The following is a 139,586-nucleotide window of genomic DNA, read 5'->3' on the forward strand; positions in this document are numbered from 1 at the left end:
CTTACACCAACATCAATGTCTGAAATGAAATGTTAGTGCCACAATTAAAGAAAGCAGCGCTTCCACCTAGTGGACAGAGCCAATGAATGACAATAAATTACTGGGAGGACAATTGTTATTTGAAGTAGATACACTCTGCTACAAATCAGGGACAAGGAGAGAAAAAAAAAAAAAAAAGTCAGTGACACAGGATTAATGCTCAAACACCTTTATTGTGCCCATTCAAAAATCGAACTTCACATTTGTAAGCAAACTTGGCAGACAACAATGAGGTAGAGTGACAGAGGAGCTTATGAAATAGCTCTGCATGGAATGCACATGACAAGGAGAGGACAATTTCAGTTCTGAAAAGTAATGTTATCCATTCAGACAAATAGTAGAGGATGGAATAAAGTGACATATGCATTTAGTCTGCCAAGGCTCTTGGTACATTCTTGGGAAGTCTATGGTTTTAAATTCAAGCAGTCATTTGGGCTCACACCCATAAAACCTGCTGATGTACAATACAAGAGATTAAAAACCTACCCCTTTACAAAGTGCAAATTAAAAAGTGCAATAAAACTATGTGCAGTCGATGGCCACTCTCATTCTGGATTAATACAAGTTGATTTGAAATCTGATCAAGAGCAGTAAAAGCAATGCCTAGTGGAGGCACGCACTGAAAATGATCTGAATTGGCAACTAGATCTGCAGGATTATGCGCAAACCTCGTTCTACCAAACAGAATAGGTCCGATAAGGCAAAAACACCAAACAGAAGAAAAAAAAAAAACCCCCGCAAAATTAAAAAGCCGCCAGGTAGATTGTCGTTCAACCTTTTCCATGCCATACCTTAAAAATGGTTCATGTAAAAATCTGAGAAACTAAAACTGTAGTGTTGATGAAAATCTGACTTTAGTTGCGTCTCAAAAAAAGAAAGTAAAAAACATTAGCAAAAAAAGGCACTGTATGGCTTCGATCTGTTAAACAATGAGACGTTAGAATGATTTTTACCAAAACCAAATAGCAACCAATGTAAAAAAAAAAAAAACATGGCCTGAATCTCAACTTAGTCAAAAACTCTAGGTCTTCCCATCCTTGGGCCCCAGCTAACCCATCTCACGGTGTACAGTGCCAAAGTGAACAAGCCAAACTAAAAAGTGCAATCGTTAACTTTCTACAGTGCTTTCCCATACCCAAACTCCTGGGAGGGGTGGGGGCCAACTCTCGAGCAGTGCCCCAGTGGAGCAGGCGCAAATGGAGGACCAGGCTGAGGCATTGTGCTGCCATGCAAGGCTTCAGTTGGCGTCCCGCTTCTTCTGGTTTCTCATCAGAGGGCGATGGTTACTGAGGATGTCCATGGAATGCTGACGATGCCAGCAGGAGCGACAGTAGTATTTGAAGCAGGTCTGAAGGGATGAGAGATCATAGGTTAAATTTAGTGCCCTTACAGTTAGATTCACCAATCCGAAACCTTGATCACCATCCGCTCCATACTTTTTTTTTTACCAGTTCAGGTAGCAGTCTGATGAGCCAGATCCAAATCACAGTGTGTTAAAATGAAAGTTAACTTCAAAAAAAAAAAAAAAAAAACACCTGGGTTCCAGTGAGGCACTTACAATTGAAGTGAATGGGGCCAATTTCTTTTTAACACTAGCATTGGTTAAAAGGAGGCCTGAAATGAAATCCTAAAAATCTTAAATTCTGTTTTGATGAACATCTTTAACATTAAAATACTTGTACAAGTATAGCCAAAAGACAAACCGTTAACATTTGTATGATAAGAGCTTGCCAACCTTTTTGGTGTAAGGTTACAGCCAATTTTGAAACTCCGCTGCCATGACGATGTAAATGGCAAACCCTAAAATGACTATAATGCCGATTTTAAAACACCACAGCTCAATGAGAGTTTTAGCATTAGCTGGGTAGCTCAAGAGTAAAGACACTGACTACAACCCTTGGAGTTCGCATCCTAGAGCGTGCCACGTGACTCCAGCCAGGTTGCTTAAATTGGCCCAGTTGCAAGAGAGGGTAGATTCATATGGGATAACCTCATGGTCGCTATGTGGTTTGCACTCGGTGGGGCACATGGCGAGTTGTACACTGCTTTGCTCAATCCCCAGAAGGGAAGGGAAAAAAAAAAAAAAAAAGTATTGGGTTTGGCTGACAGAGTTCAGGTATCGGAATTTGATAGAGGGGGGGGGAGAGAGAAGAAAAAAAAAAAAAAAATCCCTCATGAGACATGCACTAATAAAATCTTAATATAATACAGAAGCACAGCCTTTGTAACTCACCTTGTCCCTGCAGAAGAATGGCCCAGGCTCACGACTGCATGATTGACAGATGGCATCCTCCAAGTACGGGTCAATCTGAACCTACAAAAGAAAACCAGTTACCATGAACGGCATATCTGGAACAGCGTACTCTTGCTAAGAGACACACCATACAGCTAGTACTATATACAGTTGGCAAAAATAAAAGGGATACAATTTCTCTCAAATTGAGGCACCAATGAGACATCCAATCTCTACATCAGGGGTGCCCACACTTGTGTGATGATCTACTTTTAAATGACAAACTCAAGATCTACCAACTAAAAAACAGTTTCATTTAAAATAAGAATTGAATTCTTATTCAATTCATCATCTAATTAATAAAAAAATATATAATAATGTTCAATGTTGATATTTAGTTTTAACACTAAACCCAAAACACCTACAGCACAATAGATTACAATAGTCAGGGCATTTACCTTATTCTGATGGAGTAAATATTGACCAGGCGAGGTTTTGTTTATTCAGTTGCCATGACAACTAGGTTTGCGCATACGCGCCTCCCAAGGACTTCTGAAACGTAGCGCGAAATTGCGATGCTACTGCCCGGATTAGGCAAAACTGAATGGAATCAGACAGTAGCTAATCCGGGCAGTAGCGTCGCAATTTCGCGCAAGTCAGACAGAAACTAGAAGGAAAGACATTATATTTATTTTTATTAAAATTTATCGAAAGTACATTGAAATTTTGTGCGATCTATCAGCATTGCCTTTGCGATCGACTGGTAGATCGCGATCGACGTATTGGGCACCCCTGCTCTACATTATACAATGTAGTAAGCTCATGAGACCCCACATACAGAAACTCTTTAAAAAGAACAGTGCAGCAAGTCTCATTATGCCATTCCAAACATACCAGAACACTTTACTACAGAATAAGTAAAGTTGTAATTAAAAAGATAGTACAAACATCAACTTAGTTGACAGATTTACCTTCTTTGTAAATTTGGGTGTCTTGATCTCAACAAATGCAGCACTAACAGCTTTCAGGTAACTGCGTTGATTGTTAAAGGTTACACGCCCAGAGCCTGGAGAAATCGAAAAAGTGTCAAAAACGTTTTTTAAAATCACAATTCTGAAGTAATTTCAGTTGAGACAACATTATCAACAAAGAGCTACATTTATGGTTATACCAATTGGGTACTTGTGCTTGTCTGTGTCAATGCCTGCATACACAACTCCACCAAACAGATCATTCATGACACTGGCCAGGGCTTCAGCATTGAGCATGCCATGCAGAGCTCCTACAAACACAGTATTCCGAGGGTCCAACCTCTGAGAGGGGCAACTCACAAAGTTACTGTCAGAGATCACCCAAGGAATCACCTGTGCCTGAGGATCACAAGAGATGGGAGGTTAGCATAATATAACAGATCAAGATCGAATGTTTAAACATAGGGGTGTTAAACAATTTTCAGACAAAGGACGGCTTGGTGGGTAGAGAGATGGAGCCAGGACCCCCATTACATAGTTTAAAATTGTGTTGCCCCTTACGCCTATTGTTGGCAACACGTGTTGTGCTTTGAGCGGCTCGCGATGAGCATACGCGCATAAATGCTTTGTCCACGCTGCATGCTTCTGCTGACTAGTTCAGTTTCACCACACTTTAGTGTTTTGCGTTCCAATCAGTTCAAAACTAAAAACAGCCGGATGCATGAATAAAAGAAAGGATTAAAAAGGGAGTTTTGGCATGCAGGTGAAAGGAATGTCAACAGATTAAAATGTATTCGCTCATCTCTAGCTAATTGCTCACATGTGAGTGATTACTACAAGTGCCAGTGGTGGATCAAAATTATTTTCAGACCACCTCCGGTACCACCACAGACCACTAATGTTCATGGACCCCCTGTTAAGACCATCTGAAGAAGCTCAAGTAAATCAGATTTCGGTTTATTGTAGAAGTTGTGGTAACTTGATGTGATTCCATTACAATCTCCCACAAATACAACTAAAACCAAAACTTGACAAAAAGCCTCAATTTCAACATATTTGCACAAATTACAAAATGTAATTAACTGAAAATACAAGGATACAAACACACATCAAGTCCAAAGAAGCTTACATCTTTGCAGCGCATTCTCCTGCTAGACATTTTGAAGTAATATTCGCTGTAACCCTCAGGATGAAGTAGGTCCTCAGTGCAGTCTTGGAGCAGGGCACGCACAGACTTCTCGGACTCAAACACCAAGTACACGTAACCTGAAAGACAAGACATGCATAGATAAATTTCAACATATACAGGTCTCTGTTCCCCTACATGTTGAAATCACTAGTTCAATGCCTTTCAACAGCATGAACAGTATGGAATGATGCCCTCTAGTGTTCTACAATAACCATGGAGTCCCTTGCATTTTAAAATGACTGCGTTTACACATTTGGTTTAACAAATTTCTAAAATGTAAATGAAGTTGCCCTTGTTTTCTATAGTGCAATAACCAACTAAAATCAGTCTACAAAAAGCTAAAACGGCGTAGTCAATTGCAAATTTAAAAAAAAACAAAAAAAAAAAAAACACAAGTGTTAGCTTTTCCTTAAATCCTTGAACGAATACCACCACGTGCATAAAATCTTGTATTCACCAAGAAATTGTGCAATTCACCACACCATCTTGCCACAGAGCTGTAATGAAAGTAGTATCCTACCCTTTCAGCATTACCTTTGGGCATATTACCTTTCGGAGGGCAGCGAGGGTGCTTGCCATCCTTACCTGGCCACTCTACACTTAGAGGGCCATAGCATTTAAAAGTGTTGATCAAGCCAACTGGGGACACAAAGAGAAGAGCCATTAACAAACATGACAGGGCTATGGAATGGTATTAAACTGTAGGCTCAGATGACCTTCTGTAATGTCCCAGGGAACACCGCCTAAAAAGACCTTGCAGGAGTAGATGGGGGTTTGGTAGTGTCTGGGAGGCAGCTGTCCACTCCATGTGAATGTAGCTTCATTAATTGCTATGGAACACAAATTCAAAAGGTGGGCAAAACACAAAGCTATACACCTGCATCATGCATTGACTGAAACATTACACATATCATAATGAACTGCAGCAACTGGTTTGGATGGATTTTAACTTTCAGTGTGGTGAATGGTTTAAAACTTCAATGGGAAGGTGAAGAATAATCAATGCATTTATGAAATCTAGTATTATTAAACAAGCCATACAGGCTGCCTGTCTGTGAAGCCAGGCCTCTCTTTCAATGCTAAAGGGGCTCTCAGGGGTCTTCATCAGGTCCCAGTTGGGCCAGATGGAGGCACCAGGCCAGCGGTGGGACAGACCACCCGTTGGGGTGGCACTGGGTGGTGGAGTGAGGGAAGAGCCACTGTAGTCCAAACGAGAGCTCAGAGCTAGCTTAAGCGGATCCCTTTGCATACTGGACATAAGGAAGGGCACAGTTGGAGAGATCCTCAAAGATGACTACAAAGAGAGGAAAATAGAAAGTTAGCTAGCCAGCCAATTAGAAAAGTCACTGACAAAATAAATATAAAGGATCATCCAAGGTGATGAACTCTATATTTGAGAAAAAAAATAAAAAATACATTTGAGTCAGGAATATCAAGAAGTTTCTTCAGGGTTACACTACATGACCTGAACAAATAATCCACAATGTCAAAATGTCAGATTTTGTATCAACTTCACATTTAATCTCAAGTCAAACAAGATTCTCTCAGTTAAGTTTTTTTTTTGTTTCCCCCCCCCCCCAAACAAGAGGTCTTCCTAGAGGGCAATGCAATTAATATTTAAATAATTTCCCACCAAAATGTAAACTTCTCAAAAAACAAATTCACTTCAGTTAGAAATAATTAGTCTGCACTACTAAAGCCTCATTAAAAGCTGGAATTGTTAAATGTTGGCATGTGTAATTTATTTTTATCAAATCTGGACAGATACACCACTACAGCATAAGCCCCAGAAAATATCAATCATCTCCGAAATTGAAAATATGCCCAGTATGGGCGTGAATTACATTTATTTCTGAGTAACTTAACAGATCTGGACAAAAGAAATTGACCCGTATAAATCCACACTAACAAAAGCATTTCACCAGTGTCACTACTCTAGAACTTCTGGATTGCTCATTCAGGATGCCTAAAGTGGCCAACACTTACCAGCAGGTCGGAGAGGTGATCAGAACCAGAGCTGAAGCCGCTGGTCTCAGAGTCCACAGGGCTGATGGAGTGAGAGTCCAGGAAAGACTGAGAATTTAACCGTGCCATACCTGGAAACTTCTCTAGGAAGTCTGTGGCACCAATGGAGGAGTCATTGGAGTAGCTTGGAAGCGTGTTTGAGCGCTGGCTGGAAGTACCCAATATCTCTTGCACTGAAAGGGAGAATTGTTAGAATAAAATGGTGGGGGTAAAAAAAAAAAAAAAAGACAAAAATCAAATAAAAAAAATGGCCAAGATCATTCTATTTTCCTAAATCTTCACAGCAAAAATGAACGCACTTCAAAGACCCTAAAAACAAAGGACAGCTCCCTTACTGCAGCTGTACTAATAAGTATAGACCATGCATGAGGCAGGCTGAGAATGTGACAAGTCAAAAGGCTCTGACTCACTACAGACCCAGCAAAAATAGGTTTAATTTTGCTAGCATTATAGATAGACGTAACGAACAAGAAAACCGACTTGTCATTACTACTGCATGCAGCTCCATACTACATTTAAACCATTTTATCAAATGGTTTATAAAAAAAAAAAAAAAAAAAAAAAAAGACCAAATAGGGATTGAGCCAGATCATACGAGAATTAATTGTGTGCAGCACTTTATTCTATCTGCACATCGAGTTCGAAGAGAAAAGTTCTTAAAAGTAATTTACTCAGCCTCACGTTGCTCCAAATCTTGACATACATGGAGAAAATAAAATAAAAAAAATAGTTAGGCAGCATGTCAAGTTTCAGTCACCGTTCACATTCAACGCAGCCTTGTCATTTTGTCAAACACTTTTATGTTCCTTTTGTGTAGGAAGGTAGTCATGCAAGTTTGTTACATCATGAGGGCAAGTAAATACACTTTTTGTTAATATCCCTTAAATAAAAAATAAAAAAAAAACAATTCACTCACGAGAGGATGTGTTCTGTGAAGGTTCAGTATCATGGCTGCTCCACGGTCTCTCCCAGTCAGACAGGCTGAGGGACTGCAGGCCCAGACCCCAGTTATTGATATCGGGCAGACCCCTGGACGAATCCTGGCCACTGCTGGGAAAAAGCATCCTGCTTCGGACCGCAGACAGGTCCGAGTCCGGACGATCTGTAAAATGTGTCCAGAAATAACACACAATATTTGGCAACTCTGCATCTGCAGTGGGAATAAAAGGCATGCAGATTCGAGAAAGCACTGATTCTCTAGATACTGATAAATCACTGCTTTCCACCCTCAGCCTGGCTAAACCACACAGGAGCACCTCTCCGCAGAGACGACCCACCCTGCATGTGACCGAGGCGCTGCTGCCCTCACAGCCCCTTGCGAATGACATCAGTCTCTGGCCTACTCTGATGCCACACCACCGAGCATCCCGGACAAATTCTCCTGCAAAGAGGCAGCACCCCTCCCGCCTCTGGCTCCTGTTCGAGGTGGCAGGGAGAGCAAGATTGCTAGCTGCAGGCTAAGTGATAGAACTATAGTGAATCACAGGACTGTTGCTATTGGCCAAATAGCTGAAGTAGCAAACTGGGCTGCTCATGCAGAGCTGGATAGCATCCAACTGCTTAATCCAGCCCTGATTCAGCATCCCCAGTATCGCCTGCATGACCGGTGCTGTAACGATTCCCTGTGCATGTACAGTATATGATGCTTGAAAGTAGGGCCAAAGCATGCAAGTACAAACAGTACTTGCATGCACAGATTAACGTGGATATATCTGTATTGTATCTGCATGGATGTTTGTTAAACACTAATGAAGAACAGAATTAACTCGAGTCTTAATAGCTGAAACAGTAAAGATTAACAGATAGATTATGCACAAACAGTAAAATTTACCATTAAAGAAATCTGGCTTGCTCTTGGCAGTAGGAGTCGTGCACACCCCACTGAGGTCCAGTGAATTGCCCAGCATTGTGTTCATCCTGCAGAACGCATCTGCATAGCTGCATGTAGACAGAGCTGGAATGTCTGAGTCCAGGCAGTTAAGTCTGGGATTTTCTCTCTGTGAGAACAAAACAGATACATAGGATAATGGTCCATCTTTCACTACTGTGGTGGAAAGTCACAGGCCTTCTCCTGCCCTTTTTCCTCAATTAAATTGTTGGTCTCACACACACACACACACACACACACACACACCAACAATTTATAAGATATTTACGAAACCATTTCATGAATATCTGAGGGAGTTTTAATAGTGTGATCACGTTATTCAGGTGTATGAAATTGCAATCGACGAGAGCCCCATAATCATGCCTGGTGCTAAATTGATCAAAGCAGTCAATGCTTGGCTCGGAGAATCCTAAACGATGCAAACCGTATTTAAAAATGCAGCTCAATGCCCAAGTAAACAATTATTGCAGATGATACACAATGACTTAATGTCCAACAAAACGGGAATACGTGCTCAAACACTGAAGTAAAGCGTAAAGATAAAAGGTAGGCCAAACCAATTGCACAAACAAAATACACATATTTCGTACACACAAACCCAATGGTTTATTTGAAAAAAAGTGATTAAGAGCCGAATTGGCAGGCTTTGTCTTTCTAAACTACTCACCAGGGAAAACGCCATAGTAGAACTGTCAAACAAATATATCAAAAACAAAAACCAAGTTAACTCTCCTAAAGTCTACTTCTCGACGTAAAATTTGCTTTCATTTATAACACCTGTGCTCGGGTTATCCACTTCTGCCCTGGGATCTATTTCTTCCCTAAAGTAACCAATCACAGGTCAAATATTAATATTATTCATGAGGTGGGAGGACACTTAAGTGGACGTCATTTTTCAATAAAGCGACGAACTCCCATTAAGTAATTTATTTATAACAAAGCAACATGTTTCGTCCTTTAGATGGCCAGAAACATAAATATTAATTACTATTATTTTATTATAATAATAATTATTATTATTCATTATAATTAATATTGTAATTATATACAAGATGTGGCGTCTAAAAAAAAAGCTAGACGCAGGTGTAATAAGGGAGGAGGCTTTAAAGGGGTGGTTCATCCCAAAAAATGAAACTAATCTCATCCTTTACTCACCATCATGCCATCCCAGATGTGTGACTTTATTTCGTCTGCCAAACACAAACGAAGATTTTTAGAAGAATATCTCAGCTCTGTTGGTCCTTACAATGCAAGTGAATGGTGACCAGACATTTAAGCTCCAAACAATCATATAATGGCAGCAAAAAATTTATACATACAACTTCAGTGGTAAGATCCATAAAGTCCTTCCGGAAAGAGATCCATACAGTCCTTCCGGAAAGTATTCACAGCGCTTCACTTTTTCCACATTTTGTTATGTTTCTGCCTTATTCCAAAATGAATTAAATTCATTATTTTCCTCAAAATTCTACAAACAATATCCCATAATAACAACTTGAAAGAAGTTTGTTTGAAATCTTTGCAAATTTATTAAAAATAAAAATAAATCACATATACATAAGTTTTCACAGCCTTTGCCATGACACTCCAAATTGAGCTCAGATGCATCCTGTTTCCACTGATCATCCTTGAGATGTTTCTACAACTTGATTAGAGTCCAAATGTGGTAAATTCAGTTGATTGGACATTATTTGGAAAGGCACACACCTGTCTATATAAGGTCACACAGTTAACATTGCATGTCAGAGCACAAACCAAGCCATGAAGTCCAAGAAATTGTCTGTAGACCTCCGAGACAGGATTGTATCAAGGCACAGATCTGGGGAAGGGTACAGAAACATTTCTGCAGCATTGAAGGTCCCAATGAGCACAGTGGCCTCCATCATCCATAAATGGAAGTTTAGAACCACCAGGACTCTTCCTAGAGCTGGCCGCCCGGCCAAACGGAGCAATCAGGGGAGCGACCCTAAGCACACAGCCAAGATAACAAAGGAGTGGCTATGGGACAACTCTGTGAATGTCCTTGAGTGGCCCAGCCAGAGCCCAGACTTGAACCCGATTGAACATCTCTGGAGAGATCTGAAAATGGCTGTGCTCCGACGCTCCCCATCCAACCGGATCTGGCTTGAGAGATCCTGCAAAGAATGGGAGAAACTGCCCAAAAATAGGTGTGCCAAGCTTGTAGCATCATACACAAAAAGATTAGAGGCTGTAACTGCTCAATACTTTGAAGCACCTTTGGCACCAAAGGAGTGTGATTTTTTTTTTTTTTTTTTTTATAAAAAAATGAATTTAATCAATTTTGGAGTATGTAACATAACAAAATGTGGAAAAAGTTTTTGCTGTGAATACTTTCTGGATGCACTGTATCTTCAGAAGTTGAAAAGATGTGGGTGAGAAACAAGCTCTTTTTAAATATAAATCTCCACTTTCCATTTCAAAATTTGAAAGACTATGAAAGTTTGTGGAAATTTATAGTAAAAAAAAACAACCATAATTTAACCACTGGAGTCATGTGGATTATTTGTGTGTGCACGTGTTTACACAGAAAACCACAAAAACAAGACTGAAGCCAAAAAAATAAAAAAGTGAATATCCCCATTTTTATTTTGCATTTTAGGGCTTTCAGAGAGCTCTTTAGATCCTAAACTAAGTAACATAAGGCTTATGACTGACTTTGCCATTTTATTAGGTCTACCAATGAGACTGTGGCATTGTATTTTCTTTCAGATATGCCAGGTCAAATTATTTTATTGGTAGAAATCAGACCATGGCCAGCAGTATTTAGAAATTGGGCCTTTTGCCACATACAACTCAAAGTTGGAATCAGCAGACCAAACATACAGTAACCAATACATAGACGTGAAAAGCAGTGTTTACTTGCATCTGGCTGGACATCAATTTGTATATCGACTGAATAACATCCTCTAGAGGGCAGCACCGATCATATCTTGAATTCTGCTTGCGTTCAAGCAGAATGTTACTAGAGATTTGATTCAATGTGATGTGACGGTATAAATAACCTGTACTGAAACAAATATATTATTCCACAGTTTAAAATCTTGTAGATGAACGTATGACCTAAGAATTCAAAATAACAACTAGACATTTTAATGCATTTCCATTTTAATACGATCTCATACAAATGGTATATATTTTTTTTCACCAAACTATTTTTACAAATACATTTTTAATGTCAGAATAAACCATTACTATACCCACATTAAAATTCCTACTGTATTTTTATATTCATAGTATTAACTTGACAGCAATTTAATGTTAGCAGACAAATCTGCCATCCACATACTGTTAGTTTTGTGCCACACTGACAGTCAAATCAAAGAAAAATTACAACTTAGCCTCAGAAACTGCTACAATGGGCACTGACACAAACACAGAACACAAATTAGTTACAAATATCTTATACAGATTACATAATTGCACAAACTCTTACCCCCGAAAACACAATATTGAGTCACGTCATATTTTGTAAATTCAGAACCTCCATGATGTGTTACAATGGAAAACCATCTGCTTGGCTGTCTAGACCTCACATTACCCATCCAAACACGAGTTGGCCACTGTTTTGCATGCAACTTTAAAGATCACAATATATAAATAGGAGAAAATTAACAAGGCGACACCGGTCATGGGAGCAAGAAATATACTACAATGCACAGAGCTACACTTCATGCTCAATGTCTGCATGTCACTTGATTGTCTCATATCCCATATACTGAAGAAAAAAAAAAAAAAAAAAAGAAAACAAAACTCAAGAATCTGATCCATTAAGATCTAAAGTCTACTGAACCATTAATATGCCTCATTGTATGCAGTTGGCAATATGACTTGTCTAGCAAATATCATCTTCATTGCCCAATTCCAAAGGAGTCAATACATCCAAAAACCAAAAGTTCAAACGAACTGTACTGATTTTAGGTGGAAGGTTGCATTTGGAGAGAAAAAAAAAAAAAAAAAAAAATATTGCACACCTGAAAGGGAATATGAAAAAGAACACATTAAAATGACTTCAATACATTTCATTAACATGAAGCACAAAGTGTTAAATGGAGGGGTAATATCCTCACTAGGTATTTAACAGAACTGCCGTGATTTCCATCCAGGCTGGGATGACTCTGATGTGGAGGGATACCAGCGCATCTAAAGGAAAATGGATTGAACAAAAATATATTTAACTCCCATCAGCAATGTTGTGTCTCCAGCAGCCTAAATCTGATTTATCCAAATTAATTTCAGAATTGACACCTAGTTAATTTTATCCATCAATTGCATAAATTTATTTAAATAAACTGACATATTTAAAATCACCTGTTTGTTAGCTTAAGGCTTGACTATAAACCCTTTGAGGAAAACTTGCGACAAAGCAAAGGCAATCTTCACAATTCATTGGCACGAGACCAGAGCGGTCACAGCTGACAGTTTCCTTTCATGAATACTTCAAACTCCAGCATGCCTTTTATGCCAAGCCAATTAGTCATCACTTTCTCCTTTACATGACAATTAAATAGCCTATACTTATCTGGAAAACATGTTAGTATTGAGTGACTGAGTGAAGAAATTGCTTCCCTTCTACCCAAAACACATTACCATCAAATCAAATAGATGAACTCTACACAAGCAATTTTCCAAGAAAATTGGAAAGCCTAATACCTGTGTTTTTGTTTGAGATTATACAATTAAAACGGAGGATTCAGAGAAGGATGTTAAATTAACCAAACTGAAAATAATAAATAAAATAACTGTGGCACTGCAAAATGGTTGCCAGACTTGAGTCTTCAGTGAGACCCTCAAGAAATACTACAACCAGTAAACTAACATCCACCAAGACTTAAGCAGACTAATTTCAACAGATATGGTCTAGAAATACACAATCCTTAAGTCACTAATCTTTCAAATAAAATACATTTTTAGTAATGGTGGTTAAGGCCTCAATTATATTGCAAAAAAAAAAAAAAAAACCACACATGAAGATTTCACAATCATGTTTGGGTGTGAATTGTGATTCACCACCACATTATGTAAAATCCAAATTAAATACATTTAATAAAATGTTCAAGTATGGACTTTTGTATGTTTGTGACTGATGGAACATCATAAAGTTAATGCTATACATTTTGTTTTGTAAATCTCACAGAATGAAATGGTTTGGTCACTGCACCTTTGTTTCGGCTTAGTATATTTTAGTTTTCAGTAAAAAAATTTATAATCAAATTGTTTTTTTTTCAGTTCACTAGCCATTCAGCAGATGTTTTAATTCATGGTAACATAGCATACTAATTGCAGGGAGAATTTAAAGAGACAAACTAACCCCAAAGAAGGTCTTCTATAAAAGTGCATAAGTCAAAAGGCAAGATATGTGATCTCAATAAGAATACCGCATGTCCAAGGGTTGAATCTACAATGTAGTCTCTGTAAAACAGGGATGGGGAACCACCCCCCATTTAAGCATTTACACAATTATTCATGGGCCATACAATTGCTTGCAATTTCTGATTGTGGGTTGAAATTAATATACGCATTCCGTAACGTGTTTACACACCAAAAAGTCTGTCTATATAATATTGTGTTATTAAAAAATATTTTTAAACATTTGAAGGAATTTCTCTTCAGGTTAATTGAATAAATGCCACTTTTTTGCTTTCAAATTATTTCTCAAATGACCTTGTGGGCCTTATACAGCCCTGAGGCCGGACTTTCCCCACCCCTGCTGTATAAGGGCTCAATCTGCAATAAATCAGCAAAGATGGTTGCTTTGTCCAGTTCGGTAAAAAATATAAAGGGAATACAAAGAATATAAAGAAAAAGATGGCCTCACCTGAGCATGAAGTGCAGCAGCTGCAGCAGCAGCTGCTGGATAGGTGAAAGCAGTGTGGGGCAGGCCGGGGCTGAGCTCTGGGGTGTAGAGGGGGTAAGGTGACCAGGCCTCTGGAGATGCTGGGATCAGTGCTGCCCCAGTCAAGTCATCTGAGGAGGCACAGCAAATCATCACCTCAGGGACACCTCAGCATGTCATACATGCCTGAAATCTCCAATTCAAAGAAACTCACAAACTCAGTGTTTGACAATAAATTGTATAGTCAGACTCAGAATTCAGATGTCTTCACACTCTTAAAAGGCAAAAAATGCAAAAAGCAGAGGCAGAAACTTGAGTATTTGGTACCTTTTGTGATCTCTGGTAAATGTTTGTGAATTTGCTTGGAACAGAAGGGAGGTTGAATGAGATGTGAAGTGCTAATGTTGAATTTTAGTGTAATAGAAATAACAACAGAAAAGGCCATTTGCTAATGATGCATGCATGTGGAGGTGGATTAGTTGTTCTTGCGTTAAGCTCTACTCAAGATGCATAGCTACAAAGTGTGTGCTTGTCGTTCTCTGCAGTGTGTGAACTACCGTGTGAGCCGTAAACTTACATGGGTCCCGTGCTATGAAGTGTGCTCCTAGAGCTGGGTGGAAATTTGTGGGATTCGGAGTGCCCATCAGCTTACTCTTTGCCATCTTCGTGTTTGCTTTAGCAAACTCTAACCGGAGGGTCTGCGGGTTTTCAGGGTCAAATCGAACCCCCTGGAGACACAAGGGGGGGAGGGGGATAGAGTAATAGGGATGGGTTGTGCCTGCCTGACAGACCCTGGTCTACTGTGCAGTGTGTTTTAAGCTGGTGCCCACATGCAGGTGAACGTTTCTACCAGTGACTGAACAGCAAAGCTAGTGGTTAACTAAACAGGCCAGAGAGACAGATGCTACACTCTAAAGACAAGAGGAAAACACTATAGTACTGTAGAGCGATTCTCCTATACCGTTCATCAAATTCTTGGAATTAACCTTTCATGCTCATTTGCCCTGTGCTGAAATAAACCAAATTTACATAAAGATGGGATAGAGGCTTAAATCAGATAGGATATCAGAGGTCCTTATGTCATGTCCATATGTGGTATAAACTGCACGTCTAAAAGGTACGCTCCTAATGTATATACGGAACAGACCAACCACATCAAATATGAATCCAGCTGAGCTTCTTTCGATTTTCAATAATTCAAGCCATTGCTTACGGACGGCTGGGTTCTTACGTTTAATGCATTTTTTGCAGCTTCAGCGCCAGAACGACTTTCAAATGTTACAAACCCAACAGGCTGGAAAAGAAAAAGAGAACAATCAAATGGACAAAAGCATTGCATTAAAAAGCACAATGTTTAATTTTTACCTAAACCATGAAAGATATGAAAATAAAAAAAAATTACAATAAACTTTGGGACAAGCACTTACGATTACCCTTTTCAAACCTCCATTTGTTTACAACTAATAAACCATCACTGTGTGTTAGCGCAATACAGAACAATAGATATTTCCATAGCTACTCAAACAGTAATTTGAGAAATGAATTTAGGCCCAAGACACAGAACTACTCAGCGGTGATATCCAACAATGTCGCACCTGCTTTGATGTTAACTTGATTAGTGAACCCTCATAACCCTGAAAAGGAAAAGAAATCCAATTAGCAGCAGTGTAGTCACATGCTAGAAAAGGAAGACATTCCTGCTGCACGCCCCAGAAGTTAACTTTGCAGAGGATGCACTGCAAACTTGTGACATGAGCTGCATGTCTCAAGTGTTAAACATGTCAATTCTTCAATTTAATTCATAAACGAAACTACCCCCCCAAAAAGAGCATAATTATGTAATTCAATTAAGACAGAAGGACTCCGAGGGAAACAGTTAACAGTCAATGAGACGGTTTTTCCCATTTCTTGCTCTCCCCTTTTTTTGTACGTCTGTACCTTAAATGGTCGAAACAGCAGGTAGAGTTCACGAGGTTTGATATCTGTTGGCAGACCACTGACAAACAGAGTTCGTACCTGAAAATAAGATGCAGAAATAGAAGGGGGAAAGGAACAAAATTAAATGAGATTGAATAGATACATTTTATTCCTAAAAATAGTTAGATATCAGTTTTTGTTGTTAGACACCATAAAGATGCTATCAGCACACCAACGAGGACCATCAGAACAAAGTCAGCATTTTAACAAAGATAGTGAGCTCTAATAGGGGGGTGGGGGGGGGGGGGGCAGTTGTGCTAGGTGCAATAGAACTCCATTTCTATTTTATTGAATAAAACTCAATTCAATAAAATCCTGACAATTTAAATGGTCAAATCCATAGAAACTACCAAAGATTGGCTGGAAAAGTGTTAAGTACAGCCACATTTGGTTAAATTGCAATGGAAACAAACAAATGTGCATCCCTTTGCTTTTGACTTAGGAGGTTCAAAGCCACAATGGACAGCCAGTGGAACAGCAATGAACAACATTGCACAGCAGGACAGCACTTCCTTCCCCCCCAAACCACAGCAGCAACCCCAACAGCGCAATGACATTCCTTAGCCCTCAACCACATCTCCATAACCTCTCACCTCACCTTAATGCTTAATCTTATACAAAAGGTACACTGATACTGAAATGACATTCAAAGTTTAATAAATTTAATCATTCCATAGATGAAGGATAATATTCAATTGTGGTTATTATAACGAAGTAGAAGGATGTGTTACAAGTCTGACAATAGTCTTTATCCTATGAGCTACTTATATTAATCCATGATATATTCTGGAGCCAGAACCAATAGTAGTACTTTGCAAAATGTGTGTGATCTGATGTGGTGACGAGGATCAAAATGGCCTGCAATCTGGACATAGTCCATTTAAATTATAAAATGAACAGAAACACCTGTGGAGCATGCATCAATTTATAAGCTTAATTTTATGTTCATTGTATTAAACGCGCGCACATATACACATATATATATATATATCTCGTGTTATGTCCACATTAGGTTACATGCTGCATCATTATACAATTATTTTTGACTATAAATTAGTGAGGCTGAAGATCATTTTTTTCCTGTGATAAATTAAAGACATAAAACGTATTACTAAATTTATTGAGGTGCTTTTAAGACAATGGATTTGAACGAGCACGCGCACTTTACCACCACATTTAAAATAATTTTGCCAAAGAGGAATACAACAAAAAGTTCCCTAGAAATTTGTTTTAAAATAATGTTGCGATATGGAGCGGTTTAACTCCATCACAGTACACTTTGCTTCATATACATACATATATATATATATATATATATATATATATATATATATATATATATATATATATATATATATATATATATATATATATATATATATATATATATATATTAACGCAAGCAAATGTACTGTGGCGTTGGAGTTAAACTGCTCCATATATATATATATATATATATATATATAAAATATAATTTAATAATTTGTGTATAATAAATAAGAATTATTACGATTAATTTCTGCAATTTATCATTTTGAAATCATGCGTACAAACGAAAACCCATGTAGCCTACCATCCAGATAAACAAACTGAAATGATCAATTAAACGTCGAGAGATTTAGACGCTCCCTTCCAAACATTTCAAAAGTTTGAAAAGAATTTAGGCTCCATAAGACACCGAACAATTAAGTTTCTCTTAACAACACCTCAGGCACTGCCACAAAACTCTTACCTCCTCTTCAATAGAGACATTGTTGTTTGGCTCGGAGTCAGATTTAATACTCATCTTGAAAGTTAACTTGAGACACCGGCAGAAGTTTCGTTTTCAGTGTCGAAGTGCGTCCAAAAGTGCGACTAGACCTTAATGGCGATCCGTGCGGGACTCAGCAGCAGCAGAACTTGTGCAAGTACACTTGAGAGCTCGTGTCAAAAGTGGCAGGTGAACTGAAGAAGCGAAGGTGACTCGGTGAAAAGAAGTGCAAAGTGTGTGTTGGGGTGGGGAGAGAAAAACTAAGAGTAACGGCGGTGCTCACATTTACCCTTTTTTAAAAATATTTAAATGTCAAAGAAAGCAGAGATCATGGGTGAAACCTGTTCCATAGTTAACCTGCTAGCCAATTAGGTCATCAAGTGAGATGGGGCGAGATTGTGAGTAGCATTCACGGCCAGGAAAGGTTGCAGCTGGTGGAGAAGCCAACCCCTCTATTAGTGAATCATCGCCTTCGTGGGAAAGTACGGACCAATTAGAACAGCTCCTTTTATTATTGGAAACATCTCATATCAAGTATATTGGGAGGAAGTTCTGAGAGTAAATACATAAACGACAGATTTATTTGTTTACCCAAGGGATATAAGAACTGTGTAAATAAACTTACTTTTAGGGGGCACTTGTGAAAGGGCATACATCCTTTACTTGTTTGTTGAAAAACGATTATTAGGAGCTATTCTAAAAATAAACTTGACATTTGAGTGCATGCAATTATGGGAACATCTGTTTAAAGGGAAAGCTTCTTGTCTTTTTCCTTTAACACACACAATGCATGAAGATGAATTAGGGACCATCCATACACTACATGTATGCTATGGGCAATTATTATAAAGTTCATAAATGTTATGTTAGACTATTTGCATCTTAAATTGGAATTCTGTCCAGTTTCCTGACATTGTGTATAGTTGCACAAAGTAAAAGAGCTTGCAGAAGCCGACTTCCTGTGTGATCATGTCGAGAACATGTCCTCTTCTGTACTGATTGACCCGGTGTTGCTTTGTACAATCTGTCTAAATATAGACAAATTCTTTTTGCCAGGCCTCTCTAATTCCATTGTACATAAGGGAATCATGAATTATTTATAAATCCTACAGATGTTTATACACAGACCTTCCATTTGTTTGAGGCCCTGTCTTACAGTAACGGCTAAATTCGGTTCCAAGCTCTGAACTGAACGTGTTTAAAGCTTTAATGTACAAATAAATTGTTTGAAGTTCGTATGAAAACACATTTACTGACAAAAACTAGGATTGGCCACCCTGTTCTGATGTCAGCTTTTCCATGAACACACATTCTAATAGTAACTTATGCCTCTTGTCTTGTTCTCATGGCCTTAAAAATAAGTCACACAGAGCACTGAGGTTCACAGAGCCAAAGATGATTATACAGTGGACGGACTGATAGACATATCAGTGTTGTTCTCCTAAAGAATGACAAGTGGACAGATTGGCTGAGTGTGGACATACCACAGCCAGAAGGGTGCTGGTGTTCGTCTCAGACATTACATTGCAAAGTGACATTCCAAACCAAAGGTCTAAAACACATTTTTAAGATTTAATTCTCTTTTAAATACTATTGAGGCTCATCAGAACACTTGTTAACCTTAAAGGGACAGTTCACCCAAAAAATATTCACTCACCCTCATGTTGTTCCAAACCCATATTTTTTTTTCTTTTGTGAAACACAAAAGGAGATTTTGGCAGATTGTAGCCTCAGTATCCATTGACTCGCATTGCATTTTTTTCCATACAATGATAGTGAATGGTTACGAAGGCTGTCATTCTGTCTAACATCTCCTTTTGTGTGTTCCGTGGAAGAACACAAGTCGTATGAGTTGGGATCAACATGAGGGTGAGTAAATGATCAAGGAAGCTTCATTTTTGGGTGAACTATCCCCTTTAAGATTTAACAAAGCAAATAATATAGTGTCATCATATTAGTGACAGGTGTAGATAATCACAGCAAAATTGATGCACATTTCTCTGTGAATTGTTGATCCAAATCCCACTTCGTGCTTTCTGCTTTTTATTGGTGAAGTACCTAACACAAAGCATGTACAGTGGGGCCAGACTCCTGCAATGAGGCCTTCATGTTTTATTGGAGAAGAGCAGGCCCTTTGTCCCAAAAGCCACCTCAATCCACACTCCTCCTCCTCACGCCTCACTGGCCCCGTCCCATCGTATCAGCGTCACAGGGCTCCACAGCACTTAGCTTGTGTTCCCTGCGTCCTCTGTGCCTCACTGCATATCTACCGATTACTCCAGCTCTCCCTCTTTCAGCTCATAGGAGACATTCAAGTCTGAATAAGGAAATACAATTATTATTCTCTTTTAGGCAAGCTTTTATCACTGATTATGTTTTTGGGAGCTTTAAAGATATTGATTGATATTTCATTTGACAAGTGATGGTGGGTGTTTTTTCTGTGCGTTCACATTAATAGGCCTCCTAACAACAAATAATTCTTTGATATGATTTTCTCAATGTGAAATGATTTTTCCAAGACAGACAAATATTGCTCCTTCTGAAAGTTTCTGGTGCTGTCATCACTCCAATTCTGAATAACCAGCAGCCACAAACAGTGGTCACTGAGTCTCCTCATTGTAATATCAGCTCTTTGCCCAGCTGGGATACAGACACTTTTCAGTCTCAGGAAACCCTCCTACTCAGTCATTTTATGGCCGATGACACACAAACGGCAAACACCTAAAACACAAAGTCACCACAGTTCATTGCCTCATAGTCAGGGACATTTTTGCCACTACAAAAACAAAGCACTGCCATAGAGTCTCTGGAACAATTGTTGACGCAGAACTGGATAAAACAAACACAAACAGAATTATGGCGAGTCATGCTTGGAACAATACATTCCTTTTCCTGTTTAGTTCTTGATAGACTCTTTTGACCCTTGAAGTAATGGCAGCTTGTGACCAAAGGATATTAGGATGTTCTTTAGCTTTCTTTGCAACTCTCTAACACAAGAGTCCCAGTTTTAATCTATAATTTCCTCTATCTATTGCCATCTACACTCACCTAAAGGATTATTAGGAACACCATACTAATACTGTGTTTGACCCCCTTTCGCCTTCAGAACTGCCTTAATTCTACGTGGCATTGATTCAACAAGGTGCTGAAAGCATTCTTTAGAAATGTTGGCCCATATTGATAGGATAGCATCTTGCAGTTGATGGAGATTTGTGGGATGCACATCCAGGGCACGCAGCTCCGTTCCACCACATCCCAAAGATGCTCTATTGGGTTGAGATCTGGTGACTGTGGGGGACATTTTAGTACAGTGAACTCATTGTCATGTTCAAGAAACCAATTTGAAATGATTCGAGCTTTGTGACATGGTGCATTATCCTGCTGGAAGTAGCCATCAGAGGATGGGTTCATGGTGGCCATAAAGGGATGGACATGGTCAGAAACAATGCTCAGGTAGGCCGTGGCATTTAAACGATGCCCAATTGGCACTAAGGGGCCTAAAGTGTGCAAAGAAAACATCCCCCACACCATTACACCACCACCACCAGCCTGCACAGTGGCAACAAGGCATGATGGATCCACGTTCTCATTCTGTTTACGCCAAATTCTGACTCTACCATCTGAATGTCTCAACAGAAATCGAGACTCATCAGACCAGGCAACATTTTTCCAGTCTTCAACTGTCCAATTTTGGTGAGCTCTTGCAAATTGTAGCCTCTTTTTCCTATTTTGTAGTGGAGATGAGTGGTACCCGGTGGGGTCTTCTGCTGTTGTAGCCCATCCGCCTCAATGTTGTGCGTGTTGTGGCTTCACAAATGCTTTGCTGCATACCTCGGTTGTAACGAGTGGTTATTTCAGGCAAAGTTGCTCTTCTATCAGCTTGAATCAGTCGGCCCATTCTCCTCTGACCTCTAGCATCAACAAGGCATTTTTGCCCACAGGATTGCCGCATACTGGATGTTTTTCCCTTTTCACACCATTCTTTGTAAACCCTAGAAATGGTTGTGCGTGAAAATCCCAGTAACTGAGCAGATTGTGAAATACTCAGACCGGCCCGTGCCAGGCACCAACAACCATGCCACGCTCAAAATTGCTTAAATCACCTTTCTTTCCCATTCTGACATTCAGTTTGGAGTTCAGGAGATTGTCTTGACCAGGACCACACCCCTAAATGCATTGAAGCAACTGCCATGTGATTGGTCGATTAGATAATTGCATTAATGAGAAATTGAACAGGTGTTCCTAATAATCCTTTAGGTGAGTGTATTTTTGCTTCTATAAAAGGAAAGCACCCTGTAAAGACAAATATAAATCATATTTGATACTTTTTTTGTTAGATCCAAGCATCTATATTTAAAATCTTTCTCACCAGGGCACTTTTCTATTGATTATTTTGCTCATATTATACATTTTTAAGTAAAAAAACACATTTAGTGCTCTCTTATATTTTAACAAGTGATCCCTTGTTTCCTGATTAAATCTGGAATATTCACACGAAAGGTTATGCTGTTGAAACAAATGGCATTACTTTCCCAGAGAGACAAATTAGGATCTGATTTCATGGAGATTTGACAGTGTCTTACATAAATGTTCCATGTATTTAGAAAATGTAACCCCAGCCAAGCTGTTGTCTAACAAATTTGTTTAATATATGTAGGCAAAAAAAAAAAAAAAAAAACAAGACCGGAAATGGTAAATACTCTGGAAAGTGGATGGGAACATAACATTTTGGCTGTGTTCCTTGTCCCTAGACTGGCTGCCAAAACAAAACAAATTCTCAAAGAGGCTCTTCAGTGCTAGATCTCAAATAATTGGGCTTAGCTCATACTGAGACAAGCAAACGTGAACCATATATGTGTTCAGACGAATTTGAACCATTTGAATAAACTGAGGCTGTCCAATGTGAGAAATGTTTGATTAAGAACATGATGGACAGACTAATCACTCCATTCAGTAATTCTAAAAAAACTATTAATATTATTCTGTGCCTTAAGCCCAATTGCAGTCTAAAATAGATTTTTGCACATTATGTCAGCTGACTGTACCAGTTCTCCAAGAATGCTGTTCTCTTCGTTGGGTGTAATCTAAATACAAAGTATATTGTAATTTACTGTAATCAAATTACTTTTGAATCAAATGTTTGGAGTGAATGCACTTGGCTTCATAGAAAAGTATAGGATGCTCCCTTGATCCCTCTGAAGGGAATGACTTAAACTCCAGTGTGCTGTCTGTCTGCAATGGTCTCAGAACAGTTCAAAATGCACCTTGCTTTCATCCTAACTCAATATAAAGCCTCTGAAAGCAAGCTTTTGGATAAACCCATTGATTCTTGATGTTATAATGTATAGTGAATATAAGATTTATAAGGGAAAAATTGCCACGTTAGTGGTCATTGTGTTTTACAGCCTGCCGTTTTGCAATAAATCCCTCAAATTTCCCATTTAAATGGCATATCAGATGATATCAGAGACTCTAGTCTTTTGACTCAAATAGGTTTTGATGTAAAAATGTCATTAGGTTTCATACCAGATGTAGTTTTGCTAGCGTTTCTCCCAAAGGCAAACTTAACTGAGATCAGTGCCATGTTGTTTTGTCATATGATTCAGTGCATTAAAAAGTTCTTATAATAAAACATATTTTACTGACAGCCCAGAGTGTCCTGAATTGAGATCATTCAGTTTAAATGAAAGGAAATTATGCATAGCGTGTAGCTATCAGATTTGACTTTCACATAATTACCTTTAAGTTCATTAATTGGTTACACTTATTTCCAAAATAATATTATTTATGTACAATAAATTAAAAACATGAATTATGTTCATATATAAGTCTGGTTGTGTTTCTGTAACAACTTAAGGGTGTGTGCCCCATAGCAAGTCATTGTAAAGGAGAAACGTGTAGTGGTGGTGAGTGAATGACTTGTGAATGACAATGAACAAAGAATAAATACAGACATTATTTGAATTTTATTTAGGGAAAATACAAAAACCTTTCTGAAACCCAATTAATGAACTACATGCCCACCAGAAGCCTGTGGTCAGCTAAGGAACGTCGCCTTGTCATACCAACACAAAGAGGCACCAAAACACTTTCAGTTTCATCATACCATGTTGGTGGAATGACCTTCCCAACTCCATCCGTGGAGCTGACTCACTCTCTGTCTTCAAAAAATGACTTAAAACACATCTTTTCCATGAGCACTTAACAGTCACAATTTGTTGTTTTTTTTAAATTGCACTTTAATCTGTTGTGAATACTATTCTGATGCTAGTGAAACTTTGGAGTATGGCACTTTTCGTACCACTGTCTCCTTAATATGATTCACTTATATTTTTCTCTTTTGTAAGTCGCTTTGGATAAACGCATCTGCTAAATGAATAAATGTAAATGTTAATTTAAAAAAGTGTTTTAGAAAGTAATGCAAAAGTAATTAGTAATGTGTTTACTTTATCAATGAAGTAATTAATTAGTAAAGTATTCTAATTACAATGTTTTAGAGAAGTAGTTAGCAACGTTTAGTGTAACATTTTTGAGTAACTTAAAAAACTTGCTGTTCCACATATTGTTTTAAAGACTCTTTATTGTGTGATTTTATGTTTTACGTCCTATGCACACCTCGTTTGTGTATGATCAGTGTTCAGTTCAGTCTATTGTTGTTTCTTGAGTACAGAAACACATTCCAAAGAACTAAGTTGTTTAGGCAATAGGGTATTGCATCTTCATTTTAGAGGATAACTATGAGCTAGTTTAGGAAAACATATCAAATGGTTTTTAGGTTTATTATTATGTAGCATCAATGGCAAACAGCTTTAGAGACTCACTGTTCTGATGGTGCAAGCAGAACTTAATTTGCCAATTTTAAACCTCTCTCACAGTACAGCCTGAAAAGTAGAACTCCAGAAACCAGTCAAGAGGAACTGATCTCATCAAATATTAAACAGAAGTCAGGGAGTGATTCAGTGATGCATGGGGCTGTTAAGGCCTGGATAAGAGGGCGTGCATGATGGAGATTAAATGGGCCAGTGCGTATGTTAAGATTTACCTTCTCAATAGGAAAAAGTAATTGGAAAATGATCACATATGTTTCAGAAAACATGTTGTGGTGTTGCCTTTATACTCTTTGAAAATGATGATTTAATATTTCAATTATGTCACTGTGTTAAAAAAAAGTCTGTCCGTATTCTTGATACTACTCAGATATCCTAGCCTCAACATCCTCCCAGCATCCATCTTTCTCATTTAAAGGAATGTTTTAGTAGACGGTGAGGACAATCACTTGGAGTCACTAGAAAAGGCAGTGCATTCCAAACTTAAATGCAGGAAGTGCTTTACACCGGTGCGTGTGGGTCTGGACACTGTGCAGCTGTCCATCACATCTACTAACATTTCAGCTTCTAAGAAAGATGAATATTTCATAATGATCCTCCCTTTTGCATTGGCCTGTCAGCCCCTGTTTCTTTCCACAACTGCACAATGCTCTCTCTGGACTTAGAAGGACGGTACAGTTTGCATTATTCAGACGCTCCGTGCTGTGCTCTTTCTGTCCCTTTAAAAAAATGGGGCCATATGGGATGATAAATAAAGTAGCCTAAATGTAACCATACATGCAAGATCAGAAAATCAGAAATGTGCTCAGTGTTCCATAGCCTGTGCAGGTCTGAAACTATGTGCTTGTACAAAACTCTGTGTTGACTAAGACACAGAGAGGGAAGCTACGAGTGGTAAAAGTTTTTAAAATACAACCTCGCTCACCCTTTGTTGTTTACATAATATGGGACACAGTTATGCCCAGAGAAGTGGACACAGTGTTTGTGTAGTGGAAGGATTGAGAATGAGAAACAAAAGGCCTATTGACATCAAATGGTTCAGAGGCCCAGCTGCTTGCTCAGTTCATGCAGTGTTAATCTATTTTTATTAATAATAACAATAATATTAATATAGGTTTTGGAATGCATCTGATGAATCATCGTTCTTATAATATGACACTTCAAAAAGATCACAGGCAAAACAGATTACTTTCTAAATGGCTTTTGCTAAGTTATCAATACATTGTACAGGTACATTCAGGTATTTACAGTACGTGTGTATTGTGTGTAATGTGATTACAAAGTAATTAGTTACTGTAATCTAATGACTTTTGTAGTCAAAAGCAGTGTAAAGCATTCCACAAATTATTGTAATCAGATCACTTACTGACCTTCAATGAAGTTAATTACTATGAAATCCATTTTTTGGGTTACATATATTTCTAAAATAATACTAGTTTTGAGAAACACATAAAACATGAATTACACTCAAGTCGGTTTGCAGCTGAACAATGTGCACCCTCTAATGCCTCATTGAAATGGAGAAATTTGTGGTGCTGAGGGTACAGCTTGCGCGTGACAATGAAGAAGGAGGAATTTGTTGCATTTTTCTGTAAAACGTGATTTAGAAAGTAAACATAAAAGTAAACTTATTAGTACTATGATTACTTTTTTCAGTGAATTAATAACAAAAGTAATCGGATTATTTTAGAGAAATAACTAGTCATTTGTATTGGACTATTTTTTTTTTTATTTACCCACTGTTTATAATTATATCTGATACTTGTAGAAAACTTGAAGTGTCATCTCTGATTTGCTTCCTGGTAATTTTATTGGTAATTTACATGGTTATCATTGGCTCATCCAACAAGATGGCATCAGTATTTGTATAAGGTTTAAAAAAACTCTTAAAAAAAATGTTTATGCTTATAACCACACTCCATCTCTCTCCTCTTAATTACTGAATGCTTGTTTCTAACATGTTTGTTCCACAGACTTGACACAAGTTAAATCATTATGAAGAACATGTTGTGGGAGCTATACAAACTCCATTCTATTAGTGGAATTCCTTAAAAACTTCTGTTTCCAAGATTATGGGTCTTTCCGATGCCACGATGAGTTTAAAATAAGTTTATGCAAAAAAAACTAAAGAACAGAACAGAACAGCTTTTGACTAAACCTGCTATAAATACAGACACTTTCAAAATTTTGTTTAACTTGTCCCTTTCAAACAAGACTATTACACCCTCAATCCTCTCCCCCTGCTCCTCTTCCTCAGATGACAGTATATCCCAATATTTAGAGGCTGGTGGGGGTAGGCGATGTCATCCATAGGCTGATGTATACCACCTGCCTTGGCCTCAGCCTGACCCTCCAACGCCCCCACAGCAGAGGCATTCCACAACCTTCCAGAGTCATGTTTGTACTGAGGAAGATTAGACAACCCTCCCCTTAGACTCAGCCCTGCAAATGACCAGCCTCCGCTCCATGCCTCTTTATCTAATGAGGCACAGTGAGGGAAGCCATGCAGCCTGTGCTGCCAAGAGCCTCGTTCTCACTGCCACACTAAGCAATAGGGTAATGTTATTGTATTAGGTCATGTCTGAAGACATATAATTTTGATATATTTGACAGGGTTGTGTTCTCATGCAGACATATGCAGTAAAATCACAGAAATAATGTGTTAATTTGATTTAGCATGAAATTTTTGAGAGAAACCAAAGCTATACTCTATATAGCTCCAGTAAGCAAAGAAGACAAACACCTCTCTCCCCCTCATTGCCTCCCCACGCATCTCCAAATAATAAAACCTCCCAGCCAGCATATTTGAGGACTTCCATTTGGAAGATACTTGTATAAGCAAGTATTTGATTTATGTGAAATTGTTGCGAAAACAAAACAAACACGAGATTTACACATTCATGATAAGGACAAAACTATTATTTTGTTTTTAAGCAGAGCAGTCTGCCACTTTTTGAAGACTGTGTGTTTCAGATTACGGTCATTAAAACAAGATATGAAAAAAAGCATAACCTTCAAGACACAAACATATGCTGTTTCTCACATTCTTGTGGAGTTCTTACATTCTTGTGGAGACGTCATCCTCCACCACCGGAAAAAAAAAAAAAAAAAAAAAAAACGAGGTTGAATCGAAATCTCACAGCACACATCTACGGAAGAGGATTAGGGCCAAGCAATAATAAAAAAAAATAAAGCCATCTCGAGATTAAAGTCATTATAATGCGAGATCAAACTCGTTAAATTTCGAGAAAAAAGTCGAAATACAATCTTGAGAATAAACTCATTAAATATCAAGATTAAAGTCATTATAATGCGAGATTAAACTCGTTAAATTTCGAGAAAAAAGTCGAAATACAATCTTGAGAATAAACTCATTAAATATCGAGAATAAAGTCGTTGTGTTTCGAGAAAAAACTCGTTAAGTTTAATCTCGCATTATAATGACTTTATTCTCGATATTTAATGAGTTTATTCTCAAGATTGTATTTCGACTTTTTTCTCGAAATTTAACGAGTTTAATCTCGCATTATAATGACTTTAATCTCGAGATGGTTTTATTTTTTTATTATTGCTTGGCCCTAATCCTCTTCCGTACACATCAATACTCGCATCCTGTAGATGCGGATCCGACTGTCCTTCAAGGTGTGCAGTGTGGTTATTGAGCTTTTGGCCAATTTATTATTTTATTTGGGATCATTTCAAAATACTTTTAAAATATATCAGCACTGACACAAATGACACTGTGAGTGAAAGAGAGAGAGAGAGAGAGAGAGAGAGAGAGAGAGAGAGAGAGAGAGAGAGAGAGAGAGAGAGAGAGTATAATACTTGACTACAAGAGTTTGAGATTGAGGATTGACATTTTAGGATAGCTCCATCTACTGTTAATATCATAGCATAGTAAAAAATTGAGCCTAACTGGCTTTAGAAGTGACCAGTAGGCTTGTTGTGTCAGCCATGACGCGAACTGCCCGATCAAACAGCAGTTGTAAATTCCGCTCATACATTATTTATTATTAATCATATCATAGATACTTTTTATGCACTAAAATGTAACATTTAATCGCATTAATTACATCTAAATTCTTTCTTTTTATGGCAGTCCTCTTGAAAATCCTTTCCCAAAGACTATTAATAAAATTTTGTTAGACCTAACTATCAAATGCTAAAAGTTATCAACTCTCCGGCACACATTGCCTGCAAGGGGTAGGGTTCAATTTATGTAGAGTAGCTAATGAGAATCCTGCAAAACTTTTTGCGATAGCCAAATATTTATTATTTTCAGTTTTGTTATTGGTGATTATGTCTTTTATTAACTGTTCAATAAGTGAAAGGAGAGAATTTTGGGGTAAAAAGGCTCCCTGTTACAGGCCTAAAGCCCCTTGTTTTTCTTAAGTGGGGGCAATAGATTAGTTTTGAAGAATTTTCAAAGTGGGCTCACATTAACTGATTCAGTCATAATGGACATTAATTTGTTTATAGAATACGTGAGATATGAAATGCCAACAGTAAAGGTGCATCCTTTTCCGAATTGGTTGTTTTGAATATACATTCTTTATTATACATGCTTTCTTCATTTATTTCTCAAAAAAGCATCTTGCTGTCATGGTACTGTCACATTGTTAGGTTGGGTTTCTGTCATTATTGCCTTCTATCTGTCTTGTGTTTCGTGTACGTTCTTTGTGTGAGCACACAGGTCCGGTTGTTGGATACCGCTGATGTCACAATCCTGTCACCTTGTCAGGTTGGGTTTTGTCTAATGAGGACTATGGCATCATTGTTCCGTTTGTTTTGTTCCAAGCGTGTTGACATTTTTGCCCTCATGTGGTTCAGGTGCTGCTGGAATGTGGAATCAGCAATTCCATGGGAACCCTGATTGTTTCCATGCTGATCATGCCAACTTTCAGCTGCGAGCGGCACCTGACCCTTGTTTGCTCATGCCTTCATTAATCCCCTTGTGTGTCATGTCCTTTGCTGGATTGTTTAATGTTGGATGTAGTTTGTAATGTGTTTACATTATAGATAGCTGTTTGATGTTGAGTACTAACCTCACTCTCTCTGTCTAATTGGCCCTGTCTCATGTATCTTTTGGTTGCCCACGTGTCAGGTGTGCAGTTGCCTTCCAGTTTGCTGCGTGTCAGATAAACTTCAATAGAGGATTGGACGATTCTATTCCTGACTTCCACAATGCACAGAGACTATTATTTGTTGTAAATAAATCCTTTGAACTGGTCATCTGCTCTTGGGTCTGTTTGTTCTCACTAGTGCTTGTTAAAGATCAACCCAGCCATGTATGCACCCAGCGGAGGAATCCACTCCACTCTTCGCTGCCCTCTTCACTCCAATCAGTCTTGCTGGGATAAATCAAATCAAATCACTTTATTGTCACACAACCATATACACAAGTGCAACAGTGGGTGAAAGTTTTAGGTGCAGTTCCGAGTAACATAGCAGTCATGACAGTGATGAGACATATACCAATTTACAACAACATCTGTTTACACAACACAATTTACATATCTAATGTATACATATTTACACACAACACAATATTCAAATAATAAAATACAATGTACAGTATACAATACACACAATATAGAATACACATACATACAATATAGAATACACAGTATACAATAAAATTAGTATATATAAAATATACAGTATGATGTATTGTGCTGTAATGACATTCAGGCTGTCGGTTGATAGTCAGTTGCCAGTATTGTTAAGAGAGAATATTACAGTCCAGTGTGAGATAATAAGATTAATAATGTGGAGTGCTGATGTATATTGATCGTGAAAGATCAAGAGTACAGAAGTCTGATTGCTTGGGGTAAGAAGCTGTCATATAGTCGGCTGGTGCAGGTCCTGATGCTGCGATACTGCCTGCCTGATGGTAGCAGTGAGAGCAGCCCATGGCTCGGGTGGCTGGAGTCTCTGATGATCCTCTGAGCTTTTTTCACACACCGCATGTTATATATGTCCTGGAGTGAGGGAAGCTCACCTCCAATGATGTGTCTGGCAGTTCGCACCACCCTTTGCAGGGCTTTGCGGTTGATGGCAGTGCTGTTGCCGTACCGGCCAGTGATGCAGCCAGTCAGAATACTATCTACAACGCTGGTGTAGAACCGTGTGAGGTTCAGCCATCTCAAGAAGAAGAGGTGCTGGTGAGCCTTCTTCACAATGGCCTCAGTGTGGACGGACCATGTGAGTTGGATGTGACGTGGACACTGAGGAACTTGAAGCTCTCCACCGGTACTCCATTTATGGTGATGGGGCTGTGTTCTCTGTCTTTTCTCCTGAAGTCCACTACAAGCTCCTTGTTCTTACTGCCGTTGAGGGAGAGGTTGTGCTCTTGACACCAGTATGTCAGACTGTGCACCTCCTCTCTGTTGGATGATTCAACATTGTCAGTGATCAGACCTACCACCGTCGTATCATCAGCCAATTTAATGATGGCATTGGAGCTGTGTGTTGCCACACAGTCTTGTGTTTACAGGGAATGGAGGAGTGGACTGAGAACGCAGCCCTGCGAGGCTCCAGTGTTGAGGGTCAGTGATGAGGAGATGTTGTTGTCCATTCTAACCAACTGCCGTCTACTTGACAGGAAGTCCAGGATCCAGCTGCACAGCGAGTTGTTTAAGCCCAGAGCCCAGAGATTCACATCAAGCTGAGCTGTAGCCTGCAAACAGAATTCTCATATATGTATTCCTTTTTTCCAGGTGGGAGAGAGCAATGTGTTGTGTAGATGCAATGGCATCATCAGTGGAGCGGTTGTTGTGGTATGCAAACTGGAGTGAGCCCAGTGAGGGAGGCAGCACAGAGCAGATGTAATCTCTAATTAGTCTCTCTAAGCATTTGCTGATGATGGGGTCAGAGCAACAGTAAGACATTTAAGAAAGTTATTTGAATTGCTTTGCTACAGGCACAATGGTGCACATTTTAAAGCATGTGGGGACCACAGACAAGGAGAGGAAAAGATTAAAATGTCCATAAAACACCAGCCAGTTGGTTTGTGCATGCTCTGATGACATGGCCCAGAATGCCGTCTGGACCAATGGCTTTACAAATATTCACCCATCGGAAGGATCGGGTCACATCCGCTACAGAGGCGGAGAGTGAACTAACCTTTGTAGCTTCGGCCGTGAGAGCTCACTCCACGAGGGCGGTGTTATTTCTCTCGAAACAAGCATAAAAAGTATTTAGCTCATCAGGGAGAGAGGCAGTGGTGTTCATGGTGGAGTTTTTATTCCCTTTGAAGTTTGTGATGATATGAATTCCCTGCCACATGTTTCTAGAGTCAGTGGTGTTGAACTGTCCTTCAATCTTGTTCCTGTACTAGCCTTTGGCTGCTCTGATAGTTTTGCGGAGGGCATAACTGGCTTGTTTATGCTACTTCACGATCCCGGAATTAAAAGTGGAGGTCCAGGCATTAAGTGCCACACAAACATCGTTATTAATCCATGGTTTCTGGTTCAGGTAGATCCGTATAGTTTTGGTTGGTACAACATCCTCTATGCACTTACTGATGAAACACATTACGGCAGACCGGAACATCTCCCAGTCCGTGTGATCAAAACAGTCTTGTAGCACAGAATCTGATAGGTCCGACCAGCACTGGATCGTTCTGAGGGCGGGTGCTTCCTGTTTCAGTTTCTACCTTTAAGAGGGCAGAAGCAGAATGGAAGATTGGTCCGATTTACCAAATGGTGGGCAGGGGAGGGATTTGTAGCCGTCCTCTTATGTTTCAACTGATGTGTTAAAAGTATTTTGGTGCGATTGATTTGAAATTGGCTTTGTTAAAGTTTGTTATTGCTCCACAATAAACGTGGCCTCAGGGTGCGCGGTTTCCTGCTCACTTATACTCCCATACATATCCTTGAGTGCCTTTGCAGCTTCGCAGCTCGCCAAGCTCACCTCCTTTGTTCTGCCAATCTCCTGATACTGGCCCAATTCAGGAAGCTTCCTTACCATCTCCAGCAGTTCCTCTGATTGTCAAGATCCTGTCACCTTGTTAGGTTGGGTTTCTGTCTGACGGTACTGTGGCATTATTATTTTGCCCTCATATGTTTCAGGTGCCTTTGCTGGATTGTTTAATTTTGAGTGTAGTTGAAATGTGTTTAGATTATAGATAGCTGTTTGATGTTGAGTACAAACCTCACTCTCTCTGCCTAGTTGAACATGTCTCCTGTATCTGTTGGTTGCCCGCGTGTCGGGTGTGTGGTTGCCTTCTAGTTCGCTGCATGTCTAAAGACTAGTAGTTGTTGTAAATAAATCCTTTGAACGGTTCCTCTGCTCTTGGTTCTGTTTGTTCTCACTATCACTTGTTACAATTGTTGTCTCAAATATATTTGCCTAAGTTGACAAATTTCACCCTTTAAATATTGTCCCTATATTTACACGGTATCACTATAACCCCCAAGGGGCCTTTTACCCTACATATGAATTAATTTTAATTAAAAAATATAATAATTCCTTTGTTATTTCTGTAAAAGCTCGTAAAAACACAATTTTGTAAGCACGTTTTACTTAAGGTGTGCCTTTAGCTCGTTTTACCCTAAGAAGTACAATTTGATCTAAAGAGAAGTCTGTTTATTTATTTAATTATTTATTATATTTGGAACTGTTTTATTATGATATATAAGCAATGATGGTTATCGGCCTAAATATGTTTTTCTTTTTTTTTTCCAACGATTTTTACACTGAGCAAATATCCCCCCTGTTACCTACTGAAGTGATGAAGACCGCCATTCGAGAGAGCGTGCTTAAGGTTGCAGCACCGTTCAGTGTTATTAAAGTTTGTGAGTCAGCACTGACTGCACGCTCCTCACGGTATCAACTGGTTACACAATCGCTCCTTGCGCACGTCCTCCTCCAGTGCGACGTTACGCAATGCTCGCCCACCGGAATTATATTTATTTATATTTTTACATAAATAAAAGCTCCAGAATCCAGATTTGACATGCAGAACGAGGTCTCAGCTGCTGAAATAGATGTTTGTATGTCTATATTTGTAAGAATCATTGGATTATGCACAATTGCACCACCATTCAATACTATAAGCTGTGCAGCAAATAACAAAAAGTGTTTATTCACGCAGGCTGTATCTTATGTCTTATTTTAACTTTGAAAGTTCATTGTTGTCCTTAGCATCTCTTTGCTCTCCTGTCTGTACAGAGCTGTACTTTTGGATTCAGCTTGTGTGCTCCGTTGGGCCAGGCAGCAGGATCCAGGGCCCGTGGTGCTCCTGATGCAACTCAAAGGATGACCACATCTGGGCAAGAGACAAGCACGGATCAGCGACAAGATGTAGTCCTTTACAAGGTGAGGCTGCCACCACCTCACAAAGGTGGTGCCTATACTTAACAAAGCCACATACAAGAATATATTTTATTAACCAAGACTTCAGTGGTCCAATCTATAACAAACCACTTTTACACGTGATAATGAGACGCATATGATTTTAAAGGGATAGTTCATTCAAAAATGTAAATTCTCACATTATTTACTCACCCTCATTTCATCTCAAACTCGTCTGTCTTCCTTTGCTGTGCAGAACACAAAGGATGTATGATGTATTTATACAATGCAAGCCAATGTTTTCTTAAGTGATACTATCACTTTTGGTGAGAAGCAGACCAAAATTCATGTCCTTATTTACTATAAATCTTGACATCCAGCCTAATTGAAACACAGTGCATGATTCAAGATGGTGATTATTTGATGCTGCATGTGGTTTCCAGGTGCTGAATCCCGGCATCCTCAAGATGCTAAATTTTAATTGTCTAGTGTTTATCATCAACCTTTTGGTGACCACTGTACATTTTAAAAGAGAATTTAATTTTTCTTTAACTATTCCTTTAATTAATTTACTGCAAGGATGTTAGTGTGGTGGGTAGAAAAGAACAAATAATTTGATCATTCCAAGCCAGTCTTTGGTGTATCTTTGCTGCAGGATGGCAAATTAACTGCAAAAAAGGTGACCTCACTGGACAACAAAGTATCCATTCTGCACTATCAGTATCAGCTAAGTGAGCAGCTGTCATGGAGTATGCAGACAGTTCTCTCTGGCCACAGCCTCTTTGTTGGTATAATGAATGGAGAACTTCTCAAGGGCACCAGAGAAGGATAGGATATTACTATGAACTGCACTCTTTTACTATTACTATGGACTCTCCCTTAGGCTGTAGGCCTTTATGTTGAAGGCAAACGGCTAAAATTCTAATCTGAAATTAGCTCAGTATCCATCCATCCATCGTCAACCGCTTATCCTGTGTACAGGGTCGCGGGGGGCTGGAGCCTATCCCAGCTAACATTGGGCAAAAGGCGGGGGACACCCTGGACAGGTCGCCAGTCCATCACAGGGCCACACATAGACAGACATACACTCACACTCACATCCACATCTAGGGCAATTTTTTTTGGAGACACCAATTAACCTAGCCTGCATGTCTTTTGGATGGTGGGAGGAAGCCGGAGTACCCAGGAGAACCCATGCAGACACAGGGAGAACATGCAAACTCCACACAGAAAGGCCGGGGCAACCAGGGTTTGAACCCACGACCTTCTTGCTGTGAGGCGACAGTGCTAACCGCTGCACCACCGTGCTAAATTAGCTCAGTAAAATTAACACACTAAATTTTTAAAAAATATTGCCTCTTTCCTCTGCGCTAGCATCTATACTATTCACACCACGTTGAGAACTTGGCAGTGAGATACTGAAGATATTTTTTGACTTTTGTACCACAAATTGCTTGTTGTGTTCCTCATTTGTAAGTCGCTTTGGATAAAAGTGTCTGCTAAAAGACTTGGATGTATTATGCATTTTTTATTTTTATGTAAAATATTGTAAAAGTAAAGTTAACAAAAACAACTGTAAATTAAACATATAATAAAATTAATTTACTGGTGTAATACAGAAGATATGATAGTATGCTGATGGAACAAAAGTCCCTGATATAAAGTTAGAGCAAGAGCTATTTTAGCATGAAGGCAATACGGTGTGAGTGGATCACTGAGCCCCACTTCTTTCACATTATTAGAAGTTATGAATGTTTTAGATCTTTCTAAGAATGACCTAAATAGTCTTGCGTAACTACTTTTTGTAATCTTGATCTGTGTCCCATGGTTAAATTCTTCACAGCCATACATTTAATATACATTGAGATACTGGTGGAAGCTTAATTGTTTTCTCTTTTGCTTACTCCATTTATTCCCCACTTTTCACCTTCTAAAGTCTCACCAGTGTTTTGGAGATTGCAGAAGAGAAACTGAAGATCAATCATGTATTTTTGTGGTTCATGAAGAGCAGGCCAGATGCATGTAAGTTCAGGATGAACACTCTATATGACAAAAAGGCATGCTTAATGAGATAGTAAGATATATAGCATAATCTTATAGACCTTTTTAGACATTATCCTAATGGAATTTCTCCAAAGCGCATTTTAAAACATCTTGCTTTTTGTATTTGAGAAGTTGCCATTTGTTAACTCTTTTAATAACCTTTAATAGCTTTTTTCTTATTTTTTTTTCTGTCCTTACCAGAACATTCTTCTGCCTTGGCTTTCAGCTTGTGAAACCAGATCATCTAATAACATCCATTGCAGGAAATTTACATCTCATGGTGTACACAATTCAACAAATGCACTCATCAGAAGAATGACGGCAAAGCCAGACTGTAGAATTCTATAGATTGCTGCAAAGTGTTCTAAAAGCAAAACCCAAAATACAGTGTCTTTATCGTGCTAAAATAACATTCCAGGAGGCATTCAGGATACAGCTACTCAGTAGTTGAACAAACTTGACGGTCTTAAACTAATTTATAATTAATATTGTGGGTTTATGATGAGGAGATGGGCGTTGCCATTTAAAAATGTTAGTTGCATACGTGTATTTATTTTTTAACTGTGATCATATCGAAACAGTAGGCTTTTGTCTATTGGACTTCTGTCATGCATCAAATTTGTTTTCTAAAAGATACTGAAATTACTCAAAATGGGGTCAAATAACATGCATGTGACATAAAAAGTGGCCTAGTCACATTAAAAAAAATTAAATTTAAATTCTGTGTCAGAAAAAACACCTTTTGCCCAGCACTCTGTGCATTAGAGTTAGATCTGCATGTGTTTTGTTTTTAATTGTATTTGTTTATTTGCCTTTTTTGTCTGTAATGTTAACTATTATTGCACTTTTAGATTAATTTATTGACAAGGCCTATCATTAAAAAAAACAAAACCAAATGCAATAATTAAAAATACACGTGCGCATCAATAGAAATAGGCACAATTTACTCTTCCCAACCTTTTTCATATTTAGTACCCCTACAGCCTTGATTACTCCCTGTGAATTCCTTTGATTAGAAATCACTGTTATGGTACATCATTTGTGGGTCTATTCACTATAATAATGTAACACCTGCCAGCCAGGTTGGATTTATACTTGGACTGATTTTCTGTGTACCGGACCCTGCCTGTTTAACAATGTGGATTTGCCTTTCAAACTCTAATATTGAGCCCACTCGTATTATCTCCTGGCATATCTAAGCTGTCTCCACGAACTGGTTTTGCTGTCACCGCTTTGTCTTTTCACAATGTATAATAAAACTGCACATGGATCCAAACCAAACTCTTTCTGCCTCATTGTTACAATTAAACTGAATAGGAGCTTTTATGTCTAGTATAGCTACAGTATATCTGAAATTCTGAAGTGTTTTGGTTATATATCAACATTAATTATTAATACTATAACTTATTTTAGGACCACGTTGTGGAAATGAAGATCGTATCAAAAACAATCAGTGTACCTTGAGGCCTTAAACCCATTTATATTTGCAATAGCAAAATATAAGTTCTCCCAAGAAAAGCCACTTGATCCTGAAAATCAAGTAGACACTTATAAGTAACAAATGAAGACAAACGTTTACAATATAAAGTAGAATACATTGACGGTTAGATTTTGCAAAGTGATGACAATGTGGCCTTGATAAAAAAAAATGTTTTTTAATTAGGTAGAAAAGGTAGACAAGAGCTGCAATATATAAGATCTTGGAGAAATCTTTCTTTTTGTCCATTTAAATCATGATCAGCGTGATCTACCAAATAAGGTTCAGTAGTTTCAAGTAATTGTAATCCTGCTTAGAGGATAGTATAAAATGTTTGTGGCTCGCTGTCCTGAGCGAAGGGTTCGAGGCTTGACCGCAGCATGAATAATTGGTCAGATTAAATTATTTTAGAGGATAGTCAAGTCATTTTTATTTGTATAGCACAAATGTTTCACAACATGCATTGTTTCAAAGCAGCTTTACAGATAATTATGCATTCACAAAAAATAAATAAAAATGAAACTACTATCTATAATGTCTTATAGTGATCATTGTGTATTTTGATTAAATATGAATGTAAAATGTGTATGGAAATTAAATAATTGTATTTAAAACCCCTGTGAGCAAGCTGAAAATGACTGTGGCAAGGAACACAAAACTCCGTAAGATGTTGGTTAATGGAGAAAAATAATCTTGGGAGAAACCAGGCTCACTTTGGGGGCCAGTTCACCTCTGGCTAAACAACATGATTTTAATGCCAAAATTAGTTATTTGTGAGCAGTGCAAGTCATGGTTTTAAATTTGTAAATTAAGAGTTAAGGACCGGTGCTATAAAATAAAATATTTTTTCATGAATTTTAAGATTAACGACTAAGTCCATCCTGGATTTACTGCATATGTTCACATAGATGCATTGTCCTTTGATAGTTGGCTGATTAAGGCTTTTGTTGGCAATTAAATTATGTCTATGTAGTCTATGTATTCCATTTCAAGAGTGTAGTCCATAAATACACAAAGGTGATGCAGGCAGAGATAAACAATGAGGTTCATTGCAGTTCAACCTGCAGGGCATTTCGGTGAGGTTTGGTGGGGTCCATACTAAGTCCAAAGTTCAGGCAGTTGTATATGAAGTATCCAATGTCTTACAGTTGGAATTGGAATCGGTTCTTCCTTTTAAGTAAAAAAACTGAAGTGATGTCTGGCTAGCACCAGCTGTGGTTTGCCGTCAACTCTTAGTGACACGTAGCAGTGGAGTCCAAAACAAAACAGGAATGGAGCTAGATCTGGCAGGCTCTGGTGATATAAATCCTGAGGATGAGACATGGAAACAAATAGAATAATATTAGCGTAGATGCCATAAAATTTTATGCAGATTGATAGATCATGATGGATGTTTCTGGTTCTGGCAAACCTAACTAAAGCAGCCTAATTGTTGATGTTGATGGATAAATTAGGTGTATGTCTTTAGTCTAAACTTAAACTGAGTGAGTGTGTCTGCATCCTGAACAATGTTAGGGAGACTATTCCACAGTTTGGGAGTCAAATATGAAAAGGATCTACCTCCTTTTGTGGATTTTGATAACATAGTGTAAAACGTGTCCTGGTGAATGGCTTGAGGCTTGACCAGAGCACAAATACCCCCCAAAAGATGCCAGAAAACAGGACAGCAAGCTGTTGTCTATGGAGCCTTGTATTTAACGGTGCTTTTTCCACCCTCGAAAAAGAGCGTGAAATTATTAAATTAATTTGAGGGAGGGGAGGTGCATGCTGAGCCCTGTGAAAGGTGGGCAGAGGTGCCAAAGTATGATAGAATGAGCGGGGGCCGCTAGTGGCGGTAGCCTCGCACTACGGTCCACTCAGGGGATAGGAAACTGGTGTAGAATAGGTAGAGATGGAGATTAAAAATATGCAGAAGCACTGAAGAGACAGTGGCAGTTCAGGCCACATGAAAATGAGTTCTGGAGGGATTGTTATTCCCAAACACGGGGGCCGCCACTGCATTAGGGCAGGGTTGCCCCAGATGAAGGCATGAATTACAGCCGCCCGGACCGACATTAAGTCTCCCTCCAGGCTTGGTGTGTTCGACGGATGGGTCCATGCAGTGAACGGGCAAACCCAGAGGGACGAGGCACTGCAGCTGCTCGAGCAGTCGAGCCCAACCTGCGATCAAACGGGGGATCTCGACCGGGAGAGTCCTCCGAGCTTCGAACGGGACAGCCCACGATACAAATAAATGTGAATAGCTCACTCAGCGTTCAGAACAGTAGAACCCTCGCTGCAGTTTGAATGGGACAGCCCTTGATGGATTTTGCTGGGGTTCTCTGACCCATCCGAGTGGAGGCATGAATCCTAGCCGCTAGGGCAGATCGCCCTGAGTGTAGGTGTGTAGGTGTGAATCCTAGGTACTTGGAATGACCTCAGCCTCTCCTCCTGACAATGGGGGGCCCTCAGGGCATTCAAATGGGGGAGTCCTCGCTGCACTTTGAACGGGGGAGCTCAGGATACAAATAAACATGAGTTAACTCGCACTGTATTTGAGCAGGAGAACCCCAACTGCGATTTGAATGAGAGAGCCCTTGAGTGCTTAAGGCGGGCCTATTCTGCATTGTGAGATGGAAGCTTCTGGACTGGCTGGGGTGGACCCCCTGTCCCTGAATGAATGTGAATGTTTAGCTAATTAGGGTTTGATGTGCTTTCCTGATATGGAGATAGTTGGTGAGGATGTAGCCAAGATATGCATTGGATGACCAGAGGCCCAGTAATTGTATTTGGGCAGGCCTTTGTGGGCTACTATGCTTGCAGCGCCAATGTGAAATGAATGGCTTGTTTATCTGAGATGCTGGAACTGAGCAGGATGGATTTTAGGTGAGTAGCTTCTCCGATAGGATTGATATGAAAAGGGAGGATTTACTAAGGGGCCTATCATGAAATCTGATTTAACTTCTTTACTGAGGAGGCTATCGAATACTTGGTGTTCAGCGAGGGCTGATTGTGAACTGTGGCAGATGAGGTTTTAGGTTGGCAAACTCTCTAGCCCAGGGTTGAAACCGTGCTTTAAACCATACAATAAAAATTGAGTGAAAGACTCATCTGGATAGTTAGCCAGTTCTTTGGCTAATGTGGGAATAATGACAGGAGTACTGTTTTAAAAAAATAATAATAATATATTGACGATTTTTTGACAGGGCAAATGGAGCAAGCATGAGCTCCTCCAAAGAAGTTACAGATGTGCAGAAAGCGGCATAGTGATTTGTAGCATCCAAAATAGTTTAAATTATTGCGTATTTACTTGCCTGCTGAATAACTCACTGATCTGCCTCGGTAGTCTTTGATAGAAGGATTTGACAGGATGCTGCTGGGTTGAGGAATGCAGTTAGTGGGTTTGTAAGCAGTGGTGGTGGGCTGAGGGGGTGTAATTGAAGGGCAAGACGTGGTTTGTTGAGTGGTTGCCCTGCAGATGGTGCATGAAATACTCCTGTATCCCAGGAACACTCTATTATGTAAATCTAAATCTAGCACTCCCCAGTACTGACATTGGTTTCACTGCGCTACTCTGGCTGCACATTTAGCTGAAAATAGATTATGGTACGTGAAGTAGTGACTGCTGCCGTAGTTTAGAGATAGTTCAGAGATTAACTGAGAACTCGCTGCAGTCTATGGTTCTGACAGTGTTGTCACGAGGGATTGATGAAAGTAAAGTAGAAAGGTAAATGTCTGCACCTGCTATTATTTGGGAGCATAGGTGTTTGGTGGCTGACAGAGGTTCTGAAATGGCAGCCTTTGAAGGAATGGCGAGGGGTATGGCTGTTTGAAATGTAAATGTGGGCAAGCGATCTGGGAAGTCGGGGAAAGCCAGAAAAGGATTCAGGACTGGATTTGCTTGCTGAGGCAGCCTCTCACAAGCAATGGTTCTGGAGTAGGGGGGTTAGAAAGATGGATAGGATGGGGATAAAGTGAAGAGGAGAATGGGTCTGGAGTGTGGCTCTCCAGAGGCGGCAGCCTCATGTAGGAATCTTCTCCTGTGGCCCATGGATAGGAAGTAGAGGGAAGGATGTTGACGAGAGTAATAGTTTGTGTATGGAGAGGCATTTGGAAGAGCTGATGTTGAGGGACGAGGGTGATTGCCTCTATGAGCAGTGGAAAATTCTGAGGACAGATGGTTGGCTTGCTGCTTGAAGGGAGTAGATATTGTAGAGAAATCCATTATTTGGTGGAAATTTGCAGTGGAAGCTTGGAGAGGGAGGCGGAGGCATTTTGGCGGGGGAAGAGATTGTGAAGCATGCTGCGTGACTAGAGGCTCTGCGCAAACTTCCGTGTTTACCTTGGGACACATGTTACTGCTGGAGCTGGATGGCTATGGAAGGATTCCGGGGATTTCCGTATATATTTGGTTCAGGTCTGCTGAATTTGAGCATTTAGTGGGTGAAGAAGGGGTTGGATGAATGGGTAAATCGCGGCATTTAAAGGTGACGAGCAGATCAAAGAGCTGGGCTTTGTTTGCACGCCTAGGGCACGTGATATCTGCGGCTGCGAGAGTGTGTCTTAATCCGTTGATGGTCCATTTAGCTATGCTGGGGATGGAATGGTGATCTGACATGGAAAAGAATGAGATGAAGAGAAATATGAAGCTCTTGAGGGAGAAGGAGAAAAAAATTATCAGATGGCGGTGCCTGGGAGAAGAGGTCTCAGAGCGTGAAGCTTGGCGGCCTCGGTTCGCCCCTGGAGGTTGAGGAACAATGTTGGGAGAAGCGGAGATGATCCTGGGTTCAACATGCTGTTGTGGTGAGTCTGTAGCGATATAATTCATCGTCAGAAGGAAACAAATCGATTTCGACGGACATCTTAATTTAGAGATGTGATTGGTCGGATTATATTACCTTGCTCCTCCCAAACCTTATTTATAAAACTCCATATCGAGAAGGAGAGCAAACCAAGCATTCATGTCTCACGACATGTCCAATTGTAAAGGACTAGTGCATCCAAAAATGTAAATTCTCTCATAATTTACTCACCCTCATGCCATCCCAGATGTGTATGACTTTCATTCTTCAGCAGAAGAATATATCAGCTCTGTAAATCCATATAATGCTAGTGAACGGTGACAATAAATTTGAATCTCCAAAAAGCACATAAAGGCATCATAAACATAATCCACAAGACTTCTGAAATTATATAATCGGTATTGGGTAAGAACAAATTGAATTCCTATTTCACTGTACATTTTGCAATTGCAGTCCCTATGATCATGATTTTAAGCTCAATTACACTTCCCTGTGCACTTGTCTTGTGGAGCATAAATGAGATTTGACACACACACACACACACGCACACACACACGCACACACACACACGCACACACACACACACACAGTTGTGTTTCCATGTTTTATGGGGACTTTCCATAGACATAATGGTTTTTATACTGTACAAACTTTATATTCTATCCCCTAAACCTAACCCTACCCCTAAACCTAACCCTCACAGAAAACTTTCTGCATTTTTACATTTTCAAAAAACATAATTTAGTACGATTTATAAGCTGTTTTCCTCATGGGGACCGACAAAATGTCCCCACAAGGTCAAAAATTTCGGGTTTTACTATCCTTATGGGGACATTTGGTCCCCACAAAGTGATAAATACACGCTCACACACACACACACACACACACAAAATAGTATGTGTAAAATACTTTAAATATAGTGCACAGATTACTATTATAGTATTTTTATGTTCGTTTTTTGACCATTTACTTACGTTGTATAAAGAGCAGACTGGACATTCAGTTAAACATCTTATTTTGCGTTCCATGCAAGAAAAAAGTGTTGTTTAACGACATGAGAGTCGGCCAACGTCTACAGACAGAAACTGAATTTTGTGTTTGAACTTTTAGCCGAAACAAACGAATAACTTGTGAAGCGTGATATATCTGACACTTCGGATAATGAACTTTAACCTGAAACGGCATGTCATATCAGTGGGATGTGATTGGTCGGTTCGGCAGCGTGAAGTCGCGTCATCACCAACATCACCATAGATATCTATGAACATCACTACCATGTTCACTACCCCAGTGAACAGTTGTAGCTAATGCTACTTTCCACCTATGTTGAACAAACCAATGGCAACATAAATATGCCACGTTACTGAAACATCTTTGCTGCACGGTAAGGCGCCGTTTGGTCCCTTTGAAACATATTCGGACTGATAATTCGTGAATACTAACCAGAAGTCCTGTCCATTGCTAACTAGCCCACAGAATATCATGCTATTACACCGAGTAGACTATTACACTACAACCGTATGCTTTTACAAAGCAGTCGAAGCTCGATGAATCGTCACTCTTGACATTGATTATCTTGACATGACGTGAGAGAGATATGGTTTAACACCAGCTGTGAGAGCTGAAGAAACCCAGTTGAGGTAAGCTCAGTCATATACAGACAGAAAGCTAATGAACACTAGCAACCGTCTGACGTTATGATGAATTATCATACTTGATATATACCGTTTAGCTATCATTGAAGCAAACACTGCAGCTTTTATCATAGTTGTTTGTAGATCACGATACAGTGCATCTTGAAAGTATTCACAGCACTTCACTTTTTCCACATTTTGTTTTGTACTGCCTTATTCCAAAATGGATTAAATTCATTATTTTCCTAAAAATTCTACAAACAATACCCCATAAGGACAACGTGAAAGAAGTTTGTTTGAAATCTTTGCAAATTTATTAAAATAATAAACTAAATAAAATCACATATACATACGTTTTCACAGCCTTTGCCATGACACTCCAAATTGAGCTCAGATGCATCCTGTTTCCACTGATCATCCTTGAGATGTTTCTACAACTTGATTAGTGTCCATCTTTGGTAAAGTCAGTTGATTGGACATGATTTGGAAAGGCACACACCTGTCTATATAAGGTCACACAGTTAACATCGCATGTCAGAGCACAAACCAAGCCATGAAGTCCAAGGAATTGTCTGTAGACTTCTGATACAGGATTGTATCGAGGCACAGATCTGGGGAAGGGTACAGAAAAATTGAGCACAGTGGCCAATGAGGACAGGAAACCAGGCTCCGCTCATGGTGGTGGCAGCATCATGCTGTGGGGATTTTTTTTCAGCGGCAGGAACTGGGAGACTAGTCAGGATTGAGGAAAAGCTGAATGCAGCAATATACAGAGACATCCTTGATGAAAACCTGCTCCAGAGCGCCCTGGACCCCAGACTGGGGCGAAGGTTCATCTACCAACAGGACAACGACCCTAAGCACACAGCCAAGATAACAAAAGAGTGGCTATGGGACAACTCTGTGAATGTCCTTGAGTGGCTCAGCCAGAACCTAGACTTGAACATCTCTGGAGAGATCTAAAAATGTCTGTGCACCGATGCTCCCCATCCAACCTGATGGAGCTTGAGAGGTCCTGCAAAGAAGAGCAGGAGAAACTGCCCAAAAATGGGTGTGCCAAGCTTATAGCATCATACTCAAAAAGACTTGAGGCTGTAATTGGTGCCAGAGGTGCTTCAACAAAGTATTGAGCAAAGGCTGTGAATACTTATGTACATATGATTTTTGTATTTAAAAAAATAAATAAAATATTTTGTATTTTTTATATACATTTGCAAAGATGTCAAACAAACTTCTTTCACGTTGTCATTATGGGGTATTGTTTGTAGAATTTTTAGGAAAATAATGAATTTAATCCATTTTGGAAAAAGGCTGTAACACAACAAAATGTGGAAAAAGCGAAGTGCTGTGTAAACTTTCCGGATGCACTGTATGTACTTTACTGGCTGCTCTACAGTGTTTATTCAGAGATTCTTAGTATTTAAAGAAAATGTTTTAGCTAAAATATTAATATTTTAATATTGCTACACATAAGGACCTGAATGTGAAATGTCAGAATCTGAATGATTAAGTATTTATTTTATTTTAAATTTTTCCAGTGGCATAGATAAGAAATTGCTGCGTCTGGTTGAAGTTGACCAATAGTGGATTTTGCTGATATTGATAACTTGGGTGGTGGAAAAAGCTGATAACTGAATCTTTAGCTATAAAAAAAATAATATTTTTAGTCTATTACAATACTCTATAATTAAATATTTCCAAATTAAGCTTTTTGTAGATAGGTGTGTGTGTGTGTGTGTGTGTGTGTGTAATGCATATCTATAATTCACCTAAAAATTAAAATTATTTACTCACCCTTGTGATATCCCAGCCTGGTGTTTATAGCTTATAGTTTATAGAACACATTTGAAGAAAAATATTTTGGCTCAGTAGGACCTTAAAATGTAAGTGAATTGAGATTTCTCTTTTAAAGCTCCACAAATAACAGACAATCAGCATAAACGTCATCCATACGACACAAGTGGTTTGATTGATATCTTAAGTAATACAATCACATATTTAAGTACATTTTAACCATAATCAAACACTTCCGGTAAGCTTCATGAGGGTGCGGAGATCATGCCATGATAAAAACGATCTTATGTTCTCTTCTCAGTTGAGACATCCAGGATAAGCGCACCTTTGCATCATTGTGAGTAAAGAAACAGATAAATGCAGATCAAAACCAATTAAACTTCTGTACAGCATTCCTCCTATTCACTTGTAAACAATACTGCTCTTCTATGTGTCACAACTGCTTCAGTTAGTTCTCACGTGCCACGCGTATGCCACGGCTGACTGAAAGTGTTAAAAAAAAAAAAAGTTATTAAATCTTGAGATTTTTTGCACCAAAATTAATCTGAGCACTTTAGAAGACATTAACGTAACCGCTGGAGTCGTGTGGATGATGTTTATGCTGACGGTCTGATTTTTGGAGCTTCAAATGTCGTATCACCATTCACTTGCAATTTAAGGTCCTACTGAGCTAAGATATTTTTTTCAAATGTGTTCTGGTGAAGAAAGAAAGTAATACACATCTGTAATATAATGAGGGTGAGTAAATAATGAGAGATTTTTAATTTTGGGGTGAACTATCCCTTTAATGATTAATAAGGTTTATTATTATTTACAAGATATGAAGTTGGAGACCCAATGTATGTGCGGACAGGGAACGCTTCCATATAGTCAATTTTTCTTTGCATTTGCTTTAAGAACACTTGATTATCTAAAAAAAAAAAAAAAATATACATTGAAGTGAGAATAAAAACAGGGATGAATATGGTCAGTGATTTAGATTCAGAATATCCCTACATGATTGTTTTAATTTCACCTCTAAAGGCCGCTGTTATACTGCTGAACCAAACCAGTCTAACTGTAGACAGTGCCAGCACCAGAAGAACACGGAAGGATAAAAAAAATAATAATAGTCAACATCAACTATCAGAATAGATTGTTTCTGTAAAATCTGTAAATCTGATATAACGGTCTACCTCTAGTTTCTTGCAATTGTTGCAGTACATCCTAATCACATTTTACATGTATGCTAATTTTACTTATGAATGCTTAATATGCTTGTTAACCCTCAAACTGTTATTTTCCAATAAGTGTGGGTCTGATGCCGGGCTCTAAAGGCAGGAAGCATGCAGCAGAAGCGGAACATTCAAATCATAGAATGGGAGGACTTGGACAAACGCAAGTTCTACTCATTTGGAGTATTCATGACCATGGCCATCCGTGCCACAGTTTACCCTTCCTCACTCATCCGCACCAGGCTGCAGGTTCAGAAGGGAAAGTCGCTGTACACTGGGACCTATGATGCCTTCCAGAAGATACTCAGAGCTGAAGGTTTGAGAGGACTTTACAGGGGCTTCATGGTGAACACTTTCACGCTCGTATCAGGGCAGGCGTACATCACCACTTACGAGCTGGTGAGGAAGTATGTCTCCAACTATTCCAAAGACAATACACTGAAGTCATTAGTGGCAGGAGGGTCAGCGTCACTGGTGGCCCAGAGCATTACTGTTCCTATAGATGTAATATCCCAGCAGCTCATGATGCAGGGGCAAGGGGAGCATCTGACCCGCTTCAAAACAGTTTCAGGAGCAAAGCATCCATTATATTTTGGGCAGACGAGAGACATTATTGCACAGATATTTGCTGCAGATGGTATTCATGGATTTTACCGAGGATATGTGGCGTCTCTCTTGACATACATCCCCAACAGTGCAGTCTGGTGGCCATTTTACCACTTTTATGCAGGTAAGAGATGGTTAATGCACCGACAGAGTTTATAAACCATCTATTAATGGATTAAAGCAAATTATGACCTGTGCAATTTTTTTGCTCACTGTAATGGCTTCAGGTGTTGCATGTTTTTGAATGACACTTGTCGAACAACGTGTAATATACATTTATCCCCAAAATGAGAATTTACACAATCAGAATGCGGAGTTGATTTTCAATCCATTGAAATTAATGCATTCTGTTTGGCTCCACAGAACAGTTGTCCAAGATGGCTCCAAGTGACTGCCCTCATCTACTGCTGCAGGCCATGGCTGGACCTCTAGCAGCTGCCACTGCCTCCACCGTCACCAACCCCATGGATGTCGTCAGGGCAAGAGTTCAGGTGATTCCCACGCAGTAACGGTAACACTAAAGTCAAACAATAGACTGATATGTGTAGTAGATATAGAAATGTGTCACTGAATGTGTTTACATGTATAACAAGACACTGATAACTATCAAAATTGATGTCATGTCAAATTGTAAACAGACAAATACATTGTTATATTTTTACAGTTTTTTTTTTTCTTTCTTAAACCACAGAGAAAATAACTTCTAAATATCTAACTGTTTGCAAACAGGTGGAGGGCAGGAGATCAGTCTTGGAAACATTTAACGTATTGATTAGAGAGGAAGGATTCTGGGGGATGACCAAAGGCCTCTCTGCTCGCATCATATCTTCAACACCCACAGCAATAGTCATGGTGGTTGGTTATGAAACTCTCAAAAAAGTCAGCCTACGGCCAGAGCTGGTTGACTCCCGACACTGGTAAAAAAAAAAAATGCTTCAGTGTGACTTGGCAGATTTCATTTTGTATTTTTATGGAAATAGTTTTAGCTGACTGTAACATAGCAGCTAGTGAGCTCTTTGTTATTGCATTTTAATGGAAAACACTGCTCAGGTTTGCAAGAACTATTGTAAGAGGCACATTCATTTTTCTGAATGATTTTTAAGAAGTATGAGATCTAACAGATTTAATGTTTTTGAAAAGGAGAGTATTTTGTCACTAATTTATAAATCATTCTATAAGTAGTATTTTAAATGTCTGTTTTGTCACTGCTCATTTTCAAAAGTAGATACAGATTATTTATTTTAATGTATTTAATTTAAGGAACTCACTGTATCAAGCTGTCCCCACATTGTACTATTACTGAAAAAATTTAATACTTTTAAGGTGTATGTACTGTAACTATCTCCTCATGTGCATTTTGTCCTTGTTTTTTTTGTGGGATGTTTGAAGTTGCCAAAGTTTGCGGATATTCAAGGAAAAAATGTGTATCTGTTGCTGGAGGTGAAGAATGAAAACTTCAGGTTATATAAAGTGTGTGTGTGTGTCCTTCAGTTTCATTTTAAGTTATTAGCCGAACATATGATGCAGTTGTGTAAGTAATAACAGGAACATAATCCAGTTACTTCATCAAATACACATCATTCAGCCCATGTGGATTAGGCACTGTGCTATTATATCTGTCACCACTAGGGAGCAGACGCTTACAAATAGTTGCCAGGTAGCGCTGTGTATTTGGAGAGCATATAAGAAACCAAACTGAAATGGTCTGCTCTAGTCTATTTTAATTTAACCATACATGTGACATCCCACTCAATTAGAATCCCATAGAAATGTCAATTATTATATATTTTGGAGCTGCTGGTGTTTTTGTGGCATAACTGGGTTTTATTTATTTTATTTTGTTACAGATTGTTTTCCTGCTGTTTCATTTTAGCCTCATCAGGACTAATTTGCAACTTCAGGGCACATACCATACCAGAGAGCCAATCAATAGAAATCATAAAATAACTATTTTTTTTTTATTTATTTTTTTTTTTTATAAAATTTCAGAAATACGGTTGGACATGTGTTGTATAAGTGTTGATCATATACATATATATATATATATATATATATATATATATATATATATATATATATATACACACACACATAGTATTTTGAACTTTGTGAGGAATTTATCACATGCCTTGACTGCATGTACACAGTAAAATTCACCTAATTAAGTCCTTATGGCAAAAATTTTAAAGCAAAATGCTTTTAATTCTGATTCATTCAAATGATGCTCTTTGACAACTGCAAGAGTTTAGATTTCCTTCTTGCTGACATCAATATTCAAATGCAATGGATGAACTGAAGTTTTCAACATTATTGCAGAACCCTAAAAATTAATCACTTGACCAAAAGATTTGCTCAGATTGTCTGGGAAGGGAATATTCATTAGTTCAGTTTCAGGACAAAACTAAAGTGCCCCCTAAAGTGTTTTATCTTTTTTCTTTTTTTTTTCTCCTTTGGTCAATATAGAGATTCTTTCTTTACTGATTTAATGGTTAGTGCCAGAACAGTGCTTCTGTAAAGCCTGGTGTCAAATATGAGACACTTGTTTCCCTGTTGCTACATTCATCTAAGGGTTAGCGCTGCTTGAAATTAAGCTATGGGCAGGGGAAGAGGTGATGTCACACGTTTAAACATGACTTTTTATGTGTAGAAAAGATGTGAAATCTGGACCAGCATGAGGAGATAAACAAAGGGAAAAACAACTACCTAAACAAGAATAACATAGGTTCAATGTCAAAGAGTTTTATTTTTTGCATTTGGGATGTATTTTGTCTGAAAGCTATACTTTAAATAAAAGAACTTGAACGAGACTAAGGTGGTGAAAGGCTAAAATACACAATAAACATAAATTGGGAACTGAGGTTACAAAAAAATGCATATTTACATATAGAAGATGCTATTATCTGCTGTTTCATAATTTACATTCTAAACATTAAGAATGAAGAAGGCACAAAATTTGATATTTTCTTTGAGAGTAGAAAACAACAATGGCAAGTTATCAGCGTGTTTAAGGCAATATGTTGGGATGGGGTGTGATGTGCAGCTGTGATAAACTAGTGCTGCATGTGATTAGGGCCTCAGGCAAGGAAAGTGCTGCCAATGATCCATGTCTCAGCCAGAACTCAATGACACAGTCTTCATCACTGGGGCCAAAACCACTATCTGAATGCCTGCAACGGCTATGGTCCACTGAAGAGAGCATTACTGTCCTTTCTCATAAAACATAAATGGCATGATTCATTTTGATTTTATTTCTTTGGTTTCTCTGTAATAATATTTATTCTATAATAATAAAAAAAAAAAAATAGTTATCAAACTGATAGAGTAATAAAAAGCAAATGTGAGATGAAAAACACAATTGCTGATGCTTCCATTATTTGATGGTGCTTCTGTGACATTTTGGCTCACTTGTCGATTTGTGTGCTTCCCTGGATGGATCTTAGTTGAGGTACCACACACCTTGATAATGTGTGTATATTCTTGTATAAGTAGTTGGTAATGTAATGCAAATGTTAAAATAACTCGTCTTACAAGATGTGTGCTAGTAAAAGTGTTTTGATGTCATAAGATAGCATTACGTTCATAAGAGGGCAAAAATTGCATGTTTATAAACTTTTACTCATGCCATTATTGTCAAAGTGCCTTTAGTCTTTATTCCACCAGGAAACTGATGCTTTACCTTCAACAAGCCTCCGAAAGATTATTTAGCAAAAATGTAGCTATAGTAGGCCTAACATGAATGTATGAGACCAGGGTGAGTTTTTGTTACATTGTGAGTATGAGTAAATGATGACATTTTATTTGTATACATTTTTGGTGAACTATCAACAACATTATACAAAAACTTGAGTTTTCTCGGGTCTGACAACCCAATCACTGATTCGTTTGAGGTCAACATAAATGATCAAGCAACGGAGTGATCAAAGTGGACAGGAGTCTGAAATAGCCTACTGCTCCTATCAAATTAACTTGTGGTCCAAAATGGCCATAGTCAAAGCCCAGGGCAGTGCATGGGTGCTCCTACTGGGAACTTCCATTAGATAAAATAGAGTGAAAAATAACTTTTGGTGTAATAGATGCACTAACGAATCTGTGGTGTCTATATCTGAAACATCAGGGAACAGGGTGTTTTTGTTGACGAGCAGGAAGATGATGGATGTTCTCCATTAGTGTATGTCGATGGGTGATTTGTGATTTAATCTGGTATGACAGATAAAACCGGCTCCATCTGAGCCCCATCAGAGGTACAATAAAGGCATCTGCTAACATGTATGGGTGTTCACGGGAGTTAACAGTACAGATTTTCTTAAAGCAAAAATGACTTAAAGGCATGGTTGACCAAAAAAAATAAAACATTTTATCACCATTTTCTTATATTGTTCAAAACGTACATTACTTTTTTTTTCCCCGTGGAACACAAAAGGAGATGTTATATGCCATCCACTTTAATTACATTTTATGTTTCTTCATACAATGAAAGTGAATGATGACTTGGGCATGTTGTCTAAAAATTTACTGAAAAAAGAAAATGGTACAGGTTTGGAATATGTGGTGGGGTTCAATGCCATTGCAATATAACCTTTACATGTGTAGCCAAGAGGAGAAATTTAATGTAATTAATTCTGGTAATAAATTGGATGTGGCCCCTTTAAGTTTAAGTTTTGCGACATCCGCTGTGTTACACACATCTGTATGGAGATAGAATTGGTCCTAATTCAGAGACAAATGGAAAGAGATTCACAAATAAAAAGTCGGTTCAAAAATAAATGTAATGAGATCCACAAATAAATGTAAGGAGTTTCACAAAAATGAAATGAGATTTGCAAATGAAAAAAATATTTATTTAAAATGATTATAATTTTAACTCATCAACACAACTTTATTAATATAGGGTTTGTGCTCCTAAGATTATTTAATATGATTCATGTTTTAAAAAGGCAATATCTGTACTACTGATCTTTTGTTGTGTCTAGTAGTGTGTCTGTTTGGATCTGCCATGTAACATTAAGGGTAAAGGTGTTTACGACACATTTCAGTCAAGAAACTTGGTTAAAATTCAAATAGCAGACTCGTACAGTCAGCCAGGTTAGCCATAAAGCTAATGATTAGGACACTCTACAAATGGGCAATTTTCAGCTGTCGGCATATAACTGAGAGAAAATTATTAGGGCTGTCAATCGATTAACATTTTTCATTTAATTACATGGTGTACCGATTAATTAATTGCGATTAACTGCATATACAAATATTTGTTGTGAAAGCCCCTCATATAACAATAACTCAATATATAATGAGTATACATATTTATATAAATATATAATTATACATAGTTATCTTTAAATTTTAAAAAAAAATATATATATATAAAATATTCAGATAATTAAAATGCATTACATTCTTGTAGCAGAAGAGTTAATCATTGATAAGACAATACAAAAAGCGGCTTTAGAATACAATGTATTGTTTACTACCATATTATTGATCATAAGTCAATCATTGTTATTCAGTTCACAGCAATCCATTTCACAAGTGAATTTGTCAATCAGTTGGAGATTTTATTATGAGGGCTTGTTTAAGGGCCCATCAATTTACACCTACAGTACGTCAGACGTCTCAGGTGTGTTGTGTCATAAACATGTGTCAAGTTAAATATAGTTTAATACTCAATCTTTAAACACATCTTGAGATCCCTTAGATCGCATTTGTGCTCCTTTGAGTGTTTGTGTTGTATGTCTGCTGAAGATTGTTTTCTTCACTGTATAAACTGTGCATTGCTCATTCAGCTGAAATTTCACTTACTGCCTTCTGGAGTAAACAGGTGGTACTACAAGCTTGCATTTCTCAGGAATCTTCATTATTATGGTCTGTGGGCATGCGATTAATTGCGTACATTTGTTTTATGCGTTATTTTTTGTCAAATTAATCGCACTGCATTAACGCGTTACATCTACAGCCTTAAAAATTATACAAACCTTAAATCACAGTACTCCTCTGATGGCGTCCGTTTCTTTAAAGGTTTGCGGCCTTGAATCCATGCTCATGAGAGCTGTGATACTGGTCCCCCTGATAGTAAAACAAAGCATGATTGGTTGAAGATTGTATGTATACGATTGGTCCGAGTAATGTATCCATTATCTGATTGGCTTGAGTAGACGATGAGTACAGTCCACCTATTTGTGGATTGCCCGCAGCTCTCACGCATGAAATGTTTCAGAATTCACACATGAGCTGCCATCCACAAATGAATGCTGGACAGTTGTGTTTGTGAGTTAAATAATATATTTGTAAATATTTGTTTCATTTTATTTATTTGTGAATTCACTTTATTTTTGTGAAACTACTTTATTAACTATTTCATTTATTTGTGGATATCATTTAATTTATTTGAGAACCAACTTTCTGTTTGTGATCTCTTTCCATTTGTCTCTGAATTAGGAACAATTATATCTCCATACATATGTGCTGGTTAGAACGTGAGATCATACGTTGGGCAAGAGAGCTCCTGGTTTTGTTCGTCAGTGATAATTATTTGGGTAAATATCACATTTTGCAAAAAATGCTCATAAATGCATTATATGTGAAGAACTGTATGTTAAAACTGAGTGTGTGTTATGGATCGTATTTGAAGGATGCAAATGGGTTGCATGTGTGGATTCTGACCACGTTCTGTGCAAACATGTTTTACAGCATGTATTCTGTAATCTGTAGTGGAATACATTTCAAAAGTAAACCTCCCAACACTGAACATAACTTATTTAAAGATTTAGAGCCCAGAGTGTTCTCTAAATAGGTGTGATACGTGTTATACTTGAAAACATGTGTAATTAGAACATGTGTAATGAGAATTGTACTGTTTAAACTGTTGTACATGTCTTTAAAGCCTGGTTGGAAATGCATAGAATGCTTTGAGTGGTTTGAGCAAGTACTTAAGTGCTTGAATGTATAAAATGTTGTGAAAGTTATAAGCATATATCAAGTCTGTGTTGAAGTATATGGTTAAGATAATTCCCTCTTTGTAATTTCTTTTGACATTAGCCTCTACCATTGCTCTCATTTGGGACATTGTTCTTTTTGAGTCACATTTAAAAATGGTCAGAATACTCCTGGCTTTTAATCCAATTTTTCATTCTTCAAAATAGTACAAAAACAGACAGCCGTCAGAATAAAACCCCAAAAGCTATTTTTGTATCCTGTGGTGATAATTTTCAAACCACCGGCTACACATGTTCTGCAAGTTCTTGAGGGAGGGATTTTAAAAACTAAAAAGAGACCTTACACATCATGGTCTTGGCATAGAAAAGTCTGTTTCTCTGACCACACATTGACACAGTCACCTTATAAAAACAAAAGAGAAAAAAGACATTCACACGCACACTAACATTTAAAGGCCCATACCAAATCAATTGATTGATGGGACAAACAGTGGCTGATGAGGGCAAGTAAGGGAGTAGATGGGTCCATTCCTTCTCTTGGACACTTCCTGGAGAAATGACAAAGCGCTCTCTGCCCTCTCTCTACATTAATTATCAACTGCCGTCTCAAAGGCACTTTGTCAAAAAGATAAATGAAACCATCAGGACAGGAACAAATCAGACTGCAGAGGAGGGCAAGGGGGGAGGGGGTGCCCTCTTTCTCTCTTGGGGCTCCTGTCCTTCTCTTGGGAGGCAGAGCCCAGTATGAATGGGTCTTCATAGGAAATGTATCAAGGACATGGTCAACCCTTATTCAAAAGGCATGTTTCAGGTTGTATACACTCCCAATTTCATCAACTGGACTAATTGCAACAAATAAGACTCAGACATTAATCCTGGGTGCCATAGTAGCACTATCTAGAAGTTTTAAAAAGTCTAGTAAAAGAAAAGGGAAACCTATAGCTTAAATGTATTTTCATCCAAAACATTAATGCAACTGAGAGTGGCAGAATCCTTAACTCTGCAAGCACTTCATATGAAAGTTAATGTGACAATCCAACTAGTATGTAAGTGATGAATGGAAGCATTAGAGAATGGAGGCTTCTGTACGGCATTATGTCCATCTGAGTAGGAGGGAGGGATCTCTGACGTACGTCACAGATGCTTGCTATCAGCAGTGGTCCAGAAGGCATAACAGAGAGACAGAAAGAAAGAGAGGGTGACAGTGTAGACGAGACGGGGTAAAAAAAAAGATAGGAAGAAGGCAAATGAGTTGAACTGACAGGTTGTTAGATCTGGAAAATAAAAAAAGTGGTGCAAAGCTGATTTATTAATCTGGTCTCTGAATTAAAAGTAAGGCAAGCTAAGTAAGGCTGATAAAAAGGGTGGGAAAAGATGGCCAATTTCGCAGGAACCTGGAAGATGAAGAGCAGTGAGAATTTCGAAGAACTCCTCAAAGCACTTGGTAAGAAATCCTCTCAGTTTGATCTTTGCCATCATTTCAACCTCCACTAAGTGAGCAGTGTGTATGCTGTGTGATCACCAGACTTTTTTACCCCCTTGTCTAGGCTGCATCAGGGCTCCTCTGCTCTGCTGTTTGTTCTTCAATAGCATATTCATGGATTAACTAGTGTGAAGAGTAAATCACCATTATTTTCAGGCTGTTGGGCATCTCGTTCAGTCTCTTTTGTTTCATTGGCAGCATGTGTTGCCCGGATTCTTATTCAGATTTTCAAAGCTAGAGACAGTCTTGAGTTTTAGCAAGGGGAACCAAAATGCACCCACTCAGTAGCTTTGATTTTTTTTCTTATTATTATTAGATTTAATACCGATAAAAACTTGAAGCATAGCTATAATGCTCTTGATTTAGAATTGCATCTTATGATTTGGAGAAATTGTCTGATTCAGTCTTGCAAGATTTTGAAATAGAGAAATTTCAGTATCAAGGGATTCCAGTAATATTTTCCCAGTCAAAAAAAAAAAAAAAAAGAATATGTGATATCATATCATGGTCAATTAAATTGAAGCTTGCTGTTCCATAGACAACTGTGCAACCTCTGAGATTTTTCCAGGCATAGAGAGTATTGAGTGTATTTAAGCAAATGATCAGACAGTTACTCACCCAGATATTTTAAAATCCTGTGCCAATACTTCCAATATGTTTGTAATTAGTAGCAGAGTTTCAACATTGTCCAACTTGGCACAACACAAGGCCAAGGGCCATGGCATACCTTCCAGTCAACACCCTGTCATTGCAACCCCTTATTTGAAACATCTGCTGATAACAATCTGCATTGTGGTCCTTGATAACTATTTATGCAGGAAATAGCATACCACAGCTCTATGAATACGTGCTTTGCCCCAGTTATGTAAGTCAGTCAATCACAATCATTAAAAAAAAAACATGAAAGCCACACAGATTCAATTCAGATATTTCCTTTGTCCTGGTATCTAGTGCAGCAGGTGCAAATAGATGATATAACTATACCCGTCTTGGGGAAATTACTGTGTGGTATGCTAGAGGATAATTAGAACATAGAAGGGAATCAAGAGACACTTGATTGAGATTGAAGAGAGTGTTTAAAGAGATTATATTGATTATTAAGGTCTTGACATGATTATTGTATATTGTGTATATATTTATAAAGAACCATACTTAAATTACGCAGAGCCTTAATTTACTCCTAATCATGGCTTCGGTGACATTAAATAGAATACTTTTGCAGGAGAAAAGTGACTAATTTTGCATGATTCATTTAACATAATTTGTGTAACATATAGGGGTTAATGCTATGCTGAGGAAGGTAGCCTGTGCAGCAGCCTCAAAACCCCATGTGGAGATTCGTCAGAATGGTGAGCAATTCTACATCAAAACTTCCACGACTGTGAGGACCACAGAAATCAACTTTCAAATAGGACAAGAGTTCAGTGAGGAGACTGTGGATGGTCGGAAGTGCAAGGTAATTACAGCTTTGGAGAGAGTTTGATTTGTGTGCTTTCAGAATTCGATTCTCTTTTATTCGCTAGTACAAATGAGATACTGGGATTTACCTTGGTCACATTGGAAATCTGCTCAGCATGCAACAACAGACACGTGTTAACATTCAAATATACACATTATAAAACAACTAACACATTTCCACACAATATACAATGTAAAAAACAGTGGACATACTAAAAAAAAAATCATGAGGTAACATCTAAAATTACTGGCTCAAAATCATGACACACAAGCCCCTTAAAGCAAGACTGCATGCTAGCTAAGCCAACCTTATGTATTCCACCTAGATTTGAGTGGATCTAAAGGGATCAGACTCAGCACAGACTAAAATAATGTTTGCATGCTGAAGAATTGATAAGTGCTGATAAGATGGGATGTGTTTCCTGAGGGCATAGAGATTTCATTCTGAGCCTGTCGACCCATCAGAGGCTGCTGAGAGGGCAGTGGGTGGCAGCAGACTAAACTGTCATGTGTTGGAGAATTTTTTAACAAGCTAACCTTTGTGACTGTTGCCTTCATGGGCAAATAAAAGTTACCACAGGTCTGGCACAAAATATGCATCTGTTTTTGACATGAATTGACTTAAATGGATTTGGTGTTTTGGCAGAGGATATCAACATAAAACATTCATTAAGTTAAGCCATTTTGATGAGTACAAAGAAATAAGTCCACAGACAGTGAATAATATCAAAGGCGCATGTGGTAGTCATATAGGGCCAGTCAGATGGGTTATACACAAGGGTGAAATATAATTGTGACTCATCGCAATGATGTAGCAGGTCACCTGTTTATGACCTGTCTTCATTATTTATTACTTATGATTCACACCCTTAAACCAATGACCTAAGAGTTTTGATGTGGGTAGTTGATGCATATTTTCCATGGCTAATATTTAAGGTTAAAACTTAAATGAATGTGTCAGACAAAGTATGTATGCCATGTAACTGGTCACCATTTTTTGACAGAATTTTAACATTTAATCACCTTTAGCCTTCATTTGTAATGGTCATGTATGACAAATTAATCTTTAAATGTGCAAATATTCCACTTAGTTTCTCATCTTAATATGTCATAAAAGCTGCATGCACAATCTTAAAATAGTTAGCATAATGGTGTTAAAAATAGTGCAGGACATTCCAAGTTTCCAAAAGTGTTATGTTAACTACCATTGTGCCAATTAAATGCATCTGGAAACATTACAATTCAATGAATTTCGTTGATTATAGATAAAGACTGATGCAGAATAATACCTCAGAGAAAGATCGGAAAAGTTCTTGAAGATCAGCTTTTTCTTTTCTTTTTTAATTCACATTGTACATCTCATTGATAAATAAGGTTGTCCAAGGTAATTCAATTATTATTAAGAATTTAATAACTTTAGAAATGTCAAGTGGTGTAATCATAAGTCATGTAAAAGCTCTTAAAATACTTACCTTGCTCCTTGAATGCATATGAGAGTAAACATAATCATACATATTCAAACATATAAGGTATTTATACATTTAATATGCATAAAATGTGTCTTTCATAAACATTTCAAAACATCAGAATTGCTTTTTAAACTTCACACACAGACATGAAGGTCTAAAGGGGTCTCCCTCTCTCTCTTTCTCTGATTATGCCATCTAACTTTGATTTAGCAAGATACTTCCACACACAATATCCACACACACAAAAAAAGGGTCATTGACCCACATTCAGATACAGATGTCCATCTTCAGAGGGCTTTGCTCTGTGTTTTTGTGAGATTACCATTATCTTGTAATTATTCACAGAGCCTGGCCACATGGGAGACAGAGAACAAGATAACCTGCAGGCAAACCCTTGTGGATGGTAAAGGCCCTAAAACGTTCTGGGTACGAGAGCTGAGAGGCAATGAGCTCATCCTGGTGAGGAGGTGTTTAGTTTTTTTTCTGCAGGACTATATGCCATTGAGAAATATCCTTTTAGAGAAAAGCCACTATCTTTGCCACTCATCTTCTCACAATGGAGGTCTCTGCATATGCTGATAATTTAAACTGTTCTTCTATCGTGAGGAAACAATTAGACATATTCCATTCTGTTTTGTGATTACGAACACCCATCAGAAACCTCTCTGGTTTTTCGTGGATTTTGTTTGGAATTGTAACAAAAATGCAGCATGGGTAAACATCTTGTCTGCTCTGTTTTATAGGAACTGAGGAGAAGGTTTTATTTCTGGCTTTATTCACTGGCTTTGCTGCCCTTGAGGGACATCACATGTCTCCCTCTCTCAATTCAAGTATCAGTTGTGAACTTTAAAGTGGATTTTTGAAAGACTTGCAATGGTTGAAACACTCATGCTGTGAAATTATTTTCACCATTCTTCACATGGGTCACTGAAAATATTTGCCATGAAAAGCCATTCATAAGCATTAAACAAAGGTAACTTGTGAAGGACAAGTGAACAAGACCTAGAGTCATATCCTCTGCAAAACCTACAAGATTTTATCAATGCAATACAAAAAGTTTACTTTATATATAATCACTTTATAAAACAGCCTATTTGTTAAGCCAAGGCCCAATATTGTATTTGTTTATTCCAATTTATTCCAGTAACCAGTTGCTCAAATTTCCAAGGCTAAACAGTAGCTCTTATTGCTAAATAAATGACCTCAACAGAGAAATATGCTTGACCATTAACACAGCACAACTTGTGTCCAGTCATATTTTTGGTACATACTGTAAATGCACTCATGGACCTTGACACAGTAGGTGGCATTGCAGCATACAAATGACAAGTTATGTTGAAGTCATATCTGTAGCTTCTTAGCTGCATTGAAAATGTTATGCAGAGCAGCAAAATGGTGATATCTGGCTCACATCAAAGCTCCTTCAAGCTTATAAGTAAAGAGAGGCTTGTGAATGCATGGTGGTGAATAAGAGGTGACGCATCTTCCCCATTCAGCTGCTGTTTTGTCATTAGCTGAATAATCATGCAATTAAGTATTAGACCAACTGCAGCTTATTTTTACACAACACACGTTGCGAATGAATGTAACCTTTGCTGTTGGAATGGCTTTTTGAAATTAAAATCTTCTGATGAAATTAAATCCTTTCATTTAAAAAACAAACAAAAAAAAAAAACATTTAAAATAACTTATCTAAATCTTGAGATATTGGACTAAACCTCCTTGTGCAACCTACTGATCCATTGTCTCACAAAATGCTTTTCCTTGCCATCTAACAATATGAGTCAACACTGTCAAATACAAAGACAATGTGTGCTGTCATGCCAAACATGTATTATATATATATTGATTATTTTTTGATGAATGAATAAATTGAGAATAGAGGATGGTTTCTAAACTGATTTTCAGCTTTATCTATTGAATTGTCACCTCACCAGACACAACCTCTGACTGTCCTGACAGCTTATAGTGTTGACAAAATATTCACAATTTGTATATCACACGTGTATTAAATGTAGTAGATTTATGTTGCTGGTAAATAGAGGAAAAGAAAAAGGTTTGTATATTTATACTATAATACTGTATGATCTATATACACCGATTAGCCACAACATTAAAACCCCCTGCCTAATATTGTGTAGGTCCCCCTCATGCCGCCAAAATAGCGCCAACCCGTATCTCAGAATAGCATTTCAGATGCTGTTTTCGCACCACAATTGTACAGAGCGGTTATCTGAGTTACCGTAGGCTTTGTCAGTTTGAACGAGTCTGGCCATTCTCTGTTGACCTCATCAACAAGGCATTTCCATATAAAGAACGGCCCGCTCACTGGATGTTTTTGGCACCATTCTGAGTCAATTCTAGAGACTATCGTGTGTGAAAATCCCAGGATATTAGCAGTTATAGAAATCCTCAAACCAGAAGCTCCTGACCTGTATCTGCATGATGTTATGCACTGCTGCCACATGATCGGCTGATTAGATAATCACATGGATGATTGTTGGTGCCAGATGGGGGGGCATTCGCACTCAATCACCATGCACTACACGGATGGTTTAACCGTTGCACACAACTTCTCTGTGTTTACATTAGCATGTCCTGCTGAACGTGTTTTCATGTGCACCTTCCTGAGAACATCGACCGGAAAGAATTAGGGAGTTTGTATTTTGTATATGAGGGAAATATAAAAAAAAAAAATTACCTTTTGATGCTGATGAAATGTTTTCAGTTAAGATTGTTTCTTGTATCCCAGCTTGATATGTAGTTAAATAAAAGTATGTCAGTTGTTGGTCATTTTTACCTTAAAGTGGCATTATCAAAATCTGCTCTTTTGATCGTTCCGTCCATACATTTCTAAAACGTAGGAAGAGTTAGTTATATTCATAAGGAAAGCCATATGTGATTGGACAAATCAGTACTAATAATTAGGAAAGTGCTACCTGATAGGTCGTATTCACTAAGAGCTAACCCTAACACTCCCACTAAACCTAACCAACCAGGGCTGCGTTTCCAAGTAGATCGTAGAAGCCATTGGCGCCAATGGACTCTACGATCAACATAATCTCACAATGCTTTCGGGAAATGCAGCCCTGATCCAACCCTACACAGCAACACTGGTTTAACCAATGGTGCGTTTGGGGTGGGACTATCTTATACAAACGTGTACAATAAATGGATAGTGAGATTTTAAGGAATCTGTTTGAAAACAGTGATTATTTTTGCAAATTCCATTTTGTGATGCTAATGGCTTCGATATTACACACTTTAGTATTTAAAAAGGTATATTTATTTTATTTCACTTTTGTCAGGAAATGGCACTAGTTATGATAAAATAAAAATGGTCAATTTGTGTTAAGAACACTAGTGATAAAAATCAATTCATTTCAAAGTGGAAAAGTTGCAATAGTCAAAGCTAATTACCAGTAAAATTGTGGGACATGTATATCTGAAGAATCAATGATTTGCCTGGTGCACCAAAGCACTGTGCGATATAATTGTCTAACACAAACTTTATATCAGTTTTATTAATTTTCCCTCTGTAATACTTCATGTTTGTGGCTCTAGGTAAATAGCCACATTAACATAAAGCGGGCATCATGCAGCAAGGTTGCTGGCAGTGGCCCAGAGCAGACTGTACAAATAAACCTAATTGATCATGTTACACGTAGGAATGTTGGCAGTGTGTAGGGGCCTGACATTCCTCTTTCTGATGTCTCCAAGGGCACTGCTGTACACAGCAGATGGCCTGTCCTAACATCATTTTTTAAAGAGTCCGTGAGGTGGTCTCTCTTCCTGCTCTGGTGTGCAGATGGTGTATGCTGATGTCAGCTGCTCCAGTTCTGTTTAGCTGTGCTTTTCAAATGGCGATAAACTTGTAAGGCCACCATCAAACCAGAGGCAGACAGTTTTCGTTCTATTCCTCTCCTTGACATGAGTGATGGTTTATAACTCTCAAACGTGAGAGTGGAGCTGTTAGACTCCTCCAGGTCCACAGAGAGCAGGTACCGATCAATACGTCAGTAAATGCATTCCATTGATGTACAATTCAAACAAGCTCCATTTGTACAGATGTGATTCTTACAGTGCTTAAACTTTCCTTGCTCATATACTTGACTAAATGAACTGAATAACACTCAAAAAAAAAAAAAGAGTTCATAGTATTCTCTCTCTCTTTCTATTTATTTTCTTTGCTCAGACCTTTGGGGCAGACGATGTGGTGTGCACACGGATTTATGTGCGGGAATGAGCTGGATGGAGAGATAATCCAACACTTGCGACTTTGGAAGAATAACCTTATTTCATCATTAACTTGCACTATAGTGTGTTACCTGGTACTTTGTCTTTGATTAAGGACCTAACATATTTGTCTATTCAATGTACTTATTAGATTTTAATGTTTATGTTTCTTATTAATTTGATATGAATGATATTGTGTTGAATATAAAAAATGTAAATCAATTACAATGATTTTCTGCAACCATGGCTGATTTCTTACTCATTAAACATGAAATAATAAAGACATATACATTTAATTATTTCTAATATGATTGATTTCTTTACCATTTTCAAACTTTAAACCAGCATTTATTTTTTATTGAAAGGGATGTAAAAGATAAAATATCTGACCCATCATATTTTTATTTTAAACTTAAAAAGCCTATAATAATGGAAATATTGTTAATAGCAAAGCTTGTTAATCAAATTATTAGACATTGAAACATATGAAAATACTAAAAATAATTTGTGAGAGGAAAAAAACACACTCATCAGCCTAAGTTCTTTGCTCCGTGAATTATGGACCTAGAGAGCCTTTTATGACCCATTTCTCCAGAGACTGCTTAACTTTACTATGTGGCCAAATCTTAATTAAATAATGAGCCATTTTAAACCATGTTTCCCTCCCTGTGTGTGTTAAATACAATTATAGGGTTTGTATTACTCTCCTTAGTCCAATAAACTTTTTTTTGGTCATTAAACTATAAAAGGTTTATTGAAAGAAAGAAAGAAAACAAAAGTAAAACGTAATGTTACACTGGTATTTGTAAGGAACTAAGAATTTTTTTTTGCAAAATGTTTACAAGAACTTGCCTTTAAAATGAATAACTGCATGCATTAATGTGATTTTTTTTCCCCCACTGTGCCCCAGGACATTTTTCCAAATGCTCCCTCTGCTGCCAGTGTGGAAAACTACAGAGCGTTGTTTTAAGTGTACTGCCATTAATTATGCATTCTGATCAAGAGTACATGACTTTAATTCAATGTGAAAGCAAGCATTATTGATTTACTCAAAGTTATAATTCCAGCTCAACACACAGCAGGGTAATCTACTACAATTCTGTTTTATTTAAATCTTTAAAACAATAATGAATAATATAAAAGGGCTGTACATGAGAACATAGAAACATGCCATCATTGCCATCTTTAAATATGTTTTTACATATTTATCAGCATAAACCCAAGCCTTAGAGCGCCTAAGTGTCCAAAGTTCCTTTTCCAGACTTCTCATTATAAGAGAAAAAATGGGACCAAACAGAATAATTTCTAAGTTCTATTCAGAACACAGGCAGTGATATCACAAATATGAAGACGAGTTCAGATAAGGGCCAAATATAGTGCCATGAAAAAATTATCCAATACAACATTTCAGGTTCTGGACAAACTAGAAGCTGTTGAAACGAACATTTCCATAAGCACATAAAGAGAGGAGACAGAGTGACCAGACCAAACATTTTAAACAAGAACTCCCTTTGGTAAGAATAGTCATTGTGTTTTCTTAAACATACCAGCATTAGCCTCCTCCAATAAGCGGATAAGGATGTCTAATAGCTGAACAACATAACAGTGACGGTTCTCAGAATATATACAGTCTGGCATATATACATAGTATTTACATTACAAGAGCTTGTTTGACTTATTCTGGTGTTCCTGATTGACATATTGTGGCTGGTACTTTAATTAACAGTAATACCTTCATTAACAGTGCTGTAATTAACCTGTGACAAGAGACTTCTGAAATAGACCTTGATTACATTTTGTGTAGATTGTGAACAATATACTGTAGAAATGTACATAATCAGTCCTGGTTTAGCTGCATAACCTGACACAGAGGCTTTTTTTAAACATCAGAAATTTTCTGTCATTGTCTGACATTCTCATTTTTGAGCATATATGTGTTTAAAGTTAACCACAAAAAACAAAACAAAAAACATTGCTAATAAACTACTATTCACCTTGAGGAGATGAAAAATATTAATAATAAAAAAATAATATATATACAAATGGGCATGGACTTGACCTGTATTTGTAAACCATCCTTTTCATGAAAAGACACTAAAAAAGACAAAAAGTGAATCTTTTTGTTTTGAGAATAAACTACATTTGCAAGATTCAGTCAGTATGATCTTGCCCTCTTGATTAAAGGACATTAATTAACTGGCTATAAAGTCAAGGGGAAAAAAAGACTCCAATCTAAAATGTAAAAAAAAGAAAGAAAGAAAGAAAGAAAGAGAGAGATAGAGAGAAATCTCCAAAGAACATGATGGCGGTCAGATTTTAATTTCAGTGCTACTTCAGTCATCATAAAAACAACATAAAATGTCTTAAAAATTGATCTTTACAACGTAGTGCTGTAGGTGACTTTATATTTGTTGATGTTATGGAAGTGAAGGATCTTGGGCTCACAGATGGTTCTGCAGGGCAGCAGACCGTCCTGGCCCTCTCCCATCAGCCACTTGTAAGTGGTGGCAGCCATGTCACTGGTCACATGGTCTTTACACCATCTGTCCAGCCACATCTGAAAGCGCTGGTGCAGACGAGTGCTTACTCGCTGGTGAGACTGAAAATAATTATATATATATATATATAAAAAAAAATCAATTAGAGCTACTGGACCTGTTTACACCTGTTATTAAGTTGTTTTAGAGTGATCAGATCACAAGCGTTCAGTCAGACAAAAATATGGATTACAGTGAAGCACTTAAATCTGAGGCACAATTTTTGGAGGGTTTAAAGGCAGAAATATGACTTAATTCTTTTTTAAAAAGCACTTAATTTTTTTCTTCTGTTAAAACTATCTGTAAGGTTGTTTAAAATGTGTATTTTATGCTTTTATGGTTTAAGGCCTTTGCACACCAAATGCAAATTTGTGTCACGATTAACATTTTGAATCTAAATTGATTCCTAAAGCGTCATTCACACATGGAGCGAACATTCGCGCTGACAAAGCAAGGCTTTTATTTTATTTATGCAGAGCTCATCCATTTTCTTTCTTTCGTTCTTTCTTTCTCATGTTAATACACATATTGTTCAGTTCTTGTGGCTATACTTTTGATATGGTTGGAACAGTATGAATTGGCCCAATTCTCTTCCATTGTAAGTGCCTCACTGCAATGCAGATTTTAAAATATTTTAAAGAAAGGGAGGGACAAGTTGTAATTAATTTTTACTCCCAAATGTGGTTTGAGTGATCACAAATGCTTTGGATGTTTACACATCTATTTAGCGCTGCCCACTTGTGATCACTCTTGACATTTTGGAGATTTCAAGGCAGTCTACATTCCTCCATCGCCTACATACCTGATGCGCTCTCAGTTGTGCTGTGCGTCGATACATGTAGTCCTCTGACTTGAAGACATACACCATCTTGTAGGAGTTCAGCTTAAACATGCACTCCATCTTGGAATCCTCACCACCCTCTGAGGATTTTTTGGCTGATTCTTTGGCATCTCTCATTTGCATCTCTTGGCCTCTCTGGCACTTCCGGATCCGCCGGAGGTTCCTTTAAAAGAAAGAGCAGATAGCTTTTTACTACTTTTTTAAACCTAGTCTCTTAAATTTAGAACAAATGCTATCAAACAAGTTAAGGCATCTGACAGAGTAGGAGGAGAAAGATCCCAATCAAAAAGAATAATAATGCACGAATGCAACTGTCTACAGTGCACCTTGGGTCTCAACAGATATGACAAAATAATCTCCATTGAAAACTCATATCCATGGAAAAACCATTTTGATCAAGTACAAAATCCAGATTTCTAAGAAAAAAAGGATGTGTCATTTCACTGCTTTAATTAAAGACTAAAATGAAAAGTATACTTACCATTGGTTAAAGATGTGAATGGGCATAGAAACCATGACTCTTATTTTGAATTCAGGACTTCACTTAAAGAAACAAGTCAATCGTCCCCAAAAAAAAGAAACCAGGTAGGCATTAAGGTTCCCGCCAAACACGGAATTTTCCGTGTTTTATGAAAAAACGCTTCCCCGCCAAACACGGAATTTTCCGGGTTTCCATGTTATACGGTAAGGAAGACCCCTCCGCATGTTTTGAAAGAGTACGCAACTCTTTGATCAAAGAAACAGACTGCGATCGTCTCAAACATGAAGAAGTGGAGTATTGAGAAGCTCAAAATATCAGACATAAACATGCCTTTTTATCAGCTTTTTGTCTGAAATGTTGTTTTTGACAAAACCGACCTCTGTTCAAGTCGCAATAAAAAAAGAACAAATGAAGATAAAATAAAATAGTTTTTTTTTGCCTAAAAGCAGAGGCTCAGATCTTTATTGTGATATATAGCATCTTCATATCTTCATGGAAGAAAATATTCTGCGGGCCATTAAAGTTTAGCGAAAATCGTCAAAAACCCTGGCGGTGGCTGGCAACTTTTTTTTTAAAAACGCTGGCGGGGAAAGGGTTAAAAGGCCAGGATATGGGTTGACAGTGCATTACACATTGCATACAGACCATGCACTAAAAATGTTGGTTGCATTACTTATCAAAGCAAAAATAGCAGCACAAAATCAACTATTCAACCTCACATTGCATACACACACAAAAAGTCTCAAAGCTATTAAATCAATTAATAAAAAATAAAAATTATGTTTTTTTTTGTTTTGTGGATGAACAAGCAAGCACAGAGCATCTCTCTACCACTGCACATAAAACATGCATGAAAGAAAAAGAAAATAAATAAACCAAACATCCTCCCATGCTTAAGCTTCAAGATCTTTTGGAAATAAATACACGTACATTTAAGGATAAAATTCAGTCCAGAATTTTATTGACAAGCCCCTCTCTGAAATACAGCTGTCTTTGTGTCAGACCACGGTGAATTCAAATTTGAGTCATAGCACCACTTTGTAAACTGACAACCCCAATCCAACTCAAGAGAGAATCAGCAATGGGAGGACACAACATCTCGGAGATCTCAGCATACAAGGTCTATTCAGAAAGTCCTAACAATGAGATCTTACAGACTATAAAAACATTTATACACATTGATGAAATCAATAATCTGTGAATAGAATTACACAAACAGACCACAGCACACTTTGTGAAAAAGCAAATAATTTTTCTTTTTTGAAACCCAAGAATGGGCTATTTTAAAAAGTTTCTGAAAAATCTTCCAAATGGAAAGTACAGGTCTGAAAAGAGAATTATGCTTTTTAAGAAATGACCAACATATCAAAATGCAGTCTTCATCCTCTTTAGAAAGATGCACTTGAAAAGAACATAATTAAGCAACCAAACCCTGTTAAGAGCCGGCATATAAAAACAGCTTCCATATGCACAGATGAAAAACATTTATTAAAATGAAATGAATCTTCCACCTCTTTAATAATAATCAAAGTCTCAACAACAATTTTGCCTTAAAATTAAAAAAATTGGTGCACATAATTTTAGATATCTCTTGCACACATTCCCCACAAACACATCATACTTACACTTTATAAATAAAGGGTAAATTACCGATGTAACTGTACTTTGGCCACATCTGAGCAGAGATAAACAGCCTAACATTGAGTTTTCATTAAATGATGTCTCAAAGTGCGAATGCAAGCAGGCAGAGAGCTCATGTATGTTTGGTTGGGAAAAACAAAACACCAGGTGATTACAGACAGGAAGGACTCCAAGACATTTCCCAAGACTACCACAAGCATTCCTCTGATTTTCCTGTCTTGAGCTGATGCTGTATGGGACGGGGGCAAGTTTAAAGGACTCATGTCTCTAAAGATGGGTGTACTTGGCTGAGCCTCACCTGGGTAGAAACACAGGCTTCTGGGAGAGGTGCTCACGCAGCCCTGGAGATGCCGAACTGGTATTCAGATATCGCGCCACATAGTCTGGCCAGCGCTGTAAAACACATACAGGTATTAAAGGTTAGCTCTTATAGGATAAAGAGTCTGTGTTAATTATCAGTGGCATTACAGTCTGGAATTATCAGGCAAGAAAAACGTCACACGCATGTCTTGTGTGGCAGGTTTATATGTTGTTCTGCATGATTCATTTGCATTTATGTATCTCATTTACTATGCAAAGTGTATTTCAATACTTGAACCATCCACTGTTTTGCATAAGCTCGAAAAAGACATTAAAGTTGCTGCAAGCGATTTTTTCATGGAAAAGCATGCAAACAATTTTCCTACCCCCTTAAAGATATTAATGAAATAAGTGTCAAGAGACACTGATCATGAGATAGGAGTGCTTTCTAGAGCATGTGCAGACTTTCGCATGTAACCGCGGATGTAGTTAAACAAACAGCCCGCAGGTACGAATTGAGTTGGTTAGAAATGATTTGTGATAAAATAATTTAAAACTCTGTTAATCATGTATTAATAGATTCCTTTACATTGAACAGGCAGCCAAGGTATGGCAGCTGCCATACCCTGCCATACGAAATTGACACCCCTGTGGGCGCTATTGTGCCCCTGTTGAATTTGACAGCCACAGGTACAAATAATGCTTGCTTCGTTTTGGTCACAAAATAATCTTTACAGGGTGGGGTTTTGTATTCTGGTGGTATAGCCTCCACCTCAACTAGGGAAGATCCAAGATGAGCAAGGAAAACCCAAACTTCTGCAAGCTCCACAATGCTGTTTGGTTCAGAGCTTTTTGCAATAACAACTGCCCTTACCCAAAAGACCCAAAACCACAGTCTATTTTATGCAGAACCTCATAGTATTTGAAATCCGTAAGGGTTTATTGTCCATCACCTCCCTTCACCTTCTTCTGTCATTGCTGTAGGCTTTATGGAAGGATCAGTAGGTCCCTATGCATCCTTTCATTAAAAACAGCACCTTGTTGTCTCTGATCCAGTGCATATTGCCATAGGGTGCGTTCTTGGCAACATGTTCAGCTCTTCTGGAAAAACATATCCTGTATGCCCAAACAGAGCCACAAGCCCAACTCTTTTTATGAAGGAAGTACCTGAAGAGTGAGGGGCTGCTGTGAAAGTTATCAACTAAAACCTTATAGTGTCAACAAGTTTTCACCCAAAAGTGCCATGACTGATCCATAGCACGTTGATCTGTGTTGAAAGTAAAACCCTAATAAACAATGAAATCCAAAGTTCAAGTACAGAGAGAACCTTTCCAAGACGAACCATTTTTAGCCACATTTGTGGGCTATTTTTTTACGTGCTGTTTAAGTACAGCTCATGCCTTTGATGCCTTCATCAACAGCAATGCTCTGCAGGGAATCAATGTCTCACAACCATCCCTAATAAAGTGGTTTTATTTTACACAGGCAGATAGAGACTACTCCTCACCACTTCTACAAAATCTGCATCCTCTTTCAGAGTGTTGATATGAAGAGCATTGTAGATGGACAGACTAAAATTCAGATCAAAAGGTCTCCTCCAATACTCTGTTAAGAGCAGAGCAATTAATCTGGCCCAAATGGACCAAAGACTTCAAAGTCTTGTATTGAAATGATCTCTCGAGGCACTTGGGCAAACTGTCTAAAGCAGGTGGAAAAGAAGATGAATCAACTGCGGAGGACCACACAAGACTGTGTACCAGCTGTTGAAGCAGGTCTGAAATCAGTAGTGGCTCAGCATCTGGTTCATCTACATTGTGCCATTCAAAGAAAGGTTATTCAGCTTGTGCCCCGACGTCATATTAAACGTTCTTACATAAACAATAAAGAGGACAAAATCATCTATTAAAAATACCTCTAAATGACATTCACTGAATTAAAGGGAACCGGAGCTTACGCTACACCTATGTCATACACCGGAACTCGACTCTCTCTGGAACGTGTGGACGGCAGTTACCAGAAGCAAGTGATTATAGTTTATAAAGTTAAAAATATGGTTATTTTTCCTTACAAAACACATCGCTTCGCCTCAGAAGACTTTTATTAACCATCTGGAGCCGTATGGTTACTTTTTTGATGGATACGTTTTTGGAGGTTTCAAAATCTATGGTACCATTCAATCCCAAAATAAAGCTTGGAAGAGCCAGGATATTTCTTTTTATAACTCTGATTATGTTTGGCTGAAAGAAGAAAGTAATATACTTTGATGGCTTGAGGGCGAGTAAATTATGGGTTAATTTTTATTTTTGGTTGAACTAGCCCTTTTAGTTTAATTTAGTAAAGAAATTCATTGCAAAAAATCTTTTTGTTATCAGTGTTTTTGTCTTGTTTTCTATTTAAAATTGTCTAAAAATACTTAAAACAAGATAAATGTTCTTGAGAAGCAACATATAAAGATATTTAGATTTACTTTAAAAGGATGTATCTTAAATATAACTGTATTATGTATATACATGTGTTTTTTCACTTGGTTATACTGCAAGTGCCGTAAATGCAAAATATACTTCTATTCAAGATCTTTCATTCAAGTCTTCCTATGCAAGTCTACACCACCATTACGATGCATTTTAACTGGTTAAGGCATAAACTAAACTAAAGAATCTACAGCAAAGTCTTTGGCAAGTACCTCAGCTTCCACAGGTTCATCCGAGTTCTCTTCCTCTGTGTCCAACAGCTCCACAGCCAGCTGCACAGTCCCTTTACACTTCTGGAAAAGTAACTGGAACAAAATGAGGCCAAATGAAATGCAAGCGCACATAAAACTGCACATATAAACACAGAACTGTATGTGCGGTTAAAGAAAGAGTAGCACAGAAAAGAGGTGACAGATAGCAGAGTGACATTGAAAGATGTGGTCATTAAAGCAAAAGGCAGGGATTTTGGCAGATTAAGCCAGTTTGACTGATAGCTTGATTCATTGTCAGCTGTTTTGTTGCAGAAGTCTTATCAGCATTTCCTTTACAACCACCTTTTACTGTGCCATTAACTTTTGTCACTGCCATCTGTTACAGCTGTTCACCACACTCTAAAATAAAATGACAGTTCTCAACCAACCACAGGAATATATATTCCTTTTCATATATATAAATATATATTTAATTATTTTCACCCCCCCCCCCCCCCAACATCTATACTGTTTTCTTGGAATACCACTAGAGGTACCTTAAAACAGTTCTCATCAGACATCAGCTGCTCTGCTTTGCGCTGGTAGGCTGTCTCAGCTCCTGCTCTAGATGCTTGTGAGGACAAGGACCCACCCGTTGCTTTGTTGGCACACTCACTAAGATAAAGATCAGTCACCTGTACACAGATCTCATCACTGACTATATGCTGTAGCTGTGGGTAAGAAAGTGAGAGAGAGAAAAAGGTAAGATGAAAGTATTCTGCACTGAAAATGACCTTTAACAAGGGACTCTGTATGCAAATACTCCAAAGCGAAGTCCACAGTGCTAATGCCACATAACAATAACGGAAAACAAACATTCACTGACAATGCTGACTTAATATTTAAAGCTGAAGTGTGTAACTTTTTCTGTGTTAAAATTATTTCTAAGTCATTTGTATGTAAATTATCTCTAAAACTGTAAACACCACCTCTGTGGCATTGTAAAAATACCTCTGTTTATTTGTACCAACCCATCCATACCGACACAATAACACTGACTCGATCAATAGCTTGAGTTGGGGCTTGGACTATCTGTTTATTCGACTAAAAGATGACGGGGGCTCTTTCAGAAAGCCGTTAAAAAAAATAAAAAAAGTTTATTTTTGCAAATCTATTCGGTGACATTAATAGAGCAGAATTACACACTTAAGCTTTAAATAAATGAATTACTGATAAGGAAAATTAATTATCAGAATGTTCAACATCTTTGCCAACAAAGCATGCCAACAAAGACGGCCAACACAACAACCAAATGCTTCCACGCAAAATAACACTTTAGCATAGGTTTCACTTGAGAACAACCTTAAACCATATCATGATTTGTGACAATTCATAAGCCCAATAAAAACAATTTTACAAACACTTGAAGTAACTCTAACCTGTCTGACTATACTCTGAATGAGTTTGTCCATGGTGAAGGCAATGTAGGCATGGATGGTGAACATTTCCCGCAGCTGGTCCTCGTATTGAGACGTGTCCATGTTGCCATCCAGAAGGTTTCGCACCATCTCCAAGAAAGCAGAGTAGTAGTCTTCAACATCAATGTCCACTGCAAAAAGAAAAGGGTCATTTTTAATTCAAAGTCCAGCAACAGCATTATATATATATATATATATAAAAAAAAATCTAATTAGAGATTAATCTAAAAGTCTTCTTCTCTTATGCTGTCCACACACTAAACGACTTTTAAAGTCATCGGATTGCTGTTCTTTTCAAGCTACACAATTGTCTGTCTATAAGGAGTGATGGTGGCGTAGTGGGCTAAAGCACATAACTGTTAATCAGAAGGTTGCTGGTTCGATCACCACAGCCACCACCATTGTGTCCTTGAGCAAGGCACTTAACTCCAGGTTGCTCCGGGGGAATTGTCCCGGAGCAACCTAATAAGTGTACTGTAAGTCGCTTTGGATAAAAGCGTCTGCCAAATGCATAAGTGTAAATGTAATGGGGTATTGTGAATCTGCTGTAGTTTGCACATTACATGAGGGATCGGTGACAGGGGGGGGTCACACATTACAAAACATTTCACTAGGAATAATAGTATAACTCTGTGTGGTGACGCAGGAAATGACGTAAGAACATGCGTGAGACAGGATACTTCACTCTAAAAATGGTGGTCTGCAAGAAGCTTGCGATCAAAGTTGTTTGTGCGCCGATTTGCAGCGTAAAACCAAAAAAAGAAAAGAATATGGAAGAGAGAATGGCTGGGGAGATGCAGGCAGCAAGGACTGTCTGTTCTGCAGAGAGAGTTGGAGGCAATAATTATGCAATGAATGCAGGTAGCTGCCTGCTGGTGTTGTGGCTCGACAAGGACATGTTTGTGCTTTGTTTTTGTTTCAAATAATTGAAAAGCTTATGTGTATGTGAATTTATTCTGATAGAAACTATATTATTGTGCTCACCATACAAATAGATGCATGATAAGACTGGGTTCAGGGAGCTGCTGCAGATGATTCACACATAGCAATCGTCTGTCGAGCACCGATTTGCCTTTAATTTTGGGCTTTTGGCAGTATAAAATCACCATCTACTTTCCTTTTAAGGAAGACAAGCTCAGACATTCTGACTAACATCTCCTTTTGTATTTCACTGAAGAAAGAAAATGGTATGGGTTTGGAACAAAATGGGATGAGTGAATGATGACAAAATGAATCTACATGAGAAAATTAACTTTTTTCAGATATAACCATTTAAATTACATTCTCTCTCTTCTGGGCAAAGGACCATACAAATTTGGGACTCATGTCACTTAATACCATCTGCCACTGACTTAGAAAAATCAAACTGCAAATAGTGGTTTAACCAGGCTGTTATGTTAACTAATAGCTATTAGTTATTTAAAAAAGCCTCTTGATATTTATCACCCCAACTTCCAGTTTCAGTGGGAAATTCTTCCAACACAGGACAGAAAACTGTGCTCACCATGCCATTTCACAGGGGTCTTAAAGTAACAGTTCACCAAAAATATATAATTTTCTTATCATTTACTCATCCACATGCCATCCCAGGTGTGTATGACTTTTTCTTCTGCAGAACACAAATTAAGATATTTTAGAAGACTATCTCAGCTCTGTAGGTCCATACAATGCAAGTGAATGGTGGCCAGAACTCTGAAGGTCCAAATATCACAAAGGCAATATAAAAATAATCCATATGACTCACTTCATAAGACATTGAGTAAACCAATCGGTTTTGGCTTAGAACAAACCAAAATATAACTCCTTTTTCACAATACATCTTGCCATTGCAATCTCTAGGCAAGATCATGATTTTAAGCTCGATTAAAATAGTGCTTGATGCATGCGCAGAGCTCTAAATGGCGCTATATGACGTGTAATCAAGTTTGAAATCATGATCGCCAAGTAGACTGCTGCCAAGACATAGTGAAAAAGGAGTTCCATTTAGATGACTTTAGAAGACATGGATTAAACAATGAGTCGTATGGATTACTTTTATGCTGTTTTTTATTACTTTTTTTGGAGCTTCAAAGCTCTAGCCACAATTCACTTGTATTGTGCGGACCTACAGAGCTGAAATATTCTTCTAAAAATCTTAGTTTGTGTTCAGCAAAAGAAACAAAGACAAACACATCTGGGATGGCATGAGGGTGAGTAAATTATGGTTTATTGGTTGAACGATTCCTTTAAGTACTCAATACCAACAGACGTATTCTGCTCTGTAAGGTTCAAACTTACTGGGTTCTTTCAAACGCAGCTGGATGGCCGGACTGTCATTCTTCTCTCTCTTCAGCCCCAGTACATTCTTTTCCCACTCCCTCTCTCTGGTATCTTCCTCGATCTGTTTCTCAGCCAGCCCGTAGATCCGTAGCAGCCGTGAGCACAGGATCTGGTGCAGCCTTAGGAAGATGTACCAGTTATTGTTGACTAATAAGAGGTTATAGGCATCATCACAGTTACTGAGCTTCTGCTGAGTAGCTGCTGTATTGCTGAAGAGGAGCTTAGACTTGGTTGATGTCGTGCCATTGTGCTTTTTAGTCCCATCTTCATCTGGTTCAGTCTCCTCTTCCTCTTCCTCCTCTACATCAGAAAGCTCGCCACGTCGGGCGAACAGCATGTCGGGGATGAAATGGTAGATGATCTGTTTGATTTTGTACTTGTCATCTTTGTGGATGCCAGACTGCCTCTTGACATGATGGATGATGAGAGCTGCTGCATCCTCAAGTATCTGGCTGTCCTCGAACATGAGGGTCATGTGGGGGCCAGAGGGAGGGGCAGCGTTGTCTTCTGAAGCTTGCTCTTGTCGCTAAGTGAATAAGTTGATTGGTTATTATAGCAACCCGAATAACATTTTAAGGGATAGATCACTCAGAAATGAAAATCCTGTCATCATTTATTCACCCTCATGTTTTCCAAACCTTTATGACTTTCCACTGTAGCACACAAATGATGATGTTAGGCAGAATGTTGGCCTCTGTCACCATTCACTTTCATAGCAACTTTTTGTCCTTTCAATTAAAGTGAATGGGGACAGAGGCTGTCATTCCACATCTAACATTTTGTATTCCACTAAGAAAAGAAAGTCATGTGGTTTGGAACAACATGAGGGTGAATAAATAATGACAGAATGTTCATGTGTGGGTGAACTACACCTTTTCAGAAAATATCATTTGTTGCGCATGCACAAAACAACGTAATTTTAGAATTTTTCATACCTCATCATAAAGAGTCTCGATTTCGTTAAGCAGCGTCTTGGAGCGAAACACCTTTGTGTCATTCTGTTTGAAGTTAATACCCTGGTGATCTAAAGACTTGAGGTAATACTTCTCATTCTGTTCCCTCCAGATTTTATTGAAACCACGCTGAGCTTCTCGCCACTCCTCTTCTTTAATTTTTAGCCTGAAAAGCCAAACATCTAATTCATTCATAACTAAATGAAAAGAACAGTAAATGACAATACTTCCCTTTGCTAGCTTTCAAAATTATTTGGGACATTTGGGGATCTTGTTTTTACTTGGGAACATTGCAATCAAACAGTGTAAAGTCGTCCCTTTAAAACAAAAGAGGAATATTTACCATGGTACGGAATGATTACCATGATCATGTACCACTGCATTTACATGGTACTTCCAAAGTCCTTCAAAGAATACCATGGAATTACTATCTGCCATTATTGGTATTGCTTGAAAGTGAATCTTTCAAAGATTCTAGATGCTTTAATAGCTTTATACTGGCAGCAATGCATGCCATTGTTATGGTTTTATGAATGTGCAAGACAGCATCCATCTTCTGGCAATAAAATTGATGCTGACCTTTTGAGTACAATAGGTACAGAGACAGCAGGGTTAGTTTTGAGCCCGTCTATGATGTCTGGAGCTTTGTCTCCATATATCCTCTGTATAGCTTTACGATGGATGACCTCAGAGGAGCCTCCGATGGTGTTGTCCAGCTTAAACTTGGCCTGCTCTTCAGCGGACATGCGAGAAAGACGCTTTTGAATGGTCTCCAGAATGCGGATGGTGGCAAGGTTTGTCTCCAGAACCACATCCAGCTGCATGGTACATGACACATTTGATAAAACATTCAACTGAAAATCCACCAACACAGATCGTTTGGCAGTGCAACTTTGGTAAACAATAAAAAACAATCTGATGTTTCTTTGCACAGAATTTTCCTTCCACCAGGAGCTTCTTAATAACCCAGGTTTTTTTTTTCCTTACCTCAAAGCGCTCATCTTCACATCTATATATATGCTCTTCATACTGGGTCTTTTTGGAGCTAACAAAGGTGGAGTCTTCAGACCAAGATGGGAATGACACCCAAGTATCGTTCAGAACCTGAAAATAATAAATCATACCTTCACTACTTTTGCCCATTTAATCTTTTTCATAAATCAGCTTGAGCACAAAATCATTTCTAACTTCTGAAAACCAATATCAAAACATGAGAACCAAGATTGTTGCTACTCAGGGTTCCCAACCTTCTTTTGTGATTTATTGGAACCAATTTTCTAAAATAATTTTGATTCAGACTGATTCACTAATCAGACATAACTATGGCTACCGAGCAAGTTCCACTTTAGATAAGCTCTAACCAAGAGCAATATTTTGGTTATTTAATATTTTAAAGCAGAGTATAACTAGTAAAAAAATGCATATTTATTTACTTTAGAAAGTGCCATGACTGCTGCAGTATAAGAACATTCAATTCCAGCAGCAATATTGCAGATCACTGTTCAAAATATAGAAATAATGACAAGAAAACCAAATAGATTACACAGCTCCCTGATCCTGCACTGACCTCTTTGCAGAGTGGAGTCCTGCCTGTGCATCTGGGCTGCTGGAAGCTCTTGGGCAGAGCTCTGTAACTGGAGCCCAGTCTCTTGCATGATGCATAGTCAATCTCCATAGCAATTCCCTCAGTGGCCCGCTCTTTGGGAAAGCTCTCAATATGGGCACACTCTCTATAGCCAAGGAAATTTTTGAACCAGGTAAAAAGTTCGGGGAATTTCCTGATAGGCAGAAGCAGCAACAAAAGTACAATATTTACTTTTTTATACCCGTTTTTATAACTGTGAAATTATAAAATTATACTGTATTGAAATTACTCACCCTAAAAATGGTAAAACCAGTTGCACGAGTTCAGCCCGTGAGATCACTTCTTGATTAAAGATGACCAAACAGCGCAAAAAATTGTCGTAAACCTCGGAACTCCGTAGGGCCTTCCGCACCTGTCAAGAAAGTAGAACAAACATGAAAAATAACTCACAATAATCCTTCTATTCAACTACATTTTCTGTACCAACATAATGCAGTTATCTCTACTTAAATGTACTTCAAAGTTAAGATCTGCAAAAATATTAAAGCACTCACCTTTTCAAAAAAGAGAGATTCAGCACCAATTCCAAGTTTGCTAGCTTCGGCCATTGGATGGTCTTTCCCGATAAACTTTGGTTTCTTCTGTTAAAGACAAAAAATTTAATAATGTTAAAATACAATATGAAAACAGCCATTAAGTACTATTGACTATTAGTATTATTTAGTTTGACTAAGAGGTCACCTTAACAGGAGGTGTAGAGTGGGGCCCTGTATGTCTGCGGATCTGACAGCCGTTCTGGTTAAACCTCTGCTTGTTGTTCAATTGGGGTCTCTTTACTGTGCCTCCATGATCAATACGTACAGACTCAGCCTTCTCAGCTGTAGTCTTGCTCAATAACTGAGGTGAAGAGAAAAAAATCTTGTGAACAAGAAACAAGTCAAAGTGTAAGCCATGCCTTTTAGTCATCATTATCACACTTCTCAACAACATTATTGAAATCAACAGTTACCACTGAATTGTTAGCATCGGGCAGGAACTGGCCAAATTCTGAAAGGAGGTCTTCTTGGTTCTTGAAGAGTTGGGCCACCTGGGCATACACCTCCTGCTCCGTGAGAACAGGTGTGTAGTTTCCTCCTGCCTCCTTAGCATTACGCTGCTCCTTCTGTGTACACAACACATACAGATTTTATTTGTACACTACTGTACAAGAGACTTCCCTCAGCAATTCTGATGCATTGATACTCTCACCTGGTATGTATGTAGAATCTCCAAAAAGGATTTGTAGACCTCTGGCTGGCCCTGAAAACGGTTCTTGATTTTGTTCACATAGTTGATGGCATGGTTGAACTCTACAGGCTGGTTGTTTTGCAGTGGGGTAGAGCCGGCAGTGCTGCTACTGATGGGAGTGTGAGATTGGACAGAGGGCGAGCGAGGGGAGGCATATGAGGGAATAGACGGATTGGGCTGGCTGGTTGGGGTAAGTGCAGGAGACTGCATTGGCTGTGGAACATAAAACTAATTTAGAAAACTTGCAATTGTTAATCTAAAATTTTGTTGCTGATACAAATAGAAAAACAAATAAATTAAAACTCAAATTTGCATCATACCTTGCTTATCTTGGCAGGAGTTGGCTGGCTAGGGATGACCAAGGCAGCAGTGCTGGTGGGAGCTGCTGGTTGGGTCTGGTGCTGTGCTGGCTTGGTTATGGGGAGGTTTTGAACAGAGATCCCATGTGGGGTGATATGGTGGATTTGGCCTGGCGTGGTCACATTGACCAGGTCATTGGTCTGAACCTCAATTTTGTAGCCAGGGGGCAGGAAGGTGTTGAAGCCCATGATGAGGTCAGGATGGCCTTTAAAGAGCTGGGAGACTCTGCTGATCACACCTGGTGTATCAATGCTGAGGACACAAGGACAGTAAATTAATGGTACATAATTGTTTTGCAATGCACCAAGAACTAGTCAATGAAAACTAATTCTAATTAGGGCTGCAACTCACAATTATTTTGATAATCGATTAATATTCAATTATTTCTTCGATTAATCTCATCAAAACAAAATTTAATTTCCTTATTTTGTTTAAAATGTGATTTTTAGGGGGGGGGGCCTGGGTAGCTCAGCTTGTAAAGACACTGACCACCACCCCTGGAGTTGTGAGTTGAATCCAGGGCATGCTGAGTGACTCCAGCCAGGTCCCCTAAGCAACCAAATTGGCCCGGTTGCTAGGGAGGGTAGAGTCACATGGGGTAACCTCATCGTGGTCGCTATAATGTGGTTCTCGCTCTTGGTGGGGCATGTGGTGAGTTGTGCATGGATACCACAGAGAATAGCATGAAACCTCCACATGCACTGTCTCTGTGGTAACGTGCTCAGCAAGCCACGCGTTAAGATGTGTTGATTAACGTCTCAGACGCAGAGGCAACTGAGATTCGCTATACCACTACGAGGAATTAGAGCGCACTGGGAATTGGCATTCCAAATTGGGGAGAAAATTATAATTTATTTTAAATATATATATTTAAAAAATAATTATGAAATGATAAAGGGTGTAAGGATTTGGTTTGATTTACTGTCCTGAATTCACAATTCTATACATATAAAAGACGCACCTGATTTGATTTCTTTAAATGTATACATTATAAAACATAGAAAATAGCAGTAAAATGTAAATTATGCACTGGAGAGAAACAAATCTTTAGCACATCAAACAGCACACACCCTCTTTCAAATTACCGGAAGCAGCAACTACTTTGATCTTATTTAAAGCATTAATAAAGTGCTCTCATGTGCTGGACATCTTGGGCCATGTTTCTTTTTTTTTTTTTGCTTGAACTTGTCTCCGTCATTTTTCAATCAAGTTTTTATCATGTAACACATTTTTCACTGGGCTGTAAAGTGACATCACTGACGTAGCTTCTCCGTTCTCACTACATATATCCAACTAATCGATAATGAAATTAGTTGTTGTGATTTTCATTTTCAATAAATATAAATTAGTTGTTGCAGCCCTAGTTCTAATAGTATTCATTAAGTAATTACATAAAGTAAACTTTGCTTGTACAAAATAAATATAATTTTTTTGCTTGGCCAACTGGAGCAAAGAATCCCTATCTTTGTCACATTGAAAATAAAGAGTATTCATGGAACAATAACAGCCACAAAGGAACGTCAAATGGCACTTTTCCACTGCACGTTATGATTCGACTCTACTCGCTTTACTTTTCTGAGCTTTCTGATTCTCCCTGACCAATCAGTGATCTGCTGGATTTTGACGTCACATTTAGTATCGGCTCAGCTTGCTTGGAACCTCGACCAAGGTGGCACTAAAAAAGTATCAGGTACCAGGTACTAGCCACAGTGGAAAACCCCATAAAAGTGAGCTGAGTCAAGTTGAGTTGTACTGTGCAGTGGAAAAGCCCCAAAAGACAGGTTTCGCACAATGGCCAAAGTCCCCATGGCGCTCTGAAACTAGATCATCCCATTCATGGTGTGGTCATGCTAGTCCAGGCTCCAAAACAAAACAAAAATCAAACTGACCTTTGAGACTTGAACTCCTTCATGATATCCAGGAAGTCATTGTAGACCTGCGGTTGATTGCCAAACTGAAGCTTAACTTGATCTAGATAGGAAAGAGCATCTTCAACCTGAAATCAAATTTACAAACATCTCAGATCTCACACAACAATGCTCTTCAGCACTCTGCCTAAATGTGCAGGTCATTTAATAAACTCTACACTCTTCTAGAGAGTCCTTGATGGATTTCTTACCTTAAGTCTTTGAAACTGCTGTTGGCCAAGTGTTGGGGCAGAGGCCGGGGTCATTGGAGTGTGACCCTGGCCTACAGACTGGACTGCTGGTCCATGAAGATGAGGCCCACTGTGCACAGCTGAACTGCTGGTGTGTCCATTTCCCCCAGAGCTCTGGGCCATCGACAACTGCTGGGAGTAGAAGTAGAAATAGCTAATTATCAAGACAGATTGCAAGTGAGTGGTGTATTTCTTTTTGCCACACAGAAATTAGTTATATACATATATATATACTCCAAATGTAATTTATGAACTGCAGTTTGCATCAGTTCATTGCTCACTTCATGATTTAACACAAGGCATTTACATATAGTAGTTATTAACACAAAAATAAGTGTGCATTTTGGTACCTGGTAGGTCTGAGAGACAGGGTACTGCATGCTGGACGATGGCTGCATGTTGTCCTGTGCAGTCTCGTACATGGTGGAGGCAGAGTTGAGGAGGACGCGGTGCTGAAAGCTGTCCGCACCTCCAGGGAGCCGTCGCTGAGTGCCGATCACTGTTTCCTGATCCTCCAAGCGCCGCTTCATTACGTACTCATGCTCTTCACAGCAGCGGAATCTACAACAAACAGATGATATCTTCATTTAAACCTTTTGCTAAATATTAGGGATGTGCACAAGTAATTGATTAATCGTGCTGCATCAGCTAGTTGACACTTAAAAACACTGCCGATTATGTGAAATGATATAATGTTTATTAGCAAATGATAAAATGTGATATATTTGGACGCTGTCAGTATTGGTTTCAAGTGCAAATGTTTTTTTTACTGTGAATTTTATTTTTATTAATGCATAGTTAATTTCTTGATAATTCGTCAAGGCAGATACTTGTCAAATAGCAAGTTGCTTTTTGAGTAGCAAATTAAGATGAGGCTTGTTCAAAATAACCACATCAGAAAAGGGTTCTTGTTAACTTCAATCACATTTGCCATTTCATAACATCTCAAGTATTCTATAAACAGATTATTCTCCATTGTGATTGGATCAGTCAAGTAGTCCACTTTGAATATTCGTTACAACAAATCTATTTCCCCCCACTTTAGAAAAACAATGTGTTTTAAGGGGGGCTTTTAGCCACTTCAACTGTGGGGATTTTTTTACCCCAAATCCTATCCTTTCACTTATTGAACAGTTATTGATTTTTTTTATCACATTAAACACAACTGAAAATTAAAAATAAATATTTTGTCTCAAAATAAATGTGATAAATTCAGAGATTCTAATATGCTACTTAAATTTGCAACATTAAAAAAATAAATATTAGATCAAATTACAACAAAATCAAACTTCAGAGTACTCAACTACAAAAGTAGGCTACTCAACAATGTAAATCCCTGCTAAATATACACACTACCAGTCAAACGTTTGGACACACTTGACTGAATTAGTCAACCTTTCAATGTGAATGGGTTGTGAACAGTAAATAAATGCTTGAAATTTGCTTTGCAGACAACTAAGAATTGTCCCTATGAATTTCATAAAAAAAAAATAAATAAAAATAAAAAAAAATATATATATATATATATATTTTTATGAAATTCATAGGGACAATTGTATTTTTGACAAAAATATGTATTTTTAAATCAGACAGTAAAGGGAAAGCAGCCAACACGTGCCCAGCATATATAGATATGCCGATAGCCGAGTGGTTAGGGCGCATACCACATGGGCGCAAATGCCATGAGCAGTGAGTCCCCGGTTTGATTCCTGGCTGGTAGGACTATTTGCTCCATGTCATTTCCCTACTCTCTTTCCCCACGTTTCCTGTTTCTCTACAATTTCACTGCCAAATAAAGGCATAAAATGTCCACAAAAAAAAGCTACAATATAAAACAGTTTTGATTTGTTTAACTTTTTTACTCACTACATAATTCCCATACATCATGCGTTTTCCACTGTTTTAACTGATTTACTATTATTCTAAAATGTGGAAATTAGTAATACATAATTATATTTGACTGGTAGAGTATGCACTATACTATACAAACAATAAATAAAAGGATTCAACTTAACAACTAAAAGAGCCCAACAGTACATATTAAACTACAGTGACACAATGCTGCCATGTACTTACTATTTTTCGCTCAATTATGTCCTAAAAAAAATGACATCTTTTCTCATAATAACAAGATAGTTATGTCATAAAAACAACATCTTGTAATAACGAGTACCAGTAAGTTATGTTATAAAAATGACATTCTGTCGTTTTAGTGAGATGGTTTGAGCATCTGAGAATTAACTTAGGCTAAGTATCACTTTACATGTCTCAGCCCACCTGCTTATATGGCTACAGTGTAGCCCAGGAGCACTCACATTATGGAACGAGATCATATTTGCTATTAGAGCAAGATCTGCATACACTACATACATAGGTGGTAGTGAAATTTGACAATTCTCAAGCATTCCTACAGTATACCTATGCTACAACAAATAATAATAATAGTTTTTTTAAGCATTGTTTGAAGTTCTTAAGTAATTATTCAAGACAAATCAACAGTCTGTAATCAAATTAGAACAGATAATAAAAAAATAATAATAAAAACACAATGAAAGCAAAAATAGAAAAAAAATTAAAAACAATAGAACAAAAAACTGATTAAGAAAAACAATACTTTTAAAACAGATTTTTAAAAATAACAACAGTAGTATATCATGTATTTAAGCTAAATTAAATGTAACAAATCTAGGAGCTATTGGTCTTGACTATTTAATTAGCCTTCATTTCATTTTTCAAGATAATTTAGTGCGCTGTATTTATGTTTTGTTGGATACAGTGAGGAAAATAAGTATTTGAACACCCTGCTATTTTGCAAGTTCTCTCATCTGGAAATCATGGAGGGGTCTGAAATTGTCATCGTAGGTGCATGTCCACTGTGAGAGACATAATCTAAAAAACAAAATCCAGAAATCACAATATATGATTTTTTAACTATTTATTTGTATGATACAGCTGCAAATAAGTATTTGAACACCTGTCTATCAGCTAGAATTCTGACCCTCAAAGACCTGTTAGTCTGCCTTTAAAATGTCCACCTCCACTCCATTTATTATCCTAAATTAGATGCACCTGTTTGAGGTTGTTAGCTGCATAAAGACACCTGTCCACCTCATACAATCAGTAAGAATCCAACTACTAACATGGCCAAGACCAAAGAGCTGTCCAAAGACACTAGAGACAAAATTGTACACCTCCACAAGGCTGGAAAGGGCTACGGGAAATTGCCAAGCAGCTTGGTGAAAAAAGGTCCACTGTTGGAGCAATCATTAGAAAATGGAAGAAGCTAAACATGACTGTCAATCTCCCTCGGACTGGGGCTCCATGCAAGATCTCACCTCGTGGGGTCTCAATGATCCTAAGAAAGGTGAGAAATCAGCCCAGAACTACACGGGAGGAGCTGGTCAATGACCTGAAAAGAGCTGGGACCACCGTTTCCAAGGTTACTGTTGGTAATACACTAAGACGTCATGGTTTGAAATCATGCATGGCACGGAAGGTTCCCCTGCTTAAACCAGCACATGTCAAGGCCCGTCTTAAGTTTGCCAATGACCATTTGGATGATCCAGAGGAGTCATGGGAGAAAGTCATGTGGTCAGATGAGACCAAAATAGAACTTTTTGGTCATAATTCCACTAACCGTGTTTGGAGGAAGAAGAATGATGAGTACCATCCCAAGAACACCATCCCTACTGAGAAGCATGGGGGTGGTAGCATCATGCTTTGGGGGTGTTTTTCTGCACATAGGACAGGGCGACTGCACGATTTTGGGGAACAACCTCCTTCCCTCAGTTAGAGCTTTGAAGATGGGTCGAGGCTGGGTCTTCCAACATGACAATGACCCGAAGCACACAGCCAGGATAACCAAGGAGTGGCTCTGTAAGAAGCATATCAAGGTTCTGGCGTGGCCTAGCCAGCCTCCAGACCTAAACCCAATAGAGAATCTTTGGAGGGAGCTCAAACTCCGTGTTTCTCAGCAACAGCCCAGAAACCTTACTGATCTAGAGAAGATCTGTGTGGAGGAGTGGGCCAAAATCCCTCCTGCAGTGTGTGCAAACCTGGTGAAAAACTACAGGAAACGTTTGACCTCTGTAATTGCAAACAAAGGCTACTGTACCAAATATTAACATTGATTTTCTCAGGTGTTCAAATACTTATTTGCAGCTGTATCATACAAATAAATAGTTAAAAAATCATACATTGTGATTTCTGGATTTTTTTTTTTAGATTATGTCTCTCACAGTGGACATGCACCTACGATGACAATTTCAGACCCCTCCATGATTTCGAAGTGGGAGAACTTGCAAAATAGCAGGGTGTTCAAATACTTATTTTCCTCACTGTATAATATTATTATTTTTTATTTAATTAACAAATTTTTTTTTTTTTTATAATTATTTTGAATATTCAATCAAATTACAATAATATTTGAAGAGACTTTAAAATAACCTGAGTTTTGCCAAATTAAACCTATACCAGACTATCAAACACTAATACAAATTGATCTTAAAAAGTTATGATAGTGTAAAATTGTAAAAGTAGCAATTTTAATTAAAAATACAGCTGCAAGCAGCAACACCGGTCAAGCCAATTATCTGCATCATGAGCAATGAAAGAAGCATTGTGACACGTTTTAAGTTAGAATTCTGATGAATGCTGTAGGAGTTAAAGATAAATAACAAATATCTATGGCCATGTTTCTCAAGATACACTACTGCCCTATTTGCTTGAATAGTTGCACATTAAAATCTCTATCATCGGAAGAACAAAAGTGCTTGCTCTTCTGGCTATTAGTACATTGATAAAGAGAGTTCACTCAAGGTTGTGTATCGCACACTACACATTGTTTTTGTGTATTCTTAAGCACTTTGAAGGATTTTCTTGGAAAAAATTGGAAAAGTAAATTTTTACATCCATAGAGTTATATGCAATACATTTATAGACATCTATGCAATATTTAATCCAATTTAAACATTAATTGACTTAATTTTAAAAAAACGTCTAATTGATTGAAATATTTAAAGCAAGCACAACAGGGCATCTAGAATTCACAATGACCCACCAGGGCAAGGTCCTAAAAATATTTTCATTTTACTAAGCAAATGCAAAAGCCTTAATTAATCTTTGGTATTTTTTATAAATTTGGTACTTTCAATTTGTTTGTGTAACAATTCTAAAGAACAAAAATATATTTGCTATTTTCAGACATGGTCTGCAAATAATAATCAGATTTCAATTTCATGTTGATTGGACAAATGTAATAGCAACAACAAAATGTTTACATAAAACCAAAACATGGCCAACCATGGCATCATTGTTCTCTCTGCATGACCCACACAATCTAACAAGTCCAGTCACACAAAAATGCAAACATAAAGCCTCAAGTCCATTTTTGTGTGCTCAATGTCAAATTTGTTGATGATTGGCCAATGGCTGCCATGTTTCTCAATATAAAACGGCCTAAGTCACACACTTGACATAGGCCATTATACTATAGGGGTAGAATTGCATGATCTGTTCAACTGAGGATGTGGGCGATTTTACCAAAGGTGGCCAGCATCATGAGGAGATGACTTATGCAAAAAAATCATTTTTGTCAAAAAATGACTTAGGCAATTATTTTAGGAAGGTGACGATATGCAACTGTCCTCATGGTCAATGATGGCAACTCCCACAAAGACACTGAATCCAAAGACACTACATGCAGATTTTTCAATTAACCGGACCAATGTTTCTATATTTAGAGCTACTTTCATATTGTTACCTGTTATACCACCACCAAATGGCCAAACCCGCAATTTTTTCTGTGTGTTCTCAGGTTGAGCCCTTATTTAAATGTGACAAGTTTGGTGAAAATATCAAATTTCACTTAAGAGTTATCAATTTACATACAAGCAGAGACCACTTTTAAAATCCATCAGCCTGATTTTACATTTACGAGCATAAATTTGCCATGTTTTCTTTCAACAAATGACGCTTATTATTTTGGTAGTTTCATTCCAATCGGACAAACCTCTTTGAAGCAATTCTTTAAAGGGCACCTATTATGGAATTTTGAAAATTACCTTTCATGTAGTGTATAACATAGATTTATGTGAACAAAAACATCCTGCAAAGTTTTATATATGAAAGTTCACCGTAAAAAAAGTTATTGTCTCTCAAAAGTAGGAGTCGACTCTGAGTCAATGTAATGAATCGATTTTCCAACGAGTCATTTTCCTTATCGTTGTGATGTCAAGACGAAAAATTATCAAATTGGCCGTGCCCACTCATTGCGCGCGCAGACACCAGGGAAAACTTGAAAACATCTTGTCGACAACAAGACGCTGTGTTCTGAAGTGCATATCAAAAGCGAACTTTTTTCACTGCCCAGGGACGAGCATGTGAAGAATCAGTGGCTAGAGTTTATATTTACAACTATACCACACAAGTATAGCCCGAACCTTGTGCTGTGTTCGCGTCATTTTAATGACGATTGCTTTACGAACATGAATGCTTTCAAGTGTGGATTCGCGAGCCAGTTGATACTGAAGGAAGGTTCAGTACCAAGTTTATTTGGATCAGCTTCCTCCTCCGAATCACAACCTGTAAGTATTATTAATAATTGTTGCTTTTATGTGTTTTTTAGCATGCTTAATAAGTATTTGTGTGTGTTGTGTAAGTTACGCTCAGCGCAGCTTCTAGGTCTCCAATGTCAATTTTTTAGAAATATGTGAAATGTTTGTCGATGTTATTGGAGTTGTCATAAAGAATAGAGCAATAACTTGTAGTAATGCAGTGCTTTACCAATATGTTTATGCGTTGGGCTAACGCAAACAATAACTGATTGGGTGTTTACCACCGAACTTTGGGCTATGATCGCTAACATAAATCAACTCAAATTCCTTCTCTGATTTAGATTTTTTTACTACAAAGCGGTGATGGGCGTTCCGTTTCCAACAATCTCTACACAGAGTACACCAATCACAACTGACTGGGTCATCTGACCAATCACCGCAGATTAGCGTCACGCAAAGGAGGGGTTTGGAAAAATGAGTCGTTGAACAAATCATTTGGGAGTCGGTGAGCAAATCAGGTAAACATAAATGCATATTATAAGAGAACAAAAGTGTTTTTTGTCATTGCATGCATGTAAAACTGTTGTTGGGGACTCCCAAAACAATATTAGGAACATTTTAAATGCCATAATAGGTGCCCTTTAAAGTAGTTTCAGAACTATTTTCGATGTGGCAACAGGCCATAAGGCGAACCATAGGAAATATGGTATTGTTGCGCTCAGCAAGTCCTCCCGAAATTAACAAGACCAGTCCTGTGAAGGTAGCCCAACCCCACTAAAACTTAAAAGCTCCCAAAGCTAAACATTTTTCCACCACTAGGTGGCGCCGGAACCAAACTTCTCAGGCACCTTCAGGGCATGGTCCTAATGACACATACAAACGATATGCCAATGCGTTCATAAAAAAAAATGCATTTTCAAAATGGTCGATGCTCAAAATGTCTGACATGGGGAAAATTGGGTAACGTTTGACTCAGAATGTTCCATTGAATCTAAAGAGACTGAGTTCAAGAGTCATAAGCCAAAATAGCTGTTTTTTATATCTCCTCACCAGTAGGGGACAGTACGGCAAAACGCTGCAGGTGACCTCAAGGCATGATGGCAATGACACATACTAAGTTGTCACAATCCGTCAAAGTGTTGCAGAGATACAGCATGAAGTCCATTTTGGTGTGCTCGCCATCAATTTCGTGAATCCATTTCTCAGGAACGATTTCAAACATAAAAAAAATTGTGATAACTTTTGTGTAGCTCTATCTCACGATAGCTTTAAAACTATTTTGGTGGAAATCGGACAAAATTGTAGGAGTAGTGAAAACATTTCCTTAAAATTCAAAATGGCAGAAAATCTAGTTAGGCAGAAATCTAACCCTTTCAGGGCTTGACCCCTAATAATGCAAGACTGTCATCGGTCACTTATCAAACAGATCATGTTGAAAATGATACTGGCTGGGTTTCCCGAAGCACATTATAGTAGCACTTAAATCTCTAAAGTACATTTGTGGCCTCGACAAGAGCCCATTTCACACACATACAGCCTTTTCCAGAAAATGTACGAAATTTTTCAGGTTAGAGGTCATGTGTGAACAAACCATTTCAAAAATACTAGTCAATTTTGCTCTGGCAATTTTCCTTAATGAGAAGTTGTATTGTAGATTTCCTGATGGTTTTGTGATGTGGTATATTTGCCAGTAAAGGCAACCCAACAATTTTTCAGTAATTTACCTGGTTGCATGTGTGAAAGGGGCTGTTGCAGGCAATTTTTATGCTTGTCATCGTTCCTGCATTATTTTCAAACGTTTCAGCACCTTCGGACCAGACAGCTCCCTTAACGCAGGACTGAGGTTATAGTGATATGTTCTGGTTTGGGAAACAGGCATTACTAGAACAGGCATGACTCCATTTTAAAATAAGTAGCAATGTTAGTTAAGATGATGGAAAAAGCTTAAGTTGCAACGTTATTGGAAACCCAGCCAGCATATGATAAAGGACACCATGATCATTAGTGCACTTGTCAAGCATCAATACATTTTAGATATCGAGGGGGCCTGGTTAGATCAGCGAGTAAATATGCTGACTACTACCCCAGGAGTCATAAGGTCGAATCCAGGGCATGCTGAGTGACTCCAGCCAGGTCCCCGAAGCAACCAAATTCACCCGGTTGCTAGGCAGGGTAGAGTCACATGGGGTAACCACCTCGTGGTCGCTATAATGTGATTTGCTCTCAGTGAGGCACATGGTTAGTTGTGCGTGAAGCCTCCGCAAGCGCTATGTCTCCGCGGTAACACGCTCAACAAGCCACAAGATAAAATGAGTGGAGACTCGGACGCAGAGGCAACTGAGATCCGTCCTCCGCCACCAACATTGAGGCATGTCACTACACCACCATGACGACATAGTACGCATTGGGAATTGGGCATTTCTAAATTAGGGAGGAAAGGAGAGACAGGAAAAAAATATTCTTTAGACATCAAATATATGCAATCCAGTATTTTGTTTAGCATTTAAATTAATACAACTTTGAGACATTGTAATGACATTAACAAAATAAAATATTGTTTTTAGTGGATATTTTATTTGCTGCTTAATAAAGTGTGCAATTAATAAAACATTTTGATGAACTTGCTGAATCTAAATGACCTTACAGTGTATTTTAGCATATTTTTAAGATAATTTTTTATTTTATTGAAGATTACTCCATTCTCAATTTGATTATGAAATTAAATGCATTAAAGTAAAAGTTATTTTATTGAGTGAGATAATAATAATAATTTAATTCATTGTATTTCAATTTCCAGCTCAACAACTGATTCACAAAAACCATGCCCTTCATGTGTTATTTGTTTAATTCCTCATTATAACATTTATATATGGCTTAAACAGAGAAGAAAATAAAGATTAATAATTTAAAATAACTGCCATGGTAACCACGCAAGACATTTTTATTTTTTATAACATTATTATCTTATTACGAGAAAATGTTGTTTTTAAGACATAGTATCTTGCTATTACGAAAATTTTTAATTTTTACCAGATATCTTGTTATTATGAGAAAAGATGTAGTTTCTACAACATAACATCTTGCCATTACGAGAAAAGATTACGTTTTTACGACATAATATCTTGTTATTACGAGAAAATGCCGTTTTAACGAGATATTACCTTGTTATTACGAGAAAAGATGACTTTTTTTTTTTTAGACATAGCATCTTGTTATTATAAGAAAAGATGTAGTTTTTAAGACATAATTGAGCGGGAAAAAAAAATAAGTACTTGGCAGCACTGAGACACCGTATTAAACAAATATATAATGCCATTTATTATTGCATAATAGTTTTAATTACAAACTCTTGGAAAAAAACAAACAAAACGCGTCACCAGTCTACGGTGAGGCTCAACTTTTTTTTTTTACATCGTTTATAAGTAGTTTGTGCACCGGTCAAATTTCCTGACAGGACGCTCACTGTTTTTCTTTTTTCCTTCAATTTTACCCTGTCCAGTCATTTACCGGTGGAGTTTAGCGCAGATCGGCAGAAACAGATACAACAACGTTATGAGCTTTTGCCTTTATTGACACGCAGGCTGCGACAAAAGTCCGACGAATAAAAAGGGTTTACAACTTTCTCTGTAAATACGTGACGGGCTTTCAATAAAAGTGCGGAAGCAGGTGGTAGCGTGTAAACAGTTGTGCTGAGGTGAAACATGCAAGGGCATGCGTGATTTCTAACTTTGAATGGCAAAACTTTCTTTCGACCGACCGGACAGTTTATCCTCCTCATGAGTGTGTGTCGGGCCTGAGAACCACACATCAAACACTGACCTACACACTCTATAACACACTTATTACATATGTGTGTGCATAGTATAACTCAATCGGATGCCATTATATTATGACAAAATGTATGCATGTTTACTAAAGCTTCGACAATGTTAACGATTTTTGTTAATACTATAAAGCTTCTTGGACGTCTTTGAGGCGTAACGAGAGCAGCGAGCAGTAACCGCCTCTATCCGATGAGCAAACACGGGCAGAGCACGGACCAAAACACACGGATCGGCCCCCAAATAAACGTGAACCGATCACTACATCCTCCCCAATTAATCAACACACAACTAAAACCGCCTATTAAATCATTTGACACCGATAAAATGTGAAAAGGAAGCCTAGCTAGTACTCGTCGCTGCCAATTGTCTCAAGCTACAAATCAGGAAGTCCAGCAGAACGATTTCTACCGGTAAGCACATATAACTGGTCACTGATTAAAGCAGCACCGTTATGCAGTAGCCCAGGATACACTGATAAACATATTCTGATCGCTGACAGTTCAAAGGCACTGGATTATAGCCAGATATCCATATTGAGCAGGTGATGAACACAGCATTTGAAAACTAAACTAGCCAGTCAAGCTAAGCGCGGCTAGTTCGCGCCTCGACAAATACTTTATATAACCACTGCTGTGACATGCATCACCTCAAAAGAGCTCGAAATAATTTCACAATCTCATATTTACTATTTTCTATTCTAATTTTTGTAAGGACAGCGGTGCAAGTGTCATGAAGTATGAGAGTTAGCTACTTTTAGCCTGGATGAAGCAGTAAGACGACGGCGGCAGCTAGCGAGCGTCCGCTAGCACACAACAGTAACCAACTCACCCCGCAACAAACTCTCCGGATCACTTCACACCGTTCACGCCGAGGAATCAAAGTCGAGAAAGCTTGGCAAGAACGCTCTCAAACGTTGAACTGTGTCGCATTCAGGCTTGAGTGGCAAATTAAAATACACGTAGCCACCATCCAGTCGAGTCGCCAGACCTCAAATTGCATGCTAGGTTGCTAATTGGCTAACATGGGAAAACAACCTCAGCAGGAGGATCCTCGATCTGGAGGCGTGGTCTTTGGCGAGGGCGGTCTCAGGAGCCTCGCACCGAGGACAACGATTGGTGGAATATTGATGAGCTTTGAAAATATCAGATTTCGAATGCATTTGAAAAGGAGGTTGGGAAGTCCTATTTATTTGAGCGAATCGTTTCGTTCGGATGGTTCATAAACAATTCATCCCTCAAACGTGTTCTCAGAAGTCCTCGCGTGGCATTTTACGTTTAATTTTATGTAGTAGATTTTCTGTTTATCACTATTATGTCAATAAGATTGCATTTAATTTGGTTTATTGTTAATAATATTATTATTTCACTAACAAAAGTGTTGCCGATATTAATATTAATTATGCTTATGATTAATTATATGAAGTGTGCTCATTTCATAGTTTTACCCCTAAACAAAGTAATCACTTACAGCTGGATGAGCTACAGAAACTTTGCAAATCGGTTTGATCGAATCATCAAAAAGAATCGGTTCAAAAGAACGATCTGCCACGAATCGGATACTACTTAAAAAAATAGCAGGAAATACTATTCCAATTCAGGATCCATGGTGAATTCATAGCGGAATCCGATTATAAAAATGTAAGAATTTCACAACATAAATCTATCCATTTTTACATTTCGAAGAAGTCTTTTGGCAGATAGATCTAAAACGACGTACAGATGCATGCTAGGTTGCCCATGTAAGTGGCCCAAAAGATAACCTGTCTGGATTTGGCAGGGCAGACTGGGACTAAAGAGTGGCCCTGGACTTTTTGGCCCAGAGCGGCACACATCACACACCACACAATAACACATTGGCTCATTGTCTTCATTTTCCGGCACAATTTCAAATTTTAATGTTGAAAAAAAAAGTAATAATAATAATTCTTAACTGCTAGTCAACATGCTAGTTCAAAAATTATCATAACTTTAAAACATATAAAAACACTGTAAATGTGATGAGTGTATTTTTTTTGAGAAAGCACTAAAATAAGCACTTTATAGCTCAGACAAATAACATGTCCGAAAACTTTTTTCCCCAACATGCATTTGTTAGGTTAAAATGCACATGAAAGTACAAGGGAAAGTGTGCATTGTAGTTGCTGTGACAAGTTAGCATAATGATCTTAATCACCTTTCAACCTTTTTCTAGAAGTGCAAATGCACTTGTCTTAGTTAATATGAGGTTGTGGAAATTATTATCAGATATTATATATGTATATATAGCTTTACGAGATCATATAATGTTGTTTAAAATAGTAAGAGGAAGAAAGTGTCACACTGCAGGACACTGATGACAATGCTTCAAACTTTCATGTCAATTATTCACATAATTATATGTAAATATGTTGCAGATGTAATTATTTTTTTACTTTGTAAATGTATGTTTATTTATGTTGACTGTCTGTGAATGTTTTGTGCTTGTGCCTGTGTTCTGTTTCCCTCTCTTCGCTGTTTGTCCCACTAATTGTCACCAGGTGTCATCAATGATGAGGAGTGGAAGCATAATGGCTAATGGGTGGATGTGCCTGGCTTCTTAAGCAGGATGGCTATGGAGAAGTCACTTGGGTGACCGTCGGTCTGGATCGAGTAGGATTGGCGGTTGACAGCACTGGACTGTGACTGGAGCACTGATGATAGGAAATTATGGTAGTTCTGGCAATGATCTGGAAATGGAGGATGAATCGTGTAGCAGAAGTGCTGGAGGGAATGAATGGTGGAAAATAGTTAATCGGAAAAGAAAGAAAACCAGTATTCAAGGATCATATATACGGATAGTGGAAAGGAGGATCACGTGAGTAGGAAAAACATAGAAGTTGAAGTAATGTTGAAATTCGCAGGACCAAGCATGACGATTAACCCAATTAAACTGACCAAAGCTCTGAAAAAAGCATTAGGAGAAATAAATAAGGGCAGCAGAGAGATACTTGAATGTAGCAGGAGTAACTTTGGAAAAAATAAATGAAATGCTAGACTCAACAAGTACTCAAAAAACATGTGGAAGTTCATAATAATAATGGTTTTAATGATTCTGCAATGGACTGCCAGAAGTCTTATTGCAAATGGACCAGAATTTATAAAGTTTATAGATCAACAGGATGCAAAACCAAATATAATTAGTTTACAAGCAACATGGTTAAAACCTCAATAATATGTTGTTCTGCAAGGATATAACATTGTAAGGAAAGATAGAAGGACATGAAATGGAGGTGGGGTGGCCACTAATAAATTAATTATTAATGAGATTGAAGAATATGAATTAGTGGTTATATATACATGTATGCAGAAAAGCAAAAAAAAATCAGTAATACATAATTATAATCCTTTTAGTAGGCTATGTAAAGAATTAGAAAATGTTATTGGGTCAGGCTATCATAAAATAATTTGGTGTTGAGATTTTAATGCACATAGCACTTTATGGGGAAATGGTAATGATGATCATAATGGGGATGTTGTAGAATAAATAATAGACAGTATTGGATTAGTATGTTTAAATGATGGTAGAAACATAAGAATAGGTTTGGTATGTGGAATTGGGTCAGCTATAGATTTAACTTTGGTTTCTGAAGAGCTAGCAAGTATGTGTATGGAACGTTTGGGAAGATAATAATATGGATAGTGATCACTATATAATTATATGTAAGGTAGGGATGAGTGTATTTGAGCAAAAGGTGATTTTTATCTCCAAGATGGAGATTTAATAAAGCAAACTGCGATGCATACAAATATCTAAGTGAGGTAGAACTAACAGCAGTGGAACTAAATATGATGCTGGACATAGATGAATGTAATGATAAAATATGTAACGTATTGTATGATGTAACAGCTACTGTTATAGGAAAAAAGGGACAATGTAAAAAGAGAAAAGCAGTTCCTTGGTGGACAGAACAATGTAGTAATGCTGTACAAAATAAGAATAAATCATTTAGAAAAATAAAAATAAACATATGTAATTTAAGATTTGCATTAAATATAAGCAAGCACAAGCTGAAGTAAGAATAATATTTTGAGCAGCTAAAAGTAGTAATGGAGAGATTGGTGTAATACAATAGAAGATCTTGACATAAGCGAAGTATGGGGTTCAATAAGAAAAATGGGAGGAATATATAGAAATAAAACTTTCCCGGTTTTTTATAAATGACAGAGGAATGGCTGTGACAGATAATGAAAAAGCTGAAATGTTGGCTGAAGTATTTGTTAAAGTCCATAGTGATGATGATGTATCCGAGTATATTAAAAAGTATAGAAATCAGAATAAGAATCAGCACCCAGATGTGATGACGAAAAGGAATCCTTCTGGCGACACTTTAGACACAGAATTTACTATATGTGAATTAAAGATGGCTCTAGGGGAAGTTAAACATACACCTCCTGGAAGAGATGATATATGTTATGCAATGATCCAACATTTATCAGATAGATCTTTAAAAATTATTTAAAATCTTTTTAACAAGATATGGAATACAGGAAAGCTCCCTTTTTCATGGAAGCATGGAACAATAGTACCAGTAGGCAATCCTGGAAAGGACAAATCCATCCTGATTAAATATATGCTAATTGCATATAAATTCTAATTTATGTAAACAGATGGAAAACAATTATTATTCATCGACTAAACTATATATTGGAAATAAAAGGACTTCTATCGCCATACTAGAGTGGATTTAGGGTGGGTCGGAATACAATGGATGCTGTTTTAAGCCTAGAAACCGATATCAGGAAAGCTCAACAAAATATTCGATATTGAGAAAGCACTACAACTACGTACTCCATCTTCTCCTGATGTGACCGGTTACTCCCTTGATGCTGGTCTTGGAACTGCTGCATCTACTTTTGAATTTCATGTTAGCAAGAATGAGGCTTGTGCCTCAGTTTCAGGAAGCTGGACTTATTTTACGGTTTTCGAACGTGTCGCTGCGAAGTTAATGTGGATGAAAGATATGTGGGCATTATTGATCCAGTGTAGTCTAATCGGTAAAGCGTAGGAGGTGTGCTTTGCTTTATCATTGGAGGAATCGCTAGATTATGATGCCATCAAAATAGCTGTATTGAGAGCATATGAGCTAGTGCTAGAAGCATGCTGTCAAAAATTCAGAAAGCATGTTAAAACTTTTAAACAGACTTTTGTCAAGGTTTTTTTTTTTTAAAATGGTGCTACTCTAGCAGAGTCATGACTCGAGAGCAACTTCAAGAGTTAATTCTGCTCGAAGAGTTTAAAAACTGTTTGCTGCGAAAATGTTTTCGCAGATGAATTTGTTCTCACGCATAACTTGTTTTGGAAATGTTATTTCCAGACATATGTGTTAGAAGCTGTCTTGTATGATCCTTTAATATTGACTGGATTAATCTGTCTCTACTGCTGCAGAGCCTACAACCATTACAATGTTAAGAGCCACTAGAGCTACTACATCATTTTTGAGAGCACCTTACCCTTTTCTTCAGAAACCTACACAGGTACTGATGTTTTGGTGAAAGGAATTGAGTTAGGCTGTGTTAACGTTCCATTGCATGTTTATTTGAAATCTGATCTTGTTACAGGATTAGTGAGGATTGAAGTGCGATCTGAATTGCCTGTCAGTGGTGTCTGTGCCACCTGCCAAATAATTTCCCCAAATGATAGTCTTTGCCCAACTGATAGTGGCAGACAAACATAACCCCTATGATCAGTCAGGTCTAGCAGAAAACTTTCCCTCTGCATTTCCTGCTTGTGCAGTTACTCATGGTCCGGCCCGAACATTGGATGTTGAGGACCTTTCTGATTCGTTTATGGTTTCCTCTTCAATCCCAGTCGATTGTAAACTGTCAATTAACTCTGTAGATTCTGCACAAACCTTTGACAACATTTGATGTTTGGAGAAATTCAAAGATTCGTTAGCTGAAGCCTACACAAGCCGATTCCACGCTCCTGAATTGTATTCAGCATATGGTAGATATGGACAAACATCCTAACGCTAGTGTAACATATTATTGGGATGAGGGCCTCGATGGAAGCCTCATTTGACCCCTGGTGAAGCAGCTTACCAGCTAGGGCTGCCTTTAAGTTATCATTCAGAGATACTAAAATAGGCTCACAAGCTTGTACTTTCTGGTCACTTAGGTGTCACGAAAACGTACCATATAATTTCTCGCTATTTCTTTTAAGATCAGATCTTCTAATAAGATCTGATGTTTCTCGTTTTTGTCAAACTTCATGCATTTCAGCTTGCCGGAAAGCCAAATCGGGTTATTCCACCAGCGCATCTGAATCTGATTCCTGTTGTGGAAGAACCATTTGAGAGACTAATATTTGATTGTGTCAGATGTTTGCCGAGATATTAGTCTGGGCATACTTATATATTGACTATAATTTGTGAAAATACTTGTTTTCCAGAGGCTATTAAGTTGCGTATCCTCAAAGCGAAAGCAGTGGCAAAATAAATTGTGATGTTTTGTATGATATTTGGTCCACCCAAATTCATACAAACAGATCAGGGAACTAACTTCACATCTAAGCTTTTCGCACAGAGGATTTACTAGGAATAAATCCCCAGTTATTTAGCGTGTACCACCGGAATCACAGGGTGCTTTAGAATGTTTCCATCAAACCCTTAAAATTATGCTCCGCACATACTGCGTAGCTTCAGGTAGGGATTGGGTGGAAAGTCTCTCACTACTTATGTTCACAATCAGAGAAACTGTACAAGAATCCCTGGGATTCAGCCCTGCTGAATTAGTGTTTGTTCACACTGTTAGAGGACCTCTAAAATTGGTCAGTGAACAGCTACTTACTAGGAGAAGTGTGCCCATCTCTGTGTCAGATTATGTACAATCCTTCCGTGATCGACTTCAAACTGCTTGTAAAGTCGCAAACGAAAATTTAGCTACCACACAAAGCAAGCTGAAGAGATGCTTTGACCGGGAAAGCATATCACGAAGCTTTCAGAGGGGTGATCTTGTACTTCCATTACTCACTGCCCCTGGTTCCTCGTTACAAGCCAAGTTTAGTGGCCCTTACGTGGTTGAACAAAAGGTAACTGAAACTAACTACATAATTCGGACCCCGCAATGTAGAAAAAAAGTCAAGAATTTGTCACATGTTGAAAATAAATTCTCTCTGTGAGTTCAGCTAAACCAGCCACCCCTGTTGTCATCTGTCTATTTGCCAGAGGAGGATGAATTGGAGGTCAAATATTTCCCAATGTCAAGTGCTCGATTGCCCAACTCCACTAACTTGAATGATTTGAAGTCGTACCTCTCATCTATCGGAATTGGAACTGGAAGATGTAGTTGAGCTAATTGAGACACATTCTCGTTTGTTTTAGGATGTCTCTACTCTAACTAATGTAATTTGCCATGGTATTGATGTAGGTGACACGATTCCGATGAAACAACACTCATATTGAGTAAATCCAAAGAAAAGCAAGGTAATAAAATCAGAGGGTGAATATCTATTATGCCATCGTTTTGCTGTTCCAAGCCTAAGTCCCTGGAGTTCACCTTGCTTACTCATGCCAAAGTCAGATTCTACCTTCAGCTTTTGCACTGACTATCGCAAAGTTAATAGTCAAACAAAACCAGAAGGCTGTGTTATCACGAATAACGAATTGTGATGCATATCCTGACGATGTGGTCATTTTATTCTGCAAGCTGGGAAGACCACTTGAGAACAATAGACTACCGAATGCTTCCTTGACCGTGAACCTTGCAAAGTTTGAGTTTGCAAAGGCGAGTATTGTCTATTTAACAAAACAAGTTGGTCAAGGTCAAGTATGCCCAGTGGGAGCTAAAATATCAGCATTCTAGACTTTCCCACCCCAAAGAGTAAGTGTGAACTGCGACGTTTCCTAGGAATGGCTGGCTATTATCAAGGGTTTTGTCAGAACTTTGCCACACTAGTAACTCCATTGATTAATCTCCTCAGCACCTCAAAGAAATGTATGTAGAACTCTGAGTGTACAGATGCATTTGAGACAGCTAAAAATCTTTGTCACGCCCCTGTCCTCCCAGCGCCTGATTTTGCGCAGTCTTTTAAAATGCAAGTGGATGCGAGTGGCACAGGTGCCGGTGCAGTCTATTGCAAGAAGATGCATCTGGTATAGATCATCCAGTTTGCTACTTCTCTTAGAAGTTCTTGCAACCACAGTATCATTATAGTACCATTGAGAAAGAAGCCTTGGCATTGGTATGGGCACTTCAATATTTTGAAGTGTACCTAGGCGGTAGTAACATTCCAACTGTTGTGTATACAGACCACAACCCATTAGTCTTCTTGAGAATGTCTAATGCGAACCAGAGATTGATGTGTTGGTCTCTTATTGTCCAAGAGTTTAACATGGACATTCGCTATAATAAAGGGACAGATAATGTAATAGCAGATGCGCTATCTGGAGTGAATAGTGCTGAAATGTGGTTTGATTGTTACACTATTCTTTACAAGACCATCCTTTGTATACAAAGGATAGGTTTGTAAAGTTGATGGTGGGGGTGTTCTGTTGCAGATGTAATTATTTTTATTTTTTTAAAGTGTGTTTATTTATGTTGCCTGTCTGTGAATGTTTTGTGCCTGAGTTCGGTTTCCCCCTCTCTCTCTCTTCGCTGTTTGTCCCACTAATTGTCACAAGGTGTCATCAATGATGAGGAGTGGAAGAGATTGTCTAATGGTTGGATGTGCCTGGTTCTTAAGTGGGATGGCCAGACAAGTGTTGTAATGTGGTGCAGCATGTATATTGTGATACTGTTGACTCATATTATCTCAAGTTGTAGAAGGTAACCTGTGACTTCATTTGAACTTTGAGTGTGGTGTGTTAGTTAATTTTTATGGAAGTAGTAAGGAGTGGGGATGCTGTTTTCTTTGGAACACTGTTTGGGTTATGTTTATTGGACTGTAAGCGAGATGTGTAAGTTTCTTTTGATAGGTAAGAAAGATCCCTTTAATATTAAAGTTGTTCCCTTCCGAGGGAACTCGCACTGCGTCGTTGAAAACGACTCTTTGGGGAACGCTCCTTAGCGTGCGCCTCTGAATCATGAATGAAACTATTCCAATCTTGATTGGTGTTGCGTCATGACGTAACATGTGACGGCATAACCGGATGCATAAAAGTGACGCCGGTACACACACACACATTAGCTTTCGCTCTTCAGCAAGCGCTCTATGTTGAAATTGTTTGTCTTATTTGGTGTTGCTTGTCTGATTTAAAAATATTATGGCCACCGAACAGTTCAAGAAGTGCGTGCACCCCTGCCCTCGTTTCATTACGTGTAGGGACACGCACGCTTTATGTGTGAGCTGTTTGGGAGCGCAGCACGCACAGGCAGCTCTCGAGGGATCTGCCTGTGAAAGTTGTGAAGCACTACCCATGAGAGTGCTGCGCTCCCGGTTGGCGTGCTTTGATGAGCACGGTCAGGCTCGCGTTCCCCACGGTTTTGGTCCCGCGTCTGTTGAGGCAGCGCGGCGATTGAAATCGCGGGGTTCGCAGCGGATTTTGCAGATGAGAATGAGACTGCTGCGCACGTTCTCATTCTTCGTTTGAGGATCCCGAGCCTACTGTGAGTGGTGCAGAAGCCAGAGTCGCGGCTTCTTCTGCCCATGATCAGGTCCCGTTGCTTGAGCTCACTGCTTCCGAGGAAGTGGATAGGCTCAGCATCGATGCGGACGACCATGAGCCAAGCACGCCAGTTTTTGGCCAAGCTTATGAGGAGCTGATTGAGGTTGTGACGCGTGCCGTGGCCAGACTGAATATCAGCTGGCCACAAAATGAGCAGGGAACGCAAGTTGAAAGCAAATTAGACGTGCGTTTCCTGCGGCACAGATCACAACCTCAGCACCGGGGTTTGCTGTTTTTCCCCGATCTCCACAAAGATATCTAAAACGAGATTGTGGGGTAAACCGCATTCGTCCCGTATCTCCAGCCCCAGTGTTTGATTACAGACGATGTTTTGGGGGCACGGGATATGGGCTAAAACCCCGGCGCTGCCTAGTAAGCCCTGCAGAGATACATCTGCTTTAATAAGTAGGGCTTACATGGCCGCACACAATCGGTGTTGGTTTCCCGCCGTCTCTGACGCTTCGGGCCACATCAATTTCCAGCGAACGCATACCGTGCCGTTCGTGTCAAAAAATAAAAAACAAGCATCAATGGTGGTCACAGAAACCGTATCGACTAAATCCTACCGGTCTTTTGCTTCAGGAAGTCGAGAACAGTGCTTGAAAAACACCCGAGGCCAGCCTCGAGAGGCTGGTTCCCTTAGTAGAAGCTTCGGGAAAGAGGTCCTACCGAGGTGGTAGAACCTCGGAGGGCTGTTCCCCCGCTGCAGAGGAACCGAGGTTGCTCTCGCAGCGGAGTCCTCAGGAAATCAGTGTCGCTTCGGGCCACATCAATTTCGTCAAAAAATAAAAAACACACATCAATTCGTCACACGTCAAAAAATAAAAAACACACATCAATTGTGGTCACAAGGACTGTATCGACTAAATCCTGCCGGTATCTCGCTTCAGGAAGTCGAGAGCAGTGCTCGAAAAACACCCGAGACCAGCCTCGAGAGGCTGGTTCCCTTAGTAGATTTTGTAGAGGCATGGAATCATCTTCCCAACATATCTGCATGGGTCCTGCATATAATAAAATCAGGGTACAGACTGCAGTTCGGGCATCACGACTCCCCAAATTCTCTGGGGTGGTGCAGACTACAGTGGTTCCGAGCAGGCTCGGGTGATGGAACAAGAAGTGCAATCTCTGCTGCTGAAGGAGGCCATAGAACGTGTTCCTCATTCAGACAGGGAGTCCGGTCTTTACAGCCGGTACTTTATAGTTCCAAAAAGGATGGGGGTTGAGGCTGATTTTAGATCTCAGAGTTTTGAACCGGCCTTTGAGGAGGTTCAGGTTCAAAATGCTTACCATTCCTGTCATCGTGAGTCAGATCAGATCCGAGGACTGGTTTGTCACGATAGATCTAAAAGACGCCTATTTTCATGTACCCATCCTTCCATGTCACAGGAGGTTCCTGAGGTTCGCTTCGGGGCTGAAGCTTACCAATATCGGGTTCTTCCGTTCGCCTAGCACTCTCTCCCGCACATTCACCAAATGTATGGATGCAGCTCCTGCTCCTCTGAGACTTCAGGGCATCCGCGATACTGAATTTTATCGATGACTGGCTCATTCTGGCCCAGTCTCGAGAAATGGCGGTTCGGCATCGAGATGTCGCCCTTGGCCATATTCGAAGTTTGGGGTTGAGACTCAACACAAAAAGAGTGTGTTACAACCATCCCAGTGCACAACGTTTCTGGGTGTTGTGTGGGACTCTGTTACGATGCAGGCACGCATGTCTCCTGCACGTATCGAGTCCGTTCTGGCGATGGTGTCCGGGTTAAAACTAGGCCAGGCCATCACTGTAAAGCAGTTTCAAAGACTGCTGGGCCTCATGGCAGCGGCATCCAACATTATACCTTTGGGCCTTCTACACATGAGACCCCTCCAGTGGTGGCTGAAAGCCAAGGGGTTTTCCCCCAAGGGGAATCCATTTTGTATAATCAGAGTAACGCGCAGATGCCTTCGTTCTCTGCTAATATGGAAGAAACCTTGGTTCCTGTCCCTAGGACCAGTGTTGGGAGTGTCATGTCACCGGAAAACCGTTTCGACAGACGCCTCCCTCACTGGCTGGGGCGCGGTCATGGACGGCCGCTTTGACAGGGGTCTGTGGCAGGACCATCATCATTCTTGGCACATAAACTGTCTAGAGATGTTGGCTGTGTTCAGGGCTCTGAGGAGGTTCCTTCCAGACATCTAAGGTTACCATGTCCTAGTACGTTCGGACAATACATCAGTGGTAGCTTATCTGAACCAACAAGGGGGACTCGGATCAGCCCTCTGTGCAGACTGGCGCATCAGATAATTCTTTGGTCCCAAGGGAAAATACTGTCTATCAGAGCAATGTATGTTCCGGGGTTCAGAATCAGGGAGCAGACATCCTGTCGAGGCAGGGGCTGAGGCCCGGGAATGGAGACTTCATCCAGAGGTGGTGAAGTCGATAGGGGACAAATTTGGACCATCGGAAGTGGATCTATCCGCGTCTCGAGGGACGCCCCACTGTCCACTTTGGTTCTTCCTCTCACATCCAGCCCAACTGGGGTTGGATGCCATGGTACAGGCCTGGCCGAGGCCTCGCCTGTACGCATTTCCCCGATCGCTCTGCTCCCGGAGTCCTGGAAAGGGTCCGCCAAGAGGGCATCAGTCTACTTTTGGTTGCTCCGATGTGGCCGGCCCGAGTATGGTTCTCAGACATAATTTCACTCCTGATAGCTCCGCCACGGCAGATTCCTCTGAGGAGGGATCTGTTGTCTCAGGCAGGGGGCACAGTTTTCCACCCTCGTCCAGAGCTGTGGAAACTGTGGGTCTGGCCCCTGAGGGGGTTCAGTACCTAAATGCTGGTCTATCAGCGGGGGTGGTTGAAACCATACTTGGCTCTAGGGCTCCGTCTACTAGGAGATTATATGGCCTCAAGTGGAATGTGTTCTCCACTTGGTGTAGAGAACATGAATTGGATCCAGTTAACTGCCCGGTGGCTTCAGTTCTGGAGTTTCTTCAAAATCGTTTCTCTGCGGGTCTCTCCCTTCCACACTTAAGGTGTACGTGGCTGCCATTTCGACTTTCCATGCACCACTGAGTGATGGGCCTCTGGGGAGGCACCAGCTGGTCATTCGTTTTCTCCGTGGTACATGGAGGATGAGACCGACAACCAGGTCCAGGGTTCCTGCCTGGGACCTGGCGGTGGTTCTCGAAGGGTTATCCCTGGCCCCCTTCGGACCCCTTCAGTCGGCTTCGCCCAAGGACCTGACGTTCAAGATGGCTTTTCTCTTAGCTATTACCTCTCTAAAGAGGGTGGGAGATCTTCAAGCCCTGGCAGTAACACCAGCTTGCTTGGAGTTTGACCATTCTGCACCCGAGACCTGGCTATGTGCCTAAGGTGCCTTCTAACGCGGCACGGTCTACAGTCCTGCAGGCTTTTCATCCTCCACCTCATGTGTCGGCAGAAGAAGAGAGGCACACACATTAGCCTAGCGATGAAGCAAGCCGCTCTCAGGCATTGAGGGGCGTGGCAGGACGACGCAGAGTCATAACCCGAGACGTTTTGTTTGTTATTTTGGCATATATCCTCTCCTGAAATTTGACTTCCTTTACAATTCTTTTCCAAAATAAAAATACAATTTATATTGTAAACTTAGTGTGTTTCTTGTGGAGAGCTGGAACAGGCCGGAAAGGCTCATGGCCCTAGACTTTAAAGTGAGCTTTTTAAAAATGTTTATTTAAAATATCAATGAAAACAAAGTTTGCAAGTACATGTATAAATATGTAAAAACATATAACTTAAAGTGTAGAATTTTGCAGATTAACTGCTCATATTTTCGCGTCCTTATTTCTGTAGTGTTTTAAATCCTTATCCAGATTATTCTTGAGAAAAAGTGAAAAGTCCTATGCTTTGACAACCCTGTTCCTGGAGGCCCCCACAATTCTACACGTTTCAACTCATCAGTTCATTAGTGGAGACTCCAAGACCTGAATTAGTTGACATAAAAAGGAGATATACAACATGTGCGGTGTTTGCGGGCCTCTAGGAACGGGGTTGAGGTCCACTGCACAATGTATGCCTTAAAGACTCAAATAGCCACAAGTAATATTTTTCACGACTTATATTAAAAATGTTTAGGTATTTATATTAATTTTCAGGTCTGAGCATTATTCAGCAAGCTGCATTTCAGCTCCCTGTGAAATGAATACATTATGCAAATTAATATGTACTGCTCATAGCTTTACTCTTTGCAGATTTTATAAATGCTGCTATTATTGTATTTGTTGTAACTTTCAGTTACTTATCATTTTGTGATTATTCAGAGCTCATCTTATACTTTGTTGTCTTTGGTTGTCACCTTTATTGTGATTTTTAATTTTTTAAATTTTTTTTATTTAAATTTTTTAATTATTATTTATGTTTTATGTCAAATATCAGGTCCACACAAGGTACACCGCTAACGCGCACATATGAAAATGCGTTACAATGTGTGAGTAATTTCAAAGTAAAAGCCATTATATTGGCTATACCTTACAGACGTTTTTTTTTAAATAGTCACACTGTAATGGGTCTGCGCGGGCGTGTTTGAGCCCGGGGTGGCCGTCTGTAGGATGGGCCAGTACTTTCGCAGCAACGGGCAGGCCCAAATTACCCAGCGGCCCACCAGGAAAACACCCAGTGCTCCCGACGGCTAGTCTGCCCCTGGGTTTTGGAAAAGTTGTTGAACCATGCCACTTTTGACATTAGATTTCAGGTATGCAATTCAGAAAGTTACTACAAAGAGGTACTACCCATAAAGCTTATTTGTATTAAATTGTGGGAGCTAATGTCAAAAAAGTTTATTTCTTTTGGACTAAACATGCTATAGGACGGGTGTCGTGTCATGCTCTTTGAGTCTGCGTCTGATCTTTGGTAGGGATTCTGCTGTTTCTCACATGCAGGGGGATTTAATTCCAACATTAGGGTGTAAGTACAGAAAAGTGGGGGCTTTACTGTGTCAATAATATACTGTGTCATCTGTAACAATACATTCACATTACATGCATCCATTATTATATTATGTAAGGAATAACCCACCTACGAGTTACGTAGTGTTAACGTACCCAGACCATTTTCGTGGCAGCGGTGAACCAAAATCAAGATGGTTATTTAAAAAAAAAGTTTTTTATGCCTGGTCTTCTGTAAAGCTGCTTTGAAATGATGTGTGTTGTGAAAGCCACTATACAAATAAAAATGATTTGACGTGCTGAGGTAACATTGGAATTCGTCATGGCGACATTGTACACACCACAAACCAGCAAAGTAACACATTCCAATGACCTAACACAGTTAAATTGTGAAAAAGTACCCAGACTGGACCAGATTCGTCTCAATAACGGATCAAATAACGCTTTACTGATGTAACATTGTGATTCCCTTTGTCGTCTCGGTGACGTTATTGTGCTACGTTGTTGGTACGTGGTGTTTCCGTTCCAATGACCTAACACCGTTAAAGGGTTAGTTCACCCAAAATGTATTCACCCTCAAGCCATCCTTGGTGTATATGACTTCTTTCAGCCAAACACATTCTGAGTTATATTAAAAAATATCCTGGCTCTTCCAAGCTTTATAATCAGAATGAATGGTACCTTAGATTTTGAAGCCCAAAAAAGTGCATCTATCCATCAAAAAATTAAGCCATACGGCTCCAGGGGGTGAATAAAGGCCTTCTGAAGTGAACCGACGTGTTTTTGTATATGTTTTTAAAGTATATCCACATACTCTGTAAACTATACTCTTTTAAACACACCAGTTTAATTTATGGAATGTCCCTCCGCTAGCAAAGTCTTTCTCGGATGCCATGTTTGTTGTTTTCAGAAGTGTTGTGGAGATTACATTGCTTTTGGGACACTGCTTTGACAAGCTGAACATATACGGGAGTAAAGAGTACACCACTTATACAGTACATTTTAACAGGAGCCCAGCTTTCTTGCAGTAAGCCACATTCTCACAATAACCAGCTTTTTGGTGTGTCGTGGAATATCACGATGAATCTCTCTAAGTTGTAAGAAAACTCTCAAGAGTCTTGAGTTCCAGATGCCAAAGTTGTAGTTTATTGAACACCAACAAACATGAGACCGGCCAGCTGTCCGTTCTGACTGTCTTAGTCCAAAACCTCCTCTTCTATACAGTTTGTTATCTGGCATTACCTCATTTCTGTGCCCCTTTGTTATTTTTGTAACCAGTGGATACTATTTGCCACCATTATCTCACAGAGCCTTTTGATATCTTTTTACTGGTAGAAACTTGGCTTTAGTCTATCTTCAAGGTCCTTAGTCTCATTATTTTGTTACAGCTGGGTGCTCTTTGTGGCCTCTGCAGCAACAACAATTTTAGTAACCTCATATGCTCTCTCCTGGGTCACACAAAGGCCAGGAAACTCATATGTATTTTGATATATAAGAAACATACTAGAATATTGAAAAATATACTATATGTGTCCATCTAAACGCACTGACAGAACGGTTTGTACATCAAATGTGATCAACTTGTGTCCACAATCAACAGCGCAACAATCAACCGCTCAACCAAGTGCATTCTGTTATAACTGCCCATTTTAGTTTGTGTGTTCAAGATTTAACATGCATCTCACTGCATATATGGCCAGCAAAGCAAAACTTTGCGAAATTCTAATAGTATTTTTACTTTTGAGGTGCGTATTGCTGATTTACTTCACAATAAGATACACACGTGACACAGGCTACAGTATATTATGATTCAGTGCGTCGCAATCCATCACGTTGTTAATCTAGCAACAGCAAATGTGCACGAGGGACGGGTGTCAGAGGGTGCCTCATTCAGGTGCAGTTTCAATCTCTACCCCTTCATGTGACTCCTAGACGTGGTGCTGACCGCACAGTTTATGATGCACTTCCTTATTATTTGAACTTTAATAATGAATGCAATAAAGATATAATGCCCGGTTGTTTGCTTTTTAGATGCTCTGACATGCAGGTTTTCATGACAGATCCGGCTCTGCTTTATTTCACGATGACAGTGCTTCTGTATTTCCTTATTTTGCATTTTTCCACTTATAATTGTTATATTTTGTGGTCTACTGTACATCACCTGAAGGTTTTTGGAAAGTTTAGAGTGCATCTGGACATGTGTTTTCTTCCTCTCCTCAGTCAGGCGCGAGCTGCTGTGCTCCACCTTCGTGTCATGAGAGTTTCATATGATCTCATGTTATGTAAATGATATGACAACAACTATTCGACAATGAAAATCTTTGTCGACATTTTTTTTTATTTATTTTTTTTTGTCGATAATGTTATCTAATCGTTTCAGCCCTAATCGTGTCAGATAAGCTTTCAACTTTTCATTGTGGTCTCGCTCTGAAGTTTCTGGGGTCTCCCCTTGTCCTGTAATAAGCACATCATAAATTATTATATATACCTGGCAGGCCCTCTAATGCGAGTGTGAGCATTCTTTGTGAGCATTCTTTGAAAGATCTTCGGGGCTGGACTTATGCCCATTGTCATCCTGAGCCACCTGTACCTTCCAAAAGGAGTAGAGAATGTGGTGAGATTGCTGGACTCCTCCAGTTTGACATGCCAAAACACACTTTTGACATCACACACAGTGAACACGCTGGCTTTGGTTATGTCAGGGAGGATCTCGTCAATGGGAGGTAGAGGAAAATGGCTTTGTTTTAAAGCTTTGTTCAAGGGTTTTGAATTGATGCACACGCTTAGTTTACCTTTTGGGTTTCCGCACTACTACCACAGTACTGATCCATTCTGTACTCCTCTCCACTGGCGCAATTATTCCTCTGCTCTGGAGATCTTTAAGTTCTTCCTTCGGTGATTTCAACATGGCTACAGGGACCCTGCTTTTCGGGAGTTGTACAGGTTTTACTGTGCTGTCAATCTTAATTTTATATTCTCACTCCAGGCAGCCATCACCAGTGAATATGTCAGCATACTCTGTCTCTATTTGTTGCATTGACAGCAGGCTGCCAGTGGGTTCTTTAGTTGTGACTGCTGTCTATTGCCAAGATGTATTCATAATGTACAATGATTTTCAAATGATTTTGTTTTCTTGGCTTTGCTCGCTGACAATACAGTGGAACAATACAGTTCTTATCCACCACCTGGAATTACAGCCTGTACAATTTCTGGTTTCTTGGATTTCTCTGTTTCAGTTTGCATTTTGCAAGTGGTTCAACTTTGCTTTGGTTGTGCATTACTATAACAGTCTCTGTATATTCAAATGTTGTGTTTGGACTCAGCAGATTAATAGGAGTTACATTACAGCTTGCCCCACAGTCAATCTAACATTTCACAAGTTCTTTTCCAACAAGCATGCCAACTGTGTTTTCTTTTCTTTGTTAGTCTTTTTTTTATTACAGTCTGCGACTCCACTGCACTGACCGTGATAATGCCCTCCATATTCATCACTGTGTTGCTGTGCAACACTGTGTACAGATGTATATTTCTCTGGTCTGACTGAGATTTACTTTTGGCTGCAAAGTGGTTTACCTTTTCACACTCTTTACATTTCTTTTCCAAAAGCTGAGCATTTAATTTGATTAATTTTGTGCACTTTCCCACAGAATTTACATGGAATCGTATTGCTAGTTTGATGTTGACCTTGAAGCGTTGGTTCGAACCCCATGGCCACCACCATTGTGCCCTTGAGCAAGGCACTTAACTCCAGGTTGCTCCGGGGGAATTGTCCCTGTAATAAGTGTACTGTAAGTCGCTTTGGATAAAAGCGTCTGCCAAATGCGTAAATGTAAATGCATGCACGTCTCTAATGTCATTTTATTTCTCGCGAAGCAATCGCTCTCTCAGTCCTGTGTTGTTAATTCCACAAACAACACTGGCCTTTATGAGAGTGTTTTTAATATAACCGAAGTTGCTGGTTTTACCGAGCATTCTCAACTCTGTGATTGTAATTATAGATTGATTGTCCAACTCCGTTTTTTATTGTTGTAAAGAATCGCTAACGTTCAACAGTCTCATGTTGGGATTACAGTGTTCATAAAAATTTTTCAATAATGCCGTTCTTGTCTCTGCGGCTGTCACCCATCAGATTTTCCAGTAGTTCCCGGCCACTCGTCTCTATGGTTGTTGAACAGTTTGACTTTCGTCGTCCTCCAGTTCTGACATGGTAAGACCAAAGTAGAGATTAAACTGGACTCTCCAGAATTTCCAGGACTTGGAACGGTTGTCAGAGTCCATGTAAAATGGCATTGGGGATGTTAGTCTGTCCACAGTGATGCTGACTTGATCCAGTCACAAGCCTCTGGTAAATATATCGACAGACTAGTTCTAAACTGAAACTACGGTAGTCTAGAACTGCAACGCTGTCACCTTGTTTTATTCTGCCTCTTCTAATCAATAAAGACAGCCGTTAAGGGAAAGGAGGAGGTGAGAACCGGCTTGAAATATAAATGATAATAGTTTTAATAATAAACTGAATGGAAAAACCCACCGAGCGGCAGCCGGTCATTCTCTCTCTCTCTCTCTCTCTCTCTCTCTCTCTCTCTCGGAACCTCGTCACCGGCCGCCTTTATCCCTCATGTGCCCCCATCAGGCTGATTGGGGACCAGGCGTGCATTGTTCCAGCCCTGCCCTCCTCCTCTCTATACAGACATTTATAGTTATAAAGTGACTGTTTAATTTAACTCTGAACACTACACTTATGCTCTCGCATTGTCTGGGACTGTTTCCGGTGCCCTCTTAAAAACTGGCACCTGCTGCAACCGCATACACGACAATTGTTCCAATTATCACAGTGAGGGAGAGATTTCACTTAAAACAGATGAAATGCAAGAACAAAAATAATAAAGATGAGAGGAGTAGTGGCACATCAGCAGAAACCACAGCTCTTGATGAGCTCATTGAAGAAATAACAGTGAAAGAAAATGCAACAGGGGAAAACAGAGGGAGTGATCCTAGGAGGAAGATAGATGCAGACCATACCGAAGCAAGGAAGAGGGCCATGGAGAGAGTGAGTCAGACCACCAGGAGGCTTAACGATGAAGGGAGAGGATTGTAGAACCAACAAATGTAAAAGGAATGACACAATTGAGTTTGAGGGAGAGAGGGAAAATTAGTTTGAATTTAAATAAATACAGATTGAAGAGCAAGCAAATGCAGATGACTGCAATGATGCAGCTAATGCAAAACCAGCCACAGCAAATGCAGGCATTACTTGCCCTCATTGGAAGTATGTCAAAGAAAGTTATTTTACTGTTCATGCACATTTATTTAAAACATTTGAATGTACAAATGCTCTCTTGATAATAACAAAATCTATTAACAAATTTACAGGTGTCACATTTTTTTAATTTTTTATTGCAATTAATGCAGATTGAACTATTCTAATCAAACTTATAAACTTAAAACATTAAAAGAAATGTTACTTACATGTGCTGCATTGTAACATTTTTATTTCAGTAGCCTACAATAAATATTTATTAAGGTTCCTTATTCTTGCAATATTCTGCTTTTTACAACACTAATTCAAGTGAACATATGCAAGTAGAAACCCATTTACTGTATATAAATGCAGAGAAAAGTATGATGTAGTGTAGTTGGGACTGGAACATTCTTCGGTCCAGTTAGTCCAGGTGAAAGGCAACATCTCATGTTTTCATGTACTTACATGTACTGGAGCTCCTACAATAAAGCCAATACAACTCAAGCATCATCAACGATGACTATTTTTATATAAATCTAACTTGAGGCTTTACATTTGCAGTGCTCATTTTGGCCAATGTAGTAAAACATTTTTGCAGAAAATGCTGCAGTGTCTAAATTAAAACTGTCTTTGAGAGTGTAATGACCATTTTTAAAATCTCTCATGGTGCAGAATCCAAGCACACATGGATCAAGCACGAGCGGCTGAGTCAGAATGAACAAAAACTTCTCTACAGTTAAAGTCGATAAAATATGAAAGAGAAAATTGTCGTGTCAATAACTAAAAGGGAACTTTATAAATGTATCTCAGATTTTACCTCAGGCCAGCTCACAGAAGACTTGTCGTATGTAAGTGTACAAAACAGGGCAATTTACAAAATTTAAGTTTGAAGACCGTAAAACTCTAAAACATAACATCTCTAAAGTGACATTTAACTTTACATGGGTAAACCACAAAGTAAAACGACGAAGAAAAAAAATTATATATATCAGTTGATGTCAGTATTTTACATGCATGTAGTCATTAAAACTAGGACATCTACTTTGTGTATGACACAAGTAATTTTTCCAGCAATTATTTACATACAGATTTTTTCACTTTTAATTGACTATATCACAATTTCAGTGGGTCAGATAAGTTAACTGACTGTTTAAGCAGCTTGGAAAATTCTAGAAAATGATGTCAAGCCTTCAGACAATTAGCTAATTAGCTTCTGATGGGAGGTGTACTGAACTGGAGGTGTAACTGCGTATTTATTTTAAGGCCAACCTTCAAACTCTGTTGCTTGACATCATGGAAAAATCATAAAGTGATCAGATTTTAGAGATCTTCGATCCCCACAGCCACCACCATTGTGTCCTTGAGCAAGGCACTTAACTCCAGGTTGCTCCATGTCTGCCAAATGTGAATGTAAAGAAATCAGCCAAGACCTCAGAAAAACCAATTGTGGACCTGCACAAGTCTGGTTCATCCTTGGGAGCAATTTACAAACACCTGAATGTACCACGTTCATCTGTACAAACAATAGTAAGCAAATAGAAACATCATGGGACCACGCAGCCATCGTACCGCTCTGGAAGGAGACGCATTCTGTCTCCTAGAGATGAACGTAGTTTGGTGCGAAAACGGCAAATCAATCCAAGAACAACAGCAAAGGACCTTGTGAAGATGTTTGAGTAAACAGGTAGACAAGTATCTATATCCACAGTAAAACGAGTCTTGCATACATAGCCTGAAAGGCTGCTTGCCAAGGAAGAAACAACTGCTCCAAAACTGCCAAAAAAGCTAGACTACAGTTTGCAAGTGCACATGGGGACAAAGATCTTAATTTTTGGAGAAATGTCCTCTGGTCTAATGAAACAAAAATGGAACTGTTTGGCCATAATGACCATTGTTATTTTTGGAGGAAAAAGGGTGTGGCTTGAAAGCCGAAGAACACCATCCATACGTGAAATACGGGGGGGGGGGGGGGCATCATGTTGTGGGGGTGCTTTGCTGCAGGAGGGACTGGTGCACTCTACACATAGATGGCATCATGAGGAAGGAAAATTATGTGGATACATTGAAGCAACATCTCAAGACATCAGCCAGGAAGTTAAAATGGTTCTTTCAAATTGACAATAACCCAAGTATACCCCCAAAGTTGTGTAAAAATGGCTCTGGACAACAAAGTCAAGGTATTTGAGTGGCCATCACAAAGATCTGACCTCAATCCAATAGAAGATTTGTGGGCAGAACTGAAAAAGCATGCGTGAGCAATGAGGCCTAAAAACCTGACTCTGTGACACCAGTTCTGTCTGGAGGAATGGCCCAATAAATCCAGAAACTTATTGTGAGAAGTTTGTGGAAGGCTACACAAAACATTTGACCCAAGGTAAACTATTTAAGGGCAATGCTACCAAATACTAACAAAGTGTATGTAAACTTCTGATGAAAATGAAAATCTGAAATAAATCAATCTATTATCCTGACATTTCACAATCTTAATATAATGTAGTGATCCTAACTGTCCTAAGACAGGAAATTGTTTTTGTCAGGAATTGTGAAAAACTGAGTTTAAATAAGTGTATTTGGCTATGGTGTATGTAAACGTCTGACTTCAAATGTAGTGCTTAACTTTTCCTCTGCATCCGTCCAGTGGAATTGGTCCATTAGATTTTAATGAGGCACATGCGCAGTACTCCAATTCACTGTGTGAGCTGCTCTAGTCAGATAACGTTTTTTTAAATTTACTCTTTATGTATTTGGCTATGAACGAACTTCTTCGTTTTGCCTCGGGGGGCACACTTATTTCCTGCGCAGCAGCAGAAACTTCTACGCTGATTAATGCTGTCGAGAATTTTTACTTTTAAAAATTTTACTTTTCACATTATTTACACAAGTTTCTGCGGATGGTATTGGACAATATTCATTGCACATTGAGACACAGACCTGTTGCACAATCCAGTAAAAGGAAGAAGAGGTTTAACAACAGTGTATTTTAAATTATTGACCACGTTTTCAGTGTAATTAACCCTAATAGAAATCATGTCCCGTTTCTGATAGATTTGTCATGTGCGTGTGCAGGGATGTGCCGAACTGAAGAGAGCCCTGATGGTGGAAGAATGCTAATGTGAAAAGTCAACATTTTATTAATTTGTATTTATTTAAAAAAAAAAAATAATAAAAAAAAAAAAAAGGACCGTTAACAATGACGCATTAATTTGACCCAATAGCCAAAATATTGATTTAACTAACCCTAACTTTACAATAAGTTTCCATTCATTAAAATGCTTTCAGTGTATTGGTATCATGATCAAACAATTAACAATATATTTTACAGTATTTATTCATCTTTGTCAATATTAGTTAATAAAAATAGAATTGTTCATTGTTAGTTCATAGTGTTAACATATACAACTTTTGATTTTTAAAATCTATTAGTATGTTGAAATTAACTTATATTAATACATTCTGTAAAAGTATTGTTCATTGTTAATTCATGTTACCTAATGTTGTTAACTAATTTTAATAAATAACTTTAATGTGTTACCAATTGTGTTATTGTATCTTTACTTTTATTTATGAATATTGTGGTGTGATATTACAGATTATGATAAAAATGAATTAATCCTCAACTACGTTTTTTTTTCCTCAATAGTGCTTTACTCACGTATTCATGCTTTGACTTGGGGAAAATATACTAATTTACAAAAAATAAAATCAGTACTGTGTGTAACGTTCTCAGTGATGTTTTGTCACTCTGTGGATAGCGCTAAAACCTCAAATGAGCAACAGGGCAACTGTCCAACATCGTCGACTTCAGGTTTGTGCTCTCGAATCACATGTGTTGCTGTATTTCTCACTTGTAAATCACTACAATCACTGGATGTAAATATCTGCACACAGAGGAAGCCTTACACAATGGAATAGCAGTGCTTTAGACCTTTGGAGCTAATTTCTGAGATAATTTTTATACTTTTACTAAATAAAATCACATTTGTTGTAATTTGGGCTGAAACGAGTAGTCAACATTTTCAGATTGTTGTCCTTAAAATGCTATTGTGAGTAGAAATACCTTCTTATACCATGGATTCAGCATTTCGTTTTTGTACAGCCCCGAGCCTTCGTTGCTAGTTTGAAAACGTTACTTTAAAATTAGCAACGGAGGCTTGCGCTGCTTTCTGGAGTATTCACTGGAGTATGGTTGTGCGCCTTTTGACGCTGTGTCTGTGAGTGATGATAAACTGGAGATGTAAACAGTTGTTTAGCAAAGAAAAAGCGATATACAAGAATGGTGACACAACCACCCTGATAGCACACATCACCCAGCATTTATTTGATTTATGTGTTTACATCTGCAGGACATTTATTTTATTTTTTGCTCGTCTGCAATACGTCTGTAAGACGCATGTCAATAAGTTATATCTTGGATATAACTTAAGACATTCAGCAGATGCGTGCATGCACGCGGGCACACACAGACACACACACACACACACACACACACACACACACACACCTTGCTACTCCAGTAAGTGCTCCAGTAAAGCAGTGCAAGCCTCTGTTTCCAAACTAGTAACAAAGCTAGGTCCGTATCAAAGCAGTTGTTATATTATATCATATATTAATATTATATTATATTAAATGTCTTCTTGCTACTTACTATGAGTTTGACTAGATACAGGGTCACAAGGTCTCCCTTTAAATTGCCTGCACTTAAATTGCCAACACTTGATCTGTATTCTCCGCTACCTGTTCTGGTAATTTCTCTTAACATGATTTATGTGCTTTATCAAGCTACTTTAGAAAGAATGTGTCTGCTAAGACGATAAACGTGTATACTAACATGTATTACATTTGCACAGAGCTATTATCTGTGCTGTTTTAAGTCAAACGTGACCTTTTCCTAATAAAGGGGACACAAAAGTCTGCATTCTTCTGTGCAGCAGATAGGCCCGTTTACACCTTATATTAACATCCATCTCGTGTGGTATGATTACAAGTGGACAGGCAAGACAAATTGCTGTTTTTGCCTGGTATTTACAATGCTGTGAAAAAGTATTTGCCCCATCCTGATTTATTCTGTTTTTGTGGATATCTCATACTAAATTGTTTCAAAAATTCTAACAAAACCTAACATAAAACAGGCAATCTGAGTGAACACATTTGAATCATAATGTTATTTTTTGAAGCAAAAAGGTTATCCAATACAAACTGGGTATGTGTGAAAAGTATTTACCCCCTAGTCACTAAAACCCCTAATCTACCAAATGCATTCATAATGGGGTTCAGCTGGTCTAGACACACCCAAGCCTGATTACTGCCAGCCCTGTTCAGTCAAATCAACACCTAAATAAAACTTTTTTAAAAGGTCTCACCCAGTTGCACACTATGCCAAGGTAGAAAGAAATTCCAGAAATGTTGAGGAAAAAGGTGATTGAAATACATTAGTCTGGGAAAGGTTACAAAGCTATTTCAAATGCTCTGGGACTCCAAAGAACCACAGTGAGAGCCATTATCTCCAAATGGAGAACATTTGGCACAGTAGTGAACCTTCCCTGATGTGGCCGATCTTCCAAAATTCATCCAAGAGCACAGTGACGACTCATCCAGGAAGTCACAAAAAAGCCAAGGACAACATCCAAGTAACTGCAGGCCTCTCTTGAATCAATAAATGTCACTGTTCATGACTGCACTATCAGAAAGTCTCTGCCCAAAAATGCCATCCATGTAAAAGGGGCAAGGCGAAAACCACTGCTAACCCAGAAGAATATTAAGCCTTGATGATCCTCAAAGCTTTTGGGAGAATGTTCTGTGGACTGAATGGTGAAAAGTGGAACTGTTTGGAAGACAGGGATCCCGTGACATCTGGCATAAATCAAACACAAAATTCCACAAAAGAACATCATACCTAAGGTCAAGCATGGTGGTGGTAGTGTGATGGTGTGGGGATGGATATGTGCTTCAGGATCAGGGCGACTTGCAATAATTAAGGGAAACATGAATTCTGCTCTCTACAGAAAAGCCTAAAGGACAACGTCCAGTCATCAGTCAGTGAGTTGAAACTCAAACGTAACTGGATTATTCAGCAAGACAATGATTCAAAGTATAGGAGTAAGTCCACCTCTGAATGGCTCAAATTAAGCAAAATTAGTTTGACACAACCAGCTATTAATTTAAGGTGGCAGTTAGTTTTTCACATGAGTGATATAGGTGTTGGATAACTTTTTTGCTTCAGTAAAAAAATATATATTTGAAAACTGTATTTTGTGTTTTCTCAGGTTGCCTTTGTTTTTTTTTATATATTTTGTTTGGAGACCTAAAACAATTTATGGAAAAATACACAAAAATAGAAGAAATCAGGAAAGGGGCAAATACTTTTTCAAAGCACTACACGTGTTTCCTTTGAACCCTTCAGATCAGATTTGTTCAAAGGAGGATCTCTGATTTTGTGACTACATATATCACTTACTGTGTCAGTCTGTTACTGCATGTTAATAAATTGGGGAAAAATGTAACATTTCCAGTTGAATGCTCATTGTTATTTTAGTCAAGTGTACTTGGTTCAAATTAAATGTACATGTAAATGGCATAAAGAATGGGGTTCTGGTTTTGGTGAAGTTATAATGTATGGTGATGTATGGAGGAGCCCATAACAGCAGAGGGAGACAGAGTAATTTTTGTGTGGTCAATCTGCCTTTCTTGAAGACATAGTGAATAGAATTGGCTCCCATGCCCATTGTTGAGTTATGAAAAATGACAAGAGAAAGGAGCATTTTAACATTCAGGATTTTTTTTTTTTTACATTTGATATAGATGTGTTCATTCACATTTGCACTCAGATGACTCTTTCCCTCAAATGATTCTCCGGTTTCATAAAGGACTGTTTATTCAGACACTTATTGTTTACTGGTTCATTCATTATAGTAAAACATTGCAGGAATGAAGGAAGCAGTAAACTCTAGCTCGTACATCTTCGACTGTACTTCAAATGTACACTTGAAATTAGAGTGCATTGTGGGTAAGAATGAGTGAACAAAAGTAGGGAACGAGTGGATCACTCAGAATTCAGACTCTCCTACAAAATAGCGAAAACTCAAAATTGTGCACTATATGATGGCAGATATACCGATGGCAGATGGTGGTGCGACGAGATAGAGATCGTTTACGGACATGTCTGTCATGTTTGTGTGTTTGTCTTTTGTTTTCAGTTTTATATTAAACTATTATTTATATTATCAAGCCGGTTCCCGCCTCCTCCTTTCCATCTAAATTACGTTACACTGGTGCTGCAATCCGGGAAGGAGGAGGGATGCCCGTCGCGGAGTCCTCGACACTGCTGTCCACCCGGGGGAGGGAGTAGCCCGACTGCCCGGACGCGGTGAACGGCCGCCGTCTGCGAGGCGAGTGGGGACTGGACTCCCCGACCGCCTGGAGCGATGGAGCCGCTGCCAGGGGCGGAGGAGTGCCCTGCCATCCCCCAGAAACGCGGAGGGGTCGACAGAAGACCGCCGTCTGTGAGGGAAGGAGGGAAGTGACTCCCCGACCGCCTGGAGCGGTAGGGCCGCTGCCAGGGGCAGAGGAGTGTCCCCAGGAGTTGCCGTGAATGCAGAGGGGCGTTTTCCTAACTGTTACAGGAAGTACCCCCCTATTTAATTATTTCTGTTTCCCTCCCCTTGTCCCCTCCCTCGTCCAGGTAGATGGGGATGACCTGCCGGCAGACGGGGCAAAAGGCACACACCAATTTCCTTTAACATGTATTACAGAACTATTATTATTAAACGTGTATTATGTAATGGAATATAGGGGAGTAAATGTATATTATGTCATTTGTGAATGTAACGATTTACTCACTACTTGAGGACTCTTTTAATTGGATATTTTCTTACTCTTACTAATGTAATTATTTATGTTAGTGCTTTTACTTCTACTTGAGTAATTATGTTTTTGAAGTAATTGTACTTTTACTTGAGTAAAATTTTACTCTACCCGCCTTTGTTAATGAGTATCCAGTGTGTCTCTGTATTTGATGGATTCATGTATTCTGATGCATTTAAGATAACATAGTTTCAAATTAAGTATTTTATTTTGTCTTCAAAGTTTAAGGTTTGCAGAACAGAGTTTGTAGTTCTGATTTTGTGGTTATGAGAAATGTGGTTTCATGCTAGGTTTCAGGAAATGTGTCTTAGCTTTTAAGAAAATTATATTAAACATATGAAACTTGCAGGATAACCATTTTTCATAAATATTCCTGTATAAAATAAATACATACAACCAAGCAAACCAAGGCATGCACATTCTTTTTGTGCTATTCTCTTCTGCGCACTCTGGAACTTATAACACTGCATTTTGGTGCAGTACTCATTATTTTTTATTTTATTTTCTAGTGTTCATTGGTGTGTTAATCTGATTTAATTATATTGCAATATTGATTGGCTTTGTTGTATTGTTGTTTTGACTTGCACACTATTCAGTATATTTAATTTATAATTTGTTTTGTTAGTGTTGTTCATGCGAGTTTATTTGCACCTTAGGGGAATTGATGTGGACATTTGAATGAATATTTGGTAAATATAAGGTTTCTGTGTACCCTCATGGTGGTTTGTCAAGTGATTGATTGTGTTTGCCAGAAATAAATAGCCAGAGGTGCCTCTGGTGAGAGTTCTATAAGAGGGAGTGTACATGGATGATGATAACTGCTATGGCACTGTTCTGCCATTATATGAGACATTGCATCCGCAATTTATCCTTACATTCTTACTGCACCTGTTTAAAAATGAATCACTGAGTGTCTTAATGAAGTCGATCTGAATGAGAGACAATTTGATTCCACTCTGAGAGCTACAATTCCCTCAAAAGTGAACCCTCAAATTAGGCAAAGTGAGATGGTGCTGGATTTGTGTAGCGGTGAACAATGGATGACAGTAGCTATGTGGCAAATGTTGTCATCATCATTTGTGTATTAGTAATGCAGTGTTTTTTTATATCAAAATATTTTACAAAGGGATATATTTTCAATCTGACATATGTTAGGTAACACTTTATTGTGTCAGGGTTAAGTATCCGATACAATGCAATGTGATTTTTACTGTCTTTCACGGTCAGACTAATCTCAAAATGAACTCCATATTCAAATTTAATTAGCATTGCTTTATCAGCTGTTTTATATTTTTATCACATGCAGAATTTGTTTGCAGAAGTCCTCTTGAGCTCTCACAGCAGTCGCAGTGTTTCTTCTTGCTGTTTAAAAGTATTTAATTTCTTCATTATTTTACAGTGATCCCTTGTGCTGTGTTAATAGTTTTCAGTTCTTCATGATTTCAAGGTGATCTCTTGTGCAGTGCAAATACGTTCTAATTTTTCATATTTTTTACAATAATCTCACGTTTGTGACGTTTAAATGTATTTAAATTCTTCACATTTCCATAATGATCAGCCTTCAGTAAAGTTAAATTCTGCTGACTCTCTAGCAAGAAAGTGAATCTCACTCTCCCTCTCTCACTCTATCTCTCGCTATCTTTCATTTGATTGCTGTTTGCTGCAAATGTCACTCAGTTATGTGCACATGTGCGTGAACTAATCTTAAACTTAGATTTATCCTCCCTTCTATCTTGATGCTTGCTTGATGTTCTTGATCTGTTCACGCAACACACAAAAATGAATACTGAAGAAACATCACCTGACACTTGAAAAGCAGCTGTAGAACAAGAGCGAAAAGCACTTTGTAATTATTTTGGATTCATTGCATATTGCACCACTCGCTTTGAACGTAAATGTTAAATACACTGCAAATGAGCAACACAACAAAACTAAAATGATCCCGTTCTAATCAAGACACAGACGCGGTGTAAATAATTGTTTTTTATGCTGATTAGACAGCTTTGTTAATGAGAGCATTCGCGAGAGTGCAGAACTTTGTGGGGAGTGTCACTGGTATTGGTAGATTTAACATTTTCACAAAACTCTGATTGCAAATTACTGTTTTTAAAAACGTATTTTATAAATTTATAAAATGTCATTTATCTTGTTTTAGAAACAACACTGCATTAGATATTTAGGTTTTTCAGTGAAAAAAATCAACCAGCGTTGAAGTAATCCAAATTATCATCTCAATACCTTATCAGTGTCTCGAGAATATGCAAGAGCATTAGCTGGAACAACCTGAAAATATTTTTTTTTATCTGAGCTTTTTTATCAGTGTTTATATCTAAAAGGCAGTCGGCTTTTAACCTATATGGCAGGACTTCCTTTACTCCACCTACCATATTGGCCATTCTAATTTCTCCCATTCATTCTTCTGTCTTTCGGAGCATGAGCACTACCCAGAGACCAGCTGTGGTCCAGTTAACATGTATACATGCTGGATGAAACAGAGCTACCATTGCATTATCCAGGTCTGTTAGTCTGACTTTGCAAAGATGGACTGGTATGATTTCTGTCAGACTAAAGCATTTACATAATGTTTAAAAAAAGGCTAGTTATTGTTTTAGTCCAACTCTAATCAAACTTTTAAAGTACATGTAAACATACTGACTAATATATAGTGTCCACATATTGTTCTATTGATTGGAAAAAAGAAAAAAAGTTTGTTGGATAGCATGTGTACTTTGCAAGTATTGGATACTGGATAGTACTGTACACTTTACAAGGTAAAACTGCTACTTTGGATAAAGAAAATTTTAATTTGGATGGCATTTCTCGTTTCACCCACAAATACATACTGTTTATTATGGATGATGTATTGTTTAATGGGTTTATGTGAATGCACTTCTGTATTTATTGTTTCATTAGCTGTAGGCCCTGTCATATTATTAATTATTGTTATAAGTCACCATAATATTTCTAGGTGTTTTTTTTTTTTTTTTTATCCCTTCAACTTTCTGTCATTAAAACTTGGTTTGAAGAAGATGGTAGTACAAGACAAATTGAAGAAACCAAAATACATTTGGCCAATTCCAAATGGCAAGAGACTTTGGCTGTGAGTGCAATATGGCATTAATGAAATGTCTAGAGCCAGTAAGTTAAGCCAGTTATAGTGGGCAGTCTGGTGTAGAAGCAATTGTTAGCATGTGACGACTGGTGGTTTTCCAGAGCACTAGAGATAACAGCTACTGATATTGAGATAAACATTTTGCACTTGCGAGAGAGCTCCTATTGTGGACTCTCCAGTTTCAAGAAATTACTTTTTTGCCATTAAGAAGCTGTAATAGTGAAATGTGTATTTGAATACTGTGAATAAAATACTTACCGGTATATTAAGAATATTGAGAGTATATTAAGAATAAAGTATAGCTACATGCAGCAATTATCAGGGTTCAAGAGGCATAAGGCCTTTAAGTGAATGTATTACAAGAAATCAAATAGCCTGATAGCTCCTGAAATAGAGATTCGGCACAATACATTTCGTAACATCAGGTAAATTGTCAAGCTATAGCCTTTTTTTTTTAATTTCTTACTGTTGTAGTGCCACTGTTCAATCACCACCAAACAGGTGTTTGGAGGAGTTATGGGCTTTAATGTATCCCTTTTGCAAAATCATGATTTCCAACAAATTTTAAAGACTGAAATTAATATTTATTTGGAGACCAACTGGTGAATCTAATGTGGGCGTGGCTTGGGAGGCACTTAAGGTGGTTCTTAGTGACCGGATCATACAGTATGCCTCATTGATCAAGAGATATAAGGCCCGAGAACTTGTGGTGCAGAGGCAGAGCTGAAGTGCCGAATGTCGTCTGATGGTCTCATTTGATGAGATTTGACCCGATTGAAATACAGATATAATACCATTTTGTCACGGAAAGTGGATTTTTGGTTATTCAGGGCAAGACAGTCATAGACAAAGCAGGGTAGCTTTTGGCTAGATATACAGTATATAAAGCAGAGAGAGTCTTTTTCTACCATTCCCTTAGTGAAATATGCTGGTGGTGAAATTTTTACCTCGACAATTGATATTAATATTGCCTTTAAAGTGTTCTATCATGATCTTTTATAGTTCCACGTTTTCGTCTACTGATGAAGATATTAGAAACTTTGTGGAACAATTGTAACTCTCTAAACTGATGACTGAGCAAAATAAATATCTTGATTCTGAGATAACCTTGGAGGAGCTTGACGAGGTAATTAAGTCCCTGCCTACAGGCAAGGCTCCGGGGCCAGATGGTTTTGCCGCTGAATTTTTTAGATCTTATGCAACAGAATTTGCTCCACTTTTGTTAGAAGTTTATAGGGAATCATTAAAGAATGGAAAGCTTCCCCCAACCATGACACAAGCCCGGATTAGTCTGATTCTTAAAAAGGACAAAGATCCATGCGAGTGTAAAAGTTACTGTCCAATTTCCCTGATCCAGCTAGACGTTAAAATATTGTCAATTTTTGGCTTACCGATTAATTAAAGTTATGACATCCCTTATACATATAGATCAGGTGTGGTTTATTTGGGGCCGTAGCTCTTCTGATAACATTAGGCGTTTCATCAATATCATGTGGTCAGTGGCAAATGATCAATCTCTGGTCACTGCCATCTCACTTGACGCCAAAAAGGCATTTGAAATGGTCGATTGGGATTATTTTTTTAAGATTTTGGAAATGTATGGATTCGGGAATGCATTTATTGTTTAGATTAAGTAACTTTATAGAAAGAAAGGAGGAGGATTTTCCAGGGGTGGTGGTGGGAGGTATGGCGCATAAGCTTTGCTTTACGCAGATGATATTTAATTATTTGTCTCTCACCCTAATAGATATATGCCTTGCCTCCAGAGAATTATTCATTCCTTTTCCAAGTTCTCAGGATGCAGAGTCAGTTGGTCTAAATCTGAAGCTTTGGCTCTGACAGCGTACTGTCCAGTAACAGTTTTCCAGCCGGGCGCCTTCCAGTGGCCCAAACTGGGCATTAAATATTTGGGGATTTTATTCCTAGCAAATTTGTCTGATTTAGTTAGTGTTAATTTTGACCCTTTAATAAAAAGTATTTCGAGCGATATGGGCAGGTGGGTTTCATTACATTTATCTATGATTGGGAAGGTTAATGTTATTAAAATGAATTGTAGTCCAAAATGTAACAGTCTCTCCCTATATATGCCCCCCTCTTTTATTTCATGCAATTTGATAGCATAGCGAAGTCCTTCATTTGGAATGGTAAGCATCCCAGATTGCATTTCAATAGTTATATAGACAGATTTACAATGGTGGGCTAGGCCTACACAAGATTTTGTTTTATTATAATGCATTCGGTCACAGACATTTGGCTTATTTGTCACTTCCACCTGAGAGAGCACCTCCCTGGTTTGTTGTTGAACAGGAATTTCTTGCACCTAATTCGCCATTGCAAAGCCTCTCTATTAAACTAATTGGAGAAGTTACACCCCATTATTTCGCATTTACATTCAGTAGGGACAAAACTGTCCAGAATGTTTAAATCGGACATTTATTTAAATGTTGCCTCGAGCATATGGGAGAACCCAAGATTGTGTATTGGTAAGTCCCCTTTCTGCTGGTCACTCGGTGACCTAAATGAGAGTGGAGTGCTGAGATTGTTTTGAAAATTTGGTTCAACATTTTGGGATCCTCAGATCTCAGTTCTATAGGTATTTACAACTGTGCCACCTGCTTGGTACTGTTTTGGGAGTAGCACACCCCCAGGTGAGCTGGTGCGCCCCCATATCCGAAGTGGTTTATGGAGATAGGGAACGTGACGGCTTATGAGGAGGTGTTATTGGGGAGATGGGGTGACTTGGATTTGTTTGTCCGGAAATGGGGCAGGTATTTGGAAATTTTGTAGGGCTCTTGGGTGGGGCATGGAGAGAGTAGTGGAGTATAGTTGTAATTGAGTATGATTATTATTTATATATATATATATATGTGGCTAGAACCCCTGTTTTTTGCAGTGTGAGAGGTCCTGCAAGCCTCCACATGGTTTTCCCCTTTTGAATTGTTTTATGGGTGTAAGCCCTGTGGAATGTTAGACATCATAATGGAAAATTTGGAGGAGAGACCTTCACAAAGCAAAAATTAATTTCAATAAGTTGACCTGAGAGCAAAACTCCACACACTGGGGTGTCTTATCACAGGACAATTTGCTACAGGCTCAAGAACGTCAGTCTGTCTGTATAACGGGAGCTTGGCAATGGGAGTTTGCACAGGGAGATAATGTACTTGAATTGCTGCCCACATTTTTTTTTTTTTTACAGGAAAACAATACAAACATTATTTTCAATAATATGATTTTTTTTCCCCTAATATCAAATGTCTTACTAGAAAAAAAGAAATGATGATCTAACACAAATTCTCTTGATTAAAAAAAATATAATCGTGTCTGGTAACATGTGCATGTTGAATGGCTAGAAATAGCATTTTAGTTTAGTATAAGCTGACAATTTACACAAGGTTTATTTCTATTTCTTCTGCTCCAAACTTACTTCAAACGTACTTCTCTGTCTGCTCATATGAATGTAACGCATCATAAGAAAGTGTTTCACCACTGATCAAATGCACTTTGGATCGCATCATTTATATGTATAAATGTTTTACATCTGAAAGGACTAAATATTAAATGAAACAAATGACAATAAAAGGCAAAGTAATATCTTCAGTAATCAAAATACTTTTTGAATGTAACTATTCTAAATACCAATTATTTAAATTGTAACTGTAGTGGAATACAGTTACTTATATTTTGTATTTTAAATATGTATTCCCGTAACATGTATTCCATTACTCCCCAACCCTGACTATGAAGTAGTGTGTATGGATAGGGTGGGGCTAGTCAAATTTACCACCTCAACCTACTAAAACCATGGAAGGAGGCGGTCCCCTTATCCATGGTGATGTAGTTCCGGAGAGTGAGGAGCTCGGTCCGGAGGTGAGTCTAAAAGCCAATCAGTTTACACCTGTCCCTTGTGGAGACCACCTCTCACCATCACAATGTACGGAGGTTGCCAGATTGCAAAAAAGTTTCTCTGACGTGTTCACACCTCTCCCCGGCCGGACTAACCTCATAGAACAAACCCTGGGGCAGTGGTACATTGTCTTCCCTACCGCTTACACGAACACAGGAAACAGGTAGTACAGGAAGAATTAAAGGACATGCTCAATATGGGGGTAATAGAAGAATCCCACAGTGATTAGGCCAGCCTGGTGGTTCTGGCACCTAAGAGCGATGGCTCGGTCTGGTTCTGTGTGGATTATAGAAAAGTCAAAGCGTTGTCAAAATTTGATACACATCCAATGCCTCGTTTTAATTAACTGCTTGATTGGTTGGGCACTGCCGCTGTCCCATGAGAAAATGGCCTTCTCCACACGTTTGGATTACACCAATTTGTGACCCTTCCTTTTGGTTTGTTTGGGGTCCCGTCTATGTTTCAGTGTTTGATAGACAGAGTCCTCAGTCCACATGCTGTGTATGCCACTGCTTATTTGGATGATATCATTATTTACAGTAATGATTGGCAGCAGCACATGCAGCATCTGGGGGCCATTCTGAGGTTGCTGCGATGAGCGGGGCTCACAGCAAATCCGAAGAAGTGCGCAATTGGATGGATGGAGGTATGGTTTTAGGGGTTCCACTTGGAACCTGCTGACTGATCTCACTTAAAAGGGAGCCCCAGATCCAGTCCAATGGATGGAGCCGTGCCACCGGACTTTCACACAGCTAAAAGCTGCACTTTGTGGTGGGCCTCTTCTGCATTTCCCTGATTTCTCTCTCCCTTTTGTTTTGCAAACGGACGCATTGGACAGGGGACTGGGTGCTCTACTGTCCCATGTGGTGGAGAGAGAGGAGCTGTACATTAGTCGGAAGCTCTCTATGAGAGAGACGAAGTACACCACCATAGAAAAGGAGTGTCTGGCCATCAAGTGGGTGGTCCTTACCCTCTGCTACTATTTGCTTGGACGAGCATTCACCCTATGTTCGGACCATGCCCTGATCCAATGGCTCCATCGTATGAAGGATGCCAACGCCCAGATCACCTGTTGGTATCTGGCACTCCAGCCATTTAAGTTTGAGGTTGTCCACAGTCCGGGGCTACAGATGGCTGTCGCGGACTTCCTCCAGTAAAAGGGGGTAGTCTGGATGGTTTCCCCAGCCTGATTCAGGCATTGGGGGTATATGGAGGTGAGGGCGTGGTTGAGTGCCCATCTGGGGAGAGAGAAAGCGGTAAGGACATCCACCTGAGATGAATTTTGGATAATTACCATGTCTATGTTCACATTGAGTGTCTGGGGAGATAAAAGACAGTCCAGACCTCCAAAGAGGGAGAACTGAACCTGAGCACAGGCTGTGGGTTATGGAAGCTTCACTGTCTGGCTGAAAAGCAGCAGTTTTACATTGGCTGCTGAAAAGCTTTATTTTGTTTGAGTTGCATTCAGAATGTGTAAATAAACTCACATGGTTTGCTGAAGCCATCTCCCACTTCCGCTTGATTCAAATACGAACATCTGTTACACCCTGAAATCACAATAGTGTTTTAAACCAAACAACTTCATTCTTGAACCCCTAAATATAATAAAATAAAGATAAATGTTACCATGGCCAATAGGGAGACCAGAAAGTTGGGAGGTCAGTAGAATACGGAGGTTAAAAGAGTTCTTATGGCAATATATCCAACCCAAGAAGAGGGTCTATCATCTTGCTCTTGAAAGGATATGCTTTAGATGCAGGGCACATAGGAGACCATCTTTCACCACCTTCAGAGATGCATTTGCCAAATGGTAGTGTTACACAGTTATTTGAGACTTTGTAAAATTTAAAACCCTAAAACCCCTGATATTACTCAAGCATTACCTCTCTGCTCTGTTTTTCACTGGATGGTTTAACTAATGAGAAGTTGATCCGGAGAGACCAGTTTACTGAGGATCTTGTAGGTGAGAGCGACACAAATTTATTTGGGACACGTCCCCATCTACCCTACTTGAAGTTTGTAATAAAGTAATTCTTTGTTCTATTTAGGGCCATTGACCTTGTAGTGTCAAACAACAGTCTTTTATATTTCAAGGTAATTAGTGAGGCACAATGCTCTCTGCTTCCTGTTGGAAAAAGCAAGCCTGCTATTTCATATAATGTACTGAAATTGATATCCAGAAGGTAAACAGACAAGAGTCAACTATCTCAAAACAGATACTCCTATATTCAGTATTAATTGCTGATTCCTCTGAAAAGTATAATTAACTGTGTGGCTCTGTGGGGGTATCAATACAGTTTTTGAGCATCTCAACCAGCCCAACATAACAACATTGACTCAACCAATGACGTGAGTTCAGGGTGGGACTATCAGTGAGCCTGGAGCTCAACATGGAGTCACCTAGATTACATGAAGAGACAGAAGCAATTAAGATTAAGCCTAAATATATAAAACTGTAGCAAGTTCTGCAAGAAGCTTGGAACAACCTATCAGCCAACCAACAACCTTACAAAACTGTGTAAATGTGTACCTTGGTGCTGTTTTAAAAGCATAGGGTGGTCACAACAAATATTTGTAATGCTTTTTGGCATTATTTTTTGAAAACATTCTCACTACAATGTGTACAGTATACTGTATATATTATGAAATATACATCTGGATTTAAGTGCCTTTAGTGCTGCAAGAAGACCTTTTGAACAAGTGAACAATAATCTATGTTGTGCATTTTTTATGAGCAGTATACCTACTGTATTTTAGTGGTTTTGTTTGGGGTTGTTTGATTTTGGTCCTTCCTCCTTGTATGCTTTTAAAACTTGGTTAAAGATGATCGTAACACACAGTGGCGGAATTCATTAAACCATTTGTGCACTTTTGCGCATGGTATTTCAGTGCAAAAAACAAAGTCTTAAAACTAGCTAGCCACTCACCATGCTGTTTTACCAGAAGCTACAAACTAGTATAGAACAGCTTCTATGTAAATTAGGCTTACAATAGAATACACTTTATTCACAAAAGCCACCACAATTTGCCTAGCACAGATAACATTGTGCTATTACCACCTGTGCAAAGTACAGAATTTAGTTTTAAAGAGACAATTGTGTACATTTTAATGGTTATAGCAGCAGTATTTCAAGAGAAGATCGTTATAACCAGCAACAGACACACTTTGCAGTCAAGCACACTTTCGTCATTAAAGTACCTGGATCACAGTGGTGAAGCTGAGCTGTACAGTCAAAGTAGATTGCGATAGTCTGCTGCTCCCTCCACCACAACCTAGCACTCAGAAACTGCCTGCAAAATAGGAAATTGCATTCAGCAATTCAGGTGAAATCTAGCAGCTACACATTTTTTATTAAATAGTGTATGTCTTTATTATAATCCCAATGTGCAATTTGTGTGCAGCATGAGACTGTGTAAAACAAGACATACAGGAAGAAACATATAAAAAAATAACAAAAAATACATTGACAACAATAAAAACATAAAATAATATCAGCCAGGTGGCAGGCAGTACATGTGAAAACCAATTCTGATGTACAAAAGCTGCTTAAATGAAAAAAAAAAAAAAAACATTACATAAATTGCATTTATATTAAGATGACAGAGTAGATTTAATGCATGACACTGCATAAATTATGTATGGCTATTGACCACACAACAGATGCTCTGCAATAGTTCAGCAACTCTAGTCCTCTGTAACATTTGCCAATGTTGTGACCTCTTTCTTTTAAATGGTATTGACAAAATTTTGTTGCATAAACTCCATTTCAACATCATTTATTGTCTTTACAGCAAATTGTAACTGACACATTCACACAACATGATGGAAACGACTTTGAAGTATTTCTGAAGTGTTTAATCAGATTTCATTTTTAATGCTGCAATATGAAGGCAATATTCTCCATATTGTAATGTGATTTCAGCAGCTCATGCGTTTCTCTGTCTCATTGTGACTTTACCCTCAGTGTGACATCTGCCTGTGGGGGCATCTGAAATTGCACAATGATCAGAAATGACAGATTAATGCAAATTCAAACAGTCCTGCTGCTAAAAATCCATTTAGTGTAGACACTAAAGCATTGGAGGTCAAATGAGCCCTCAGCTGTGATGACGACCCATACGTATGGCTATCACATCTTGATCTCCATTTCAGACTCTGCCAACATGACTTTTGAAGCTCCATTAAAACACACTCTAGAACTGTGAATTACACAAAGAAGAATATGGTACCATCATAAGGATCTGCATAACCCTTTAAAAGAGTGCCTGACTTTTGTAGCAATGTCAATGAGCCACAAGAAGGAAATAAGTTATAATTAAATTCTATTAATTAACCAGGAACACCCTTGTAAGTTCAGAGTTAAATTTCATTAAAAAATCCCTGCAAAGGTGTCCTCAAAACGAATTCTCTATTGAATGACTTGCATAATATTCAGAAGTGGGTGATTTTCAGTTTATTCTGTCCTTTTCAGTGACATTATTTGCCTCGTTCTCCTTTCAAGCTGAGAGTTCCTGTTATTATGTTGTGTTGCTTAACCCCACACCATGTCCACTTGATAAATCAGACTATCCTCTTGTCCCCTGGGCTGTGTCTGTTCTTCAAGGGCTGTACATCTGACAACAGATACAAGAGACCTGCTCAATGGCACAGCAAGGTGTACAGAAGTCCAGCTTAATAGCAATGCCTTTGGGCAAGCGTCATCCATGACACATACTTAGCAACTTACAGTTCAAGACCTTTCACTATTGTGTGCACTTGGGTCCAAGCATGATACCTCTATTATTATCTCTGGTAATCAGATTTCTGCCAGCATCATAGGGATCTGACAAATGGCCCTGTGCATCAGGCCCGACTGGCCATTTCCTCCTCTTCGGGCTCTTCCTGTAAATGTGCCCATTCTAAGTGTGATGTATAATGTGCCCGGCCCTGTAAGACAGCTCTGAATGAGATTGTTGTTTCCTTGATTGTTCCATTGCTTTACTGAGGCAGTCAAATCTGAGGATGGACATATCCATTTAGATACCTAAACAAGCTTGATCTCCTGGTGAACAGTCGTGTTGTGCAGTGTTTTTAAGTCACAGACATAGCTGGCATTGGCAATGGTGAGAATCAAAGATTCCACAGAAACACTCATGATTTCTCTATATGCCATTGCTTTCTCAAAATGCAATTTTCTTCATAATGAATTCTTCTTAAGTTTTCCATTCTTTATTTTATTCCTAACTGCTTTTTGGGCAAATGGAAAACCATGTGATTACCAAATGCAATGAGATTCAATTGATATAGTGTACTAACAAAACTGAATGATGCACTCTATCAGAAAGCAAATTAATAGCATTATAATTAGATAGTTGATATGTAAGAGTACTTCTGATTAAATAAAACAAAATGATTAATTATGAAATTCATGCTAAATTATACTTCAGCATATACCATAAGCTCTATACCTTAAAAGAAAGTTCTGGGTTAAAGTTAAACTTACTCGACAGCATTTGTGGCATAATACTCCCAAAAATACCACGAAAATGTATTCAGACTTGTCCCTCCTTTTCTTAAAAAAGCAAAAACTTACAATGGAAGTGAATGTGGCCAATAAAAGTGATGGTGGCCAATTTTTGGAGTGTTTAAGGCAAAAACCTCAAGCTTGTCATTTTACAAAAGCACTTACATTAATTCTTCTGTTAAAATGTGTGTATTATTTGAGCTGTGAAGTTGTTTAAATTGTAATTCTTACAGTCATTTTAGGGTTTGCTGACATTACATCATCATGGCAACGAAGTAGTAAAATTGGCTATAACTTTACATAGAAAAGGTTAGTAAGTGATTGTATCACACTAAAATCATGTTTACATGCATTTATTGTTTAAAAAATATATATATTTTAACGTTGTTAAATGGAGTAAGATGTCACAATATACTCATATAAATGCACAAAAATGTACAATAAATAATCTTACATACATATACTATATAAATTGATATACAACGGTTAGTTCCAGTCCTCGAATCTGATTTTATGTGAGACGTTCGACACCATCAGCACTCGGACGCTTCACTGTGTGTATCACTCCGCTTGTGTTTGTGCCGTTCTAAACTAAAGTGTGAGAGCAGTGCATATGTGTTAAGAGCTACTGTAGGCTATATGTCTCTTTTTTTAAATTTATTTATTTACATTACATATGTTAGCCAGCAGGTGTAAAAAGATGATTTTTGTGTGTAATATGAGCCAGTTAGGTGATGCGAAGTGAATCCGTGTCAGCCAGTATTTACATTCAAATGTACTTTGTGTTTTTTCATTCCAACTGAACATGTAAGAAATCTCACTTAAGATGGCTGAATGCCTGTGAAAGTCCACTTCGGAGGACCCTAATGGTCGATTGGAACGCACCTCATGATTACTAAACAGATAAGATAGGATTCTAAAGTTAGGATGCTGCAGCCCCAGAAACCCAAATGAAATAGTGTTACAATTGCTTGTTCACTAAATGCAAAATTTCTCCTTCAGCCAATAAATCCTTATCAAGACAACTACAGAACTCTTGTTCAGCAAATTTCAATTACCAACACAAGAAACATTGATTTATCATAATTTTCATGCCTGGGTTTAATTGGCTCTTAATATATAATATGAGGCAATTATGCAAAACAAAACACAAGCTGTTAGCTGTGACTATAACCTTATAGGGATTAGTTCACCCTAAAATTAAATTCTCTCATCATTTATGTCCCTTCATGCCAGCCCAGAAGTGTATTTTTTTTCTTCTGCTGAACATAAAAAAATATTTTTAGATGGATGTTTCACAACACACTCTCACGCTGAAATCATCAGAATTCATACGACTTTTCTAAATTTGGCTAATTTGGTTGATATCATATGACTGCACTCTACATTGGTATGACTTTCACTACAGCCAATGACGTCGCTGGACATTTCCATCTAATACGCGACAAATACTTGCTTCTATCACACACAACAGCTTCCTATCAAGTTTACACAATCTACTGACTGGCTATATTTAGATAAGGGGTTTGGGTAATAATATTAATAAGTCTGTCATTAATGCCTTGTGCGCGGAACTCGCGCTTACTTCTGCATTAGACATCCAGAAATGTGCTCGTGAAGTCGTACGAGTTTATATGAACAACATAGTGTGAGACCATACAAAATAGCCAACTTGTAAATTATGTATGGTTTTTCATGGGATCGGGATGATATTTTAGCTCTGTATGTCCTCACAATGCAAGTGAATGGGCACTGAAATGGTGAAGCTCCAAAATGCACATAAAGGCAGCTTAAAAGTAATCCATATGACCCCAGTGGTCAAATCTACAGTATATCATAAGCAATATGAGAGCAATATTATATATTTTTCATTAGCTAATAAGCAACCATTTGTTTTTTTATCTTCAACCTTTCATGGTCTTTAGGAGTAAAACAACTAATTTGTTTTGACTCACTATGTGCTGTCTTCTAGCTTGCCATGCTATTTGGCATCATGCTGTTTACTTCTGGAGGAGGGCATGGGTGAGTTGTTGCTGCAGCTTGACACATATTAGTCCTTTCCTCCTGAGGTTTACATTGCAGTTTGAAGACTTGCTGTGTTCTCTCACAGTCTGCTGTTAAGAGACACCTAGAACAGTTAGGGCTTTGTATATTTGTGGTCTAGTGTGGGTCACACAATGTTGCACATGGCATTTTTTTCAGTTAATCATGACAGCTTTGTTAGTCAGGCATTGGGTCTTATCCGTCATGATTGGGGTTTATTTTGTTGCAGCTCAGTCAATAAAGTGAAGAAATTAAATGTAGTGGAGGGGTTGATTCAAGGCATGAAAAGACATGAAGGCCATTGGTTGTAATTTGTAGTATGTCTCAGTCTGTAAAGCTAAATGAGGTGAACTAAAATGGATCTGAACTAAGCGGCTTGAATCATAAACCAAAAGCAAAGCATCAATGCAAATGTTCCTGCTGTATTGAGTTGTTACATCTAGACATGGGATCTTTAAGTATAGCTATCGATATTTTAAACATTCAGTATTTATGTTCATGCATCAAGAAGATCAATTCTTGTAATGATCCTAAGTGTTTTTTTAAAGTAAGAAATTTCAAGGAAATTACTGTATAATCCCTGATAACCCTTATGTTGTCTCAAACACGTATGACTTTCTTTTTTCTGTGAAACACAAACAGAGATATTTGGATGGAAATGTGATGTGAATATTGTATATCCATATATTGTAAGTCAGTGGGATCCAACACTTCCAAGCTATAATGATATGTAGCTCGATTGCAAGCGTGACTGCAAATGTCAAGATTTATAGTGAAAAAGGAGTTATATTTTGGTCTGTACTCTTATTACTTCCGAAATCAGGAATTAAACTACATCATATAATCGTATGGATTACCTTTATGCTGCCTTTATGTCCGATTTGGAACTTGGAAATGTTGGACTCCACTGACTTGCATTGTATGGATATAAGGCATGTGACGGTATCAAACGGTATGTCATGATAATTGCTGAAGCTTTTATCATGGTATACGTTATTATCCCAGTATTGAATTACATTACAAATACGGGTTAAATGATACATTTTTAATAAATAGTTTAATCACTTTTTAATACCAAACTGGCCTATAAATTAACAGATAACAAAGACCTTAAAAAAAAAAAACCTGAACATTTAACTACATTTAATTACAAGTACCATAATTACCAGATAAATAGCCAACTATAACATTTAGTTGATGTCTTAATATATAAATGGTCATTCTGCAATGGGGCCACTGATCATTACAGATTAGGACAGACCTTGCATTGTTGAGGATATTGTAAAAGTAAGTCTAGACTTATTTTATTGAGCCAGCTACTAGGCTACAACAATTGTATGCACACACACACATATTTATATATGTATATATATATATATGTATGTATGTATGTATGTATGTATGTATGTATGTATATATGTGTGTGTGTGTGTGTGTGTGTGTGTGTGTGTGTGCATACAGTAGCCTAGTAGCTGGCTCAATAAAATAAGTTTTATATAATTATATATAATTTTTTTTTTTTTTCCAAAGCAAATCAAGATTCAGAGTGATAAAATCAGCAAATAGTTATATTAGATTGAAACTTGTTCTCCTTCTGCTTATCTGAACTATGCTGAAAGACACAATCACTCATTCAAATAGAGAAAGCAGTGTAGCATTTCAGTATTTCACTTCATGTTCCGTCTAAATTGGACATTTATTAAACGGTGATCTGAAGACAAAAGATCTGACGATGCACCTGTGACTCATCTATTTATAGCCTTGGTACAGGTGCATCCAATGATGTCACCAGCAGAGGCTATAAATTCCGGTCAATGTTCATTGATGTGTTGCACACATATTCACAGCTGGTCACACCTAAAGTTGTTCCCAAAGTGCTAATTCAGCACAGCATCATAAGTGTAGCTTTTTGAAAGGGAACAAAAATTAACTTGTTCATTTGCATTATATGCCTGTTAAATTTTAATAATGGCATTTGAATTTTATATGCCTATTAGTACCTATTTTATCCTCAAAAATCACAAAAACTTATTTTATAGAGGTGCCGAAAAAAATGCGGTGTGACCCTTCGCCCATCCCTAGTTAAACAGAAAAAAACCTCTAGTAGATAACTATGCTAACATCCTAAATCTACCCCAAAACAATGCATGTAATTAAACTACTGTATATGGATCTATTCACCCACAGCTTTAATAGTGCCCTAAACACACTGTTGCAACAGAACTCTAGTTTTCATATACCCCCTGGGTCTCACAAAATTTCCAAACCATCTCGGTCTTTAGCATACCAATTGGCCAGCTTTTAAATTACCTCTATTTTGCTCTGCCATTGGCAATTATTTTCTCTCTTGATTAAGGGCTATTTATCAACATGTCTTAAGAATATTTTATTAGCGTGCTTAAAGTTTAAGGACACAAATGATAAACCATCGCCTAAGGTTACCCACACATGCGCTTTTATGTTAGTCTTTCTTATTCTCCCCAGACATGTTTTTCAAACCCACACTCTGTATGTGCAGTTAAAATTATAATTTACCATCTTTATACATATGCATTAACAGTAAGCAGCCACCTAGGTTTCTAGGTTGTTGTGGGCAGTGGTGGTACAATTGTAAGAGACTCTGCTCTACCAATCTCGGGTTTGAGAAGGGCATTTGGATATAGGCCAGAGAAAACAAGTGATCTCAAGCAACATGTCTTTTTTAATGAAATGCAAATTTTGCCCAGTGGATCATTTAAATGTCCTGCCTTACATTTGCTGCTACAAAAGAGATAACTCACCAGAAGCCCCACTTACCTGTATCATCCATAAATTACATGTGATGTAAGAAGCTGAGTTTGTTGGAAACAACCTTTGTTTGGTGATACCGATATTGCAGTCTGCGTGTAATGAGGTCATTCATCGTCCTTTTGATGCAGCAGAGCAGTGTGGCCTGGGAACAAAAGGTGGCTGGCGGCAAACCTGACTCATAATGACAGAACAGAAAGGGTTGTCTCGGCTAATGGTAGGCTGTCATGATTCTGATGATTTCTACAGCTCCATTTCACCGGTTTTTGTCCTTGGGCAGTTTGTCTGCATGATGAAGTGCTGAATGAATTTCTGATGGATCACAAGTTGTTGTAAATTTTTTGTTTTTTTACCAGCAGAACTTAGTATGAGATATGATGTCTCTTTACTATTTTGTCATTGGAAGTTTTATCACAATATTAGGCAACAGTTATTAGGCAAAAAAGAGAAAAAAATTAGGTGTGCTACAAAAGTATCAAAAAAGTATAGCCACTGGTGCTCACTGGAAAAATGGGTAACAAACATTTTTGAAAAAAAGAGAAAAATCCAAGGCACTCACAATATATGAATTAAAAAGCCTTTATTTAACCAAGCTACAACATCAAAAATGGCCTTTATCACAGTACAACCTGGTATACACTGATTTAAGACTTTCTTTTTTTTGTGATTCTTTATTTATTAAACATTTTGTGTTTTTAACTATTTACAACAAAGCCCAAGATCGCCCATAACTGTAAGACTAAATATAAATACATAGAATAGATAAATATGACAAGAAATTAAAATAAAATTGACCAAAACTTAGAATGATCTCAAAAACTTCTTGATAAAGTCTCAATAAGGTCCAACCAAAATTGTATTGTCTTTCTATTGGCTCCGAGCACTTTAGCTGTGGTACAGATTTAAGACTTTCTTATACTAAATGCATTGTCAATTTGAGTATGGAAGCCCAGGAGTGTCATTTACAACATAATTAAGGAATACGTTTTCAATCTATTAATCTGAAAATAAAAATGTAAATAAAGCAATTTATAAATTTACAAATAAATAGACACACTTAAATGTGTTTATTTAATTAATGTTTTAAAATGTCATTATATTTAACAATAAAATTGTGTATTAATAAATCATATTTATTTCATGTTTAAATTGTCATTAAACGTAGCAATAAATTGGTACATTAATGGGTCTTTTAAATGCACTTTTAAATGACCTTTTAAATTGAATTTTAAAAAGGTATTTTGTAATTGCTTTTCTTTTTCGTTTTGCTTTTCCTTTTCTTTTTATTTAACCAATTGATAATCGAGTAAAAAAATGCCATTGGACTGTTGACTTGTGGGAGCTACTAATGAACATTTGACTCCGTTATAAGACAAACCCCCCCCTCTCCCACTTGCCACTCGAAGAGTTTGTAAGATGGCCAGTCATTGGACGACAGTACGAGCAGTTTGTGATATTATTGGATCTGTGAATCCAGTACACAAGAAATGGATGTGAAACAAATCAGAAGTTAATGGTGGCTCGTTCACTGCTTTTGTGAAATATTGAATGCGGCCCTATCTGAGCGTGCACAGTGATACGTCTCCAGGATGGGAGCTGGTTATCGTGATGCTGTGAACAGAACCAAACTCCCGACCAGGGTTTCCGTTGTCCGGTAATTACCGGACATTGGCCGGTAAAAAAATTAAATGTCCGACAAAATTAAATCTCTCCGGTCAAACTGTCCGATTAAAATTGCCTAATAATCCCGTCCCCCTAACACAATCTGAATTTGAGAATAAGCCTAAAATGTATAAAGCAAAAATACACCGATCTCTTGCTATGTTATAAAGGAACAGGCTCTATCGTTTGAAAGTTATGAAACAACATCGCATGCTGCATTTCAAATAAAGCGCACGCCTAAAACGGCTGCAATATAGACCTAAACAACGAACGATTGAGTGAGACGTTTCAAATATGGCCAGGCCCAGGCAGACTAGCTTTAAAAGCTTTTTTCAGAGGCCAGACGATGGTGAATCAGGAACATCTCATTATAGATAGATCAGTGCTTCTAATCCGCGCATTCGTGCAGTTTTTTTCTCTATCATCAAAACTGAATAGCCTATGTTCATCAGTGCATGGTTACAGTCTATATCAAGCAGGGACACATTTGTGTGCATTTTATTTTGTGATTTCACGGAATTAATAGAGAGTCTCCATAGCGGCGATAGATTGAAGCGGCGTCCTAGTGAAGATTGCGCAACTTCGGCGCAGCGCGTCGTCCATGCAACTGATAGCAGCGGACACGGCGCTCAGCTTGATTTCAAAAACAACAGATTTTAGCGCTAGATCTCTTATTTAATAACGGACTAAATGAATGATCTGCTAGTTAACTGGAGGTGTTTTATTTATTTGTATTAGGTACATCCGTGCCTCAATGTTTCAAAAAGTGAATGTGTGTGAAACCACAGTAAAAA

General features: G+C 38.4%; 5 protein-coding genes and 1 pseudogene across 9 annotated transcripts; 3 read left to right on the plus strand and 3 right to left on the minus strand.

Moving 5' to 3' along the window:
* Window positions 1-212: 212 nt before the first annotated feature.
* On the minus strand, window positions 213-8,514 carry LOC127661240 (cytoplasmic polyadenylation element-binding protein 1-like). Of its 2 annotated transcripts, XM_052151954.1 has the most exons (11): window positions 8,289-8,514; window positions 7,374-7,559; window positions 6,419-6,630; window positions 5,474-5,726; window positions 5,149-5,262; window positions 4,982-5,071; window positions 4,373-4,509; window positions 3,444-3,642; window positions 3,244-3,338; window positions 2,273-2,353; window positions 213-1,387 (listed from the first exon to the last, which is right to left on the minus strand). In XM_052151954.1, the coding sequence occupies exons 1-11, from the start codon at window positions 8,371-8,373 to the stop codon at window positions 1,277-1,279; spliced, it is 1,563 nt and encodes a 520-aa protein (XP_052007914.1). In that variant the 5' UTR covers window positions 8,374-8,514; the 3' UTR covers window positions 213-1,276. The 2 variants fall into 2 exon arrangements, with proteins under 2 accessions (XP_052007914.1, XP_052007862.1); XM_052151902.1 differs by lacking the exon at window positions 8,289-8,514 and having other exon boundaries at window positions 7,374-8,231.
* Window positions 8,515-11,453: 2,939 nt separating this feature from the next.
* On the minus strand, window positions 11,454-18,405 carry LOC127661904 (RNA-binding protein, mRNA-processing factor 2a-like). Its single transcript, XM_052152894.1, has 8 exons — window positions 17,909-18,405; window positions 16,138-16,215; window positions 15,795-15,833; window positions 15,431-15,493; window positions 14,777-14,927; window positions 14,182-14,330; window positions 12,434-12,506; window positions 11,454-12,337 (listed from the first exon to the last, which is right to left on the minus strand). The coding sequence occupies exons 1-7, from the start codon at window positions 17,960-17,962 to the stop codon at window positions 12,441-12,443; spliced, it is 600 nt and encodes a 199-aa protein (XP_052008854.1). The 5' UTR covers window positions 17,963-18,405; the 3' UTR covers window positions 11,454-12,337; window positions 12,434-12,440.
* A 15,082-nt stretch (window positions 18,406-33,487) lies between these two features.
* On the plus strand, window positions 33,488-37,350 carry LOC127645443 (ornithine decarboxylase antizyme 2-like; annotated as a pseudogene).
* A 6,274-nt stretch (window positions 37,351-43,624) lies between these two features.
* On the plus strand, window positions 43,625-49,495 carry LOC127661707 (solute carrier family 25 member 44-like). Of its 2 annotated transcripts, none has more exons than XM_052152668.1 (4): window positions 43,625-43,735; window positions 47,070-47,723; window positions 47,963-48,090; window positions 48,329-49,495. In XM_052152668.1, the coding sequence occupies exons 2-4, from the start codon at window positions 47,105-47,107 to the stop codon at window positions 48,518-48,520; spliced, it is 939 nt and encodes a 312-aa protein (XP_052008628.1). In that variant the 5' UTR covers window positions 43,625-43,735; window positions 47,070-47,104; the 3' UTR covers window positions 48,521-49,495. The 2 variants fall into 2 exon arrangements, with proteins under 2 accessions (XP_052008628.1, XP_052008541.1); XM_052152581.1 differs by having other exon boundaries at window positions 43,650-43,991.
* A 6,213-nt stretch (window positions 49,496-55,708) lies between these two features.
* On the plus strand, window positions 55,709-63,467 carry LOC127661981 (cellular retinoic acid-binding protein 1). Of its 2 annotated transcripts, none has more exons than XM_052153052.1 (4): window positions 55,709-55,972; window positions 57,289-57,467; window positions 59,284-59,397; window positions 63,134-63,467. In XM_052153052.1, exons 1-4 carry the CDS (start codon window positions 55,903-55,905, stop codon window positions 63,182-63,184), a joined length of 414 nt encoding a protein of 137 aa, XP_052009012.1. In that variant the 5' UTR covers window positions 55,709-55,902; the 3' UTR covers window positions 63,185-63,467. The 2 variants fall into 2 exon arrangements, with proteins under 2 accessions (XP_052009012.1, XP_052008973.1); XM_052153013.1 differs by lacking the exon at window positions 63,134-63,467 and adding an exon at window positions 59,682-63,127.
* Window positions 63,468-64,261: 794 nt separating this feature from the next.
* LOC127660073 (paired amphipathic helix protein Sin3a-like) lies at window positions 64,262-93,152 on the minus strand. 2 transcript variants are annotated; one of them, XM_052150255.1, is made up of 21 exons: window positions 92,983-93,152; window positions 82,127-82,337; window positions 81,738-81,905; window positions 81,508-81,614; window positions 79,579-79,870; window positions 79,220-79,471; window positions 78,981-79,133; window positions 78,713-78,868; window positions 78,526-78,612; window positions 78,265-78,383; window positions 77,954-78,164; window positions 77,374-77,490; window positions 76,966-77,204; window positions 76,369-76,552; window positions 75,392-75,959; window positions 73,076-73,245; window positions 72,194-72,367; window positions 71,658-71,750; window positions 68,973-69,067; window positions 66,514-66,715; window positions 64,262-65,773 (listed from the first exon to the last, which is right to left on the minus strand). In XM_052150255.1, exons 2-21 carry the CDS (start codon window positions 82,304-82,306, stop codon window positions 65,552-65,554), a joined length of 3,789 nt encoding a protein of 1,262 aa, XP_052006215.1. In that variant the 5' UTR covers window positions 82,307-82,337; window positions 92,983-93,152; the 3' UTR covers window positions 64,262-65,551. The 2 variants fall into 2 exon arrangements, with proteins under 2 accessions (XP_052006215.1, XP_052006137.1); XM_052150177.1 differs by having other exon boundaries at window positions 81,738-81,908.
* Between the last annotated feature and the right edge of the window lie 46,434 nt (window positions 93,153-139,586).

Source organism: Xyrauchen texanus, chromosome 1 (assembly GCF_025860055.1).
Source record: "Xyrauchen texanus isolate HMW12.3.18 chromosome 1, RBS_HiC_50CHRs, whole genome shotgun sequence".
NCBI lineage: Eukaryota > Metazoa > Chordata > Actinopteri > Cypriniformes > Catostomidae > Xyrauchen > Xyrauchen texanus.

What these genes read in the sequence shown, in the direction of transcription:
- LOC127661240 (XM_052151902.1), bottom strand. Translation starts at nt 7,785, where the DNA reads ATGTCATTCGCAAGGGGCTGTGAGGGCAGCAGCGCCTCGGTCACATGC. An exon ending in TCCCTGGGACATTACAGAAG is followed by an intron (nt 5,072 to 5,148) that starts GTCATCTGAGCC and finishes TTGTGTCCCCAG; the next exon opens with TTGGCTTGATCAACACTTTT. An exon ending in GGAGAATGCGCTGCAAAGAT is followed by an intron (nt 3,643 to 4,372) that starts GTAAGCTTCTTT and finishes TGTGATCCTCAG; the next exon opens with GCACAGGTGATTCCTTGGGT.
- LOC127661904 (XM_052152894.1), bottom strand. Translation starts at nt 17,962, where the DNA reads ATGAGTATTAAATCTGACTCCGAGCCAAACAACAATGTCTCTATTGAA. An exon ending in ATGTCTCTATTGAAGAGGAG is followed by an intron (nt 16,216 to 17,908) that starts GTAAGAGTTTTG and finishes TCTTATTTTCAG; the next exon opens with GTACGAACTCTGTTTGTCAG. An exon ending in TGCTGTTTCGACCATTTAAG is followed by an intron (nt 15,834 to 16,137) that starts GTACAGACGTAC and finishes TTTCCTTTTCAG; the next exon opens with GGTTATGAGGGTTCACTAAT.
- LOC127661981 (XM_052153013.1), top strand. Translation starts at nt 55,903, where the DNA reads ATGGCCAATTTCGCAGGAACCTGGAAGATGAAGAGCAGTGAGAATTTC. An exon ending in AGAACTCCTCAAAGCACTTG is followed by an intron (nt 55,973 to 57,288) that starts GTAAGAAATCCT and finishes TGTAACATATAG; the next exon opens with GGGTTAATGCTATGCTGAGG. An exon ending in GAGGCAATGAGCTCATCCTG is followed by an intron (nt 59,398 to 59,681) that starts GTGAGGAGGTGT and finishes TCTGTTTTATAG; the next exon opens with GAACTGAGGAGAAGGTTTTA.
- LOC127660073 (XM_052150177.1), bottom strand. Translation starts at nt 82,306, where the DNA reads ATGAAGCGGCGCTTGGAGGATCAGGAAACAGTGATCGGCACTCAGCGA. An exon ending in CTCCTGCCAAGATAAGCAAG is followed by an intron (nt 79,472 to 79,578) that starts GTATGATGCAAA and finishes TATGTTCCACAG; the next exon opens with CCAATGCAGTCTCCTGCACT. An exon ending in TCGAGACTCTTTATGATGAG is followed by an intron (nt 75,960 to 76,368) that starts GTATGAAAAATT and finishes TTATTCACTTAG; the next exon opens with CGACAAGAGCAAGCTTCAGA.
- LOC127661707 (XM_052152668.1), top strand. Translation starts at nt 47,105, where the DNA reads ATGCAGCAGAAGCGGAACATTCAAATCATAGAATGGGAGGACTTGGAC. An exon ending in ATTTTACCACTTTTATGCAG is followed by an intron (nt 47,724 to 47,962) that starts GTAAGAGATGGT and finishes TTGGCTCCACAG; the next exon opens with AACAGTTGTCCAAGATGGCT. An exon ending in TCGTCAGGGCAAGAGTTCAG is followed by an intron (nt 48,091 to 48,328) that starts GTGATTCCCACG and finishes GTTTGCAAACAG; the next exon opens with GTGGAGGGCAGGAGATCAGT.